The sequence below is a fragment of the Marmota flaviventris genome, chromosome 18 (genome assembly GCF_047511675.1).
Source record: "Marmota flaviventris isolate mMarFla1 chromosome 18, mMarFla1.hap1, whole genome shotgun sequence".
NCBI lineage: Eukaryota > Metazoa > Chordata > Mammalia > Rodentia > Sciuridae > Marmota > Marmota flaviventris.
In genome coordinates this window covers 59,817,127-59,944,160 of record NC_092515.1, presented here as the reverse complement: position 1 = coordinate 59,944,160, position 127,034 = coordinate 59,817,127, and the positions used below count along the sequence as shown (strand labels likewise).

The 127,034-nt window shown below is 48.8% G+C and overlaps 2 protein-coding genes across 8 annotated transcripts in view; both read right to left on the bottom strand.

Moving 5' to 3' along the window:
• Nucleotides 1–33,085: 33,085 nt before the first annotated feature.
• On the bottom strand, nucleotides 33,086–97,347 carry Usp10 (ubiquitin specific peptidase 10). 6 transcript variants are annotated; one of them, XM_071604412.1, is made up of 14 exons: nucleotides 97,209–97,347; nucleotides 75,138–75,206; nucleotides 67,661–67,721; nucleotides 61,844–62,911; nucleotides 51,708–51,799; nucleotides 51,071–51,180; nucleotides 50,449–50,504; nucleotides 50,137–50,240; nucleotides 47,456–47,555; nucleotides 45,728–45,905; nucleotides 42,438–42,603; nucleotides 38,626–38,770; nucleotides 36,441–36,506; nucleotides 33,086–34,092 (listed from the first exon to the last, which is right to left on the bottom strand). In XM_071604412.1, exons 1-14 carry the CDS (start codon nucleotides 97,227–97,229, stop codon nucleotides 33,905–33,907), a joined length of 2,424 nt encoding a protein of 807 aa, XP_071460513.1. In that variant the 5' UTR covers nucleotides 97,230–97,347; the 3' UTR covers nucleotides 33,086–33,904. The 6 variants fall into 6 exon arrangements, with proteins under 6 accessions (XP_071460513.1, XP_071460515.1, XP_071460514.1 ...); XM_071604414.1 differs by having other exon boundaries at nucleotides 33,403–34,092; nucleotides 61,865–62,911; XM_071604413.1 differs by having other exon boundaries at nucleotides 33,403–34,092; nucleotides 61,844–62,896.
• A 22,884-nt stretch (nucleotides 97,348–120,231) lies between these two features.
• Nucleotides 120,232–127,034, bottom strand: part of Klhl36 (kelch like family member 36) — an 11,588-nt gene continuing 4,785 nt past the window's right edge. For both annotated transcript variants that reach the window (XM_071604960.1, XM_071604961.1), the window contains exons 3-5: nucleotides 124,129–125,202; nucleotides 122,300–122,457; nucleotides 120,232–120,939 (exon numbers count right to left, since the gene is read on the bottom strand). In XM_071604960.1, the coding sequence (XP_071461061.1) occupies nucleotides 120,399–120,939; nucleotides 122,300–122,457; nucleotides 124,129–125,202 (1,773 nt within the window). In that variant the 3' untranslated portion in view covers nucleotides 120,232–120,398. The remainder of the gene's footprint in view (nucleotides 120,940–122,299; nucleotides 122,458–124,128; nucleotides 125,203–127,034) is intronic.

Below are 127,034 nucleotides of genomic sequence, written 5' to 3'. Positions count from 1 at the left end.
TCTTGGTCAGGTAAAAGTGGACCTGATGTGTAAACTGCGGTGCTGGCGCAGGCCCAGGACCCGGGCGGCCTTCCACCTTGCTGAAGTTGCATGAAGACCCCGGAGCCAGCTCACCCTTCCTCAGTACCCACCGCGGCCTGTGCTGGCCCTGTGCTATGCAGCCATGAGCAGCCCAGAAGGCCCCTGCTGGGGTCTCAGAGCATGAGGGGGAACAAGAGGGGGCCGTGGGGAAGGACGTCAGAGGACCACGCTCCTGACACAGACCCAAGACAGGAGCCCTTGCTGGAGACGGGATGCAGCTTGTCTGCAGACCTGGTCCTCTGTTGTCTCTCTTTCCATTCCCTTTTTCTTTTCTCATTTCCTTTGCTGTTCTTCCTCCTCTCAGATCAACACACTCATCTGACACTGGGAGGTATCTGTTGGGCTCGTCCCCCGAGCCAGAGTGGGCAGCAGTGAGCAGTCCTCCCCAGGGCTGCAGCCCTTGTTTGCAAACCCAAGGGGGAGGAGAATATGCCAGCAGGCACCCCTTGTCTCTCCCAAGACCCAGCCCCCCCCCGATACATGTGCCATCATTAGCAGCCCCACATTTTGGGGTCCCCTTCCTTTGAGACAGGGTCTCACTAAGTTGCCCAGGCTGGCTTTGAACTTGTGATCCTCCTGCCTCAGCCTCCTGAGTAGGTGGGATTACAAGTGTGTGCCACTGTGCCCAGCTCCCATTTTTCCAATAAAGAAACTGGGCACAGACAATGCAAATCACTTTCCCAAAGTCACAGAGCTCCAAAGTGGGGACACTAGGATTTGAACCCCTGCGTTTGCCCACTCAGCTGCCAGTGCCTGTGGCCTGTAAGCCCGGTGTACAGGGGGTGAAATAAACTGCACCATTGCTCCAGGCTCCCACAACACGGGGCAGGGAAGTTACAAAGGATCAGATTTTTCATGGGAGACATTTGGGTGGGGGTTGGGGATTAACAATGAAGTGTCCACTATTCTGCTCTGCCACCTCCACCTCCTGACAGATGCTTTTGATGGAAAACTTGCTGACTCCTTGCTGGCCCAGGATGACCTGGGGACACCAGAGACACCGAGGGCAGAGTTGCCCGCAGGGAACGCTGTTCTCCAAGCCTGTCACCCCCTGGCCGAGCTGCCCCAGCTGCAGAATCTTCCAGACCTCCCTGCCTCCTTTCTGACTGAGGTCTTCTTGTCCTCCCTGCTGAGCCCCCAGGGCCTAGCCATGCCCACCACTGAGCACTGCCTGCCGGGCGCCAGGTGCTTGGGAAGTGCAGGAGTGTGGCTCTTCACTGGTCCGGCCGAGACCCCAGCTCAGGCAGTCGGGCGCCAGGCCCCAGGGTCTGGCCGGATGTCCCGTGTTGAGACCCACTGCCAATGGGAGGACAGTAGGTGGTGGTGCAGGAGGTGACGGGGTCTGTGGCTCTGAAACAGCATCGGTGTCCCTATGAAGAGAACCAGTGAGCTTCGGGACCCTCCCACCATGGGTGACACAGAGACCCTCAGCAGACACTGGCTCTGCTGGTGCCTAGACCTGGACTTCCAGCCTCCGACTGTGGGAAGCACGTTCCTGTGGTGTGGGTGCTTTATTTACAGCAGCCTGAGACTGTGACCTTGGGGGTGGGGGCGTGGGTCTGCTGCAGTACAGGGGACACATTGGATTTTCTGGGCTATTTCACTGTATTAGTATAAAGTAGAAATGAATTTCTCGGATGGATGTGACGTTATAGTTAGTATTGTTGTGTAACAAATTGTCCCAAAATGTAGGACTTTAAACAACTATTCTTTTCTGCCTGGGATTGTGCAGGTCGGGAATGTGCAACAGGTGCTCTACGTAGGGGCCCCTTGCGTGGGCCAGTCAGGCAACGGCCAGGGCTGTGGACACCTGAAGGCTCCCCTGTGTGGATGCCCAGGCTGGTTCCCCGACAGGGCTGGCATTTGATGGGGGACGGTGGCTGCAGGGCCCCCAGGTGGCCTTTCCTGCCTGGCAGGGTCCGGTGGGGAGACTGTGGTGAAGTGACTGGCTCCCCGGCAGGAGGTACCTGGTCTCCTGTGAACGAGGGTCTGGGTCTGTCCTACTCCACTGCCCGGACACAGAGCTCGCCCAGGGTCAGGGGAGGGAGCACAGACCATATTTCTGTGCCCATGGAAATCAGAGGATCTGCCGACCTGTTTCACAACTTATAACACTCAATAAAACCACCTGGCCTCCTTAGGGAGCTCAGCGAGGGAGGGAGCTTGGCGGGGTCACCCAGCAGAACAAGGCGCCATCTTTGCATCTAGACAAGCAAGCTTGAATCCTGACTTCCGTTGCCCCTGCTGTGTGTGTTTGCTGAAATCACCTGACCTCTCTGAGCTACAGTTGTTTCCCAGGCTGACCACCCCAGGGGCTGACTGACTGAGTCCTTTCTTTGCTTGTTGGTGCCATGGTCAGGGACCAGTCAGGCTTGGTTCACATCCCGGCAACTCCACTCCCAAGCTGTTGGCTTTGAGCAGACCACTTACCCTCTCTCTGTTCAGCACCCCATCTGCAGAATGCTGGTGGTAACAGGGGCATTTCTCTTCTCTCCCTTAAAGCATTCAACGGGTAACAAACAGAGAAGAACTGGGACGCGGTCGACTCGGGGCGAGTCCCAGTCGATATCATTTTTAAATGGGCCAGCGGAGTAAGAGGAGGGAGGTTTCGCTTGATGAACTTTCCCATCGTTTTGCAATCTCAGAGTGGACTTTCCGGAATTAAATGGCACATCCTGGGCAAATGCTCTCATCCCGGGACGTCCCTGGTGAGAAGGGACACAGTGCATCCGAGTGTCCTCCAGGCAGGAACGGGCCACAGATGTCCTTGGAAATCCCAGCAGGATCCCGTTCACCACCCAGGCAAGCAGTGGATCACAGAGAGGCTGAGACAAAGGGACGCTCCTCGGTCACAACGACATCAATGTGGAACAGGTCACATGTGGTCCTGGGAGGGACGTCCCACCAGGGCCCAGCCCCAGCCACTCGCCCTCAGAGCCCTGCAGGCTGGTGGCAGGACCAGGCACATATGCAGAGCGGTGGCGGGGACAGCCGTCCTGGGCACTGGCATTCAGTGTGAGGACCGGGCCTCGCTGCTGCTCCCTGTCATCCCCGTGAGGTCCCCGTGAGGTCCCCGTGAGGTCCACGGCTCTGGGCCCCACACCAAGTTCTTATCCACCAGTCATTTATTTTTTTTAACATCTTTATTTTACTGACTTATTCCTATGCGGAGCTGAGGCGCGAACCCAGGGCCTCGCTAGGCAAGTTATTTTTACTGGAGGCTCTTGAACTGGATGTCGAGAGCCAAGGCCAGGAGTTCCAGTGCTCATCTGTCCCTGCTGCACCCTTCCAAGGGTGGCAGAGGGTCACCAGGCCTCAAGTGGGCATCAACGACCGCTCATCATCCGAGTCAGAGAGAGAGACGTGGGGGTGCCGTTTGCAGTGGGTATGGCCTAGAAGTCTCTGGGAAGACAGAAAAGACTGACGATTCCGCAGTGACAGGTGCCAATCATGTGGGCCCCTGGCTCTCATCACCTGCTGGAGGGCGCACCTGGCCTCCACAGCTCACAGTGGACAGGACTCTCTGGGGCAGTGCGGGCCCTGCCCGTGGGGGCGTCTGGAGCAAGGTTCTGACCAACCTGAAGTTGCAGGTGACAGGAGGTGCCAAGCCAGCTCCTGCAGGTCCTGGATCCTTGGGAACACGGCAGTCAGCACGAAGCCGAGCTGCCCTGGACGGGGGTCGGGGGCCCTGAAGCCCTGCTGTCTCTCCTCCCTCTCCTGGTGGGGTCCCTTCCGTCTTTCTCAGCAGCCAGGCCTTGCCCCCTCCCTGTGGACATGGCCGTCCCACCAGCATGGGGTCCGCATGCCCTTGTCCGGGGGACAGCCCAGCCCAGCTCTGGTCTCCCAGAGAGAGGCTCCACCTGGGCCAGAGCAGGGGTCCATCCTGGAGCCATGAGGGAAGGGGCCCTGCTGTTGGGCAGCATGGACACAGTGGCAGGGAACCGCAGCCAGGGACACCCCCAGGAGGCTGAGTAGATAGGGAGGACCCACGGCAGAGTGTGTGCGGTGTGGACACAGCCCGAGAGCCCGCGGTCCATGGGCCACAGCTCAGGGTGGGTGACCTACGTCTAGGACGGAAGCAGCCAGTCCACACCCCTGTGCGTCCCTGCAGATCCCCACCACCTGCACCCACGCATGCACCCCTGACGTCCAGAACCCATGCTGCTTTTCCACTGGACGCTACCCCTAGGTGGCCAGGACCCACTCAGCCCGGAGGAGCCCCGGAGTCTGCAGCGAGGCCCACACTGAATACCCTGGGGGCAGCAGTGTGTCTGAGAAGTGCCAGGAAATCTGCAGGCAGGTGGGTCGTTGTAGCGGGAAGAGGAGGAGGCAGGTGCACTGTGGGGGCCAGCCAGCTGCCACGCAGGAGGATTGCCGGTTGAAGACCAGCCTCAGCAGCTTAGTGAGGCCCTGAGCAACTCAGCGAGACCCTGTCTGTAAACAGACATAAAAAGGGCTGGGGTGTGGCTCGGTGGTGAAGCCCCTGGATTCAGTCCCCACACCCAACAAAACCCCGAAGGGTGGAGAAGATTCCCAGGAGCCCAGGAGAGGGATTGGCTTCGGGCAAGACTCCTCGGAGGATCTCCAACAGCCCCGGTCCTCCTCCCTCTCCTGTGTCCCCTCCCCGCACCTGGCTCTGCCTGGCCACATTTCCTCCCAATGCTCCTCAAGGCTGAGGACGTGGCTGCTGCGGCTGCCATGCCAGCCCTTCCAGTCTGTGACCAGCGGGCTGGCACCTGCCACTCGCTGCAGATTGAGGGACAAAATCCCGGGGCAGGGCATCGATTGGCTGGCCCAGGTCACATGTGCACTCTGGCAGGAGCCGTCATGCCCCCACTTCTGCCCTCGCATTCTGACCTCCTGGCGCGTCCCTGCCCCTGAGCGCCAGCCCCTCAGCTCTCCCTCAAGTGCTGCCCCCTCTTGCCCCAGGGGTCCCCAGCAGGGCACAGACCGCGGGAGCTGCTCCCCATGGCTTATCTTCTTTCTCACTCAGTGACAGTACCTAGTCGCTCAGCTATAGAAAGACCACACCCCAGCCCGCGGGGCGGCTTCTCCTCTCTGTGGAGCTAAGTGTGAGGCGAAGAGAGTGAGCGGAACAGCTGTGTATGACCTCCAGGAGAAGTCTCCCTAGAGAGCGGGGCATTCTCTCCTCATGGAATTTGGGTATTTGCAGCCCAGCAGCCATTTTGAACCACGAGGTGCCCTTGAGAACAGTGGACCCTGACTCCCTGACACCACAGGTTCTGTGCCTGTCCCTCTGCCCATGTACCCCACACTTTCTTCACGTAAGGGAGAATAAAAGTCTGACCCTATTTGGATGCAGAGGAAGGGTAGGATCTTTGTTGCTTTCTCTGGCTAATCCTGATACATCTTTAGTCTGAAAGCAAAAATAGTTCTAATGCTGAGCAGAGGATTTCTTGGTATTGTTTGAGTTTTCTGTCCTTTGAATCCTCCAGATGGCAGCTTGGAGGGAGACGGGCACAGAACAGAAGTGACTGCATCTCATCTCACAATCCTGTGAGACTCCTTGCTCATGCCACCCTGCGGGCAGGGGCGCAGGACGGGACAGCCCCGACACCTGGTGAGACACACCTGGATCACGATGCCCAGCACAGGAGTTGGCCAGGGCAGCGACCGCCCGGGAGTGCAAATGCCTCAGTAAAACAGCCCCCGAGCCGACTGCTGCCTCCCCAGGGCAAGCCGGCTACGGCTCCGTGGGGCCAGGCTGGGCAAGGCTGGACTTGAGGCCTCACGCCCAGGGCGTGGTGTTTCTGGAAGCCTCCAGCCCTTCCAGGCAGCGGGGGGGGGGGGGGGGGGGGGGGGGGGGGGGAGCCATCCTGTGACGCAGCCGTCCTGTGGCGCCATCCTCTGCCCCAGGCTGTGCTGGGTCCTCCCGGAGCCCTGCGCCCGGAGCAGAGAACAGAAACTCTTCCCTCGGGTCCCCCAAGGAGGCGGCCCCCGCGCAGTTCCAGGTCCCCTCAGGCCCTCCTGGCTTAAGATGGTGGACAAGTGCCCGGTCTTCTCACTACCTCGGTCTCCCCACCTGTGAACGGGACGGTCGTGAGACACACCCCAAGGCTGCTGCTCTGGGGGAGGGGACTGTGGAGAGCCCGGTCGTCAGCGTCCCTGCACCTCTGTCCTCCAAGGGGTCAGCGCCCTGGAATCCACTGCAGGCATCACCTCCCTGACCACCCCACCCAGAAAAGGCCAAAGACAGATCTAGGGTCAGCGGCCTAAAGGGGGGGGGGCTCCTCCCTGCTGCGACCAGCCTGCGGGGGCTGGGGCTTCAGCAGCGCACCCCTGCTCTGGAGGCGGAAGTCTGGGCTCAGTGTTGTCCTCCAGCCTCTGCAGCTGCCCGGTCCTTGTTCCTGGGGCTGCGTCCTCCCGTCTCCATGGCCACGCGGCTGTGTCTTCTGACCTGACAAGGCCCCCAGTCCCTGGGGCCTGCCCCAGTGCAGCAGGACCTCCCTTCACCTACCTCGTCACCTGCGTGAAGACCCCACTGATGAATAAGGCCGTCTGAGGTTCCGGGGGACATGAACTGGGGACAGGGGACCTTCCAGTCCAGTACCAGGAGTGGACATGTGGAGCGCTCAGGCCCATCGTAACTACCCGTGACAGGATTTGAAGTTTGGCTTACCGACATCAATGACAACGGTGTCATTCCCGGGTGAGGGACTCAGCCTCCCCCTCCCTGGTGTGGACCTCGCGGGAGCCCATGCTGGCTGCACGGCAGGAGCAGGGACAGATGGAAGCCCGTCCGGGAAGACGAGGAGTGTCTGGTCTCTGCACCTGGAGGATGCGTCCCACGGCAGCGGACTCCAGCACTGGGCAGGGGGACAGCTGCTGTGAGCCCCATTCCCCAGGGGCAGGGATGGAGCCCAGGCCAGGGACACTCCCTGGTTGGGGACATGAGAAGGGCAGGTGCACTCAGGTGGGCACCAAGGGGCCAGGCCTGGCCCAGGCCTCCCCAGCTTCCTCCTGTGACCGGCTCTGGAACGCAAGACGGTTCCGTCAGCTCCCCCAGCTGGGTCTTGGTACTTCCTTAGAGATGGCCCCAGGTGCTCTGACCTCCTGTCTCCTTCCCAACTCAACCACACGACCTGGCCCAGGGCAGGGGCGGACCGTGCCTGTTGGGGCCCAGAAGGCACCGGCAGCTCATGCCCCCCTCCTGGGACCAGCCCCACACAGAGAGGGGCCGAGCTCTGGAGCAGGAAGCCAGCAGCCAGCGCCAGGCTGCTGTCCCCAGTGCGCCACCCAGAAGGAGTCCTCTTGGCCAGCAGAGGCCGTGCCTGGCCACGCCTGCCCATCCTGCAGATGTGTCCATAGAACGGAGGACAATGCTTCTCCGAACTCTGGGTGGGGACAGGCCTGTCACGGGGCACCAGCGAGCACAGGGAAGAGCTGCCGGCCCTGGCTCTCCCTGCGCAGCCGGGCGCACAGTGGGTGGTCACCGAATGTCCGCTGCCTGGAGCAGTGTATCTCCAACCCAGGAAGCCACACGACGTGGCTCAGACCAGCCCTCGTCCTGCACGGGGGCTTCCTGCTCCAGTTACACAGGCGACTCTGGCCCTCCATGGAGACAGCCCGGGCCCCGCGTGACCTCAGGGGCCACAGCTGCGCAAGGACCGCAGTGTGCCCTCCCTCCTGCTACTCCAGCCCTGGGTTGGGTGACAGGCCCGCTGCTCAGGGTCTCGCTGAGGACGTCTCTTGGGCGTGGCCCGTCCTCCCAGTGACAGCTCAGTGAACCCCAGCTCCGCACCCTCGCCCCTCATCTCCGTGCACCCCATAAGGTGGGAGGGGGTGACGGAGCATCAGTGCTGAGCTCTCCCTCTCGGACCTGAGATGGTGGCGCTGCCCACAGCCGCCCAGCCAGCGTGGAGGGCTGCACCCACAGCCCCACCGACACACGGGACCCACCTTGGCCCTGCAGACCCTTGGCCCTGTTCACTGTCCCTTGCATGAGGGTGCCCCGAGGGCCTAGCAGCAGGACGGCCAGAGCAGGAGGGGACGCAGCGTGGCCGTCCGCCTCTCTGCAGCCATGTGTTGTCGGGCGGCAGAGCCAACAGATCGTGTCAGGTCGCAACAGACCAGAGGAGGAACGTCCTCTCTGACGTTCCTCCCACTGTCCTCTGAGAACTCGGGACGCCGTGCCTGGGCCGTGGGCTGACCACATCCTCTCCCAAACGCCCCACCAGCAGCACAGGTGTCCTCGTAGGAGAGAAGGTGGAGACCACGGGGAGACCCAGGAGGAGACGGCCACCTACCGCCCAGGAGCGAGGCCTTGGGGACCAACCCTACCCACGCCTCCGTCTCAGACTGTGGGGAAGTGACTTCCGTTGTCTAATCACCAAGTCGGGGGCGCTCAGTAACGGCAGCCCCCGCACACAGGGAGCTCCTGCGCGGCTCTGGCCATTCCGTGGGCTGGAGGCGGCTTCCTGCCTGGGCGGCTCCACACCTGGAGCTGGAGGTCTTCCCGGGCCGCAACCCACGGCCGCTTGTCGTCCTCTCCCAGGGGCGCCGGGCAGGCTTGGTGCCAGCACAGGAGCACCGGGGGCTGCTCTACCCCCGGCACCGGAGAAGGCTGAGGCCTGAGGGTCACCCGGCCCCAGGGGACACAGCTGTGAGGCAGAGGCAGGGACTCAGGATGGCCTTGTGACAAGCCTTGTCTTGTGCGTTTCCAGGTGTCTGCACTTTGACACCTCTGCCACTCCTCCAGGGCGTACTGAGACCTGCAGGGTCCAGCAGAGCCACAGCCATCGGCCAAGCCGAGCCCAGCCATCGCCACGGGCATCCTGGCTCTTCCTCCAGCATTGAGGTCAGCCGGATCCTCCTGGCTGCCAGGGACCTGGGGCCAGCTAAATAACGGCACCCAGACCAGCCCCCTCCTGCTCCTGGACCCCAGGAGTCGGGGTCACTCAGGAGCTGTGACCCAGAACCACAGTGGGCTCGAGACAGCAGCACCGTCTTCTCTCAGGGTCCTGGAGGGGGAGCCTGGGGTCAAGTCTCCAAAGGGAAGGTCCCCTCCCAACCTTCTCCTTGGCTCCTGGTGGTGGCCAGCATCCTGGTGTTCCCTGCCTTGTGACTACGTCCATCCCTGCCAACATCACATGGCCTCCTGTGTCTTATAAACACATCATTGGATCGGGGCCATCCCAACTGAACATGGCCTCTTCTTAACTGGATCACAGCCTCAGAACCCTGATTCCAAATAAGGTCACATTCTGAGGTGCCAGCTGGACACCAACTGTTGGGAGACACCAGTAACCCCGCCCAAGGGCCTTTGCAGATGCAATTAAGTTAAAAACCTTGACATGTGGTGCATCCTGAAGTGTCCGGTGGGCCTGACAGAATGACAGCATTGCTCAAAGAGGGGCAAGAGGGGCAGAGGAGAAGGGGACGTGGTGACGGGAGCAGGGACTGTCAGGATGCACTTGAAGGATGAAGGATGGGGCTGCCAGCCAAGGGTCGCAGATGCCTTTGGAGCTGGAACAGGCAGGACAAGGGTTCTACCTGACCTCAACCTGCTCTCAGCAGGACCCATCTCAGACTTCTGACATGGGACCGTGACACAGTCAGCGCGTCTATGCTGTTTTAAGCTACCGAGCTGTGGTCATTTGTTACAGCAGCGACAGGAAACTCATACAGCTTGACAGCCAGCTGCGTCTTTGAGAGGGCACCGGGGAGGCTGCAGACCCAGCCACGGGCTCCTGCGCCAAACTCCAAGGGAAACCGCCGTGAATCAACCCGCAGCGCCGCCAGCTGTTTCCAGGCAGAGCCGCGCGGCCAGAAGGCTCCAGACCACACACCACTCGGCACAGCCCTGAGTCATCTGGCTCCAGAGGGGCCTCCTTGGAGTCTCTTTACCAGAAATGCCCTGCATTTGCCCTGATTATTTTTCTAGCCATCAATTAACACATTCCAGATGCAAAAGTTGGCCCCCCGCCAGACTGAGACTCTGCAGGGTCCGGGATGCCTCGAACAAGGGACGCTGGCTTGGTCTTCAGCCCCAGAGGCCGTCACCGCCCCCACCAGGGAAGCCAGAGAGACCTGCACAAGCTCTGGCCGCCCTCACCCCACAAGCACACGCACACCATGCCTCAGCCTCACCACACCTCGTCCTGCTCCCCGCGCCCTCAGGGGCCGTTGGTGCCTCAAGGCCTTGGCACATGCTCTGCCTCGCCACTCGGACTTGAAAGTGTCTGAACGTGGCTGTGGACAGAGGCCTGGCGGGTGCTGCGGGTCCCCCTGAGCAGCCTCCTGCCACGTCCCGCCTTGCTGGGGCAGGGCAGCGACCTTCGCCCCAGGCCTAGGCAGGGCCGTGTGTGCAGATGGGGTGGGAGAGGGGGCCTGCTGGACAGGTAACCGTCCACACGTGGGTCACTCACAGCCACTCAGGGCTGCTCCCCTCCTTTTCCCAGAGGGGCGCCTGCTAAGGGAGAAGCTTGGGGGTCTCCGTGGCTTTGTGGGGAGGGGGAGCCGCCCCAGATCCTGTTACTCGGAAGGAGCCAAGGTTGGCTCCCTGGACTGCCCCGGCAGACCGCCAACACGGGGCTTGGAGCCGTGCAAATGTGTGCCACCCAGGTCTGGGCTGAGGGGTCTCACGTCTAGTGTGGCCCGGCCTCCCCAGGCTCTGGGGACTCTTTCTTCACCTCCTCCAGCTCCCGAGGCCCCAGGTGTCCTTGGCTTGGGTGGCGCCAGTCCCGTCTCTGTCTCCGTGAGCAGTGGCCGCCTGTTCTTCATCACTGCCTGAAGGGCTGGCCCTGGGGGTTCAGGGCCTCACCTCAAGACCCTCTGCCTGATGACATCTGCAAAGGCACCTTTTCCAAACAGATCACACTACAGGCTCTGGGGTCAGGCCTGGTCATGTCCTTTTAGTGGCCACTGTTCAACTCACGCGAGCCAGGTGTCCCCCCCTCTGCCACCATCTCCCATCAAGCCACACACCACAGCTGTTCCGCCACCTAGCCTCCCTCCATGCAGACTAGGGAGCCTCACCCCTGGGCCTCCAGCCTCGCCCCATGAGCCTCCTCCCTGGGGTCTGGACCAGAGGTGGCAGCTCACCTTCCTCTCCTCTCACTCCATGGGGGCCGGGGAAGGACTCTGCCCCTCACATGAAGCCCTGGGGGCCACCTGCTCCCGGCTGATGAGTTTGAAGTTGGACTTGATGCAGACGTGGAAGCCGAGGAACCGGGAAACGCTTTCTCTTTTGAGGCCAGGTCTCACCGGGGGCTCTGAAGGCTGGACTCTACCTTCTCTTCCTGGCCCCGCTCCAGCCAGGCACCCCGAGATCTCTGGGACCGACGGGGCCGGAGCCTGGAAGGGAAAGGTCCTCTACCCACACACAAAACGGGGAGATGCCCCTCTGTGTTTTAGAAGAGTGAGCCCCTGAGGCTGGCGGCACAGACGCCAACCAGCCTCATCAGTAGGAGGCCTCAGAGGCGCTGCTGATGCCAACATCAGTGCTCCGACAAAATACCCCTCCTGAGTGGGAGCTGCAGAGTTCTAACCCACGTCTACACCCGTGTAACCACCACCTCCCGGGTGTGAGCTGGCGAGTTCTGACCAAGGTCTACACCTGCTGATCAAAACCCTCCATGTCCTTCCTGGCAGCTCCCTGGGCCCATCTCCCCCTACCCCCAACCCCAGGTGGCCGCCCTCACCCCACAAGCACACGCACACCATGCCTCAGCCTCACCACACCTCGTCCTGCTCCCTGCGCCCACAGGGGCCGTTGGTGCCTCAAGGCCTTGGCACATGCTCTGCCTCGCCACTCGGCACCTCGCCACCTCGTGTAGACCCAGCTGTGCCTTCTCTGTGAAGGCAGAGTTGGCAAGCAGCCCTTCTGTCTTCTCTAGCAGTGTTTGGTTCCCTGTGTTTCTGCATTTATCATGCAAATAACTTCACCCTGTTAAACGATGCTGGCCCCGATGCTGGCCCCGATGCTGCCTGTCTACAAGGTGGAGACAGATCTCACCCCCCTCATCTCCAGCATCAGCACAAAGCTGACCCCTGAAGGCAAGCACAGTGCGCGTGGCCTCAGTGACATTGACATTTATATCAAATGTAAATGCTCTAAACACTGTAACTAGATGTAGAGGCTGTCAGACCACAGGACAAACCAAGGCCTGGACATACGCTGTCTACAAGAAACAGCTTAAATACAAAGATCTGGACAGGATAAGAACCCAGAGGTGGAGAAGCATGTACCGTGCAGCAAGCCCACAGTACAAGCAAGCTGGCATGACGACTGTACCCGCAGAGCCGACTTCAGGACAAGGACCGCTCCAGAGGTGAGAGGGGCTCACGGTCATGATGACAAGGCCACCCCCCCAGGAATATGGAAAGTTCCTAAATGCATATGTGCCCGATAACAGAGCTTTAAAACACATAAAGCAAAAGCTGACCAAACTGAAAGAAGAACTAGACAAATCCAGATTGTAGTTGGAAAGTTTACGTTCTTCTCTCACTAATGGATGGAACACAGAGACAGGAAAGCAGTAGGGTTACCAAAACTTAAAAAGTGACTAACTGGCTTAACATTATAGAATACTCACCAATCAGCAGGATCTATATTCTTCTCAAATGCATTAAATATTCACTAAGCTGTTCCGAGGAGTCAGCCTGACGTGACCACAGCCATCCAGAGTCATGACCACCAAGACTGCTCCAGAGCAGCCCTGCTGGGTTGTCCTGCAGTTTCTCAGCAAAGCATAGACAGATAAAGCCACAGAGTCACAGGTGGGGCTTCACCACCAGAGCCTGGCTCTAGGGATGCACCTGGCTCTTCAACATCACCTGAAGATAGACAAGGTCCTTTCCAGCCAGGACGAGCTCACTTCCCCTAACCCAGTGTATCATAAACTGGGTTTTGTGACCCAAACTTCAAGGATCCAAGTGGTCTTGCCACCTAAGACCACACTTCTGTCAGTGAGTCCCCAATAAACTGTCCTCTGTGCAATCCTGGATCTGCCTGCCTCTGGCTACACTGGGACTGGGTCATCACAAAAACCACAGGACATATCTGAGCCACATCTCAACAAATGAAAAATATTTAAATCTTATATGTTCTCTAACCATAGTAGAGATCAAATGAAAATATTAATAAAAGAAAAATATCTCCAAAATGTGCAAACACTTGGAAAATAACACACTCCTAAACAACTCATGGGCAAATGAAGAACTCACAAGGGAAAATCGAAAGTATTTTGACTGAATGAAAACAGAAACATGACCTATCAAAGTCTTTGGGGTGTGGGGCCGGGCCAGGGCTCAGTGGCAGAGCACGGCCCAGCATGTGTGAGGCACTGAATTCCATCCTTAGCGCCGCATAAAAATGAAACAAATAAAATGAAGACGTGTTGTCCATCCACAACTACAAAAAAAAAAAAAAAAAAAAAATCTGTGGGTGTAACTAAAGCAGCACTGGAAACTAATACTATCAAACGCTAATATCTGAAAAGAAGAAAAGTCTCAAATCAATGACCCAAGTTTCTCCCTTGAGAAACAGAAAGAGCCAAGCATGGTGACACACGCCTGAAATCCCAGGCTCAGGAGAGTGAAGCAGGAGGATTGCAAGTTCTAAGCCAGCCTCAGCAACTCAGCGAGACCCTGTCTCAAAAACAAAACAAACAAAAACGGGCTGGGGATGTGGCACAGGGTTGAGCACCCCAAAGTCCATCCCAAAAAAAAAAAAAAAAAAAGCAGAAAATATGGCCAGGCGTGGTGGTGAATTCCTGGGGGCCCAGCTACTCAGGAAGCCGAGGCAGGAGGGTCCCTAGAGCCCAGGATCCCAGGTCAGCCTGGACACCTAAGTGAGACCTCTCTCCCAACAATAACAAAAGAGCGGAAAAGAAAGTTCCAATTGACTCTTGAATAAGAAAAGCAAGGAAATGATAAGGCCGACAGCAAAAATTCACGAAACTGAGATCATCAGAGAGAGAAAGTGGACAAAGCCAAAAGCTGGATCTTGGGGAGTCTGCATACCGCTGAGTATGGTCGTACCAGACTCCGGTCACGACAAGAAGTGGCGAGAAAGACGGACATCGGACAGACAGAACCACTACAGACCCTATAAACAGCGAAGAGCAACAGGAAACATGCTGAAGGGTTTTATGCCAGTGAATCTCCTCCCTGGAGTGAGTGGACTAATTCATTAAAGACCAACCCACCAAGTCATCGGAGAAGCAGCACCGACCGTTAACAGCCCCAGGTCTAGGAAAGCAGCGGGTCCGTGAGTCAGGGCCTGTGATATCTGACTCCAGAACCAGACAAGGATGTGACCCAACACAGGACCACGCAGACCCCAAGAAAACCTGTCAAAATCCTCAGCAAGATCCCCGCGAGCTGGGGCCAGGGCTGAGCTCAGTGACAGAGCCTCTGCTCCGCCACACGGCCCTGGCTTCAGTCCCCAGAGCAAACCCAACACGGAAAGGGGCCCCGCCAGCACCCACCCCTGGGCTCCCCTCACGGCCATCTAACAGTCCCAGGGCCTCTTGGAGGGGCCACTGGGACTTGCCCCTGCCCTCACAGGGCTCGGGGGGCCAGAGACATCAAAGAAAGAAAGAAAGAGAACCGGCAGCACATGTCCACAGGACACAGGGGCCACCCAAGAGGCCGGCCCGGCCAGGGGGTGATGTGACCATCACGGTGGTGCACCTCCAGGCACACTGAGTGCCCACGGGGCTCTGGGCTGTCTGCGCCTTTTCTGTGAAATCTCGGATTATTCTAAGATTAAAAGTTTGTTAAAATCAATCAACACGATTCACAACATGAACACATTAAAGAAGAAAAACCATACGGTCCTCTCAGTGGAGTCAGCGTCATCCACTCCTGACTAAGAAGCAAGCCCTGACTAGAAAGGAGGGTCTCAGCCCATAAAGGGGGTTAATTAGAAAACAAACGACGGTGACTTCCCAATCAGTGGAGAGAACATGCTGCTTCCTGGGAGCCGGAGCAGGGCCAGGCCGCCCCGCCCCGCTCTGCCAGGGTGACAAGGCAAGAAAGGGGCCCCGAGGAGGGGAGTGGACCCTAAACCCTCTGTGCGGAGCACTCGCGGCGGCTGGACACGTGTGAGATGGGACAGGAAGGGAGATGAGAGGGGGAAGGGGGAGGCGGGTGGGCAGGTGGGACTGCTGGGGGGACTTTGAGAGCAGGGCAGTGCATGGCCTTAGGGCAGATGGGGTGGCCCCTGTCACAAGTCCACACTGGCCACGTGGTACCCTGAGAAGTGAGGGCAGATGGACGGGCCACCACCTGCTTGGGAGCTGAGACAGAACCAAGCCACCCCTGCATCTGCACGGGGCAGCTGGCGGGGACCAGGATGCCCACCTCCCTGGCAGCCACGTGGCCTGGACGTGAGACGGGCTCAGGACAGAGCGACAAGGAGCGGGGCTGCTGCTCCCCCAGCGCTTCCCTCGGGGCCCGAGTCAGTCCTGGGGCAGGCAGGCTGGGGTCACTGCAGACGGCTGTAAAGTCCCGCAGGAACCTGATCCTGCTCCGTCCTAGGGAGGGGCCAGCGTGTGAGGCGCGGAGAGTGGCCGCTCTCTACGCAGAGGGACGCGGAGGGACGTCTCTGGCTTCCCAGAATTCCTAATCGAGGCGAGGCGGGGTGCAGGGACCCGCGGGCTTCTCCAGGGAATCTGCGCTTCACAACTTTTCCCACCAACGAACTTCAGTCACCGCAGGGGAAGGGCACGACCCGTTGTTCCCTGTTCCTGAGGCCACAGCGCGCTGCTGGCTGAGGCGGTGGCTGCTGCATGATGGCCAGGAGGCAAGGGAACCTGTGCCCGGGTTGAGTCCTTGCGGTGCCCCTGAGAAGCTTGCTCGCCCTCCGGGCCTCACTCACGTCCCTCCCTGCAATGACGACGGTGAACACCGCGGTCCTCACGGGGCTGCTGCGGAGATGGAAGGGCGGACAAGTCCGGGAGAGGACCAGCTTGGGGCGCCCGGCCAGGCTCGTACTTACTGAAGGGCCACAGTGCTCCCCACCTCCCACCCTAACCCTAAACCTAACCCTAACCCACCCGTCAGCGTCCCGAACAGCAGGCGCCGGGAGTGACCTCAGCCCTGCCACAGCGCCTGCCTGCCACGTGCTCCCTCTCTGCCTCGGTGGGTGTCTCTGTTGGTAACTGATGGCGTGGCCTCTCCAGGGACCCTGCCCTCCGTCCCTCACTTTGCCATGAAGGCCAGACCAAGTTCACCCAGAACACAGGACGGAAGCGTGGGCTCAGAACACAGGACGCCCGGGCTCAGCGACACCGGCCACTGCGCCCACAGTTACTGCTCTTCCTGGGAAACCGCGGGGCTGGGCGGCTGGCCTGTCCCTCTCCTTGGAGGCAAAGCCCCGGGCAGGGTGCGGCAACGCCCTCTGGGGGGCTGAGGGCAGTCAGGGAACCCCCTCTTGTCTCCAGGCCTGGCTCAGAGCCCTAGAACCTCCCAGAAAAGGCGCCCTCAGGTCCACTGGCAAAACCTGCCAGATGCCTGGAGGAGAACCCCGCGGCCTCCACAGTGAGATCAGAGAAAGGAGGGTCCTCGGGTTCATCTGGGAGCCCAGGGCTGCCCCTGAGCCAGCCCTGCAAGGCAGCAGGAGAGCATGTGGGCAGCATGCAGACAGGAGAGAGCTGAGACAGAACCAAGCCACCCCTGCATCTGCACGGGGGCAGCTGGCGGGGACAGGATGCCGACCTCCCGGGCAGCCACGTGGCCTGGTCGTGAGACGGGCTCAGGACGGAGCGACAGGAGCGGAGCTGCTTGTCTCCCCACCAAACCCCAGCCACCGAATCCAGCAACATGCACAGTGTGATCCACCACGACTGAGTGGGCTTGTCCTAGGAGTGCAAGGCCAGTGGAATATTCCAAAAATCCGCAGTTTAACTCAACATGTTAACTAACCATGAAAAACCACATGATCACAGCAGCTGACGTAGAAGAAATGTTTGACAAAACTCAACTGCCCTTGCTGACAAGGGCTCTTGGAGAACTGAGAAATGGAAGTTAAAGAGCCTTCTTTAACCCGACGAGGACACCCAGCCCCGGTCAGAGCACCCACCCTAAGGCCAAGGGCAGGCAAGACCCTCATCCGCCCAGTTCCAGCATTATCAGGAGGCCTGGCCTGGGAGATACCCAAGAAAAAGAAAACAAAGATATCAGCCTGAATAGGGATAGGGGAACAGGGAGAGAGGGACCCAGAGGGACAGGCAGGGACAGGGAGAGAGGAACAGAGAGGGACAGGGAGAGAGGAACAGAGAGGGACAGGCAGGGACAGGGAGAGAGGGACAGGGAGGGACAGGCAGGGACAGGGAGAGAGGAACAGGGAGGGACAGGCAGGGACAGGGAGAGAGGGACAGGTAGGGACAGGGAGAGAGGGACAGGCAGGGACAGGGAGAGAGGGACAGGAAGGGACAGGGAGAGAGGAACAGAGAGGGACAGGCAGGGACAGGGGGACAGGGAGAGAGGAACAGAGAGGGACAGGGAGGAACAGGAAGAGCGGGAGAGAGGAACAGAGAGGAACAGGGAGAGAGGAACAGAGAGGGACAGAGAGAGAGGAAGAGAGGAACAGAGAGGGACAGGGAGAGAGGAACAGAGAGGGACAGAGAGAGAGGAAGAGAGGAACAGAGAGGGACAGGGAGAGAGGGAGAGAGGAACAGAAAGGGAGAGGGAGGGAGGGACAGGGAGGGACAGGGAGAGAGGGAGAGAGGAACAGAGAGGGACAGGGGGACAGGGAGAGAGGGATAGGGAGAGATGGAATTCTCCATGTCTGCCACACGACTCTCTGGAATACACTAAAAAACTATTAAACAGCTTATAAAACAATGGGTTTTTAGCAAGGTTCCAGAGTGCAAGTTCAACATATGAAAATCGATGATTTTCTATATACTATCATGAGATCTAAGTATTAAATCATGGTATTTAAAACAAAATTTATAACAGCTCTACAAAAATGAAATCATGAGACATAAATCTAACAAAGTTTGTACATCTGTATGTTTCATCCAAACGCCTTGGAAGAAATCGAGGAAGACCTAAACAAATAGAGGGGCACACCATGTCTATGGACTGGAAGACTTAACTCCGTTCTCCCCAAGCTGATGCATGCTCACAGGAAAAGTCACTATTTCAGCAGGAATTTCTGTAGATACCAAAAAGTCAGCGTGGAGAGGCAGCGAACATAGCTGAAGGCCCTGCTCGGCGGCCTTGGTCTGGGCTGGAGTGCTCTGCGTTAGCCCAGCTCCTGGTCTTGCTTTCTCCCCGGCTGCCAGCTCTTTAAGACAGGAGTGGCCAGAATCCTACCTTTCATTTTTGGTTGCAACTACAAGCAAAACCTGGCACATTTGGTGCTCAATAAATGTTTGATGAATGAATAAGTAAATACGCTTGAAACTGCCCCAGACCTGCTTCTGGTCCTAGCCGACAGCAGGCTGGGGTGAGCATCTGTGGAAACAGAAGGCCTGTGTGTGGTGGGGGAGGCTGCGGACAGACCGCTGGGGTCCGGGCCCAACCTGCATCACCAGAACCTCTCAGAACAGACCTCTCTTCAGGCTCTCACAGGAACAGTAATTGACTGAGAAATTATTAAGCGTCAATTAGGATTCAGGCTGGAACCGCGCAGGGTTTGGAAAGATGTTTTCAGATTACTTTCCAAGTGTTTGATGAAACCCCAAGACATTTTTCCCAGGCATATTTTCCCCTGAAGTTGGAAACCCAGGAATATTTAAAGGAGAACTTAATCCTTAGGTTTAGGATCTGTCTGTGCTGAACTCATCTGAACGGCACGGCGCTCGGCGCCCACGAAGCCTCCACTCCCCGTGCTTCCAACGTGGAATCGGATCCTTGCATCTCGGTGCTAATTCTCAAACCGGCACTTGAGCTCACGGGGGCGTACACTTGGCAAATCGCTCCTGGGTTATGGGAATCAAGATAAGTCCCGCAGGTTGTAACAGGGCCAAACCGCGGGCCTCAGAGAACCGGAACCCTGGTCTTCGGAACCCTTCATGGAGGCAGAGAGGGAGGTTGAAGCAGCCACCCTGGGCCCGCCACCCTCGGGCACGCAGCAGACAAGGTCACCAGACCTACAAGGAGAGAAACGCCCACCGCAGAAAACTGGGAACTCACAGACAGATGGGAAGACAGAGCGCGTGCCCTTGGGGACGGCTGGCAGGCTCACTGCCTGCCTTCTCAGTCCTTCCCTCCTGCACTTTGGGCGTGGCTCCCAAGGTGGCAAGCAGGTGCGGAATCAGAGGTGCGGCTGCCGGAGCATCAGCCAAGGTCCTTCTGGTGAAGCTCAGGGAACCCTGAGAAGGAACGGGCACCTGGCCCGTGCAGGCCAGGAGCCGGCCCGAGCCAGCTGCACCCGCACTCCCACACCCCTCCAGAAACAGCCTCCAGTTCTGCTCCTAAAACAGTGATCGCAGAACCAGGGGAGAGGTGGCGTGCCTGGGGGACGAGGTACGGTGACTCTGAATGCCACCACCAGGCACGCATTTCCTCACTCATGCCTGGACTCATCCCACCCCGTCCCAAGATCCTGGTGAGCGTTGGGAAGAACTTAGACGGACTGACTTTAGCTGTTCAGGGTGGTGCCTGACTGCAAGTGACAAAGGGTGTCGTACAGTTCAGAACTATGAGAGCGTGAGCTTTTGACAATAACTTATTAATGGAGAGACTGTTATCAAAACTGGCGGATGGGCTGGGGATGTGGCTCAAGCGGTAGCGCGCTCGCCTGGCAGGCGTGCGGCCCGGGTTCGATCCTCAGCACCACATACCAACCGAGATGTTGTGTCCGCCGAGAACTAAAATAAATAAATATTAAAAGAAAAAAAAAAAAAACTGGCGGAGTCTAAGCTGGGTGTGGTGGCGTGCACCTGTGATCCCTGTGACTCAGGAGGCTGAGGCAGGAGGATTGCAAGTTCAAGGCCGGCTTCAGCAGCTTAGTGAGTCTCTGTCTCAAAATAAAAACATAAGAAGAGCTGGAGATGTGGCTCCGTGACTACGGTGTCTCTGGGTTCAGTCCTCAGTATTAAAAAACAACTAAGCCCATCAGAGCCAGCAGGTACTTATGTGAGTTCAAGTCCCTGAGAGTGACCTTCAATAAACAGGGCTCGGAGCACATCGACTCTGCACTGACCCTGCAGCACCTGTGGAATTGCCAGGGCTCAGGCTGGCTCCCTCCGTGGCTTGGTGGAGTGGACGCTGGCACCATGGTGTGACAGTGTCTGCTTGTGCTGAGCACATGCCTGTCCCAGTCAATGCTGGTTCACTCCTGAGCATGCCCCTCAAGGACATGTCCAAGAACGTCCAGAACAGCCCTGGCTGGCAGCCGGACTACCGTCCACATGGAATGAACAGGCAGCAGTGCCCGTTCTTACAGGGGCATGCGGCTCGGCGCCAAGGAGGGAAAGACATGGTGTGGGTACACGTGACCTCGCGGATCTATGTCAGAGGCATGAGGCTGAAGAGGAGACGGGGTGCAGTGCAGGGCGCCACGGACGGAAGTGCAAACTGGACGTCACCTACGGCTGTTTCCCAACCAGGGTGGCTGCCCCCAGCGGATGTTTGGCAATGTCTGGAGACACTTTGAGTAGTCACACTGGATGGCAGGGGTGCTACTGGCATCCAGAGGGTGGCAGCCAGAGACACTGATGCCCGACAACAAGCAGACAGTCCCTGCCACAGAGGGGCCCTGTCCCCAAACGCCAAGAGTGCAGGGCCAGGAACGCGGTACCCTGGCCTCTGCTCCATCCTCCTCCCGCCAGCCCTCACTTAAGTAGGACAGGACATTTGAGTCAGTGTATCACTTCTACTAAAGTGAAATGAGGGGTTTGGCTTTCGGGTGTCCCAAGGCAAATACCAACCACAGGAACACGCCGACTCATGGTGGCCACTTGGGTCTTTCACAATATTTTCCAAACCACACGTCGCAGTGCAGGCAGCAAAAGCACCCGGCACTCACAGGCTCCCCGGATCCCACCGCCCCGGCCCCCACCTCCTAGAGCTCTCACTGCTGTGAGAAGGGGGCCACACTCAGCCCCACACCCTCACCCCACCAGCCGCAAGCCTGCCTGGGGTGCTGGGGTGCCGCAACTGGCCGGCACTCACAGTCCTGTGCTGAGAGGCAGCAGTCAGGGCAAGGAGTGGCGGCCACTGCCTGTGCTTGGATCTGGCTTTATTTGGCCCAGCCCAGGGCACACACGGGGTGAAGCAGGGCCCCGGGAGCAGGTCCGCCTGGGCACGGCTCCGTGGGGAGCAGACTCAGGCTGCCCCCAGGGGCGGCAGGGCCTGGGTTTTGGTGGGGTTTGTTTTCTGCTAGGTTCACGTGCTCTGGCCGTTAGAGTAACAAGATCAAGACACTGAAACGGGACTCAAAGGCACAGCGAAGGCGCGTAAGCACCAACTGGAGTAGGCCAAGGCCCCAAGACAGAAGCAGGGCAGCCCACAGGCTGGCTGGCACCGAGGGGCCCACAGGCGACGGAGACACTTACACATCTCCAGAGTGAATTTCCCAAACACACACGTGCTCTTGGTGCACTGAGACCTCCAGAATCCCAGAGTAAACTCTGTTTCAATGTAAATTTCAGGAGAGACATGACCAGTCTACTTTCCAGTGGAGGTCAGAGAGTCCAGGCAATTCCAGGGCCTTGTGATGGCCTGGGATGGCCCAGGGTTGTGGTGTGGTCACTGCTGCAGAGCCATCCTTGGCCTACAGCCTGCCCGGAGCCGAGCCTCCCATGCCCTGCGGGTCAGCACCTTCAGGACACTTGCTGCGCTACGGAAGGGCGTTTATTCCTCGGTGTAAACGGGCAAGCTGAAGCTGTTTGATCCTTTGCCCCCAGATCCTAGGGTGGACGCTGCCTTTCCTGGTTTATTCCAGTGCACAGTGACTTTCAGTGTCCAAGGAGCCCCTCGTGTCGCTGTCAAGAAGTAACAGAGCACAGGGTGTGCTGCCACCTCCTGATCGTGCAGGGAACTTCAGGGAGTGAGGACACCCGGGAGTGAGCTGGCAGGGCTCCTTGGGGCAGCTCACCCTGGCGTCCTTAAGGGACTGACCCCCACGACCCTTGGGTTTGTTTCTGGTGGAGATTCGCCCAGGTGGTCCCTGACCAGAGGCTGACCCAAAGCTGAATGGCTGGGTGGAAGTATCCAGAGCGGACAGGAGGGGTTGGGAAGCAGGGTTCAAGATCAAAGGGAGCATGAGACCAAACTCCCCAAAGCCATTTGCTCCCAGCAGAGGCCCAGCCCCAGGCCCCCTGGTGCGCTTCCTTGAGGGGGGCCACAGCGCAACTGCTCTGGTGTGCTTCCCAAACCGCCAGAGGGCATCTATGGGCCAGGTGCTGAGGGTTCAAGTGCAGGTCCGCCTCAGACAGCCCCCGCACTCCAGCCCGGGCAGGAATGGTGAGGGCCGCCTGGTGACCTCGTGCAGTCTCAGCAGACAGCAGGAGCAGGGCCCGACAGCAACACAGGTGTCTCCGGGCCAGCCCTGCCACGAGCCTACAGGGAACAGGTCACATCTAGTGTCTCACTCCTCCTGCCGGCAGGCCCAGGTGGCAGTGCCACTCCTCGTCATTCACAGGCAGAGGGCTCAGTGACCAGCCCAGGGTCAGAGCCGGCTAGTGGCAGGGTAAGGGGCCTGCTGCCGAATGGCGTCTGCACGGGCCAGGCCTTACTCCACTTGCCTGCTCTGAATGCTGCAAGCGCCCAGTTCATCCCAACTCCTAAGTGTGCTCTGCTGTTCACCGTCCCCACTCACTCCCAAGTGCCAGTGGCCAGCCTCAGCAAGCAGGGCAGGTGGCAAGTCTGAAGGGGTGTGAAAGCCAGGTGCAGTGGCTGCAGTCCAGCTCAGGAGGCTGAGGTGCGAGGAGCTCCTGTCCTAGGTCAGTTTCGGCAGCACAGAGAGACACAGTGATTTCGAAGCACACTTGCCAGTGTTTCCAAACCGCCTAACAACAATCCATGTTCAGCCAATCGGTGCAACGGGTCCCCAATTAGGGCCACGTGGATAGGGGAGGTGACACCAAGTCTGGGAAGCAAAAAAGCAAGCACAGTTGACAAGTAAATTGGCATTGAAATCCCAACCCCCCACACTTGCTAATTAAGATAAGGCGACATTGCTTGCTGGGGTAGGGGATGATAAAAGGACAGATCAGAAAAAGGAGGCATCTGCTTACCCGTTTGTTGTCCAAAAGATGGAGAGCAGCCCAAAAACAATTCCCAGGAAGCAAGGGGGACAAAGCCGGTGCCCTTGATCATTGGTTGATTTTATAGAAAAAACATGACATTTGGCCGGTGAGACGAGGCATCCCCAGACGTGTTACTTAACACCAGCATCATTTTGTGTGTGTTTTTAGGTTCACTGTTGCTTGGGAAATTGGGGTACAGGACACTGGGGACAGTTGACAAGGCAGTTGCTGGAACCAGAGAAGTAACAGAAACACCTGGACCTTCCGTCTCTGCCGCAGTCCGGCTGGGCAAAATAACCAGGAGGTGACAAGCAACTTGAAGGTTGAAGCGGGAGCTGCTTTATTGCAGGGAAACTCAGCGGGAACTCAAGGTAGCAGGCACCCAAGGTAGTAGGAGCCGCTTTACTGCGGGACAGCAGAGGTATGTGTACCTAACTGATTACACACAGCTTGACTCAATTAGCATCATCTAGATACAGCAATCAGCCAAATAGGAATCCCCACCATCTAAATGGCTAAGTGGCCTTGCTTCACAAACCACTCCTCCTGGCAAACTGCCAGGCGCCATCTTGACTTGATTTGCGGTCCCCAACATCTCCTCCCTTCTTTTGTTTTATTGAACAACAAGTATGTGGCTTAGGGACCGTGCCTGTTTTAGGTTGTCCAATACTACAAATGGTCCTTACCCGTCATCGGATGGTCTGACCTCAAATCGTCAGCCTCCTGGCTTAGGTTGGTACCATTGTAATTGGATCTTACCCGTCTTTGACTACCAGCCCAAGACACTTAGCCATACTTGTGGATAACGACCATAGTGGTTTTTACACAATCACCATAAACAACAACCTGCCACAAGCAGAAGGAAGAGGATACAAAATGCCACGATACCAAGCCATTGACGACTCCAAGAGAGAAACCCCTGGAAAAACTGTACCACCGATGACACCGTCAGCAAAGATACCCTGGTACTATTAAGAGTTACAATTTGTTGTCTCAATAGATTCATAATGCATAGAAGTGATACATGGTCCAGGTAAGTTCTGTAAGCAGCTTAAAGCAGAGGAATCCATTAATATGTCTATTCCTTCTTGAAGTATTGATGCAGCAGTTTGTATAGTTTGTGTGATAGCTATCGCAGAAGCTGCAGCAGTAGCAGCAGAAACAGCAACAGCGGTAATGATGGTAGCTGTAATTCCAAAGTCTCATTTGGTTTTCAGCAATACTGGAAATTCTTCTATTTTTGTCTAAAGGTAGGAATTCTGGCAATGATGGCTAAAGAAAATTGTGTAGCATTCCAGCAGGCACTAAGAAAACAATTTTCTGAACAATTTAGTACATTATCCTGAACAAAATTATTAAATATAATGAAAAGGAAAGATGAAAGTAAACAAACAGATCTGTTAACCTCCTTTTTTTGTTCACTTTTTTAAACAATACCCAATTTAAATTAAACGGTTTAAATCACGTGAATAAAAAATATTTGGATCCATTTTTTCATGAGCACTCCTCATATATGATATATGGACATACGCACATACAGACATACAACACATAACACAAGTGTGCACACATAACATACAACACATAACACAAGTGTGCACACATTACACAATAGTAGAGGCCTTGTAGCTTTTCACGGGTGAAATCTCCATTGCAATGTTTAAAAACTCCATAGTTGATCAAAAATTAAAACTGATCAGAAAAACATTAACCTAGGTCCGTATGAGCTCAAAAAATAAAATAGAAAAAAGCATCCTGGCTACCACCTGGGCTTGACTCTTCTTTTGATATCCCATCCTTCTTCTTGTAACTGGCATATGGGTTTGAAGGTATTCCCACAAGTAAGCCTCAAGGTTTTTTTACATCTGAAATAGGCCTTAATGGTGCTCATTATTCATTAGCCTCCAGGTGTGGGAGAATCACTGTCGCAGATGTAAGAATAGCCAAGCTGGAGCTCTGGATATCAGCTGTTACGGATTTGAGACAAATCATCTTCTTTTTGATCTGTAGAAATCACTTTAGTTAGTCTCTCTGGAATCCAAATTGGCTGCTGTTCTCCCTGTGGAAACACACAAACAGACCCCCAACTCCAAACAATCACTGGGTCAGGACCTTTCCATTGTCCAATTAGAATATCCTTCCAAAGTACCTTTGGCTTATGTACATTTTTTTGGACACATGTGCCTTTCCACAGCACTAAGCCCTGATGAATCCAAATTTAAAAAGTTAAAGTAAATAGGGTTATGTTAAGTTTATCTTTGGGGGATATATACCCCTTCCCAATTCCTTCTTTTTGCTTTAATAAGTACACTTTAATAGTTTGATGGGCTCTTTCAACTATGCCTTGTCCCTGTGGATTATACGGGATGCCTGTTATATGAGTAATGCCAAATGATGAGCAAAATTGTTTAAAAGAAGCAGAAGTATAACCAGGGCCATTATCTGTTTTTAACTGTTTTGGAATGCCCACAGTGGCAAAATTTTGTAAACAATGAGATATAATATCTTTAGTTTTTTCTCCGGCATGAAGGGAGCCCATCAAATATCCGGAAGAAGTATCAACTGTAACATGCAAACATTTTAATTTTCCAAATTCTGGCAAATGTGTGACGTCCATTTGCCAGATATAATTAGATATCAGTCCTCTAGGATTAATTCCAAGATTAACTTGTGGTAAAAAGGTCACACAATTTTGACATTGTTTTATTATATGTCTAGCTTATTCCTTAGGTATTCTAAAACACTTTTGTAAAGTATTAGCATTGACATGGAAGGATTTGTGAAAATTTGTAGCTTCTTCTAGTACAGAAAAAACATGTATGTCATGTGTAGTTTTATCTGCTAAATCATTACCCAAACTAAGGGCTCCAGGCAATCCTGTATGTGCCCTGATATGTCCTATGAAGAATGGATCTTTTCTGTCCCAGATAAGACTTTGTATAGCAGAAAACAAAGAGAAAACAGTAGAGGAAGGGGAAATCCTACCAGCATCTTCAAGGGAATATATAGCATTAACTATATATTGACTGTCAGAAAATAAATTAAATACAGAATCTTTAAACATCACAAAAACTTGTAATACTGCATTAAGCTCTACCTTTTGAGCTGATTGTTCGGGTACTAAAAATGTAAAAGCTTGATCAGGGGTAACTACTGCTGCGGTACCATTATTTGACCCATCAGTAAATATTATTGGAACATTCATGATAGGTGTTTTTCTTGTCATTTTTGGAAAAACTACAGGATGCGAGGACCAAAAAGACAGCAAAGGATTAGATGGTAAATGGTTATCAAATGAACAAATAGATTTGCACATGATTATTGCCCAAGTATTTAACTCATTAGCTAACTCATTAATTTGATCCATAGTATATGGACTAATAATCTTATTGGGAGAAATTCCAAACACTCCCTTTGCTGCTTTTATTCCTTTGAGTATTAATTGTCCTACAGCCTCAGGATACCTAGTAAGAATAGTGTTAGGAGAATAAATGTATCCATAAAAATGGACCTTCTTGCCAAAATACTCCTGTAGGAATATTTTTAGTTGGTAATATAGTAAATAACAGAGGCAAACTTATATCAATTCTATCCAAATGCATATTTTCCATATATGTTTCAATGAGTTTTAATGTCTTTCTTGCTTCAGGCGTTAACATACGGGGTAAATTTGGATCCGATGGACCTTTTAGGATATCAAATAAAGGTCCCAACTCTCCTATTGGTATGCCTAGATAAGGCCTTATCCAATTTATGTCTCCTAACAACTTTTGAAAGTCGTTAAGTGTTTTAAGTTGATCTACTCGTATTTGAAATTTTGGTGGGCGGATCATGGTCGAGCATAATAGAACTCCTAAATAATTAATTGGAAAATTTAATTGTACTTTATCTATTGCTATCTCTAGATTATAATTTTTTAATAAGTTTGTAAGTGTGGCATAATATTCTAGCAATGTATTTTTATCTTTGTGTGCTAATAATACATCATCCATATAGTGAAATATTTGTAGTTCAGGATTTTGATTTCTAAGTGGCTGGATTGCTTTGTTAACATAAATTTGACACATAGTTGGGCTGTTAGCCATCCCTTGAGGGAGTACTTTCCATTCATATCTCTGATCAGGACCTTCATGATTCAGTGCAGGGATAGTAAATGCAAAATGTGGACTATCCTCAGGATGAATTGGAATGGAAAAAAAAATCTTTAATATCTATAACTAAAACATACCAGGTTTTTGGCAAAGCAGACAATTGAGGAATCCCCGATTGAGCAGGTCCCATGATAACCATCTCGTTATTAAAAGCTCTTAAATCCTGTAATAGTCTCCATTTGCCAGATTTCTTTTTGATAACAAAAATGGGAGTATTATGGGGAGATACAGAAGGTTGTATATGTCCCTCCGCTAATTGTTGATTGACCAGGTCATGGGCTGCTTGTATCTTTTCTTTAGTCAGGGGCCACTGAGGAACCCATACTGGCCTTTCTGATTTCCAAGTAATTTTTATTGTCTCAGTGCCCCCTCCTGAAAACCCAATCCATGTCTATCTGTTTTTTGATCTATTTGTATTGGTGCCGCTATACCTTGTCCTTGTTCTCCTAATCCTTTTCCTTTCCTAAAACCTTGTCCAGCCATAATAGTGGGCGCATTTGGATTGATATGTGGAATGTTATTAGTTAATGTTAATCCCAATTGACCTAGAACATCTCATCCCCATAAATTTATAGGAAGATGATCCAATACATATGGCTGTATAGTTCCTTCACATCCTTCAGGATCCTTCCATTTTAATACCATCGCACTTCTATGGGGATTAGTCGCCACCCCTAGGCCTCGAAGCGTTTGAGTGGCTTGTTGTAAAGGCCGATCTTTTGGCCATTCTTGACGAGAGATGATGCTAAGATCGGTACCTGTGTCTAGTAGTCAATTGAAATTTTTTCCTTGAATAGTTAAGTTTAACATAGGGCGAGAATCTAAATTTAAAAAAGCATAGCCCGATCTATACCTGTGGAGTCAAATCCTTTGGAACCTCTTTCTACATTATGACTAGCAAATTTGTCATGTGAGCTAGGGAGTATTAATAACTGTGCGATCCTATCTCCTGGTGAAATTATTGAGATACCCCTTGGAGAACTAGCTATAATTTTTATCTCACACTCATAATCGGGATCAATTACCCCAGGACTTATCATAAGTCCTTTTAGAGTAGAAGAACTGCGTCCTAATAATAAGCCTATTGTTCCTTGGGGAAGAGGTCCTTTTACCCCTGTGGGAATGATCTGAACTCCCATCTCTGGAGTTAGTACTGCTCTGGTGGAGGCGCAGATGTCCAATCCTGCGCTTCCTCTGGTTTATCTGATAAGGGAGTTAACAGATAATGTGTCCTGGGCACTACCCTGATGGTGTTGCTGGGTTCCTTCATTGCCCCATATATTTGTGGTTGTGGGCCCCTCGTCCGTTTTTTGGCAACGGAGTACCCTCTACAGTACTCTGAGAACGGCATTCACAAGCCCAATGTTTTCCTCTACGACATCGTGGGCAAACACCTGGTATTTTTCTTTTTTGATCATACCCAGTTTTGTAACTTGTTTTAAACCCTCCTCCTATGGGGCAATTCCTTCTAAAATGTCCTGCTTGACCACAATTATAACATGTTTTTGGCCTGGCACCTAAAGCCTGTTGTACTCCCCGGGTTACTGCAGCTGCCAAGACTTGCCCCTGCATCACTGGTTCACCAATATCTCTACACAGTTTAATGTATGCATTTAAGTCTTTATATTTCCAAGGTCTAATAGCCTCCCTACACCATCTATTGGCTTGTTCGAGGGCTAGTTGCTTTATTAATGGCATCGCTTGTTCTATATCCCCAAAGACTCTGCTTGCTGTTTGTATAATCCTATCCACAAACTCAGCATAAGGTTCATTAGCTCCTTGTATTACCTTAGATAATTGACCTTGTAAATCTCCTTGTCCTTGTAAAATCTTCCATGCCTTAACCGCGGCTGAAGCGATTTGTAAGTATATGGCAGAATCATATCTAATTTGTTGCTGCTGATCCTCATAAGGTCCTTCTCCTAGCAACATATCTAGATTTCTCTGTGGATACCCGGCTGCTGCATTTTGCTTGGCAGTCTCCATACACAATTCCTGATTAGCAACTTTCCATAACAGATATTGTCCTCCATTTAGCACAGCCTTGCACAGGCTAGCCCAATCTGCTGGTGTCAAGTTATAATTTGCAATGGACTCAACCATGCTTACAGTAAAAGGGGCTTGAGGACCATAGGCTGCTACAGCTTCTTTCAATTGCTTTACAGTTTTAAAATCCAAAACCTGGTGATATCGCTGCCCTCCCTCATCCTCAAGTACAGGGCATGCTAATCTTCGAGGTCCTGTCTTAGGATCCCACCTATCAACTATGGGGGTTGGGGGCCACCCAGCATATGTTGTCTCCATAGGTGGAGCTGTTGGTTGAATACTTACACCCTCTGGTGATAGAAAGGTGTTAGTAGCAGCCTCCTGTTGTAACTCCTCCCCTGATAGCCCTTCCTCCTTTAAACTTTCTTCCCCTGTCTGACTAGCTCGAGAGACTTTCTCTTTTACTTGATCTAAGATGTCTTCTCCTTCCTCTACCATAGTCTGAACTGAAGGCTTTGGACTAAGCAAACGAGATCGTATCAACGTCCATAATGTTAATGTGCCAACTGACAGAGTTCCTGGGTTTTTCTTTTCTATCTTTTTAAAATATTCACCATGATGGTCCCATTGTGATATTAACAACTCCTCCTTAAAGAACCATGGTCTACATTTTTGTATCGTATCAACGTATGCCCTAATTATTCTTGGTTTTACTAAGGTGCCTCCTTCCTCTAGCAATTTACTTAACACCCTTTCGGTTTGATTTTTACTAACTTCTGATCCCATTTTTCCATAACAAAGATAACGCAATCCACTAAGATAACACGAAACAAAAACACACTGTATCAATTTTTCTATTTTCTTGAAATGTGCATCCCTTCTCTCGCCCTATCTGTTCCTCGGGGGCGATCAGCTTTTCTCCTGTCCTATTTATTTCTAGGGACAGGCAGCTTAAAAATGAAACGAAACAAAACGAAACAAGAACACTCTGTTTCTTGAAATGGTCAGCCATCCTCTCGCCCTATCCTCAGGGGCGAGCAGCCTTACCTTGTCACTTACTCCCAAACATCCTGGAGCTCCCCGTACGGGCCACCATATGCCACAGTCCGGCTGGGCAAAATAACCGGGAGGTGACAAGCAATTTGAAGGTTGAAGTGGGAACTGCTTTATTGCGGGGAAACTCAGCGGGAACTGAGCGGGAACTCAAGGTAGCAGGAGCTGCTTTATTGCGGGACAGCAGAGGTATGTATACCTAACTGATTACACACAGCTTGACTCAATTAGCACCATCTAGATACAGCAATCAGCCAAATAGGAATCCCCAGCATCTAAATGGCTCGGTGGCCTTGCTTCACAAACCACTCCTCCTGGCAAACTGCCAGGCGCCATCTTGACTTGATTTGCGGTCCCCAACACGTCTTGCCTGTCTCTTTCCTGATGGACTAACAGAGGTCAGCTCCCCACCGACTGCCCCGTCCCCACTGGCTCAGCTTGGTCGATTCAGAAGCAATTCATGGACTGCACTCAGCTTTCCTAGCAGCACCGTGGGCCAGTACCAGAGCTGCTGACAGCGACATCCAGGTATGTCACTGAGGGAGGTGATGATGCCTTCTACACAGTTCTTGCTTGTGTCACCCACAGCACACCTAACACAACTATGCTGAGAAATGACTGCAGAATGCCCCAGGAGACGCCCAGTGGCCGAACTATCACACCAACAGGGCAGAGAATGGCCACCACTTGGCTTAGGCAGCTTGTTGGCTGGTGGGACTTCATTAGGCTCCTCCCTGAGAACGTCACCCCGTGACATACTTGCTACAATCTTAGCATTCACTTTTGACTTACAAGCCACCTAGAGAACTGCCACATGTTAGTGAAGGAAAAATCACCAATTTTGTAGCTGCTAACACTGAAGTTAACAGGCAAACCTCTAAGTGTAAATGAAGGCCCAACGCCAGGGTGGCTGACGGTGCAAGACTTCAGAAAATGTTTGGATTTGCTGGAATCATCCAACTCTCTAGCTATGGCCAGTTAATGCCAGGACTGAATGCTGGTCATTCCTAATTCTAGGCTGTCCTCTCCCTGGTATAGTCAGCTCCTCTGGGGTTTGCTCTCCTGCCTGCAGCTGGTGATGTGCTGACCTTGCTTGGACAATACAAAACCAAAAGTAACTATATCTCCATCCTAAGTGCGACCTTAAGCACTTAAAGGGATGCTGTGCTGAAGCTGATGCCCTGAAATGGTACCCAGAGGCAGGGCCCGAGGGTGTTGGGATTAGACGGAGGTGGGGGCCAGGGTGGGACGAGGGTCCTTGTGAGAGGAGACCAGAGCTTACCCTGCCGTAGGAGCACATAGCAAGAACACTGAGCTGCAGAAGTTCGACCTTGAACTTCAGGCTCCATGAGAAACAGAGCTGTTGTCAGCTTTTTACACTTTGACGCAACCCAAATCCAGGCCACGGACATGCAGTGCTAACACAGACACAGGAAGGTGACAGGAGACTCCTTTGCTGGCTACCAGGTGACAGTCACAAGAGACAGTGACCTTAGGACCCAAGCTACAAGTGGACTAAGACACCTGGATGTCCCGATGGACATAATCCATAGCATCTTGAAAGAGACTCTCAATCCTCAAAGGGACTCCCTTTCCCATGCTTCACAACCCATCTTGGGCTTACAAGCAGACACTATCATGATAATTTTCAGATTGGCAGGAAGCCAAGAAAGATATTTCAGGGGAAATTTTCTTATCTGCGGACACAGGATGCATTTGCAGAACTGGGTACAGGTCTGGGCGCCCAACCCACTTCAAGCAGGCCTCTTCTTCCACTGCCTGAAAAGGCACTCCACCAGACCCCCCATGGAACACCCAGCAACAAGGCCACTTCTCTTGACCAACTTAGGACAGAGAGGGCCCTAGGCACAGGAGGAGTCTGTGAGCGGCTCAAGTAGCCCCATCTAGAACTTGACTCAATGCCATGGAGTCAGGCTCTGCTTCATCGTTGGCTAGGTCTTTGTGGGTGTGGGTTGCTCCCCGCAATGCTAACTGGCTGCCAAACTCCATGTGTTCCGTAGGAATCGTACATTATTCTAACAAGAAGCTAATTAGATTGTAATTCAGCCAAGCAAATCAGAATGGGGTTATGACTGGGTAAACAGGCCAAGCGGGTGACGTCAGTACTGTAATTTTACAGGGTAAGCTCTTTTCCCTCAAAGAACAGCACCAAGCCATGGGAACACCAGGCAGTAAAGGAAGAGATGGAGAAGGGCTCAGCCACACGAGAACCACTTCTCTGTGGATCTGGCACATTTCTAAGAGTTGTCTTCACAGGGCATGGGGCAGGAGCCCTTGCCACCAGCCTCTCCCTGGCATGTGCTCTCTTCTCTTGCAGGCACCTGAGGGTGGTGCTGGGAGGTGCTGCTGAGCTGCTCAGCCTCCATTTAAACCACCATTTGGTGTACCTGGAAACTGCTGGGATACAGTACCAATGTGTATGTGTGTGTGTGTGGGGGGGGGGGGGCGCGTGTACCAGGACCTCCCTTTTCCAGCTAACTGGGATTCTAGGACCTCAGTGGCCCACATCCACAGCTCGGCTGGTGGCAGGGTTTCCTGTAGCCGGCAGGTGCAGCTGTGCCCCACGAACGCGTCACTGAAAAAGGTCTTTGCATTCAAAGAAACACAGGCAGCTTTAAACCAACTTTGTGATTTTTTATTGATGGGCGAAACTTTATACTCCTAGGTGTCACTAAACTGTGTACAAGTGGGGACGCGGCGGTACAGAGGAGCGACAGCAGAGCCGACAGAGCAGACTCGGGACGCAGCCTTGTGTTTGCCCTTCTTCATCACGGGTACACAGAAGCATGAATGCAATTTGGAATCTTTTAATGGCAATAAGGTTACAATCACCCATCTATGCAGACTAGCATCTTAACTCCAAATGTTGATCGCAATGTGTACGTAAGCAGTTTCTCATCGCACAATTATTAAAATGTACTTTTCCTGTTAGGAACCAGCAACTTATTTTTTATGTTTATTTTTCTTCTGAAGTAAGAACTATTTTCTTCTCCAATAACTGGCTCATTTTTATCAAAAACTAAAGGGTGGGGGAGGAAAGTGTAATGGATTAAAAAATTTATTTTTTAAGGAAAGATAAAATTCATTTTTCACAAATTTACAAGGTTGCTGGTGCAGAATTTATTCTACTAAGCAATTAGACTGGGAATCAAATGCAAGTTTCCCTTTCTTAGGAATCAGCATTATTTCAGAAATATGGGTTTTTGTGTATTCTTAAATCAAGCGACAGTCTGTTTCAACCAAATGATTTTGATTTGGAAGTTAGAAGTCAACATAAAACTACACTGCGCACAAACCCCAAGGCATCTCCTTTTCATTCGAGCCCATTTTCGCAAAAAGGAGAAAGTTTCTCTCTAAAGAGCCACTAAAGAGAGGCAGGAAGTTAGTGAGACTGGTGTTCTAAAAGCGGGCATCAGGCACACACACGCGCACAGAGGGTCACAGCAGGTCCACTCGGCGGTAATACAGGAGGTAGGCTGTGCGCTCAGCAGCTGGTTTCACCACCTGGTACTGGGTGACCACCTTGACCGTCTGGTCGTCGATGCGCAGCCAGCCATTCAGGCCAATCTGGAAGACGTCCGTAGTGTAATGGCCTCCGGTCGCGCTGCTGCCATGATGATAGACCACTGCAAGAGAGCAGCAGGCACTGTTAGAGGCAGCCCCTGTCCTGGGATGTCCATGGGAGAGGGGGAACTGAGAGCAGTGTTATAAAGCTCAAACAACGTGAATGATTTATAATACAAAGTTGCACATAGCTTCAAGGCAAGGTAAGAGTAAGGCAAGACAGATCTCGTGTTGGGGCCTGTATCCACACGTAACCTGTCACTATGTGTGGATGATACCACATGTGTAAGACACCTGTCTTGCACACCATCACATTATACACACACATTTTAGTAGCATATTTAAAACACCTAACACCTCACAAAGACACCTCCCACAGAGCCTCAGCAGCCACACAACCCATCCCTAGGCCTGTATTTATGTTTTTAAAGAATCCTGTAGTTCAACCATGAAGTCTTAGTCAAAGGCCTAGACAAGCTGGGTGAGGTGACGCACACCTGTAATCCCAGCAGTTCAGGAGGCTGAGGCAGGATTGCAGGTTCAAAGCCAGCCGCAGCAACTCAGGAAGACCCTGTCTCTAAATAAAATATAAAAAAAGGGCTGGGATGTGGCTCAGTGGTTAAGCACCTCTGGGTTCAACCCCTGGAACAAAACAAACAAAAGAAGCCTAGACCAACGTAAATGTTGGGCAAGGTGGTGAGGACAGCGAAGACAGTCACAGGACATGGGCTCCCCCTCCTGTGAGGCAGGGCGGAGAATGCCCATTCAGCTGGAGACATCAGGCTGGGTGAAGATGTCCTGCCAAATTCTGGACAGGAAGAGCAGTGTGGACTGCTAAGCTGTGTTCCCCCAACAGTGGTCCAAAGGCATAGCCACGGGCAGGCACAGTGTCATTGGCAGGAAATGTCAGCACTGAACAACCCAAACATCTCGGGCTCCAGCGGCAGCTGTCACGTCTGGGTGCTGAATGAATGTAGAAGGCCCAGGTCCACTCTGGGCTAGGAACGGTTGCTGGGAGGACAATGCTTAGAGTTGGAGGACAGAGCTACTAAAGGGGTGGATTCTGTCACTGGCCAGACTCTTTGGCTCTGCAGTCAGAAACAGGTAAACAGCCAATGAAGGTCCCAGCTTATTCTTGTGCACAAGTCACAGGACACAAGCATGTCTCTTAGGCCCCAAATTCTCTTTGGAATTTTTGTCCTGAATTTTGACCTTGAAGACCAATAGTTTTGTTTTCAAAGTAACCAACCAAGTCAGTAGAATTTGAAGAACCTGAGGGTTTAATTAATCCATACTTCCCATAAGACACCTCCACTCTAAATAAAAGTTCAAGAGAATTGTACTCCATACATCCCAGCTTCTTAAGGTAGCAGTCCAGGTAACTAATGTGTAACACATCACTTAGCCCAGGAGAGCCCACTGTCAGAGGCAGAACAGAGACCCAGGTTTGTTTGTTTGTTTGTTTGTTTTTTTGAAAAGCTTTTACTTTTTGAGAGTTCACTTCTTGAGAATGCATACATATTCACATTGAGGCACCTGACCCAGACACAAAGAATTCTCCACCCTGCCCCTGACTACCAACCTTCCCTTGCAAGGGTCTCAAGCGGGTAGATGCAGAGAAAAGGCAAAGAAGGTCCACTAGGACCTCAGTGCAGGCTCCAAGGAGCCAGGCTGGCCATAGAGCCAGGCTGGTTGGCTGCAGAGCCGCAGAGTGCCCACCAGACCTCAGAACTTCCACTCGCAGGCAAGGGAAGGAGACTGCACACACCCATGAGAGAAGGCACCTACTGCCACTTTCACTAGGGCCCAACAGGTCAGGGAGGGGCTGTGATCAGATGTTTTGAGGAGGAGGGGAAAGCAAAACCAAACAAACAAAACCCAACACAACAACAAAGCACGGGAGACAGGGGAGACAAGGGAGACAGAGAGAGCGGGTACCTTCCAGTGTGGCCAGATCCTTGGCCCTGGATATGGCTCATCAAACCCTTAAAACCTCAGGAGTGACTGAGGCAGACAGATGGGAAACCCTGCTGAGCCCCTCCAGGGATGGGGTGTGCCATTCACCCTCTCGGACCTCACTGTGGGGAGGCTGGAGGCCCAGGAGCCGGGGAGGTACCATATACAGTACCATATACAGGAGGGTCCAGGGACACCAGGGTGGGACACATCTCTTAACCCAGGAGAGTGACCAGCCGATACAGAGGCTCCACTGCCGGTCACCCCACCTCGCTGGCAGCTGAAGTTCACTCTGCCTTGAAGACAGAGGCATTCGCTTCAGGACCATCTCCCTAGGGCTCCCTGCCCACAGAGTAGAGCACACTCTGCAAGAGTGATGGCACACGGAAGGGGGCCTGGGGATAAAGGTTCCACCACTGCTCCAACAAGCAAGGGACAGCAAAACAGCACTTACCTGCAAAGAGCCTATAGGTTCTGTGGCATTTAAAATTCTTATTTTTAACTCCTGGAGAAAGCAGTTCTGAAAAACAAAACATCAACAGCTCCAATCCACAAAAGCACTTAGAGGTTCAGAGTAACAAAAGCCAAGGGCTAGGACAGTCTCTACCCAACAAGCCAGCAGCAGGGCGGAGAGCAGAGCTCTGCCCTTAGTGGACCAGGAGGGGAACCAGCGTGCAGGGCAGGGAGGAGTACAGGCCCAGCCCACCTGCGAGCTGCCCGAGCAAGCCCAGAACCACAAGGCTCAGGTTGGACGCCTCTTGCAAACAGATGCTCTAAAAAACTGCACAAGAAAAATGCTGTCCACTCAAAAGCAAGCTCACCAAAACAGTCCTGGGAAACCCAAGAATCAGAACATTTCATAAGTGAGTCACATCAAACTCTAACCATGTGAGGCCACTATGCTTCCCTGAGCCTGTGCCTTTCTTCAGGTTCAACTCCCAGGCAGGAGCACTCAGGGCCAGGAGGAGCCCATTCCAGGAGGCACTCTCGGCAGCCACTGTGCCTCCTCTCCTACCCCACCCCACCCCCACCCCAGCAAGATCCTCTGGCCCCCAGTGATGTCATTTCTCTTTCTACAAAGGATTTGAGGTGGGAGCAGATACAAAACCACATGTAATAAGCAAGGAGAGAGGTGCAATCAGCTTAGTCAGGAATGCCCCCAGGGCACAGTGGTACACGCCTGGAGTCCAGCAGCTTAGGAGGCTAAGGCAGAGCTCGGGAATTCGAGGCTGTCCTTGGCAACACAATGAGACCTCCAAGGAAGAGCAACAGAGAGAGGAAGACAGAAGCAGAAACACAGAAAGAAAGAGAAAGGAAGAAGAGCAAAAGAGACCCAGAGGAAGAAAAAGGAAAGAAACAGAAGGCAGGCCACCTGCTAGCACAGGCGGCTCCCGGGCAGGTGAAGGTCAAGGCGTCTCCTGTGCCGGGGCTGCCTCCCAGGTTCCTAGACAAGGCAGATTGGAAGGGGATCCATCATGCCTTACTGGCATCTCTCCTCCCTCTGGTCTCCAGATCAGAAGCCACACTGCTGGAGAGGGTGGAGGCAGCTGTGAAGCAGAGGGTGGAGGGACAGGGGACTGGCTGCAGCCCCACTCTGAGCCAGAGTCCCTAACAGAAGGTGCCATGTTGTCCTTGGGCACCAAGGGCACGACTACACGTGGCACCTGGCTGTGAGGAGACTCCAGGTGTGTCAGGCAGGTGGGAAAGAGCATGAGCTTCCTCAGCCAATGCTGCTAAGGCACCCGCCTCTGCTTCCCAGACTTTGGGACATGCCGACTCCTCAGGGTACCATTCTAACTTTCAATGTTGTACAAGACATTTTCACAAATTCTGAAGCATCGACAAAAGCTTTCCCTCAAGGGGTGCACTCAGCTGTCCTGCCGAGGCTTTAATCCAGGGCTCTTCTAAGTGGCTTTCTGAATGTGCTGAGCCCTGTTACCTGGGGGACTCATGGTCAAGGAGTTCACAAAGCTAACACACGCATCACTGCAACCAGAGGGAGTCCCACTGCCATCCAACCTCGCTGCTCAACACAGCTGTGGGTACTTACTTTGATGGACAAAGGCTCCGTTTTTCTCATCTAGTAAACCATATGGCTTACTCATTTCTGCCTGTTTTTACTTTTATTCTGTAGCGGCACTGGGGCCTGAACCCAGGGTCTCACACATGCTAGGCAAACGCTCTACTAATGAGTTATATCCCCAGTCCTTGGCCTCTATTTTTAAAAAGCCATTTTTAAAAAATATATATATCTTAGTTGTAGATGGACACAATACCTTTATTTATTTTTCTTTATGTGGTGCTGAAAATTGAACCCAAGGCCTCACACATGCAAGGCAAGCTTTCTACCACTGAGCCATAACCCCAGCCCTTTTAAAAAGCCATTTTTGTGACAATTTTAATATTAAAATCAAGAGGGGCTGAGGATGTAGCTCCGTTGCAGAGCACTTGCCTAGAATGTCTGGAGGGCCTGAGTTCTATTCCCAGCACCATACACAACACGCAAAACGTATGTAATATGACATATGTGTATGTCAAGAAATTTGAAATTTAAAAAGCCAAGAAAGTGCCCTTCATCTTGACATAACCCCCTATCACAAAATGTGGTGCTGGCCGCTCTGGGAGCACCTCAGCATTACCTTTGCTGATCTCCAGGTCCACAGGATAGTCGATGTTTTTGATCAACTTCTGACACCCGCCAGTCTTCTCATAAACAAATCGTTTCAGATGCAAGACAAGGACAGGAGGGAGCTTTTCCAGAGTCACTCTCCGACTTATCTCAACCTGGGACACAGAACACACCAGGACACCCGTCCTGTCCGACTGGGGGCAGCACATGTCTTCACCAGCACCCAATAGCAGGGCTCCGCGACCCTTCCTGCCCCAGCCCTGCAGCCCATCTGCGACTGCCAAGGGAAGTTCTGCACTGTGGCAGGCAGCCTGGATTCAGATGTGTTGACCTGGTTTTTCATAATTCTCAGTGTCATGATCTGGATTTGGAATGTCCCCTAAAGGCTCACAGGTCAGGGGCTTGGTCCCCAGTGCAGCAGTGTCCACACATGGGCTTCTGGGAAGTGCCTGGATCATGAGGCTCTGACCTGTCCGTGGACTAACACTCTTGATGATATTTCTGGGAGGGGGTGGACACTAGGAGGCAGGGCCTAGATACAGGCCGCAGCAGGTCCCTGAGGGTATGCCCTGGAAGCGTTTATCTTCTCTTCCGGCTCCTTCCCAGTCCACTCAATGCATGTGGTCTCAACAACACTGATGTCAGTTCTTTCAGTTCAATGTTTTCAAAAACCCTAAAGCCATTTATCCTAACCATCAATTTCATAATATTTTGGTTTTATCAATTAATATGCCCCTGACATATTTTTATAGATCCAAAAAATGCTCCTTTTAAATAAGCTAGATTTTTATTTTGGGTTTTTGGTGCTGGGGATCGAACCCAAGGATGCTTTACCACAAAGCTAAACCCCCAGCCTGTTTTAATTCTGGGACAAGGTCTCATGAGGTGGCCACTTTGGGCTTGCAGTCCTCCTGCCTTGACCTCCCAAACTGCTGGGATCATAAGCAATGAGCCACAGAGCCCAGCATAAAGCTAAATTTTCTTTAACCAGTTGTGTTTTCACTTTACCATTCACTGTACTTACAAACTCTTTAATATTTCCTATTATTTTCTTCGAGAATACTCTGACAAATTTAAAAAAAAAAAAAAAAAGCATCCAAGAGGTAACAACATAGTAAGAAAAACAAACCTGTCAGAGGACTGTACACATGTCAGATGTGGAGGTGTCCTCTGAAAGCAAGCTCAAGAGCCATCGCTGGTTGGACTGAGTGACCTCCCAGGCTCCTCCTGCGTATGTTCCCCCTGGTAAGATTCCAGGTGGAGAAACTACCTCACACTTCCCCACATCGCACTGTGCCTGACAGTGAGCATCTCTGGGCCCAGCAATTACCTATGAGCCAACAAAGGTGGGGCACTGCTGACAGTTCACCCTGGAGATCAGTTCTGTGAGGTTCCAGGTCCCCACCTGTGGATGGAAGGCCCAGATGACCTCTTAGGGTGCCCTTCAGTGCTTAGTGTCATTTGGAAGCTCTCAGTGACTCACTGAACACCTGAAATTCTTAATATGCATTTTGGGTTTCCAGACAAACTAAGGCACAATTTCCAATTAACCACATAGCCAGGCATTTTCTATATAGCTATTGTTTTTCAATGGATCTATACTTCCTATACTCTAACAGAGGAAGGAAAAAACCACCTTTCACCTAAAATCCAATAAAATTAAAATTGGGCTTTTATCTGCAGGATGTGTGTTTGTGCTGGGTTCAAGCCCAGGTCCTCGGTATGCCGGCTGCACGCTAGGCAGGGGCTCCAGCACAGAGCTACACCCTCAACACCAAATCTGATATATATATAAACATTTGTTAGTTGTCAATGGACCTTTATTTTATTTATGTATATGTGGTGCTGAGGATCAAACCTAGTGCCTCACATGCTAGACAAGCACTCTATCACTGAGCCCCAGCCCCAGCCCTAAATCTGGTATTTTTAAAAGGAAATTTTAAAACAGTCACATTCAAAAAAATGCATTCTTTGCTTTGTATACATATTTCCATACAAGTCATCCAAAAAGCCTCCCCTGCTCACACGCCTGCTCTTCTGGAAGCTCCTGACTGTGTGGGCAACACCACAGAGCCACAACAGGGTGCAGCACTCCTCTTCATCCTGAGGCTCCTCCCAATGACTGCTCTCCCAAAGTACCCCCGCCCCCTCCCCACAAGCAACAGGCTGACCACTGCTTGTCCCCAAGCCTGCACAGCCCTGGTCCTGATCAGTGTTCAACTGCAGCACAATAAGAGTACAGAAGGCACATTACGCAAAGATCTTTCCTGGGCTACCCAGGCAGAGGCTCAAGAACTCCCAGAAGGACCAGTGGCCCAACACAGCCATCACTGGCTCACAGAAGAGACTGAGGAAAGTGGCAAGAGCAGCCAGATACATGGTCCACCTCTGGAGTCACAGCTGCCATGGACTGGGCCAAGCTGATGAAGCCACCCACAGCCAGACACAAATACCCAGCCCGCTCTCTCTTCCATGGGCTCCTCCACCAGACTCTCAGCTTACCCAGGTATCTGTCTGGTGCCTAGCTCTTTTATTTTTAAAACGAAATTGCAGATCAGAAGCAAATCAGAAAACCTGAGAATGGGGCCTAACTTCTGCAGATCCCTTGACAATGTGGTTTAGCCAATCCAAAGGAGGAGTAAAGGTCTCCAAGGTCTCCTTTGCTCTTTTTTACTCAGCACACAGGTGCAGGAAAAGGACAATGAGGAGACAGGGGTCGACCTTACAGCTACCACACACTGCCTACCAACACACAGTTTCACAGGAACATCCGGTGCCTTACTCCAACCCTTCAACGAAGCCAGCGTTCACCTCGACACACGACTATGAACTCACTGCCACACTCTTTAAGAAACGGGGAAGGCCTTCTCTACTGTGGAGCAGAAAACAGGGAAAGAGAGAGAAGAACCAGGAAGCTCTGCCTTGCTCGACAGCTGACAGAAAGCACTGAGCAGTAAGCGGCTACTCCTAACTCACCAAGATGAAAAAGGTAAAAACTGTGCTGTGCACCATGAACATAAGGCAGCCCTGCGGGAGGCAGCACTGACCCTGTGACACCTGCTCAGACGGCCAGACATGCAACACAGCGCTAGACCTAAGACCCAAAGGAGATTATCAGCTTGTGCCACACAATTTAGAGCCAAGAGGTGGCTAGGATCATCCGTTTCACCACTCCATCCTTCTTCTTCTTCTTCTTTTTTTTGTACCAGGGATTGAATCCAGGGGCCACATCCCCAGCCCTTTTTTATAATGTATTTTTTTTAATAATATAAAAATATTATCTAGAGACCGGGTCTTGCTGAGTTGCCTAGGGCTTAGCTAAGGTGCTGAGACTGGCTGGCCTTGAACTCACGATCCTCCTGCTTTAGGCTAGCAAGCTGCTGGGGTTACAGGCATTTTTATTTACTTTTGATACCGCAGATTAAAACCAGGAGCACTTAACCACTGAGCTATGTCCCTAGCCCTCCCCCACCCTGCTGCCTTTTTAAAAGTATTTATTTTTTAGTTGCAGTTGGACAGAATACCTTCATTTATTTTTATGTGGTATGAGGATTGAACCGAGGGCCCCACACGTGCAAGACAAGCGCTCCACCGCGGAGCCACAACCCCGGGCCCCTAACCCTTTTTATTGTGAGACAGTGTCTCCCTAGGTTGCTGTGGCTGGCTTTGAACCTGCAACAGGCATGTGCCACCACAACCGCTCCATTCTTAAAAAGTGCAAATTTTCAATACAAAAAATTTAAGCAACTGATCTGAGAGGCAGAATTCAAATTCACTTCCCCTCATTCCTAATTCTGCATTCTTCTTCAACTACGAACATACCTCTTGTTTGGTTTTTGTAGTATAACCTTGGACAGACTCTCTGGCCACCAAGCTTTCCAGTGCATCCTGAACTGTGCGTATCTTGTCAGACTGGATATCCAACTGCAATGTGAAGAATGGCTGCAGAGTGGCAGATTCTTTTGAACTCTGCTGGTAGACCACAGACCTAATAATTGAAAGCAAAAAAAAAAAAAAAAAGTAAGAGCCCACTCCTTGCCACTTTCCCTTAAGATTGACCACCAGGAAAGGAGAATAAGCACTGAAAATCAGATTACTCAGTTATCACTTTTAGGAGATTAGAGAGCACAGAAAAGCTAAAGGTACACTGAATTTATAAATGACTCAACACCCCATGCTAGGTGTCAGTACCCAAGCCTAGCCTTGCTCCAGCACTCAGGAAGGACACCCATCTCCTCTTCCAACTCTCCACCTCCATGCCACACTGCTACTCCAAGTGCCGCTCAGTAAGCGTGACCAACCATCTTGCCTGGCCTCAAACTGCAGACACTTTTCATTTTCTCAGAGCTGCTCTAATAGAGGAAATTCCAAGGTGAGCAATATTTTAATAGCATATTTCCCCTGAAAGATGACACACAGAAGGGGAGCAGGGTGTGGAAGATAAAACCAAGTTGCATTCCAAGAAGACAGACTTCCTCCCTTCCAAGAAAGGCTCCAATTCCATCTGGTTTTTCTAAGTTTTTCTGAGAAGAAATCGGACATTCAGCCCATCTCCCATTTAGGCTCAGCAATGAAACAGCCCAGGAGTCACCATAAGGGAGTCTCTTCTGCAGTCAGAGTGACTGGTTCATGAAGGGATGAACTGAGTTGGCAGTCTCCCTAGACTGCCCAGGAAGACCCACGGAGAGCAAGCTGAAGGCTGCTCCATCCAGGGTTTATCACACACTGCCACACTCTTCCAGAGCTGAGGGACAGCAGCTCTCTGGGCTCAAGAAAAGAACAGTGGAGACACCAGTGAGGAGAGCTGGTAAAGCAGTCAAGAGGTGGCTGCCTTCTTGACACAAAGAGCCTGTATTTTGTGTCCCCCCCCCACCACCAAAAAAGGGTGGGGGTGGGGCTTGGAAAAGGGCTGATCTTCCTGGGGAAGCTGAAAGCACCGGGAACAAGGCTGAATTTTAGAGGAGAATCTCTCTCTCAACTGGTCTGAAGAGAGAATCATGCTGAATGGTGGCTTAAGACTTCCTAAATTATAGGATTCTTTATCTTTGCTTTATCATTTTTCTAAAAAGAAACAAAGACCGCACGCACCTAAGCTGGGGCTGGCAGCCAGGCCACCATTCAGCCACGCCAGCAGCTGCATCACGGTGGGTTCTGGCATGTCCAGTTATTATCCTTAGACACATTTGGGATCTCTGGGTATGGTGGCCTTCTATGGCCTTGCAATTTTGATACTCCACCTCTGCACCAAAAAGCGGAGGGATGGGGGCTCTTGTTGCCCCCCCTTGAGCTGTCCCCTTGTCTGTGTCCTTGAGAGAGCATCCCCAAAGTGCTAACACCATGCTGCTGGCTGGTGGAACAGAAGGCAGTCACCCTCCCTGAAGATTGCCATGCTGGATCTCTGTCCCCTCAACCTGTCAACACAGGACATCCCAGGACGTGTCTGCCAAGATGAATCGTGGCAGCAACAGTCAGTGTGCAGCGTTCCCCAGAACACACATGACCACACAGCTCCACAGACTCCAGAACACCCAAAGAGAAGGGCCTGCAGCTTCGCTTCAGTGCTGGACATGGCCACGTGACTGGCTCAAAGCCCAGTTCCAGACAGGACAGAGACCAGCTTCTGAGGGCATCGCTGCAGATGTTTTGAGGTTCTTTATTAACCTGTTGAAAGCTGCTAAACCCAGAGTAAATGACTAGACCAACTCCTGACACCTTGAAAAGCTGCTGCTTTTTCTGATACTCATCATGGGGACAACACAGCCAAAGTCTCACTAAGTATACCCTGCAAGGCCTTCCAGAAGACCCTTACTGACAACAGGCCCTTAGAGCACTGCTGATGAGGGAATCTGCCTGGACACAGAACATGTCAGGCCCACACAATGTGGCGGTGAAAGGCTCTAATGCAAGTAAACGAAAACCTTTCAGAAGGACGTCAAGAATGAACAGCAAGCTGGTTAAGGGAAATGGCACTGAGCTAGGGTCATGGATCCTCCTCTGTGTGACAGTATCTCCCTCCACTCCTTCACTTCCTAGCTCACATGGTCTGATGTCTAAACTCCTCCAACCCATTCACAACCAGCGCCAAGATAAAGAATCAACCTACATGTCCGTCCAAGGATGAATGGTTAAAAAACCGTGGTGTGCACACACAACAGAATATTACTCGGCCTTAAGAAAGGGGATCCTGTCTGGGACTGGAGCTCAGTGGTAGAGCTCTTGCCTGGCACATGTGAGGCACTAGGTTCCATCCCCAGCACCATATAAATAAATAAAGTGTTGTGTTCATCCACAACTAAAAATATTTTTTAAAAAGAGGGGAGGGGGGTGGGGAGCTCCTGCTACCTGCCAAAACATGGATGGACCTGGAGAACATTATGCCAAGTAAAATAAGCTGAACACAGAAAGGAAAATACTGTATGCTCATACTATCTCTGGAATCTATTTTTTTAAAAAGGTCAAATACACAGAGACAGAGATTACCAGGGGCAGGGGCAGAAAAGGAGATGGGAGATGCAGCCAGGAAGTACAAACCAGTAGATCTGCAGGGTGAGCAAGACAAAGACCTGACAGGTCTTTAAGGGCTGCAGTGAATGGGGTGACTGTGTCCAGGAGCTTTGCTACATGAGTGGACTGCAGTTGTTCTTGCCACGACAACAAAGGATGAACTATGTGAGACAAGGGATATGTTAACTTACATGTCTATGGTAATCATTTTACTATCCATATTTTATAACAAATATATTTTTACATCAAATAATAAATAAATAAGTAGGTAAAGCACCTCCAATAAGGTACATGAATTTCTCTTAATGAAACAAATAGCTCAGTCAGTTTGCTCTTCTCTTACTATGTGGTAGTGAGCAGCTACACCTGATTGACAGACAGGCCAGCCCTCTGGGGACAGTGCCCTACAGAAGGGCCCAGTAAGCAGGAGGACAGCACTGGAGGCTGACAGGGAGGCACTCAGAAGGACAAGCAAAGAGCAGGCAGGAAGTATAAAAGCAAACCACGGATTGCAAAACGCGCCAGGACAGTTCTCACACCTCCCTGATAGCAAAAACGATGAAACCCTGAAATAGACAAACACTAAATTTTTCCAGAAAATCATAAACCTGATGTGTCCACCAAAAATGCCAGTGATTGGAGTCTGAACAAAATCCGCCTGGCGGGTGACAGAAGACTTGTTCCTGGGGCCCACTTGCTCCCATTCATCCTCGCTTCCTCCACCTCGCTCCTCCTGCTCCTCCTCATCTGCCAAGTGGCTTCTGGGCCCATTGGAGACTGTGAGTTCTGGAAAGGAGAGGGTTTGCTTAGGCTACGGGTTATAGCACCAGAAATAAAGAAAGGTTCTATGTGAAGCACCTGAACAGACCTGCCAATTGTAGTTTTAAAAATAAAATCAGGGTGTATCTACCTCAAGAGTCACAACAGCCAAACGCAACACGTGCAGCTTCATGGATTTACCATGTTGTGGACTGCATTAACTACTGTGAAAGAGGTTCTTGGGACAACTGGAGAAATCTGCAGGCATGCTGGAAAGCAGATAGAATTTGTAATCGCCGTTGGTTTTTTCATGAGAGTAGGGGCTGTGGATATGTAGGAAAGACTCTTATCCTGGGATTGAGTGCTTTAGCACTGAGGAGCAAATTAAACTATTATTTGCCCCTTGACTTTAAATCATTCAGGAAAAACGTAAACAGTGTGTGCAAGCACACGCATGCTCATGCCGAGAAAGGTAAACAATGATATATTAATGACTGCAGACTCCAGCAGTCGTGCAGCTACTTATCAAGGTACTCTTTCTGATTTTCTGCATGCTTGATCATTTTCCTAATTAAAAGTATAGGACAGGGGCTGGGATTGTGCCTCAGTGGTAAAGCCCTTGCCTAGCACGTGTGAGGCACTAGGTTTAATCCCCAGCACCACATTAAAAAACCTAAATAAACAAAATTGAGGTATTGTGTCCATCTAAAACTAAAAATACATTTAAAAAAAAAAAGTCTAGGACGGGGGCTGGGGTTATAGCTCAGCAACAGAGTGCTTGCCTTGCACATGTGGGCACTGGGTTGATCCTCAGCACCGCATAAAAACAAAAAGATATTATGTCTATCTTAAAAAAAAATCTTAAAAACAACAAAAAAGTATAGAACAATAGCAGAGGTTTGAGCTAAATTTTAATTTATCTAAATATAATTATCAATGGTATATAAAAGACAACATAAAATAACTAGTTATCTTTTGGGGGAATGGGTACCAGGGATTGAACTAAGGGGCACTTGACCACTGAGCCACATCTCCAGCCCTATTTTGTATTTTATTTAGAGACAGGGTCTCACTGAATTGCTTAGTGCCTTGCTATTGCTGAGGCTGGCTTTGAACTCGTGATCCTCCTGCCTCAGCCTCCTGAGTCGCTGGGATTACAGGCGTGTACCACCACACCAAGCTTAACTAGCTATCTTAATAAGAAAAAAAAGTGATTTTTGGCAGGTCCATGGCTGTTAGGAGGGACGAGGCAGCTTAACCCTGGAGTATGCATAATTTGTTTAAAAATGCATCCTGGGGCTGGGCAGGTAGCTCAGAGGTAGAGTGTTTGCCAGCATGCATGGGGCCCTGGTTCAATTCCCAGCACAGTTAAAAAAAAAAAAAAAAAAAAAAACAAATCAGGGTTGGGCTTGTGACTCAGTAGTGAGGCACTTGCCTCATGAGACACTGGGTTCGACTGTCAGCACAGCATATAAATAAATGAACTAAATAAAGGTCTATTAACAACTAAAAAACATTTTAAAACATTCTTAGGAAAATATCCTCACACATTTAGTAGGAGAAAGACCATGACCTACTTTCATCATTTGGTGAGAGAAGCTTCTTGAGGCTCAGCATTTCCTCATGGAGTCCATTCAGAATGAAGCCCAAGTATTCCTCGGCATCTTCCTGTCGACCCTGGAAGGGAAGCAGGAGCACATCACCCTCAGGTGGCTGCTGTTCAGGCCTACAGTGTCCAAAGACCTGCATATTCAAACTATGCCTCTGCTGACAACTTCAAGATTAAATATAAAAGGAGTTTCAAAAATTGACATGAGTTTTTCTTTGGGTAGCTGAGATCCCATGGGGCAGGATGGAAGGAAAACAGATTAAATACTTATCTCTAGAACTAACAGGAATTTTTATATTCTTATTTATGTTTTTCTCTATTTTTTTTACAGTAGATCATCTTATCATCTTATAGTAAAAAGAGGTTATTTTAAAGTTGCATTTTTGCTTAAATGAAATGTAAGACCAAAAATAAGGTGTCTAGGGCCATATCACTGGCTGAGCACATCGTATTACTAGGGCCATATATATATAAGGTGTCTATCACTTACTCCAGACAGCCTACGCATCTGTTTCTTTCTGATGAGCAACTAACTCTGAGAAAGGACTCCAATCATACGCAAAAACTGGTACTGACTCAGAGAGAGAGTTGGCTATTGTATGCAGATACACACATCAGCAAGACACTTATGGGTGAGGCATACAATGTGGTCACACCTTAGTTTTACAATCCAATGCCGGCTTTGTGTGTTCTGTGATTTATCAGGATTGGTTCCCACTGCCTAGCCCATGGGTCTGCAAGCTCTTCTGCATCAAGTCTCTGGGAAGACTGTACTTGGGTTTGCTCACTCTCTCCAAACAGACCACAAGACCCAGGCAGCACTGCTGTGCCAGCACACTCTGCTGTGTTCAACAAAGGGCAAAATGGGCACCGCCCACGGGTCAGTAGCACAAACGGCTGGCTGTGCTCCCTGGAGAGGCCTGTTTGCCAGGCTGGCCCCTGGATGATGTCTGGGAACTTCAGTTTCAGAAAGATTCCCACTATCCCAAGTCCCGAGAAGGAAAGGGCCTAGCTTCTGTGCAAGTAACATGGTTTATGCTGAGCAGCTGTTTTCCTTCTGACCCCAGCATGCGTCCCTGGGAGACTACAGTCCCGTGTGTCATTACAGTTTGATGGCAGAGGAATTAAAAACATGCTGTGTAAAGGTTCTGGGCAAGAAGCTGGGGAATCCCTCCAGACCGTGTCCTTTTCCTTTCCTGACCTTGCTCAGAAGCCTTCGATGGCAAATAAAGCATAAACACAAGCATACCAGCTTCTGAGACTGAGTCCTGCCGGCAAGTCAGCAAACCTGAGCAAGGGTGGCCTTGGGGACCTTGACATATTCAGTATTAATGAAACTTCAAAATGATGTTTTTGTTCATTACCATTACTTCTAAGCACAATCCTAAAGGGATTCAGCTCAGGAAACCCCCTCTACCTCTGCCTCCACCTAAGCTACCCCTCCCCTGCTTCCACAGCAGCTGTATGCCATCTCCTCTCTGTATTTACCTGTTTAGTTTGTTAGGAATCTGACTCCCACCCTGGACGGTGAGCTCTTTTAGGGCAGTGGGTATGCTTTATTGCATTTCTGCATCCCCAACAAACATGATGTACATTTTCATCACGGGGAAACAGAAATGCAAGCCAATACCAAAAGCTGTATTGCGGGTGTTTTTTAAAAAAATATCTTTATTTTATTTTTTATGTAGTGCTGAGGATAGAACCCAGTGCCTCAAGCATGCCAGGCGAGTGCTCTACCTCTGAGCCACAACCCCAGTCCTGTACTGGGGGTATTTTAAAAGCTTAAAATTCTGTGCTGCCTCCGGTGGTTTCCACTACCCTGCCCTGGACACTCACCCTTCTCCAAAGCAATGCAGCTTTAATTGGACTTGATTCAGTTTGGACAGCAATTTCTCATCTGTGCACAAGTTTTCCCAAGCATCATCTCAACCACACACATACTGATTCACCACCACAAACTTGGTCAGGGAAGAAGTGTTCCAGTTAACTGTGCTAAGGGTACCCCTGATTCACTCTCAATAGCTGTCAGCGCCATTGATAAGGCCTCTTTGTAAGACACACGATAAAAAAATTTTAGGTTTATAGCTCAGTGGTGGAGCACCCGGCATAAATGAGGCCCTTGGTTAAATTCCTAGCACTGCAAAACCAAACAAAAAAATCCTTTTTTTTTTTTTTTTTTTAAAGGTAAAAGAGTCAGGGACCTCGACAGCTGCTGAAGCCTGAGTATGTTGAAGACAGACGCTCTCCTGCACACTGCCACCATCCAGGCCCAATACACTCTACTCTACCCAGAAGGCAGTCAGTGCAGTGGCTAAGCCAGCTGTCTTGAGAGCCCAGCTCAGCCATGCACAGCTGTTTGACCATGGACAGTGGCTTTAGCTCTGTCAGCTGCTAACAAGGAGATGATAACACTGCTTAACTCACAGAAAGCCAATGCAGTCAGTACTGGGAACAGCACTCGGTACACAGTGAAGGCCTCCTGACATGGGTGGTGGTCACTCTCTCAATGTAACACACAGCTGACTCCACCACAATGCAGACCTAGCCCTGATACCACCACATGACAGCACTGGGGTGCAAGGGCAGCTGAGACAAGGGCAGCAAGGGCAGCAAAGGCAGCACTGGGCATCAGATCTACAGGCCCCAGACCTTTTCAGACAGGCTCGACTTGATCACCGTCAGGAGTCTATAAATGTACGTGGGCTCAAAGGCAGCTCCAGGGCGAATGTCCCTCACGACTTTATCCCCAAGAGCTGCAATGGAAACAGGACACCAAGTTTCAAAACCAAAAGGACATCACAAATCCAAACCATCATAACTCCCCACCTCCCCACTGGCCAGAGGTTAAGAACAGCACAGGTGTGGCCACCTGCATTTACAAAGACATCTTCTTCTCAGCAAGACTGAATTTACCAAACGCCCCCAACAGGCAGCATCTCAGAAGTCCTGGCCTCTACTCACCTTGCCGGGGCTTTGGAGGTACTGGCATGTTAGTGAATTCATTCATCAGCCGAACACTAAATATGGAGAAAGGAGAAAGTGAAGCGATACATTTTTTTGCAAAAGACATACTTATGGTCCGAGGTTGAGGCTCAGTGGTAGAGCACTTGCCTAGCATGTGTGAGGCACTGGGTTCGATTCTCAGCACCACATAAAGTAAATAAATAAAATAAAATATCCATTAACAACTATATATATATATATATATATATATATATATAAAAAGACATACTAAAGAGCCTTGATGGCTAAGGAGTATTAGGATAAATATTAGTACAACGTTAATTAGGATAAATATAGCAGGCCTTAGGTAATCAATGTTAATGATGATAACAAATCTCTTCTTCATCTTTTCTATATACATGTTTTATAAATTTTAAGTGATATTTTAAACTGGTAAAACAAAAATGTTTTCTACTAAATCTTAAGAAAACATAATGTTCCATTCATAAGCAGATTAAAAAAACCAGAATTACAGGACTCATTTGTAGGAAATCAAGAACTCTGCTCGACTATTCAAATTCTAACAATGGAAGGGGGGAACACCCCACCCCTTAACTGTATTTTCCAACACCTTACTTACAAGCTGTCTATCATAGGCGTTGACGTACAAGGCCTTTGCACTTTTGAGTACAGAGGAAGGAACTTCATCAGGTGATACATCGGAGGGCAAGCGACCAACGCCTGCAGGGTCTAAACATTGGCAGTAAGGAAACGTAAAGGAAATGAACCGGCAAATTTCCTAAAAGCACATTAAACACGAGAGCATATAAAAATAAACCGAGGATATTGAGCTACTTAGATAGGTCAACACAAAAAGGCACAGACCAAATAATACTGAGGAAAACTGTCTTGTGATCTTACAGAGTGACCTACCATGCAGTCAGGTTCACATTCAGAAACCTGATTCAACCAAGACCATCAGGTCAGTTAGAACAAAATTTGCTGTACTAAGTAGTCACTCTGCCTACTATTTGGGGCCATTACATGAGATTAACACTTGCCTGACTCTGTCATTCACAAGTCAACAAATTCTCTTTTTGGCAGCAGTGGAGAAGCTAGAGTCAGGAATAACCCTGAAAGCAAGGTAGGCAGACTAGCAATGAACCAAGTTTTCAGATTCAAAATTTGGTTTTCATGGAAGCTGCATTAAGTAAATGCACTTTAAGAAGAGACCACTGCAGGAAGTCCACCCCGGGGACAGTGTCCAAGAAGGATACAGCATTAATGTAGCACCAGTTTCCTTTATTGATCAGCCCACGGGGTTGCAATGACACTGGTTTATGTATCAGGGTTACATTCTCCAGTAACTCTGAAAGAGCGAGAAGCACATTTAAGAAATTAATGACACCTAGTGAATAACATTTAGATCTATTCATATGCTCTAGTCCATGGAAGTGTTGAAAATCCCTTCAACAGAACACATATCTGATGGAAACTCATATTGTGGGAACTTATACATCAAGTATAGTATTTAATGATTAAAACTAGTCTCAATATTCCCCCCAGTACTCATAGGAATGTAACCAGGAAGCACAAGAAATACCTTTTTTTAAATGAGAAACAGAAAAAAAATTAAATATACTACATCAGCATCAGAGGAAGATTTAGAAGCTACAGGCTTTTTTTTTTTTTTTCCTTCAATGCTGACAGCCAGGCATGCCTCATGAATAACAAGGTCCCTTGGACACTAGATACAAAGCATTTAGGTGTGGAATCCAAATCTCCGCCTCTGAAGCCCAGCACCTAGTGCCATGCACACTGCACCAAGGTGCCTGGTGGCAGCTTGGAGAGCCAGGGCGCTCCTGTCAGAAGAACCATGCTCTGCCACCTACACTGTATTCTTCATCACGGGCCCACCTGCATGACTGCTGTGCATACTGCAATTCCTTACTCCATTTATAAGCAAGCTTCTGAGCCTCAGATTCCCCCTGATGCCATGCTTTTTCAGTCTTAAGAAAGTCATGAATGCCATCTTTATACAATAAGCCACAAAAAATGCTTTGAAACAAGACAAGGTCTCCCCATGTCCCATTACAACTCCTGTAACAGCAACGGCTGCAATTTATGGACACCTTTTAAGTCAGCATGCTCTTTTCAACTCACACATGCTGACTGGATGGACTTCACCCTTAGTGATCCCAGAGTGCCAGCACTATCCCTTTTTCACTATAAAGAAACTAATAACGCTAAGAAAATTCAAGTAACTTGCCTATGACCTCACAAGATCTAGGTAGTGTGCCCATGGCCTGGATTCCATGATCTGTGGCCACAGGGCACTGCCTCCTTTACTTTTAATTGCATGAAAGGAAAGAAAAATCAATGCACACAAATTGACATTAGCATTTATTTAAGGCAACACACAAAGAAAAATTGCTCAAAAAACAGCTGCACTGGCAGGTCCCAGAATTATGCATAAGTCAAATGCACATGCACAATTCAAACGTCAACACACACATCTCATTTCCTCCTTCCCTTTTCCTCTACCTGAGGAAGCACAGGGAACAAGTTTCAAGTAGCTCTCCCATAATAAAAGTAAAACATGCAGGTTCAAGAGAACCCAAGAGTGTCTTTTCAACTAGACTAAGCTTGTAAAGTTCTTCTCACCTCTCTTACTACAGGGTGACAGTCAGTTACAGAACTGAACCCCAAGACCACATGTGGTGACACCCAGCACAGATGGTACCTGTCATCTGGGGGACACCATGCTGGAAGCTTTATCTACATTATTTATAATCATCATAACAACATTGCCCTCGAGGCACCACTATAATCCCCACTTTACAGATGAAAAAACTAAGGTCATGTTACTGGACCAAGCTGTAAGACCTGGCTCTACCTGATTCAGTGGCCAATCTCTTTCTTCCTCTCCAATATGCACTGTGCTCCACTTAAAAATCCCTTTTACTTTGAGGTTTCAGACACTCTTCCTACGGCTTCAGATGTACTTAAGAGTAGATTTTTACACTGTTTTCATCAAATTACCACAGCAGGTAAGCATTTCTAGTGTGTGCCACAGCACAGCAATGAGTCAATAATTGCTTTGCCCAAACCTGTGCGTTTCCAGACACACATCGATACTCTAATGCAATGGCACAATGTCTTAAAGCAGCATCATACCCCAAAATCTTTGGCATAGTATTCCTACACCTAATAACAACTGCATAAGTTTTTATGTAACCATAAGACTCAAGGTGAGCAGTCTTCCTACCACAGGAGCCTTCATTAAAAAACACCCTGCCTTTTGCTGATGACTAAGCGGACCCTGGCTGAGCCCCACCTGGCCCAGAAGACTGAGTGGCAGCCCTGTTCTAGGACAGCTCATAGTCCAGTGACAAAAGGGACTTGGACTCCCAGCTATAGTCCTACAGCAGGCTCAGCTGGTCAGGGCTGGGGGATGATGCTTTGTGCTGTATACGGACTGTAGAAGCACTAGGGAGGCCAGTCAGGGGCTGACAGCTGCACATGGAAGCTGTAGAGGAACAGAGACAGACACCAGCAGTCAGTCATTGGGGGTGGGGGGGGGTGGTCCCATGTTCCCCAGGAGGGCACAACAGGACAAGCAAGTTGTGTTCTGTTTGTGTGGTAAGGAGAGAGCAAGTTCAGTCCTAGAGGTGGACAGAAGGAACATCACCACCCGCAGTGCTTTACACACACAGCCTAGGGAGTCACCTATCTATACTCCCACAAACACACACTCAAGCCCCTAGGGTTCAGGGCAGGGAGTGTACATTCTGATGCAAGAGGAACAATGGCTCCCATGCCAAAGTGGAGAGAGTCAGTGGGAGCACTCGGCGGAGGCCTGGCTGGGCAGTGGCACCGGACCACAGGAAGGAATGAGGACGGGGCATACACTGGTGTTCTGAGGGAGATGAACCTTCTATTTTTCTGATGACATGAGAGGTAAAGGTGTAAGAGGAGGTGGGGAGGCCTTGAAGACACTCGCTCTTCTTCAGCAGACACTGATGGGAAACAGAAGGAACCAACCCAGACGAGGTACCCAGATCTGTCTGAAACTTCCCTCCCACATCCAACCTGATTACAAATGATCGAGAGTATTCTGAATTCAAGAGTTTCAGCTCAAAACAAGAAAACCCCACTAATGACAAAGCTAACTCTGCCTCCAAAGGGAGGCAAGGTGCCAACAGGTTGAGGAGTGGCTGCACTAAGCCCACCTGGGAACAGGCTGCTTTCAGGTTCTCAAGTGAGCTGTGGCCCACTCTACCTGAATGCTGGAGGCTGTGACCCTAGAGCCCAACAGGACCTCAGAACACACCCAGCCTGGAGCCAACTGCAGCTGATTGCTTGCCAGCATTGACTTGGGAAGCCATGTATACATGTCAGACAGAACCTGTTGGTTTCTATATCAACCCTTCCCTCAAATCAATGCCAATTTATGGTTTGCTTAATCTAAGGAGATAAAAGCCCCTTCCCTGGTTCTCTTCCATGGTATCAAGTTCAAGTCTTTTAGCATCACCTAGTGGTTTGTTCAAGAACTGCAACCAACAGAGCATTCCACAAGGACACATACCTGCAATATCTAAAGAGCAAAGACTGAAACATGTTGTACAACCAAAAGGACATTCCGTACAGCTTCTTTCAAGTTTTTAACATCCTTTCAAAGAGTCCTCTGATACAATGGTTTGTTTGTTTGTTTTTGCATTTTTGGTACTGGGAATTGAACCCAGGAACACTTTACCACTGAGCTACATCTTCAGCCCTTTTTATTTTTTACTTTGAGACAGGGTTTCACTAAGTTGTTTAGGGTCTCACCAAATTTCTGAAGCTGGCCTCAAACTTGCGATCCTCTAGTTTCGGCCTCCAGTCACTGGAATTATAAGGCGAGCACCATCCACGCCCAAAGTGCAGAACAAATCTTTACAGATGGAAAACGAGATATTGGCATTCTACATTTTCTTAATGCTTATTTTTACTCCTCCAAACTTTTTCTCTAGTGATAGATCTTTTATAAACTAAAATACGGTGTCAATCTGTTATTAGCATCTTCTAATGACCTTAAAATGTGATTCTCCAGATGTTGTGCCTGAAAACAGTCCCCACTGAAGGCCCGGAAGGCTGTCGTGGCTCTCCAAGCAACAGAGACAGCTCTCTGTCCTGAATTAGTGGCAGCTGGACACTGCTCCAGAACAAAACCTCACACTTACTGCTCAACAGGGTCTTCCCTGTCCAAGGTAACAGCGCCCAGTGGCTTTTGTGGTCCCCAGTCTCCAATCTGCTACTGCGACCCCTCCTGGTTGCAGAAGGCTGCCTTCCCTGTGCCCTTCCCGCCCAAGGTAGGTGATCACTCCCCCCCACCCCTCTCATCTGTGCCTTGGGCTGCCCTCTAGGCAGGAAAATCACTGCCTGCTGGCCCAGACTGCCTGGCACACAGTGTGTTCCCGTGGGGCAGCAGTACAGGTGGATTAAACATCTGCAGATCTGGGTTGCTGGTGTCAACACACGACTCCACTCCAACTTGCTAGAAAGGACTTGAGGGACTTTAAAGCTCACTTCACCTCACAGTTAAGAAAGCCCATGAGAGGCTCTGGGCAAGAGCCCAGGCACACAAACCAGAAGACCTGGGTTCCCACGAAGGCTCTGCCGCTCCATTCACTTTAAATCTAGAGCAGATCACTTAACTCCTCACCTGCAATGAACTGCAGGTGCAGAGCACCAAAAGGGCATGAGGAAAGAAATGTACAGACAACACCTACATGGAGGTGCAGAATACAGGTGCAAAGAAAAGGGAATTCATGCACAGGTTTGAGAAAATAATTTCAGCATTCCAAGAGGAAATAGTTAAACTAAATTCCCTAAACTTATAGGTTTTGAACATGTTGAGAATATATATTAATAAAGTTCCATTTCAAAAAGGAATGATAGATTCTAAAAAATCTCAGACTAAATACCTTATTGTCTAGGATTTTCTCTTAAGATCCAAATATCCCCAAATCCTACAGTTCCAGTTTTGTAGCAACTGCACATCATGCCTTTTCCCCAAGTAACTTCAACAGCCATAAAGTGTGTGACACCAACACATCATGGAGGGGCTGGTGAGCTCCCCTCTGTGGCACAGTGAGAGAACTCAGAGCAAAGGCAATCCTGGTTTCTGCCAGCCAACACCCAGTTACCAAACCAAGTTCTGCCAAGATGGGGACTTGGGGACTAGTGAGGTGAGCACCACTTTCAACTTTCTAGCAGCACTCTTTGGTTAATTAAGTGCCTCCTTTAGCAACACCATCATTTCCATTTGCTATTTTATTCCTAGACTAAAACCAAGAGGCACTATAGTTATGGGAGTCAAAAGAACCAAAAGAAAGGAGGATGGCCAGGAAGCAGAAGGAGGGAGTGTCTCCGGAGTTTAAACTTTAAAATGGACCTGTGTTCCAAAACCGTCGCTGCTGGTTTGATGGCTTGATCTGCTTCATCTCCCTTGAGGGCAACAACTCCAGATCGGCTCACAAGAGCAGACTGACCCCTTCCAGCAGCCTTGCTTCAATTCCCACCGCTAGAGCCATTGACCATGGAAATCCTGCAGAGCTGACTTCAGGGGCACACTCCCATACCCCACCCATCTTTTGGTAAGGGTTGGTGGGGCAGCCCAGGTCAATGTTCATCCACTGGCAAGAAATGCCAAAAGATGATAAGAGATACAAAATTGAAACCCCTGTGTTCACTTCATTAAAAGGCTGAGTTAAAGTTCAACTATTTTATGAAATTTGACAACACTCAGAAAAAACAAATTGCTTAGCATCCCTTCTGTTTTCTCAAGACATACACAGCTCACGCGCTGTTACAAATGAGTCGCCTGAAATGATTTATGAACTCAATGACAATACTAGCATTATAAACCTTGATATCATCAAAGTTTGTTTCCCTAAACTTAGGATTTAGAGGTCACATTACCTATTAACATGCATGAAAAACCAAGGTGCAGACTGGTTCTCAAGGTCAATAATTGACCCCCAAATCCACATTCTGATGCTGACCTGCTATTCTGCTAACCTTCGTAACTCTCCAGAACATTCTTACAGTGCTTTTCTTCTCCTCATCATCATCACTTTGGAAGGACACAGGTATTTTGGTCATCTAATCAGGTGGAGAACAACAAAGTGACCAAAATGTCCCACTACCCATTGGCCACAGATCAACTCCAAGTCAAGGGTTTCAGGTCACTTGTACAGGAGACAGACACAACAGATAAGCAAGGACACACACACATGGAGTCAGCCAGTGGCTGCCTCTCACCCATAGGGTGACATCCTGCCAACAGGGGCATAGCTTTTAACTACTTCAGAGTTTTCAGAAGGGTGCAAAGTATTTGAGATCATTTCCCACAGAAGGGGAAGGTATATAATATGATTTATAAACCATCAAAACAAAGAACAGTCTTAGGACATATTTTTACTTATACTTCATGCACACGTGAACATGGAAATCAACCCTTCTGAGCAGATCCGACTGGAAATGACTGCTGCTCTTCAGCAACAACTTTTAAGCATAAAACCACCATGCAACACCATGCAGAAACAGCCTGATCAGCAACACTGCAAGCCCCAGACTTTAGCAGCGTATTTTTAGAGTTGACCTCATTTTACCTGATTCTCTTTCACTGGAATCTGATTAGAGAATACAGACTCATCTCTCTCATTGCCCAGCCTTTAAACAAACTATACTGATGCATGATTTTAAACACCCAAACCAAAATAGCTCTATTTGTACTGTAGAAGTTTTTAATCATAGTTTACTTTGGAATATGACTTGTGTCCCTGGGAGAGCCCAGAAGAAAGTTACTGTCTTTGAAGCAGGTGCTTAGCTGTGAGCTCCTGTGTGCAGTTACTCTGTGTAAGCAATGAAGGAGGCAGTAGCACAGACCACCCTCCCCTGGTGTACCCCTGTCACAATGCTTTCTGAACACAGCCTGAGTCACAGCCACTGTCAAACACAAGCTACCCAGATTTTCAAGTTCCTTTTGTTGCCTCCTGGCTCAGTTATTCCTAATGGAAAATGACAACGTTCTTAAAGCAACATAAACCAGCCCCGAGACAGACTCCTTCCCCTGTTCTGTTCAGATGCACACTTCGCTAGACTCAGAGAGTGGCATCCAGTGTTGAGTTAACCTGCTTCTCCCCGACATCTCCTCCTCTTAAACAGCCAGTGGAGCAAAATGTTGCAAAGTTACACAGAAAAGATGATAAAAGTCAAACCATTCAAGTGGATAAATGGTCTCTGGGTAATCAAATGGCTGTGTTTTACTTCAAAATGCCTCAAATGAGTGCATGTGGAGCTCAGGGCAGAGCACCTGCCCAGCGAGCTGGAGACGTGGGTCCCATCCCCAGCACCACTGTGCCTCCTATGATGCTTATTTTCCTTTACAACGGATTTGCCTTCCTGATCTGTATCTGACTTCTGGTTATACAAAAATCAGCTGGAATTACTAAGCAGATTTAATTAATGATAGAGGAGATGATCCAGGAAAGTGGGCATCAGAAATAATCTGGGATCAAAAACAGTGATTACTGAAATAATTCAAAAAAGAATAGATGGGGTATCTGAACTGTTTCATTCTCTCTCTTTCCCAAGGTATTATGATTAACTTTAATTAATAATGTAATAAATTAATAAAAATTAATTCATTTAATAAATATAATAGAATTTTATGATAAACATTAAAAAAAAACTCAGTAGAACCAGCTAGATTCTAATACAAGTCATATTCTCATTTAGTTAGATGAGCATTTCATTCAACTAAATGCTACTTAAAATAAGTAAGCCTACACTGAAAAATATGCCCATTAAAGGAAATCTTTGGTAGTGAATCTGATTTTGTGTGTGTGTGTGTGTGTGTGTGTATTTTTTTAGTTGTAGATGGACTATAATCTGACCTATTTATCATTCTGATAAAGTAAATCCATAAGCAGGAGAAAATGGTAAAGGTTAAAAATTCCCAACAGTCCCACTTTACCTCAGCCCTCCATTCCCCAAGAGTGAGCATTGTCACTGAGTCATTTCACAGAAGGCAATGCTGACAACAAGAGCCAAAGAAAGGGACAGTTTAAAAGGAACTGTACTTCTGCTCAGAGAGTGAGTGAGCACATCTTCGTAACTAGACTTATCAAAATAATATTAAGGACTGGGCACGGTAGCACACATCTGTCATCCCAGCAGCTAGGGAGGCTGAGGCAGGAGGATCCTGAGGTTCAAAGCCAGCCTCAGCAAAATCGAGGAACCAAGAAACGCAGTCAGACCCTGTCTCTAAAAAAATACAAAATAGGGCTGGGGATGTGGCTCAGTGGTCAGGTGCCACATCCCGAGTTTCAATCCCTGGTACCCCAAAACAAAAACAAAACAATAACATTAGAAAATAAATCTACTGGCCTCTCAGCGTCACCAGTTGCTGTGTGCACGTAGAGGACTGAGCTAGCTTGCAATGAACACCTCTTTGCTGCTTACACATGGGAAAAAAAAAAAAAAGAAAAAGAAAATAAATCTACTGGGGAAGAAGACATGATGCCTACTAAAAAATGACAACCTGAACTGTGCCCAGCAAGCTCTCTGCCACCACCCGAGAAACTGGCAGGCCCCTACCTGCAGTCTTTGGCAAAGCTGGTTTGCCATCAGACTCCAAAATACACAGAATGGAGCAAATATGTACTGAAGCACTTTTAAAGCACATGACTGAGCAGACTGATTTTTTGAATGGAACTTCTCTTTCTTATTTTAAATAGAGAATGAGAACATTTCCAGAGATGGAAGGTTCTCCTTTGTGAAGTAACTTACAGGAATAAAAGTATAATTACAATGCTTTTAAGACCCTGAACTTACAATGCACGGTTTTTAAAACATTCTGATGCACATTTTTGTTGTAAGTTTGAAAAAAACTTTTGACTTATTAATCTATGCAAAGGCTTACAATGCCTTATCCTGACTGTGACAGCAGGCCCTTGCAATGAATAGATTCTAAAAGAAATATATTAAATGTATTAAATAAACTACCCAAAATAATGATGGTTAATCTATAGATTTTTTTTTTTTCATTTTAAGGAACCTCCAGAAAAGCAAGATGATTCAAAATAATAGTGGAAGAAATAAAATATTCTTTAAAAATAAAGCAAGAAAGACAGTAATCACTTGCTGTCATCCTACTGCCATCCGAGACGGTGCTCTCTTGTGGTGGAATCTGGCGTGCCTGTCTTGGCTCACTATACACTCTGGCACTGAATGCTGTCAGAGTGCTAAAGCAGAAGCACACAAGTCTAAACGAGTCTGCCTACAACTTGGCCAGTGGGGCAATGGCCTGAAAAGCTGGCTGCCAACCTTGACAGACTCACACCTAAAGCAGCAGCCTGTACTGATGAGGCACAAAAAACCACACAGCTCCTTGGAAGCTCTGACTTCTACCTTCCCCTTAAACCCATCCTGTGAATTACACTGTTCACTTTACGGTACTAGGGATTGAGCCCAAGGGTGCTTCACCGATGCACTATATCTCCAGCCCTTTTTATATTTTATTTTGAGACAGGGCCTAAGTTGCTAAAACGGAACTAGAACTTGTGATCCTCCTCAACCTCAGCATCCCGAGTAGCTGGGATCACAGGCATTTGACACCATGCCTGGCTACTTTACATTTTTACTGTGAGTAGAAATAAAATGTTAACTTTGGGCTGGACTCAATTTTTCATTTCTTGTCAACAGCTGGCTTAGGTGTGCTAAAACTCTGAATAAAATCCATCTACTCAATCAAAGTAGTCACTAAAAAAAGAAAAAACTGGGCTGGGATTGTGGCTCAGTGGTAGAGTGCTTGCCTAGTATGCATGAGGCACTGGGTTTGATCCCCTGCACCACATAAAAACAAATTTAAAAAAAAAGTATTGTGTCCATCTACAACTTAAAAAATATTTTTTAAAAAGGGAAAACCTTATGATATTCACAAAATGCCTCCTTACATCTTAAGAAATACAAAAAAGAAAGAAAGAGTACAAAGTGAGTACAAGTCAGGGGTCATCACACTGAAGCTGCAGAACGGCTGTCACAGGGAACAGGCTCCTTACACATTCAGCAGGGGAGCTGAATTACCAAACCAAAAGGCAAGAAATGGAACGGGGATCTATAACCAGAGGAAGGACTCATGACAGACAAGAACTGTTTGTCACTTAACGTGAAGGTCCGGCATCCCTCCCCGCGTGGTGTTCCTGTGTGGTTTACTATCAGACAATGTTTGTTTAAGACACAGGCACTCTTTCAAACTCCCCCCATCCACATCATCTATTGCGGCTGTCACCAGAGTGCGAAAGCAAGCCCCACTGTCTTCCACTGTTCCCCCCAGTCCACGAGATGTGCGCCCATCTTCACTCACCCTGCACCTGTTTAACTGTACCTGCAATCTTTATGGCTACAGGATCCTCTGAAACTGGAACAAGCCCTTCTTTGACTTCAACCTGCTTTTCAGAGACCAGGGGAGATGGGGTAGGAGGGGAACACTTGGTTTCCACATAGGCCACAGGTGAGGAGGAAGAGGGCTTAGAATCGTGGAAGAGGCTGGCCCAGGACTTGGCAGGCTGGCTAATGGGAATGGTGCCGGGCGCAGAGACCGTGCTGTCAGCAGGAGGTGACACGCTCTCGGGCTTCGCTGGGTCCAAGTCTATGCTTTCCACAGTGTGCAACTCCATCCCGTTGGCAGCTGTGCCCTCACCGGAGGATTCAAGTATTTGTCCATTTGCAACTCCAAGGTTTTCAGTAGTATCAGTACCAGAGTAGGACGGAGCCACAGCTGTCCTTAGCAGGCTACCTGCAGGGAGGCAGGGCTGCTCAAAATCAGTCCCATGGCAGCCCTTAGGCTGCCCCGCAGTCCTGGCATCTCCGTCCAGTGCTCCAGGGAAAGGACCGTCAGGCACAGTGTCACTGATGAAGTCCACGGAGTTCTGAGGGCTGCCACAAGTCCTCGGCGTAACAGGTGGGAGTACATCACCCAGAAACCCTGTGTCCTCAGCACCCACGCTGGTGGGGCCTGCTGAAGCGGCGTGGCCGTTGACCAGGGCTGCTGTGGGAACACTCTCCTCGCCCCCATCTTTCAAGTAACTGTAATACCCAGGAGGCCGTTTTTTCTTCTTTTTACGCTCTCTTTGTCCAAGACCACCAGAGACACCATCATTTTCCAAAACTTCTGTCTCCACATTAGAACTGCTATGCAAAGTGAGGGCAGAGACTGGGCACTGGCAGTCAACAGTGCTGTAGTTCACCTCTTTATCGATGCCATCGGGGGTCTTTCTGGAAGTTGTACAACCAAGGATAAATTCAGGGGCCTGAGGATTCAATGTGCTTGAAATACTGTAGCTGGGGGTTCTCGGCAAAGTGTCATTGGGTTCAATTACTTCATTAACACCAAACTCAATTCTCTGATATTCTTGTCCTGTTTGGAGAGAAACTGATTAGTAAATAGCCACTTAGTTAAAACCATGGCTCTATAAACTATGAAAGTGCCAATAATGACTCATTTTATTTTTGAAAACTGAAACCTCAAATTGTTTTCCTAATTTAACAAATCTATAATATATTTTATTTCTAGCCAGGTGTGGTGGTGCACACCTGTAATCCCAGCATCTTGGGAGGCTGAGATAGGAGGATTGGGAGTTCAAAGCCAGCCTCAACAATGTTGAGGTGCTTAGCAACTCAGTGAGTCCCTGTCTCTAATAAAATACAAAATAGGGTGGGGATGGCTCAGTGGTCAAGTGCCCCTGAGTTCAATCCTTGGTACCGCCCCAAAAAAGAAAAAAATAAATAAATAAATGTGTGTGTTTGTGTGTGTGTGTGTGTTTCTCTGTGTATAATTTCTATGTTTAATAAATAATTTGCTGAAAATAAATAATATCTATAAAATTATATTCAATGGAGATATGAAAAATAAAAACCTATGCTTTTCTTCAATCTTTTGGGTAACTAAGGAAGACTTTTAGAAGACAAAAGTTAAAATAAATTTGTGGTTAAAAAAATGTTTTGTCGGGCTGGGATTGTGGCTCAGTGGTAGAGTACTCGCCTCGCATGTGCAAGACCCTGCGTTCGAATCTCAGCATCACATAAGAATAAATGAGTGAAATAAAGGTATTGTGTCCAACTACAACTAAAAAATAAACATTTTTAAAAAAATGTTTTGTCTTGGGCTGGGGTTGTGGCTCAGTGGTGGAGTGCTTGCCTCACATGTAAAGCACTGGGTTCGATTCTCAACATTGCATATAAATAAATGAATAAAGGTCCAGATGGGCGCAGTGACACATGCCTGTAATCCTAGTGGCTCAGGAGGCTGAGGCAGGAAGATCACAAGTTCAAAGCCAGCCTTAGCAACAGTGAGGTGCTAAGCAACTCAGTGAGACCCTGTTTCTAAATAAAATTCAAAATAGGGCTGTGGATGTGGCTCAGTGGTTGAGAGCCCCTGAGTTCAATCCCCAGTGCCCCCCAAAAAATAAACAAATAAAAGTCTACCAATAACTAATTTTTTTTTAATTTTAACATTTAAAAAAATTTTTAAATTAAAACAAAAAGTTTTGTTTTTGTACATACCTCGGCTGTGAGGCGGATCAGTGGACAGCGCGTGCCTAGGTTCAATTCCCAGCACCACAAAACAACAACCAAACCTCAAAGGAAACTTGCTTACACCTTACTTTATGCTTATGGGAATATGTACTTTGGACAACTTACTTTGGGGGCTTGGGGGAGACATGGCGACCAAAACATTGTCACGTCAGCTTCTCTAATTAGTGTGACTCAAGAGCTCAGACACATGAGGTACACAAAGAATCCTGTCCAGAAGCATATACTGTCTCTGGGCCTCCTCCACGGGCACCTCAATGGCAACATGGAAATGGCCTCCTAAGGTGGACTCCATCAACTCCATGAGTGGCAAAGACACTTCCAAACACTCCAACAGATAAATCTGGACTTCTAAATATCTCTTTGGAACTTTTTTATACTTCCTCCCTGTTAGCCACAATCTACGTATTCATTAATGACAAACTGTACATATCTTCATAGCTCATTTCTCTAAAATTAGGTTGAATATGAGAACTGTGTCTTTCAATATACTTCAAGCATCAATGTTACTCTCTATTTGACTAAAAGGTTTTAAGTTTGAAGCTAAGAAAAGGACACATGACTTATAATTCATTTTTAATGCAAGAGTGAAGATGTCACTGAGTCTAGCATAAGGGGCCAATGTTTTTTCAAGGAACATATTTCAAGAAAAGTTATCACACTGCACCAAGAATGGTGTCCTACTAGAGAAAACTGAATATGTTTTACCTTGGCTCCAAAGTCTTTTTTTAGGAATAAAAAACACAGACCAGTTAGGCACAGTGGCGTACACCTGTAACAGCTTTGGAGGCTGAGGCAGGAGGATCACAAGTTCAAAGCCAGCCTCAGCAACTTAATGAGGCCCTAAGAAACTTAATGAAACCCTGTCTCAAAAAATAAAAACCGGCTGGGATGTGGCTCAGTGGTTGAGCGCCCCTGGTTTCAATCCCCAGCACCAAAAAGAAAAATACAGACCAACAGAAGCCAATGATGTGCTAGTCAATGGGAGGGAAGAAGTCAGGTGCCTAATGGCCGACTGAGCTGAGTCTTCCATTTGTTTTAGTATCATAACTGGGGTGGGCAAGGGATGCAATCCTGCCCACAACAACAGAAAGTTCTTGGGAAAGAACACTGATCATGATTACACCTATCAGCAAGTCTACACTTAAAGCTACCAATAGGACAGCCTGTGTCCTCTGATCCCTGGGTATTCACTTTTTGTTTCCTTCATTAAAAAGAGAATGGTTATTCTGTCTAGGGGCTGACTGTCCATTCTGCTTCCAGCATCACCTACTCATGATATGTGTGAGGCTGCAAAGCTATGTGGGCGGAGGTGAATGTGCCTGGGTGAAGGACACCCACCCAGGGAACCCGAGATGCTGGTGCGTGCTGTAAAACCTCATGGACTCAGCATGCTGCTCAGGTAAGGCTGTTTCCAGCAGAGCACTGCCTTCCCCACCTCGACTCTCAATCTCAGAGCGTTACATGAGCTGGGGGGAAGTAGCGTGGACACAGTTGCTACAACGTGCCACCCATACCACCAAGACGTCCACCCAGTACTGTTTGGCTGGCATCACTGGAAGGCGAAAATCACAGCCAGGACAGTTCCTCTTCCCGAGGATGCTAACAGTGGACACAAGTGCACTGCACGGTGGAAAGCTCAGGCAGAGCCCAGTGTGTCGGGAGAGAGTGGAGGAGGCCTGCGGGCATGGTTCTCAACATGGGAAGACAGGAAGGCTACACTCAGGTGCTGCAGGAACCAGAAGCAGCTCAGATGAAATGACAACATCCCAGGGCAGCGATTCTCAAAGGGTGCATAGTACGTGCAGTACAGTGGCCCGAGGTGCAAGGTAGGGGGCGGAAGGCCAGAGGTGAGCAAGGCCAGGTCCCCATGCAGGAAGCTCACACTTACTAAGGAGACAGACAAGCCAACCGAGGAGGAGGATGCAGAGAGTGAGGTGAAGCTGTGACTGCTGCTAGGCACAGAACCAGGTCATTTCAATAAGAGCTACAGAGAGGTCCGTGGAACCTGGAGGACAACTAAATGGGGTGGGGATTGAGGTGAGGCTATGAAGAGCTCTAGAAGCTGTCTAAAAAGGCAGAGCTATAAAAAGTGATGCTACGAGGAAGTGCCTGCAGGTGGTCTGCTGCAGCTGGCTGTGGTGTGAGGCAGCAGCAGAAAGCATCTTAAATCATTCAGCCAACAAACACACCGAGGACTTCGGCCTTCTGGATGGATATACACTGTGCAGCTGACAGGCATTCAGAAATTAATGTGTCCCTGCCACCCACAGCTGGGCATGCTGAAAGGGAGGCAGACCCATTGCCATCCAGGGGGGCAGGCCCATCAAGAGTAACCAAAGTAATGGAAACACAGAGCAAAGAGGCTTCAGAGACAGGGGCCTAGCACACAGGCAGGTGGCAATATTCCAGCTGTGTTTCCAGTAGAATAAAAGAAGGATTAAGGGAGCAGAGAATGGAGGAGGAGAGCCAAGAAGTACAAAAGCCTAAAGGGGGAGTGGATGAGAGGGTGTGGGACCAGGAAGAAAGCACAGGAGGGAGAACAGAGCATCTGTAAGCACAGAACATGCAGCAGCATATGCTCTCTGCGTGCTCGGCAGAGGCACAGGAGGAAGGACCCAGCCCCCAGCATGTGCAGTCAGATAGAAAAGTGGCCTAGAGGCTACAGCAGGCTTTTGGGTCCCCAGAACTTCATCTGTTTTATTAATCATCCTCAGCTAATATTAAATCTGCACTTCCCCCTATAGTCTCCTATATTACTATTTCTTATAAAATGGATAACTTTAGATACAATCACTTTCAATGTTACCATGTAGAATAAAAGGTTAACTTGGTAAATCTTTTTTCACAAGTCTTACCACACTAACTAAAAAGGGAATCAAAACTCCTGGCTCTCCAAGAAATAATATTCTTTCAGCTTCTCAGAGGCCAGCAAGGGCCTTTAGTGCGAACTGAAAATGATCTAGACAGGTTTCAGCCTGAGACAGCAGCCTGTGCTGATTGCAGAGCCTTCTAGCATTTCAACACTGGTGCTGAAACAAAAGGAAATGGCTGCATCTCAATAAGTGCCATCCCTGGCCATCAGCCCAGGGTCTGTGACCAAGTCCAAAAGAGGGGCACACCAAGAAATGAAGCCTTTCCCTGAATTCCCAAGAGGGCAACCACAGCCTGGGGCAAAGAACAACAGTTCCAGATGGCCCTTAGATGTCCAAAAACTACCCCCAAGACCACCCATCCCTGGGCCTGCTGCTCCCCCAGCAGCAAAACGAGGAAACTCTCTTGAAACCTAAGCGTGAGGCTATAAAGAATGGCACACGTGTGGCGCTGAGAACACTTAAGAAAAAAACTAAACAACCATTCCCTAGGCTGAATCCCGAGTCTTGGACTCTGAGGTCCAACACACCCCTTAGAGCCAGTTTGCCAGTCAGAGCAGCTCACTGATGAATTACACTGTGGTTCAACAACTTAACACTACAAAGAAATGTTGATTCAAAAAGCATGAACCAGAGGACAGCAATGTTTGCAGGTAGCAGCCCACCAAGGACACCTGGCCAGAACCGAGTCGGGAAATAGGAGAGAACCAGCTTACCATCAGGCAGTTCATCTGCAGCCTGTGTTCCACACAGAGCTGTTCCGCTGTACGGAGGGAGCTGCACAAGGAATCAGAAAACAAATTTTAATTCAACAGAAAGTTAAAACCCAATACTTTCTACTGCACATTAAGGCAATATTTCATTAAAACCCTTTATCCATACAACTTCTCTTGACATTACTTTTACTAGAACAACATACATAGTGAGTCTCTAAAATCTAAGGAAAAAAAACACTATAGAAATGCTTTCAAATATTTATCATGAAACATCCAAAAATGAGGCCAAATTTTTAAATGAACTCTAACAGACATGGAAATTGGCTACAATAAATGCTTCTGACACAGACTTCTTTCCTTTTCTTGGGCTGTTGGTGGCTGACCACAGAGACCACAGACCCTCTGCTGTCCACTAGTGAAGATGACTCTTCCTGACCATCTGCACTCTTTTCATGACCACCACAGCACAGCAGCAGAGGTTAGGACCAGGTCTATTGTCAGAGAGCAGAGAACAATAGCCCACCAGAAAGACGGGCCTGAGATCATGGCTCCCTTTTAAACACAGTGCCCCACGCATAAAGGAATCGATGGCTAGACATCATGTTTCTTGTTTGAGAGAAAGCAAATGACACAATCAGACTTCCTTGTAAAAAGCAGGATCATACTGTGAACCTCTCCAGTACTTCTTCCTAGCTAGTCCATGTTGACCCAAGAGCTGGGAATGCTTCACATGACATGTGTGGAAAAAGAAAATTTAGGAGAAGGAATTAGGTAGGAAAGAACAAATATCTGCTACCTGGAAGCAAACAGAAACCAAAACACCATCACTCTGTGCAACCCTTCTCCACATCTGCTCACACATCCATGCAGCACAATGGCCTGCAAGTCCAGATGGGGCTGGGGCCCACTGGGGTGGGAGCTCCCTGGCGGCTCTCACCCACTGCTGTTGTGGAGCTGCTGCCTGAGTGGCTGATGAACTCTTAGCAAGACAATTCGGCAATCACAACGGATAACCCCTCACACCTACCCCTAAGCTCTTGCCCCTGAAAATAATGACAAACAGGAAAACAAGGGGGAAAAAAAGGGGTGACTAGAAGGGAAGCCAACACCTCAGGACCTGCAGCTGTACACAGTCCCCTGGTCAGGAGGCACCATACTCAGCACACAGACAAGTGCTGACATGGACACTGCACCTGGCCCCTGTAGAGCAGAGACCAGTCCACATGCCACACTTCAGGTGGACCACAGTCAGAGTAGAGGCATGCGTCTTCCAAAGCAGTGGGCACAGAGCTGTCAAGGATACCACGAAGCATGACTCTGCCCTGCTTCAGTCACAAGAAGCAGTGTGCAAACTCTCATCCTAACATCTGCTCCTTCTGCCACTGCCAATGACACACAGTGTCCCCTGGAGATGGAGATCTATTTATACTATTTTGAATTACTGCACAAAAATGTCATCAAGAAGCCCAAAGGATGTCATAATCCCATATATCAGAAGAAAGTTCTCTTTACACCTATACTTTTTTCTCCATGGGGGAGAAAAGACTGAAAAAATAATCTTCAGCCCTCAGAGGCAGTGAGCTGGGAATACTACCCACGGACATCAGAAGCACTCCCTGACAGGATGGCCCAGCAACACAAGGCAATGCTGTCCGAGTGCTCAGGATATGCTGGACACGTCTTCCTGCTGCTTTCAGGAAGGGGGTCTGTTTCCATGGAGTACCAAGCAGCAGCCAGGGCTGAGCGTCCCAGGGAAGTGAACAAATGCACCTCTAGGAATCGGTATAGGAGGGTCCAATCACAGACCACCATCCAGCTCAGGTGCATCGATGCCCAAAGGATGTCACGATCTCATGTATCAGAACAAAGTTCTGTATTTTAGCATTTGCTTTGATCCGGTAATGTGGGGATTACTCGATGCTGGATGAATTCCAGCATAACTAAAATGGTTTCCCCACCTTTGGGCACATGGCACCTTTCATTCCACAAATCTCAACCACACATAAGATACCCCTTAGTCTCTGATAACTGGATAAAAAGATAACTTGATACAATAAATACACAGTAAAATAAAACTGGAAGAGTAGTTCAAAGTTCACTCTTTTTATTTATACAGCTACTTATAAGAATACAAAATTTGGGCTGGGGTTGTGGCTCAGTGGTAGAGCACTTGCCTAGCATGTGTGAGGTTCTGGTTCGATTCTCAGTAGCACATATAAACAAACAAACAAACAAATAAATAAATAAAGGTCCATCAATAACTAATACAATTTAAAAAAAAAAAAATACAAAATTTTAAAAATCATAGCAGACATAAAATTCCCCCACACAAATGCAAACTGAACAGTATAAAAAGCCAAAATCTAGTTATTTCAGATTTAATATCAAATCATCGTAAGTCTGAAAATACTGCTCTAGTCCTCGACAGGCATCCTGGGCAAAGGTCATGCTTCAGTCTCCTCCTGAGGTGGCCATGTTTTGCTCCCCACTGGAAGGACCCTTGAGAGGCAGGACTCCTCCCATGAAGCCCCATAAGGACACCAAATTCAGATCAGTCTTAACTGTGCATCACAACCTCCCCCCCAACACACACACACACACACACACACACACACACACACGTGCACCTATAGCTGCACTAGGTTACTGTGGGCTTGTTCAGTGGTGGCCAAAGTGTATGTTGCCTCCAACACAGAGAGGCTAGATGGCTACAAGGAAAACAAGCATTTCCTCCCTATTTCAAGCACTAACAACATGATTATGAAGGGGGGGAAATGTGCTTATTAAATGAGTTGAAGGCATTTTCCCCACTGGGGAAATTTTTAAATCACCTTGGTTTATAAACTAGAGCAGAGCCCTAGAAAGTTACCAGTTACCTTTAAAGAATTAAAATAATATTTAGCATCACCCACATCCATTAAACTAAGAGCCACCCTGTCTTACCAGGGGCAAGCTTTCCAACAAGCAAACCATAGACAACAGAGCTCTCACTGAGAGGAGTGTGGCTTGGGGAGGGTGGAATGCTGTCACATTACAGCAATCTACATTTTAATTTGGGGCTTTTCAGTTCTGGGCCTCATGCAAAGAAATGCACCTCATCAACTTCCTAACAGTTAAAAAAACACGTATGACAATTAGGGCCAGATTCTAATTTGTGCTACAGCCCTGTGATAGAAAAGGTGCATGAATGAAGTGCAATTATTTTACTATAAGATAGAGATCAAAGGGTTGTGCAGGAAGTGAGGGGCCAGTACTCAGTCCTCACAAACCCCTCAAACAGTTACAACTTCATAATTATATGTCATTATAAAGCAGGTTCTTGAAATGTAATAATTATAATATTGAGAATAACTGAATCCGATTATGTTAATTATTCTAATTAATTAATTAATTAATTGGGCCCTTTGGTGAATAAACAGCATTTGTCACACTCCCTCAAACTTTAATGCATGCTCAAAAAAAAAAAAAAAAAAAAGAGGAGGAAGAAGAAGAAAAAGTCCAAATAAATGCATAAAACACTGAGATTTCTAAAGCAAACCTGATTTTGATGAGAAACAGCCATTGCTTCTGCAAATGCAAGGTGTGGCCTGACCTGAACCTCTGCACCATTCCTATTTCATAATACATGCTACATGTCGGGTATCAGACCAGACGTTAGCGAATTTTAAAACATTTCTGTAAAGTAAATGGGCATTCTCTATTTTATCAAATTAAAAACACAAGGAAAGAAAAAAAAAAAAAGGAAGCATGAGGAAATAAAGGAAGTGCCCAAGACAGCCCAGCCTGTTTAAATGGGGGAGCCAGGGGGAACAGAAGTTGGGCTTTATCATTTTTAAAATACTTCATCACAAAGAGAAGTTAAGTTGCAGTGTTCTTGGCAAGCGCTGCCAGGTCTTCCTATGATTCAAAGACAAATTATTTTAAATGGATCATTAGCAGAGTCTATAAAGTTACAACTCAACACTAACATTAGGGAATATGAAACCTGATTACATTTTTCCTAATTAAATGTTTTTTATTGGAAAACACTAAATTTCAGAGCTTGTTCTACAAAATTCTAAAACACACAGATACATCTTACTGCCTCAGGCAATGTAATATAACTTTCACTTTTTCCTGGCTCAGACTTCAGATTCCTTAACATAATGATATCAATGATCACAAGAGATGGGAATGACTTCGAATTGAATGTATTCAATTTCCAAAATGAAATCTGACATAAACTTTATTTTCTTTTTCCTAAAGTGAAACAGAAATAAACAAGCATAAATCTTTCTTACATCTATACAGCCTAAATACAATGTTTTCAATATATTCTTTTTTAGTCTTACCTCCACAACTTTAAAAAACAATTCTTAGAATTGAAGCAGCCAAGGTGAAGAGGAGTGAAAGACCTGCCAAGGTTAAATGGAAGTGCCCCTGACAGATCCCAGCCCTGGACTTCAGGACCCTACTCAAAGCAGTTAGCTCTCCCCACCCATTTTATCCAATGAAAGAACTCCATGCATGAATATTTAATGTACATGCAAACATATGCTTGTGTGTACTTATCAGTGAAGGACCTAAGAGGCTAGTTAAACTTCATTAAAAGTTAAAGATTTGGGCTGGGGTTGTGACTCAGAGGTAGAGTGCTTGCCTAGTATGCGTGAGACACTAAGTTCGATCCTCAGCACCACATAAAAATAAAATAAAGATATTTATTGTGTCCACCTATAATTAAAAACTAAATATTTAGGGGGAAAAAGTTAAAGATTTGACTTCTTATATACTCCTCTCCCTTTCAATCCCATTTTCAACAGCTTCAAATCTAAAATATAAATCTGAAAAGATGACAAAGACATGTTATTCTTAAACTAAAACAGATATCATTAAACACAGAGAGTAGACATATTAAAAGAGGACTGGAGCTGGGGATTTCACTCATTGGGAGAGCACTTGCCTAGCATGCATGGGACCTGGTTTTATTCCGTAATACAAAAAAAAGAATGAATGAGGGTTGTGGCTCAGTGGTAGAGTGCTTGTCTCTAACACTGGGTTCGATCCTCAGCATCACATAAAAATAAATAAATAAATTAAAGGTACTGTGTCCATCTACAGTTAAAAATATTTTTTTAAAAAAGGATGAATGGGCTGGGGCTGGGGCTGGGGCTCAGCGGTAGAGCCCTTGCCTAGCATGTGCGGGGCCCTGGGTTCAACCCTCAGCACCACATAAAAATAAATAAATAAAGGTATTGTGTCCAACTACAACTAAAAAATAAGTATTAAAAAAAAAAGGAATGAATGAATACCTGAATGATTAAAATATAACAATATCATTTTCAGGAAAACTCATCATCATAAAGCTATTAATTATTTTATAAATTAATCCATAATTTTAATGAAATTTTGGTAAGATTCTCCATGGGGTTTGGCATGCTGATCACAAACATGCCATAACAAAGAATTAAGGGTGCAGGGCGGTCCAACACCTGTGAATTAGGTTGGGGTTCCCACTCTACCAGAAGCCTGAGACAACCAGAAGACTTCAGACAGGGCACGCAGAACCACACAGACAGGGCCATCAACACCTGAGGGCCGAGCTCTCAGCAGATGGTGCTGAGAGCACAACTGCGGTGGGCAAGGGCAAGTCAGAGCCCTGCTGCCACACAAATACACAAGTCAGGACTGCATTACACACTCGAGTGTAGAAATAAAAAGTTTAAAAACCTCAGACAAAAATGTCTTCATCCCTCTGGGAAGAGAAAGAAGTTTTTCTTCAAGATTGTTTTTTTTTTTTAAATTATAAATCCAGAAAACATGAAAATAAAATCAACACATTTGACTTTAAAGTTAAAAAACATACTCCCCTTTCCCAACAAAACACCCCAAAAAGTGTATGGCACATGATTAAAAGCCTCATGCTAGGAAGAGGTACCTGTAACATGTAAGACCAAAGATTATTTATCCTGCAAATCAAAAGAACAAAATAAGCCACATGATTTGAAAATACAGGTAAGATATAAAGACAAAGTAACTCAAGAAGAGAAAATCTGGGGCTGGGGATGTGGCTCAAGTGGTAGCGCGCTCGCCTGGCATGCGTGCGGCCCGGGTTCGATCCTCAGCACCACATACAAACAAAGATGTTGTGTCGGCCGATAACTAAAAAATAAATATTAAAATTCTCTCTCTCCTCTCTCACTCTCTCTTTAAAAAAAATAAAATAAAATACATTACTCATGATTTTTCAAAAATGATGATTGAACAGATTTAAAAAAAAAAAAAAGAAGAGAAAATCTACAGTCAAGGGGCGTGTGAAAATAATGAGTTAGCATCAATTATCTGTAATCTTGGAAGTGTGAATTAAAACAATGAGAATCTGGGCTGGGCTGGGGCTCAGTGGAACCTGCCTAGCATGTGTGAGGCACTGGTGTTCCATCCACATAAAATAAAGGTGCTCTCGGCAAATGGTGCTGAGAGCACAACTGCAGTGGGCAAGGCAAAGTCAGAGCCCCTAAAAAAATTTTTTTTAAAGAGAATCCATTTATTAGAACTCAGAATATGCCAATACTGAGAATTTACATTGATTTTTTTTTTTTTTAATGTGAAGAAAAGCCAGGTGTGGTGGCACTGCCTGTAATCCTAAACAAAACAGAGTTGGGGGTGTGGCTCAAGTGTCCCTGACTGAGTTTAATCCCCAGTACCCACGCCCCCGCCCCCCCCCCCCCCAAAAAAATGTGAAGAAGAAAACCTGCAGGCTGGCTGAAGGGAATGCAGACTGAAAACCTCTCAGACAGCAAACCAGTAACCAATCACCAGGAAGACTACAAAAGCGCATTTCCCCCAGGGGTACAAATCTGGGCCACCCACCCCACATTCCGGAGAATGCATACAGAGGGACTCAAGGAGACAGGACAAGCTATGTCTATGTTTTTAACAGCTGAACCTAAGACCAAAATGGTCCTCAGGAGGACATGTAAATAAACTATTGCATTAGAGCCATGGTACTGAGCAATTAAAATCAAAGAACAAGAATAAATGTATAAGCACAGATAAGCTGAAGCATACAATAGTAGCTTAAAATAAACTACAAAGGATGAACACAATATATCATTCACATGACATTTTGAAGCCCACAGAACACTACAATTTACTCCCTGGAGACAATAGATGTGCATGTAGCCTAGGTGAACAACATAGTCAGGAACCGCATGTGACACCTGCCACAGAGCTCTTCCAGGGCACAGAGGGGAATGAGATGGAGGCAACAGGCTCCAACTGCATCTGTAATAGTTTTTTCATTTTTTGAAAATATAAGGCAAATACAGAAAAATGTTAATATTCATCAAATCTAGCTCGTGGGTTTAGGCATTTCTCATATTAGTCTGTACTTTTCTGTAGACTGGAATTCTTCATTCAAAAACAAATTAAAAATCAAGAAGCAAATACAACCATTAATTGTATTGATTTACATTTATTCACTAAAACAGCTTTGTCTTACCTCAACTGAAGAGCGAGGAGTCACAAAGAACTGATTGAATTCATCAGGACTAAAATCTCCAAAAATATACTGGGGGGGAAAAAAAGAGAGAATCAGCCATCACATAAAAAATATAAATCATTTATATTCTCCCAAAAATACTATGTGTATGGTAGCAATCCTATGCAATATTTGGGCCAGAATACCCAAAATCCTTTTACAACTTAAACTGAGGACTGCAAACTGAAATTTTTCTATGTGTACTATTTACCAACTACTAAAAAGAAAAATCTTAAACTTTTCCATAAACTGTCAAAGAACACTACTCTAAAATTGACAAAGTGTCTTGTGAAACATGTCAACTGTGTACAGCAAGCGTAGTCCTGCTGATGGGAGAGATTTCTGATCCACCAGTATTTCCGGTTTGCCTTTGTACCTCCATTCACTTTTCTGCTGACTCATGTCACCACCTCCATTTCAATTTTCCCTAACATAGCAAAAAGCTGAAAATGAGTTTCAAGAGGGAAGAGAGGTAAATCCAAAACAGACAAGTGTTAATGATCCTGATAATGATCTCTAAGTATGTAATTTCTTTATTTTAAAAATGCACTTGAACATGATGCACAGACACATACAGCAGATAAACGCAGCATCTAGCTATGAGACTTGATTTCACAGATTTTTGGAAAAACACATGGCAAAAGCACAGATGAGCGCCAGCCAGTGCCCACCAGTGTATGCCTCCTGGAGTTGCAAGAAGTCAGTCACTGACAAGAACCATCATTGAGTGATTTCCACAGCAATTCCTTGATCTTTACTTGAAAACTACTAAGTGTGGGGGGCGGGAGGAACAGTCCTCTGCTCTGCACAGCTTAAAATCTATTAACTTATAGGGAAATTTATATACGTATGCCTCAAAAATAACCTGTAACTAGCCACACGCAGTGGTGCACACCTGTAATCCCAGCAACTCGAGAGGCTAAGGCAGGAGGATCATAAAAGTTGGAGACCAGCCTCAGCAACTCAGAGAGGTCCCAGGCAACTTAGTGAGACCTTGTCTCAAAATAAAAATAAAAAAAGGGTTGGGGATGTGGCTCCGTGGTTAAGCATCTCTTTGTTTAATCCCTGGTAATAAATAAATAAGTAAATAAATAACCTGTAACTAAATATTAGATAAATGGATAATACTCATTACTATAATAAATGCAGAAAAATGGTAACCAATTTTCACCTCTGCTGGTAGTTTGCCCTGCACAGGAAAGGACCGGCCCTTGAGGGAGGTCTCTTGGTCAGCCCCCAGCAAATAAATGTCTCCACATACTTGCAACAAGCCCATAACACCACTATGTGTTAACAGTAATAGTGAAAAGTAACAGTCTCAAAATGATTTAGGGGTGATCTCAGATCTTCTTATCTTCAGCAACAAGGGGGAAAGTTTAAATTTCACTCAGGCACATCCCAAGCAATGGAATGGTGAAAAGGAATTGGGGAAGCTATTAGAAAGTGTGGAGACTAGCCTACTAAATGTAAAGAGCTAAATTTAAAACTCAATAGGTTTTAACAGCAGAACAGCAAAGCTATAAAGCAATGGGACAAAATATTTGGGAAGTTCAAGAAGTTACTTTGTTCCTAGAATTCCACAGTACTTTTTTTTTTTCCATAGAATTCCACCCTATTGTCAGATTATTACTCAAGTGCAAAAGAAAACTAACATTCTCTGGTGAGGGGTGGAGCACTGTGCTTAGCAGGCATGAGGCCTTGGTTGGGCAGGGAAGGTGGAGGGCAGAAGAGGAAAAGAAAGAAGGAAAAATAACATACCCATTTTTTGGAAGGGGGGAGTGCTCCTTATAAATTCCAGAAAATGAATTCAAAAGGTACAAGAGTAGTAACCAAGGAACTGCTAAGATATTGCAAGTGTGAAGTTAAAACTTAAGATTCACTAAGAGCATGCTGCACTAAAAATCATCCATTGTATCTTCTCTTACCAATGATACCAAAGGATCTATTTTAATTCAGAATGTGGAAAAGACATATAGAGATAAGAACTGGAATGTCCTATAGGATTGTTAGGTATTTTCTTTGGGCAGGTTTTCTTCTAGAAAACTGAAAATGAACGTGAAGTATTGATTTACAATTACACTTCTCAACACACTTTACTGAGTTCTATGTAACCTCAAGTCTTTTAAAAAAAGATCTAAATGGAGGCATAATGTCATCCCAGCAATTCCCAAGGCTGAGGCAGGAGGAGTGCAAGTTCAAGGCCAGCCTAGGCAACTTAGCAAGACTCTGTCTCAAAATTTAACAAAGTGGAAAATGGAGATGAAGCTCAGAGGTAGAGTACTCTTGGGCTCAATCCTTAACAACCCTTCCAAAGGAACTATAAAAGAGGCCAAATATTTATTGAAGAGCGAATTCCATCCAGTGGACATAAATTACACTGCCTTGCCATCTTAATGGCAACTATTTAACTAAAATGATATCTGACTCAAGGCTGAAGCATGTTTTGTGACACCTAAGAGTTTACAAAGAAATTCAAACACAGGGATTGATGCCCAGCACTGGGGGGAAAAATTATTTTTAGGGCTAGGAGAATGTGATTCGGCAGTACATTGATTACCCAGCATTCAAGAGGCCCTGGGTTTGATCCCTAGCACCACCTCTCAAAAATAAAGATTTTTTTAGGTTTGGCAAAATGCAGAATGTTACCAAAGGCAAAGGGTGGGGACTGTGCAATTCAAAAAGATCACATCATGTTTCAGATCACAGAAAGCTAAAGAGGAACAAAAACTAAATGCAATACCTGCCCCCGGCTGGATCTGGAGTCACAGGTAGGCACCATGAGAGACAAGGATCTGGACCACAGCATGGAAGCCCACCCTGTATCGGTGTGAGCTTACATGGTGGGAGTTGCAGCCTGTGGTGACGTGGGAGAAAATCTCTCCTTAGGAAAGTCACTCAGGCATTTAGGAATAAAGGAGTTCTGGAAAAATTGTGTCTGATTAAGTGTGTCTGATTCTGAGTCTATGGTCTGGATACCCTGTGCGTCTCTGAGGGGGAATTCAAGCACCCAAAATAATTCAACAAATGGAGTTAAGTCTTAAGTGGATCTGGGTAAAGGAGAATCTGAGCCCTCTTTGTACAATTTTTCTTCTGGCAACTTTTGTATAGTTGAAATTATTTCCAAATAATAAGCTTTAAAGAGAAAAATCTAAAGCTGAAAAACATATTTACTCCTCTCCTTATCTGAATGGGAATGTTTTCCTTTCTGTGGAGGATTAATAAATTTAAAGTATGTTAAATAAAGGGAAAGATCTATACATCTTTGGATAAAATAAAGATGTGCCTGACTTCACAGGATTCATACTCTAGTGAGGAAGGAAATGCCACTGGTCACATGAATTAATTACAATTAATTTAGCAAGTGAGACTAAAAAGTAGGAACAAGTCCATGCTTTCCTTTGTTTCCAAAATCCAGTGCAGGACCTAGGACACACAAAGGGTTGCTATAAGGACAAAACAAAGCAGTACCTGAAGGCCCTGGTAAGCCACACGTGCTACAGAACGTCTGCACTGCTGTCCCTAATTCTGACCTTCCAACCGCTCCACCAAGGCTGTAAGGTAAATGCTGGGAAGCTGCCTCAGTCTTGAGGACCCCCACCAAAGTTGGCAGTACATCAGAGTCAAAAAGCAGAACAAGAATGCAGCTTGTGAAGGGCCGGGGCTGTGGCACAGTGGTACAGCACTTGCCTAGCATGTGTGAGGCGCTGGGTTCAATTCTCAGCACTGCATATAAATAAATTAATAAAATAAAGATCCATCAATATCTTAAAAAATACATTAAAAAAAAGAGAGAGAGAGAGAGACTTACTAAGCATTCCTCTTGCATGTGCTCTGGCGCCCAGAGTCCAGTTGACTGTGCAGTGAGGCATCAGCCACCCACATTCGTCTTTTGCAGAAGGACCATGCGTGTCCACCCCATCCCGGACTTTCAAAATTTATGTTATTCACATGCATTTATTTTCTGCCCCTTCTAGAGGACATGAAAAAAATAAATACTTCAGGAAAGAGAGGGCAAGCCCACAACACAGATGGGAAGGGACCTCACTGAAACACAGGCGCTTGGCTTGGTCACTCTTGGTTTTGTCTTTGGAGTAAACTGGGGGCTACCTCAGCTATCAGAGGGCCCTGGGAAGGGGTTGGGCAAAGCTGGATATGCCAGTGTCTGTGCCAATGGAAAAACAAAGACATTAGGCTCAGAAATAAATTCCTCAACCTCAGCCCAAAGACGGGGAGAAGGAAACAGCACACCTATAGCTTTTCTACCCAGACTAAAGGGAGCCACAGGAAACCACTTTGAGGACAAAAACTGAGGGTGACTGCTAGAGCCCTACACTAGGGGGCACCAGAGCACAGCATTCTGAGTTCTTAAACTTCCAAATGCTTCACCTCTCTAGCAATTCAAAAGCAAGTATACGTAGGCTGCCCCTAAATTAATGTTCTTTGCCTTCAAAAAGGACGATGGCAATAGATCAGGCTTTCCAGGAGATAATCATAATTTCTTGTATTGGCACCATTCTTTTTTTTTTTTTTTTTAATATTTCTTTTTTTAGTTTTCGGCAGACACAACATCTTTGTTTGTATTTGGTGCTGAGGATCAAACCCGGGCCGCACGCATGCCAGGCGAGCATGCTACAGCTTGAGCCACATCCCCAGCCAGCCCACTGGCACCATTCTTAACAGTTTCCAAGCTGGACGACCATCACAAAGGCTCCAGAACAGTCTCCCATTTACAGATGCAAAGCTAAGCCAGGCAGGGTCCACCAGCATGACCAAGTCACACCAACACAGGAGAAACTGAGAAATGGGGCTTCTCCTTCCTCATTTCCTTATTTGAGTAAGTAAACATTAAGAAGAAACAACTTTTCTGAGTGATGAAAACCTGGATTTCACCTATGAAATGCTGGACTTCACAACCTTGCAGTTCTACAAGAATCTCCTGGATTTGACAAGGATTAAGGAACATGGGTTTGGAAATGTCATCAGGCTAATACATGTGATGGCCTGATGAACCCTGAAAACATAAAGCTGAGAGAAAGAAACCAGATACTAAAGGTCACAAATTGTAAGTCTCCATTCGTTTTAAGTGTCCAGAACAGACAAATCCAATAGAGACCAAGCTGACTTCGTACAAAGCTAAGGGATAGGGGCAACGAGCAATAAGCACAACAGATCGGAGGCTTCTTGTGGGGTAATAAAATAATCTAAAATTGACTGTGGTGATATTGCATAACTTGAGAATATACTGAAAGCCACTAAAAGGCACACTGACTTAAATGGGTGAACAGCGGGGCATGTGAATATCTCAAAGCAGAAGAAAAAGCAGTCAATGTTTGCTTCAAAAGGAAAAATTATTGATCACAACAGTGCAGGATGGATGCTGACTGAAATCTATGAACAATCACATGGTACTTTCAACTTTGGAAAGTGATGTGGTTGGTTCTGGGGATGTCTGAAGACTGTCAATGCAAAGCAGCAACTTCACTAACAATATTTACTGAGCAGCAACTATCCACACTGACCTGTGTGGGATTGTGAGAGTAACAAGGGCTCAAGACACTGACAGTTTTGTTACAGGGCAAGTGAACCTCCAGTTGCAGTGAGTGTGACAGATGCAAAAACAGACAAAGGACAGGAAGGCAGAAAAAATCCTGTTCCTCCACTGAATGCACTACAGCTGCCTGGCTGCCACTGAATTTTGCTTTACTTTTCCCTAGGACACAGAGTCCTGAAAAGAAGGGAACAAAGCAGACAACCCATGTTACAAAGCCACTCTCAGAGACAGCATCTCTCCTTCTTAGGACTCAAAGTACAGCCATTTCGTGGCTAGTTTCATTTGTTTGTGCATTTTATTTTGACCACTAAAGTCCTATCACAAAGTAGTCCTCTCATAGCAGGATGTCGTAGTGCATGCCTGTAATCCCTGTGACTCAGGAGGCTAAGGCAAGAGGATTACAAGTTTACAAGTTCAAAGCCAGCCTCAGCAACTTAGCAAGGCCCTCAGCAATTTAGGGAGACAGTCTAAAAATAAAAAATAGAAAGGGCTGTAGATGTAGTTCAGTGGTTAAACTCCCCTGGGTTAAATCCCTAGTACCAAAACAAAGCAAAACACACACACACACACACACACACACACAGTAGTCCTCTCACCTGACATAACATTCTCAAAATATGTACTTGGCTACATATTCTCTCAGTTCTTTCATGAAGACACTGAACTAAAATTTGTTTCCAAGTAGGATTCACTTAACAGAAATCCGCTTTTTAACAATTTTCCTGTCCTGTCTACAATAGAGCTAAATTGCCCAGTGTCAGTTAAATTTTAACTGTTTTGCTAGCACTAAACAGCAGGAAAATATAGAGTCCTCATTACGTAAGAATTTGGTATGCAGAATCTCCATCACAGACAGCAGATGATAAACTAGGAAGTCAATCAGTAAATACTACCTGGGAGAGAGCCCCAGTGGAAGTTTAAGATCCCTCAAGTTTCATATCCACTATAACCACCTTAGCGCCAGTCTTAAGAAGAAACAGAAATGGAAAAGACAGGACACAGAAGACCAACTAAAAAAGAAACCGTAGCAGAAATAGTTCTGTCTTTGCTGGGGCCCATGCTAAAGGAGGGTAATAAGCTCACTAGCTGCCTGGACAGGGGTGGGGACTCACAGCAAGGAGGTAGGAAGGAACAGTTTTAGGCAATGGAAATATTCTTGATCTTGGCTGTGGTGGTGTGAAAATGGGTACATTTATTACATCAAATTGTTCTTCAGTAAGGTTGATTCTCTTAAAACTGCTGAACAGGAAAGATGGCTGAGGCAGCTGTCATAACTAGGAAAACGGCTCCTGAAGCACGGCACATAAGATAGAATTCTCAGGAGCTACGTAAGCACTCACTCACCGGGACTGTAAGATTTCACATCCCTTGGTCCACAGACCCGCAGGCCAGCAGCCATCTAAAATGCGCTGCATGCGTTTTCATTCTATTGTTCCGAGGCAGCGGCCAGGCACCTTTCCTAAGCCTCTGTCCCAGCATCACCTGGTCACCTGAGATTCCTCCTGGCTGCTCAGGCTTTCCTACCACCAAAACTCTCCAACCATGTCCTCAATTCCTCACTACACGCACAGACAACTACTGCCAAAAACACTGAAGCAAAACTATCCTGTTTCACTCAACAAAGTGCTACACAGGCAGAAACTTGTAAGCGCCATCTGTGATACGGGGTTTTTCACTAAATGAAACATGCTGGAACCAAACCAATAAAAGCTTGGCTACTGAAGGCCGCCTGCCAGGAAAGAAGGCACAGCACGAACTGACCCAGAGCTTCATTTTAGAGGAAGTCTGTGAAGAAAAAGGTGTGACCACAAACTCTTCTAATATGCTAGCTTTGGACAATGTCATCTGCCCAATGACAAGGGCCACTAGAAGGTGGGTCCTCGCCCTGCTTCTCCTTTCAATTTAGGAAAGAAGTCCACATAGAATTTGCCTTTTAATGAGTTGCTTCAGTTGTTAATGAGAAGCCAGTTTCATAAGACAGGCAGGTCAAAGAAATACAAAGCTGCAAAGTCACCATCTGCTGAGCATAAAGGGTTGTGAGAAAAAGGGTTCTGAGAGTGGAGACTAGCCCAGCTCCCAAGGAAGAAGTCCATTAGTGACTTCAACTCAACTTTCACCTCACAAGCTGTTAAAAAAATGTCCTCCCAAGGTTTTAATTATGCAGATACAGTGTACTAGCCGAAATTATAATAGTTTACACTCCATTCTTTAATTATATATTTAAGTTTACTGTTAAGATTTAAAATCTTTTGGTAGAAAAATGTAACTTGAGACTTCAAAAAGTCTCCCTGAAGGCAAATATGTGGTACTCTGGATTTGAACACCTTGAAGAGAGGGATTTTCATCCAAGCAGCTCACCAAGTCCCAGAGGTGCTCACCTGGGAGGTTGAGGCGGGTGGTAAACCCACAGGACAAAGGCCAAACAACCGCCCTCAACCCTGAACCCAGGCTATACTGTAATCAGAACATCCACAGGCCACACCTGAGCAACTCTGGGGTCAGTGAATTGGGGTAGTGTCCTAGCCTCATTCCAGCATTTTAAATGCTCCCTGCTGATTCTGCCCAATGCCTCCAACTCTGATTTTAAGTTGGGTGACCATTTATCATCCAAACCAGAGGTACATTTCAGAGTGAAAGGATCACTACTAGCTACACTAGGACAATGGGTGTAAACCAGAACACATGGTTCTCCTGGTGGAAGAGTGTACACAGAGTCTTAACTAGCCTGGAGCAACAGCTGTCCTGCCTCCCATCCAGCCTCATCTCCCTGGGCACCTGAGACCCAGTTAGCCTACATTCACTCACTCACTGCCTTCGCACCTCACACAGGCGCTCTTGCCTCCTCGGCAGCTCTAATGAACTCCCACTTGCCCTTCAAACTCAACACAGGCACTAACTCCTCAGCATGCATTCCTGAGCTCTTTTATAAAAGCACTGTTCACATCTTGTGCTAACCATGATCTACCTCTGTGATCCCATGTCTTCCAGTTCTGGATCTCGTACAAGGCCTTAAGCACAAGACTTAGAATCTAATAAAGATCTACTGACTGAATGATTATGAAAAAGACCTGAGGTTCAGAGAAACCAATTCTGCCCTAGGTCCTTCGAACAATGCAAAGGCCAGAATCAGAATCTGATGCTGCCCACAAGGCACAGACACATGAACAATTAAACCACAGCAAAATTCAAGGGACTGTAAGATACAGTAAGGTAGCATTATGCTTGGTACAGTTAAGAATTTAAAATGTGCCGGGCACAGTGGTGCACACCTGTAATCCCAGCGGCTCGGGAGGTTCACAAGTTCAAAGCCACTCTCAGCAAAAGTGAGGCACTAAGCAACTCAGTGAGACCCTGTCTCGAAATAAAATACAAATAGGGCTGGAGATGTGGCTCAGTGGTTAAGTGCCCCTGATTTCGATCCCTGGTACCCCTCCCCCCCCAAAAAAAAATACCGAAGGACTGGGGATGTGGCTCAGTGATACAGTGCTTGCCTAGAGTGGACAAGGCTCTGGGTTCCAACCCAGCACTAATGAAGAAAGAAAGAGGGCTGGGATTGTGGCTCAGAGGTAGAACACCTGCCTTGTACAGGCGGGACCCGGGTTCGATCCTCAGCACCACATAAAAATCAAGGCATTGTGTTTTGTCCATCTACACCTTAAAAATAAATATTAAAATAAACAAAAAAGAAAGAAAGAAAAAGAATACTGGAAGAAAACGGTCTAACGGAAGAATATTCACAATGTGAGAAGTAGAGGAAGACACTCCACTAAACCGCACATGGAGCACAGCCCACTGCTTCACAACAGGAAAGGCAGCACCAGCGCTCAGAGAAGGAAGCTGCCCACCCCTGCCATGGCCACTGGCAACCTGACCTACTCTGCCCTCATGCAGCCATCCCTTGCTCCTCAAAAGCATCTCTATAAGAGTGCCTTCCTCTAGGCTCACCTGTCGCCTCTGAAATGCATGTGGCCACCACAGTGCTTTCTCAATAGGGACCCTCACTGGTCCAGGAAAAGCCCATGCAGAACCTTCCGGGTGAAAAGCAGCCCAGACGCCTTCCCAGACTTGCCTGCACCCTACATCCCATGCCACTGTGCAGGGCCTTCTCTTGGGCCCCACTGGCCTGGCCAGCTCCTCACACTGCAGAATTCAATTCCAGAGGCTCGCGTTTGTGAACTCTCTTCCCAAAAAACCCTATGATGGTGTCCCCCATAACTCTCCTGTGACAGCATTTCCTACTCTGGCTTGGAATAGCTGGTTATCTAAGCTCTTTTCCACTGGACTCTGCACTTCCAAATCACCCACTGTGACATAGCTTTCATTAATTAATTTATACATAAATATCTACCAACGCTGGGAGGTGGCTCGGGGGCGTATTTGCCTAGCATGTGTGAGGCGTATTTGATCTCCAGCACCACAGAAATCAGTCAGTCAATAGATGTCTAATGAGCACTTGTCATGTTCCAGCCCCTGGGCACATAACACTGAATAAAGGGACACAATCCCTGCCCTCCTTCAACTTGCCTTCTGGGAAGACAGAAAACTACAAGCTCCACTAGGATATAGAACCGCAGCGTACCAGACAGGCACCAGGTGCTCGGGAAGGAAAGCAGGGCAAGACAGCAGGCAGGAGGCCGGGGCTTCCAAGGTGCCATCAACGGGCCTCCCTGAGGAGATGGCATGGGAGCAGACTCCTGGGAACAGGAGCTGCGGCACTGCTGAGGAGCACAGCTACAAGCAGAGGTCTCCTGTGGCAGCGACCTGCTCTCTCTCACTACTGTCCTCACAGTCCTGATGTGAGGACAGCCGAGCTCAGCACAGAGCCAGGAATATGAGTGAAGCCATCAGCGGGGCTGTCCAAGGACAAGGTGTGGAAATAAAAGAGAACCACCACCAACACAACCAGGCCTCTAACTGGGAAAAACAGCCTCTCGCGGGCCTCAGATCTGGGGCTGACTGCATTTGCTCTGACCAGGTCAGCAAAGTTCAGGGCCGTGTCACACTAACTGGAAGGGAGGAGCTCCTGATGCTGTATTTGTATTAGTACCACTTCAGATCTCAGGGCTACACTTGCTGAGAAACAAGGGAAGAATTTCACAAAATAACTTATATGTAATACACATGTCAGCTAGTTGGATTCAAGACACTGCACAAGAGAAAGAGTAGCACTTAAAACCCTAAAGGGGGCTTAAGGACCACTCCCACATTCTCAGTGAAATGACCATCATCTGAACACTTCAGAAGGCAGCCAACTTTTTTAATCCATTAAGTCCCAAGTTTCCAATTCTGTGAACATAAAAATTATTTCCAAGTTACCATAAGTGGTATACTGGTTACTTGATTTAAGTTTTTATAGGTGTTTCACATCTGGGACACTGGGTTAATCAGCTCTCATCATTACGAAGGACTTCCCCAGAGGGCCGGTGTGTCCCTTGTAGTTGTGCAAGCTACACTCATCTTCACTCCTAAAACTAGAACCACAAGACAAACCCATACACCATCCTCTTTGTTATTTCCTTCCACTGGTCTCTGTCGAGTTGCTCAGTCTGGGCAAACAACTTGAGCGTCCAAGTTGCTGGGCAGTGGGAGCACACAGGAGCCAGATCACACCAGACTCCAGAATGCTTCCCTGACCCCTGCCCAGATCTGTCAGGCAGGTGATGGCTCCCTTTGCTTGATAGTGCTCACCTGGCATACAACATCACCTCCACCAGGCAAGACCGCCCTTCCACACACTCAGCAAGGGGGTCACAAAGGCCTCTGTAGGTGACCTGCCTCCCAGAGGAAAGGCAGCCCTGAGAGGATTGAAGTCCACAGGGCCCACAAAGATGGCTTTACACATAAAATACATGAGACATGTTTCCATTTTCGTAAGAAGTGATCAACTAATTAATACAATTCAAGTCTGTTTCCATTAGATAAAAAGCCACTGCAAAGAAAAAGAACAGAAATGTACTTTACTTTCTGTTCACCTTAAAAAGAAGAAAGCAGTTTGTCTGTTGTGGGATGGGAGGCCGACTCTTTCCAAACACAGCTCTGGCAAATAGGTGGAAGAGGAGTCATGGCCAGGATGATGCCACAGTGTATCAAGTCACATGCACTGAACTTCCAGTCCAAACTGGAGACTGCTTTTTCAAGAGTTTTCTTTTTCTTTTTTTTTAAAAAAAAGTCAGCTCTTCCTCACTGACTAGAACTCTAGTCACAGATGAAAACGGAAGTTTATGTTCCTGGCACAAAGAGCAGAGATAGGAAGCAAACTAGTACCAAGAGCAATTACTTGAAAAGACTATAGAGACAAGAATGCCCTCAAAGGGGAATGAAAGGAAGGGTTGGCAATAGGAAAGACAGTGGAATGAACTGGACATTACTTTCCTGTGTTCACGTATGAATACCCGACCAGGGTAGCTCAACATCATGTATAACCACAAGAATGGGAAGTTATACTCCATGTATGTATAATATGTCAAAATGCATTCTACTGTCATGTATGATTAAAAAGAAAAAATTAAAAATTAAAAAAAATAATGTCCTTAGCTGACAAATCCTTGACCAGCAACGAGAACGTCCGTGGAACCAGGCTAATCATAGCCAGGATTCAGCAAGAACTGGAAGGCAGCTGCGATGAGCAGGACAGGGGCCGGGGCACTACTTCAAGGCAGGGGTGGAGGCCCCAGTGAGAGCACCTCTATAGCTTTGGGGACACATCTGTACTTATACTGAAGAAAAACAAATGTGCTTTTGTATCTAACCCTAACCCCCAACACAGGCCCAGGCAGCAAGCAGACGCTAGATAAATGTTTATTGAAAAGAAATCAGTCACTTAAGGAACTTCAAACAAAACAGAAATCTCACTGTGAAGACCCAACATGATGAATCATCAAAGGGGCAAAGTTCTGGGTTTCTCTGACTGGTTCTGCTTGGTTAATTCCTCTCAGTGCTGAAATTGGATAATACCACTCTCAGAGTGGGACAAGCTGGGATTTTTGTTGTTGTTCACACATAACCTAGACTGAGACAGCAAAATATTTGTCCAAAGTATGATTTATTTACTCCTATTCACAGGTGAAATGAAAAAAGCTGTACATACACCCATACCGGGGTCTGGGACAGCAACGGGATAGGACCACCTGGGCAGGGGTTCGACACTGGTCTAGGGGCCGGTTCACAGGGATCAGCACTCAGGGTGCTCGGAGGGCAATTCTGTCAGCAGAGGGTGCCCAAGGATCACAAATTACATGCAACTATTTCAAAAATTTTTAATTTGCTTCCAAAAGTATTAAAAGTAACATTTAAAGATCTTAACAGAAATAATCTCAGGAGAATCATGGGATATTATGCGTGACACCTTTCTTAATACTTTATTTGTAGAGTAGATTTATAATCAGGAAAAGAAATGTTTTTAAAGGTGTCCCTACCCCCTCAAAAATAAAGGGAATGCTATGCTTAAGTCACCTTCCCTAACTATTCTTCCCATTATCATTAAGGACATTCAAGGGCTACTCACCTTGCATCAATCTGCCTCAGAAGTCCCCAAAAGAAATGTCCTACTTCCCCGTCAAAGTTATGGTAGTTAAAATGCTTGCAGAGTAGATTCCCAGATCTGGAGAGAGCCGAGGAATCCAGCCCTAGACACTCATGAAGGATCCCTATCAGACCCCCGCAGCTGTCCCACCTAGCAAGAGGAAGACCATGCCAGGACCCTTGCTGCCACCTCAGACCTGTGGTTTTCTAGACACCCACCTGCTCCAAGAGAACACTCAGTCCTCACCTCTCCTCTCCACACCCATCTCACCACTTCATCCTATGCATCATTTTAGCCACAAATTGGTCCTTGTTTCCCAGAGATGCCACATGCTTTGAGACTGTTCCTCTGAATATTCTTCCCCCCATGCCCTTGTCCCCTGCTTCCTGCCTGAAAACTCTAGTTCAAATGTCACTCTGCTAGAAGAGACATCTCCCAGCTTCCTGACAGTCACACTCTCTTGCTTTTGCAATCCACCTTACCTTGACCTTCTCCTGGACCATGCCACTCCACCTCCACTGCACCCATAGTCAAAAGTACAAGAACCTGGGCTGGGCTGTGGCTCAGTGGTAGAGCCTTGCCTAGCACATGCACCCCCATTAAAAAGTTAATTAATAATAAAGGTATTGTGTCCATCTACTACTAAAAAAAATTTTTTTAAAAGTTCAAGAACCCTTCTAACTGATCTCCTTATGGCCACTGAGACCCCATGACAGCCTTCTGTATAAGGCAGAGTGTAATTCCAAACTGCAACCTGATTATGAAATTCCATGGCCAAATGTCTCATCTCCTCTTCCACATTTTCCTCAGGATAACGACAGTAATGTCTAATAGTGGTTACAATCATGGACCTGCCAGCTCTGTACTGAGACACACAGGCTGAGCTCTCTGAAGCATTCCAACCTCCCTCCAGGCACAGGGCCACCACACACGGTGTCATACTGTCTCTGCTGTAAACCTCAATTTCCCTGAAAACCCTTCTCAACTTTCCTGAGCTACGCCAACAGAATTTGTTCCCTTCCTTTGGAACACATTTTTAAAAAATATTTTTTCCCCTTAGTTGTTGATAGATCTTTATTTTATTTATTTATACGTGGTGCTGAGAACTGAACCCAGCGCCTCACACATGCAAGGCAAGCGCTACTGTTGAGCCACAGTCCCAGCCCTTTGGGACACCTTTTTGAGGTTGGTATGATACATGTGTTGCTGTGATTACCTGATTAGCAACTGTCCTCCTCACTGGACCATAAGCTCCATGTGAGAGATGAGGAACTGGTTTTGCTCACTGGTAAAGCCTCAATGCCTGGTGCATGAGAACTATCCAGTAATTATTTTTTTTCTTTGTACTGGGGATTAAGCCCAGGAGCATTCTACTTCTGACCTACAGCCCCAACCTTTTTTATTTTTTAATTTTGAAAGACTCACTAAAGTTGCCCAGGGTAGCCTCAAAATTGTGATCCTTCTGCTCTAGCCTCCCAAGTAGCTAAGCATGAGCCACCTGGCCAGTCTCACTACTATTCAATGGTTGAACAAAGCAACCGATAAGTGCATGTTCTTGATATGTGACACTGTTCACATATCTACATGAACAGTGTAGTAGTTACAAGAACTACTAACCTAAAAATGGATCCAGCACAATTAGCCTGTTTCTCTCCCCAATGCTCTGTGAGCTTCTGAAGTCTAAGGGAGCTACCTTTTTTGACGCTACACTCATAACGTCCAGTCACCAAAAATCTTGAACAGAACAATCATAAAAGATATAAAGTTCTCTTTATGTGGTTCTGAATAGAAGTGTCTAACAGCCTACAAATTAATTCCAGACAAAACAGGATGCTACCCCTGGAAGACCTAATTTTCTACTCTACAGAAACAGTTCAGTGTGGTTGTCTCTGGAGACACAGACCTGAGTTGGGAAGAGTTTCTCTCTCTCTCTCTCTCTTTTTTTCCCTCTGTTGCAGTACTACAACTCCACAAAGTAAGGAGAAAAGATGACTCTAGAGACAGTGAAGAAAAACTCAGGTGAATTACCTACTTCTCTTCTATTCACAGACAGGTGACCCGCCAATCTCTCCATTCAAGGAAAGGATGGTACTCTGGGTACTCCATTGTGCAAAGGCAATGGGCCTACAAGAATCTGAATGAGAATCACCTCTTTTTAAATAAAAACCCAGAGAATGGCAGCTAAAATTAAGGGGCTGAATGTCTACCAAGAAAAAAACTTAAGTTGTTTGGACAACATTTTTATTCCTCAGAAATTTCCATAATCCTCTGTACACTGGATCTTGAAAAGCCACTTTAACCTCCAGAATATCTCCTTCCCTGGTAAAATCAGGTAAACAAGAAAAACCTCACTTGGGCAGGTGCCTTCAGTAATTATGAAAACAATGTCTGCTTCAAAAAGTTCAGTTCAGTGACTATCTGGGTAGAACAGATGGCATCATGGAACAACACAATAACAACCACAAATGCCCCATCAGAGAAAAGTACATAAGAGAAACATCAAGCTGGGGGCTAATGAGCAGAGAGGAGGATGACTTATATTTTTCACTTTAATGCTCTGTATTGTTGGTGTGGTTTAAAAATAACATATCTGGGGCTGGGGTTGTGGCTCAGAGGTAGAGCATTCACCTAGCATGCATGAGGCACTGGGTTCGATCCTTGCACCACATAAAAATAAAATGAAGATATTGTATCTACCTAAAACTAAAGTAAATAAATAAATATTTTTTAAAAAAATTAAAAAAATAAAAATAACATCTTTATTTTGTAATTAAAAATAAAAGCAGTAAGGACTTTTATCATAATATACTCTACACAAAATTAGTAACATATTAAACTTTTAAACACTTAAGCATTTGCTTCTTCATTCTACACATTTTCATTAAGGAACTCCTATGGGGGAAGTCACAATGTGAAATACAGCGCTCTTTACAGTCTCTTTCAGATAAACAATTGGCAAAGTAGAAAAAACACAGGATATTGAAGTCCAAAGACCTGCTTCTAAGTACCTGATAATTCACTTATCAGCCCCATGTGACCTCCAGTCACAACCTTTAGGTCTTCACTCATCTGTAAATGGTGATAATAATACAAACAGAGTTGCTATAAGGATTGCTTTAAACTAGACAGTTCATACTGCGCGGCATTCTTCAAATGCTGATACTGCAAACTTTGGTGTCTTATTTTAAATATGTTCTTCCTGTCCAAAGATCAGATCTACCTAAAAGGACTATTTCAGGTCTTAAATAAATATATATGGTCTTGACAGCCATCTAAAGAAAATTATTACCTAAAATATCAAGAGAAGCCATATATTAAAAATTTCTTCATCTTCTTCTCAATTCTGCTTTGAAAAAAAGTCCTTAAAATTTTTTTTTTTTTAAATATATCAAGCAGGACAACTTCAAAGCCAGCCTCGGCAACTTAGCAAGGCCCTAAGTAACTCAGTGAGATCTGTCTCTAAATAAAATACAAAAAAGGGCTGGGGATGTGGCTCAGTGGTTAAGTGTCCCTGGGTTTTAATCCCTGGTACCAAAAAAAATACACACACACACACACACACACACACAATCTTAAGAGATGGGCTGGGGGATTAGGCTCAGTGGTAGAGGGCTTTCCTAGAATGTGCAAGGTCCCGAGTTTAAAAAAAAAGATATTTTATATACACACACACACTCACTCACATACACACACACATACATACATATACACACACATGCAAGGAAAAGTTTTTTTACAACACTGGTGGGAATCTCCAAAAACTCCAGAATTAAACTTTTATTTCCAAACTCTACTATTTACCCCAAAGCTTCAGCCTGACCTTGCAAAAGGGGAAAGGTTGATACCTTCTGAAAGAACAGAAAGAGTATGTTTTTAATGATATAATGATATGTCTCTCCAGAGACACTGCTTCACTTTTCTTTTCAGTTACAAAATGTCTAACATAGGAAAAATGGGACGGGAAAGGGATGCTAGAAAGCTCTTGCAGTTATTAAAATAATCAATAAATTCACAAGTTAATGGTCCTGGCTAAATTTAAACAAATGTAATAAAATTAAAAAACATTGCTTATATCCATGGCAAAGGACACTATCATGTTTATGTGAGAATTAAACAATGCAGATTGTCAACTCCTGAGGTAAAGCATAACTTTCTGCATAGAATTATACATTAAATGCTCTTAAGTTCTACTTGACAAGGTCTGTGCTTGCAAAATGTAATTTAGACCAAAATTTGGCTTTATTCTATGTGTTTTGTTTTGTTTTGCAGTGCAGGGATTGAACCCAGAGCCTCACACACGCCAAGCAAGCACTCTACCACTAAGCTACATCCCCTAACCTATTCCATGCATTTTAAAACAAAAATGAGTATTTCGGACATGCACTCACAATGGAAAATTTCTATTTTGGTGGTTGCAAAGCTGCCCTTACCGCATCTCACCCAGCCAGCAAACCTCCTCTGAGGACCTAGTGGGATAAGCTACTTACAGGGCAGCTCCATTCCCACCCTATCCAAGGCACCCACAATATCAAGTCTAGAACGTGACACTCTATTTTGTACAGTTTTGTTTTCCTTTTTCTGTTTTGGGGGTTGAACCCAGGGCTCAGCACCCTACCCAAGCCCTCTACCACTAAGCTACATTCCTAAACTGCATTTTGTGCAGTTTTAATGCCATTTGGGGGGGGGGGGGGGCAGGCAGCATTCAGTATCTTACAGCAGGGCATACCTGATACATCTAACAGTATTCAATTAACATTTACACAGACCCAGTTTTTTTCCACAATAGCTCCAGTGAGACTGTAAGTTTAGAGCTGTCAATAAGTTTTTTTGACACTTTTTAAACCTTTGCCAGAAAACAAAAACAAAAACAAAAACAAAAAAAACACCAACATGTACCAATGTACCAATACAGAGATGAAAAGGAGCATTTCTTCATAAGGACAAAGAGAATACCAAACACTACCACCATCAGAGGAGAGAAAGAGGTGTGCACTGAGGCAGCCAGATACCACAGGCACAAGCACAGCACCTGCCTTCCTATGAGGAGATTCTTTCATTTAGTGCACTGATTGTGGGACTCTTGAATCATGGAATGTGGACTTCATGGCCCTTGAGCTGATATTAGAAAAATAAATGGAGAATTGATCTGAAGAATGACAATCAATAAGGCTGCTGACACAAGCCCAGAAGGTAGGGGCCTGAGGGTCTTAAGAACAGCCACTATTCTTGTGCAGGTGCTGCCTTTAAGGGGGAAAACTCCAGGAACACAGGCTTGAACCCTCCTGGACATTACCCTTCTCTCTCAGTCCTAACCCACACTCCTATCGCAACACCTCACCTGCCCTTTTCCCAGGAAGGAGCAACTGGGCCAGGAAAGGTACCAAGGCAAGGCCTAATGGAGAGGTAGCTTCTGGTTTCCCAGGTCTTCAATGAAAATGGATCACAGTCAAGGAGATTTCTAATAAGTCAGAAAATAACTAGGTCATGGAAGACTACATGAACTATACATTTTCTGGTCGTTGAAACAAATACTATGAACATACTCTAAAAGTTCCCTCTATGTTCTTACACTAGTTCTTAACCCAGCCTGGACTAACAGAAACAGTCATAGAAAAACCTTTTGGGAGATCACTTCAACAGACAGGAAAACTGCAGTCCAAGCACATGCAAGTCTTTAGAAATGGACTTCTACACTGCTGAAGTGGCACTAAGTGACAAATAACAGTAATCCAATGGCCCAAAGCCAGCACATTCCACTGCAAACAGATTTGTCTGTTTTGTGTGACAGTGATTCTTGCATGTGTGGCAGTAAGCAGCAATAACGGCCTGATTTCAAATTTGAAAGCAGGCTCTTCCTATTATTTTTCATTCTTTGCTGTGGTATCAAAGACAAGTGTCCTGAGTATCATCTTTAATGTGCCACTTGAAAACTGTGATCTATTAAAAGATGTACTTAAAAAAAAAAGAAAAGAATAAAAATAATCTTATGTAACTAATTTGTGTGGAGATGATACAATGTTTCTCCATTATTTGAATACTCTAAGCACAGCAAAAAGTAAACATGCCACTTAGATCTGGCATTAAATAACAAATCATCAAACTTTGGAATCCTTTTCTTCTTAAGCTTTCCTATGTGAAGCAATTTAAAATCATGTTAGTTCCACATAACAGAAACTGAAACTTCTGCTCTAGAGAAGTGTTTAGAACTCAGTGGGCCCATGGGCTGCAGAACATGAAGGTGAGGCCCTGGATATGATGCACCTGGCACAGCAAGACCTGCAGAAACCACTCAGGCAACCATCAACTTATAAACTTTTAACATCCTCTATAGTCTTTGGACACTTTTAAGTCCTGGGGGAATGGCTCAGTGGTAAAGCACTAGCTCAGATGCGCATGGCCCTGGGTTCAATACCCAGCACCTCAAAAAACAAAAAAAGGACACATTTAAATATTCTGCTGTCACTGCTGTACAAAGGAAAACTATCTGCAACTATTCTTTCAGCATTTCAAAGAATTTTCGCTGGCTTCAGTTGCTCATTATATGAGATTCCAATCAAAATGTATCTCTTCCAGAATTCCACTAATCCAGCTGTCAGTTATAAACAAATCTGGTGACACAGTAACAATAGGCCATATGTTTTATGTTGGATCCAAGAAATTCCAGCATGTAAATTGTGGGAGCCCCACCATCTTCAGGTAATAGAAAGAATGAGGTGAGTCTATGCACGCAGAGGACAGAAACTGAAGCGATACCCAAACTGGGTGAGGAAGCTTTATTGTGAAGACTTCACTATACATTACTTTGATGGCCACAACAATTTTTTCAAACACAAGACAGAACAAGTAGCTTTAAAATAATTAAATCATTTCATCAGTTCACTTGAGACAACAAATACAAATTAGAAATGTACTTACATTTCAAATGTCAAAGTTCATCACTTGTATTTGTTAAAATGATGAAAGATACTGGCATCTGAAATGCTTATGAGTTTCTCACCACTGTACTTCAATCTAGGGAACAAGGTTCAACCAATTCTTTACAATACTATGGAAGAAGGCTATAACCTATATGAAAAGTTTAAATTCTAACCTAACAAGTCAATTTTCAAATGGGACCTTTACCTTTAGCTTCTGGATGTTACTTCCAACAGTAAATAAGTAGTCTGCATATAATGGCACTTAACACATAGAAAGCAACCAATATTCCTGAATTAATGAATTGACAACCATTAAGACTGAAATACCTTGAAGACAGCAGGTGACCAAATAAAACAAACTTCTTCAAATGTTCAGAACAACTCAAGCAGGATCCAATAATTAAGTCCTATCATATATGATTCTAATATTATTTCTATTACTATTATTTCAAAAATAAAACTGTGCAAAATCAAACTATTGCCTTTGCTCCCTTTTCCGTGAAAGACATTCAAAGAATTTAAGTCACGGTTTGAAAGAATAAATACAAAATATTGCTAATATCCATATTTAGCTAATATTTGCCAATCCAATGTGTTAAAGATGTGTACAGGCAATATGGTCATATAAAAACTCAAATACTGAGACAATGAACACAAATGAAAATACAATTAGGCTTACATTTTACCACTATTAACTTAGATTTCAATTTTGCATTGTGATTGGTGCTTATTAAAGTGAATTATGCCTGAACACACTTTACGAACCTCAAAAATCAGAAAGAACATTAATTAGAGCATAAGGAAGTATTATACCTGTTCATACTAATCTTAATAATAAGCTATTTAATCAGTAGTTAAGCTGAGCAAAAGGCAAAAATCAAATTCTTAAGAAACTATTTGAATAACACAATTTGTAAAATTATTCTATTAAGCAGCTTTCTGGTGCAAGAAACTACACTAAGCACTTACAAAAGTAAATGTAAAAGTGTGCATAAGTTAAATGGGGGACATTCTGATGCAAACTAAGGTAACTAACACAAATTTAAAATCGCAGTTTCCTACAGTACCTATTTTAAAAGTAGATTTGCAGTTTTCAATCCCACAATATGCATCAATCAGAAGTTATTAAAATCATTGTTTAAAAGAGGTCTAATCAGGTCTTCATCTGCCCAGAGACTACAAAAACCAATCAATTGCTTAAGAGTTATGATTTTCTCGCCGCCAGTTCTCCAAATAGCTACTTTATTTCCCAAATTTCATTAAAAAAGCACACCGAGATGACATAAAATGTGCAACAATTTCTAAGGATTAGACGTCAACAAATCAGGGGCCTAAGGCAAGCCTGACAAGTAATGACCCAAGCTGACTTTTAGCCTGAATAACTGCAATTTGGGGGAAGGGAGAAAAACAGAGTGGGGAAGAGAGAGAACTCGACTCATGCACGCACGTCTCCCCAACAGCAAGGCCCTTCTGACTCTCTCCCCGCTCCGGATTACACTCAACGGCCCCAGAGCTGGAGCTTCTGCTGACAGGGTGCGTTAGTGTCAGCCTGGCTGGGGTGCATCTGTGCAAAAGATGTCAGCCAGAGGCAAGTGCAAATGCGGTCCCCGCGACTTGAGTCGGCTTCTTTGCAGCAGAACCTCCGGATGCTGCGCAGCGGCTCGGGTCTGGAAGCCGGAGCAGGCGCAGCCCGCGTGGCGGAGCCGCTGGAGGCTGGATGCGGGCTCGGGGCGCGGGGGGCCAGGGGCGCGGCGCCCGGCGCGCACAAGCGGCCCCCGCCGCGGGCCGGCGCTTCATGCCGGCTCGGCCGCGGCCCGCAAGCACGCGGAGGCCCTCCCCGCCCGGCCCGCCGGCCCGCCGGCCCGCGGCGCCCGCGCCCGGCGCCAGTCCCGCGGCCCGGGGGCGGCCGGGCACAGAGGGGCGCGGCGCGGGGCCTAGGCCGGCAGCGTGCCCGCGCCGCTCCCACCGCGCCCGCCCGCCGCGGGGCTGTCCCCCCAACTGCCCGGGTCACGGCCTTCCGGCCGGGGGCGCAACCAAGCTACCTGTGGGTTGCGAAGGGCCATGGCGGCCCGTTTCAATGGGACTCGGCGCTGCTCCGGCGCCTCACGCCGCGTCCCCCGCCGCCGCCATCTTCTCGCCGCACGTCCACGCTCGCAGCGGCCGTCGCGCCTGCGCACTGCCGCGCCGGGGGCGGGGCAGGGCGGCGCGGTGCGCGGTGCGCCTGCGCGCCCCCGGGGGGCGTGTCCCGCTCTCTGCGCACCACCCGCGGAGCCCACCGCCTGCACCGCCCATCGCCCGCCCTAGCCTGGAACCGGGCCCGGCCGCCTAGGGTCGCGTGGAGACTGGGGGCGAAGACGCGGCGGCCTGGGGTCGGGGGTCGCCTGCCGGACCCCGGGGCCGCGGAGTGGTCGCCGCAGGTGCCTGCCGCCCCCTGGCTCGTGGAGACCCCTTTCCTCCCCTTTATTCCCTCTCGTTCGAGCGCGCTGCAGCGCTGGGCCTGAGTGCAGCGCGTGGCGGTGGCCGCGTCCCCCGGGCTCCTCGCCCTGGGTTGCAGGCGCCCCGCGGGCGGCCGCAGCCAGCGCGGCGACCACCCGCCCTCTGGCTGTGTGATCCGGACTAGGCGCTGGGCTTTCCTCAGCCCTGGTGTCCTCTCCCGTGGTGCGGACGGATCAACGCCTTGCTCACGATGTCAGAGAGCCCAGCGGCCCAGCGAGCTCTCTGCATCACCACGAGGGCAGGTTTCCTGTCAGCCGGTGTCTGCAGATGCCAGCAAGCCCCAGCCCACGTTCCTGTAGCAGCGGGCTGGGAAGGGGATGCCAAAGTGGAAGGAAGGACTGTTCGGAAATAAAGCTGACAGCAACCAAATACAATGCATCGACCTCGATTGGCTCACGGTGTTTTTTAAGCTTGTTTCACTATATATTTTCTGCCAATTGGAGAACTTTGAACATGGATTGCGTATAGATGAATAGTGAATTATTGGTGATTTTCAGAGTGTAAAAATGATACTGTGCTCATGGAGAGAATATCCTCATTGTTAGAAGATGCATCCCGAAGAAGTTAGGGGTGAATATGAAGAAGTTAGGGGTGAATATTAAAGCCTGCAAACTTTTTTAATGGATCAACATAAAGAGTGGGAGGAGGCCGGTGGCACACAGCTGTAATCTCAGTGGCTTGGGAGGCTGAGACAGGAGACTTCGAGTTCAAAGCCAGCCTCAGCAACTTAGTGAGGCCCTCAAAATTAAAAAAAAATAAAATAATAAAAATTTAAAGGGCTGGGGGTGTGGTTTAGTGATTAGGCACCCATAGGTTCAATCCTTGGTACCAAAAAAAAAAAATCTGTATCATCCAGATGCATAGAGACAGAAAATGTGGCAAATGTTAATACTTGTCAAAACTGAGTTATGCTATTTTTCAACATTTCTGTGTTTGAAAATTTTGATAACAAAAAGATGGGGAAGACACCACATGAAACTTTCTTGCACATGGAAAGCGCTCCCGTGAGGGCTAGGAAAGCCTACTGGTGATTTACAGTAGGCATGTCATTGTGTGATTTTTATCATAATGTTGCTTGAGCAAAAAATACAATTTTAAGAAGTGAGTCTCAGTCTTCACTTTCGAATAATTCACAGAGATGTTAACACATGGCTTTTAAAACAAGGAGATAAATGGGAAAACGCTGTTGGCCCAGGTACTTGCCATGAGTATAGGGTCAGTGGAGGAACTTCAGAATTCCCACTGGCTGTGTGAACTATGGCAAGCTGCCTAACCTTTCTGTGATGGTCTTGCCTGATGAGATGTGGTAGGCAGAATAAGACCCTCGAGACACCCCAAAGATATCCACATCCCAACCTTGGGAGCCTGGGACTTCGAGGCCTTCCATGGTAGAAGGGAGGCTGCCAGGGTGATTACATTCAGAACCTTGAGAGCACACCCTGGATTATCCAGGGGTGTCCCCTGGCATCACGGAGGTTCTTACAGGGAAGCAGGAGAAAGGGGGTCGGAAGACAAGGAGGTGTGCTGCAGAAGCAGCTGGAGAGAGGGAGGGGTTCAAGAGGCTGCTGAGGCTGACTCTGAGGTGGGAGAGGAAGGGAACCAAGGAGTGCAGGTGCCTCTAAAAGCTGGGAAGAGCAAAAACTTCCCTCCAGAGTCTGCCGAAGGAGCACAGGGCTCACTGCCTGCGCCTCTGTCTAGCCCAGTGAGTCTTCTAACCTGAAGAACTGTAAAGCAAGCCTTCAGTGTGATCATTTGTTACAGCAGCAACAAATGCAGGATAATTCCGCTGCCTCTTAGGCTCAGGCCAGGAGGAAATGAGAGGACCCCACACACAGGGCATGACCTTTCTACCTTCTGTTGAGCAGTGCTCATGGCATTTTCATTATTGTCCTCTGGGATGGCAGGAGGCTTCCCCAAAGAGGTCACTTTGAGTTGGGTCTGCTGAGTGGGTGTTTTCCAGAGGGTCATGGGGATTGTGTTTCCCATTTATACCAGGGGAAACTGGTCTGTCACACAGCAGTTGGTTGTTGACCCCAGGGATCAGAGTATTTCAATTTTCCTACCTGGGAAATATTTCTCTGGAATTCTGATAATACAGAAGTGTGTCATAGTTGTGTGACCCTGGGCAGGTTCCCAACCTCTCTGGACCTCAATTTCCTCATCTGTAAAATTCGGAGAAATAATACCTCCCAGGGATGTAGTGACAATGTGCCACAGTCTGGCTGGGCACAAATGCCGCAGTCTGGCTGGGCACACAATCACGAGCCACCACACAGCTTGTAGATTCAAACAGCAACTCTTTATTCCCGAACTCACACCAGCCGTCTACAATCACGTTCTGGGGAAATCCACGTTCTCTGCCCAAATTCACCTCCACTGGGCTTCTGTCTCCCAAATATATTGTCTGAATCCCGTGAGAACTCAAGGGGAACTCAGGCAGCAGGATACGCCCTATTCCCAGCAGGAATAATCTTAAACCTTAAACCTGGAACCTAAACCGGGAACGCCCTAATCCACCTTGGTCCTTGAGCAAGGTCACCTACATTCAATGTCACTGCAACATGGGGTACGCTGGCAAGGAAATTGTCATACCTACTTGGCTAATGGCTCCCAGCATCTCCCCCCTTCTGATTAATTAAACAACAAGCAATGTGGCTTAAGGACCGTGCCTGGTAGGTTGTCCAATTCAACATATGGTTCTTACCCGTCATCGGAAAACTGACCTTTAGGCGTCAGCCTCCTGTCTTAGGTTGATACCACTGCAATTGGATCATACCCGTCACTGACTACCGGTCCAGCATAAGCCATTGGCCCCCAAATTTTAGACCATCACTAGCAGAAGGGAGGAGGATACAGAAATGCCACAACACCAAGCCAATTGACGGCTCCTTGGGAAAAATTGCATCACTGGTGACACCATCAGCAAAGATATGTCAGCACTACCACAATTAACATGGGGTGCGCTGGCAAGGAAATAAAAATTGCATCACTGGTTAATCACTGTCGCAGATGTAAGAATGGCCAAGCTGGAGCTCTGGATATCAGCTGTTATGGATTTGAGTCAAATCATCTTCTTTTCGATCTGTAGAAATTGTTTTAGTTAATCTCTCTGGAATCCAAATCGGCTGCTGTTCTCCCTGTGGAAACACACAAACAAAGCCCCGACTCCAGACAATCACTGGGTCAGGACCTTTCCGTTGTCCTGTTAGAATATCTTTCCAAAGTACCTTAGGCTTATGTACATTTTTTGGATACATATGCCTTTCCGCAGCACTAAGTCCTGATGAATCTAAATTTTAAAAAGTTTAGGGTAAAAAGCGTTATTTTAAGTTTATCTTTGGGGGATATATACCCCTTTTCAATTCCCTCTTTTTTGCTTTAATAAGTACATGTCTGTATCTAATAGTTGTCTTAGCCTTTTGCATTTTCTATCTGAAATACCTTACTTGACATTTTCAACCATTTTTTATCTTATTTCTATCTTCTAGTTTTTTTCTAAGGTTTGTATATTTACCCTTAGTTGCTTATTTTCCTCCTAGTTTTTTTTTTTGTTGTTGTTTTCTATTTTGTGGGTTTAAAATTATTGTCTCCCTACATCTTTTTTATCTTTCTACATCTTTATCTTTTCTCTTTTTAACTTTCTATACTTCAGTCTTTAAAGTTTTTCACTTTAAATTTTTAATCTTCTTCATCTAAATATCTTTTATCCTATTATCTTCCCATTTTTTTAAGTAATGCCTTTAGGATTAACTAGGCTTCGAATGACGCAATCTTTCCTCTGTCATGAAGGCATTTTAACCACCTTCAATTTAACCTTTTAAAGCCTTCCAATTATCATCTATACTGTACTTTTAAATGTACTTTTTCACCACCTACAACTTCACTCTTTTAAATGAGGCTTAGATTCTGTTTAAATCTCTTTAATGTTAGTTTACATGGCTGCCCTTCAACCAAAGGCTTTTTTTTTTTAAACTCCATTGAGAAGCTTTGTCTCAATCTGCCATGTACAAATACCTTTTTCTTCTTTCTTCCTTTCAAGCTTTTAAAGTCTAGTTTCCTCAAAATCTTTTTAAATGGCATTTTACAACTTTTTACTTTACCACACAGAGATTATCTCATCTAGAAACATTTCTTTCTCCTTTAACCTTTCATATTAAAATATATTTCCACATCTTGAATCTTTTTATCTCTTTTTTAACTGTTAACCCTTTTTATAAATTTACATTCTGAAACAACTCTTATAAAATTTCTGATTTAGACAAATTACTCCACTTTAATAAGATGAAAGACTTTCATGTTTTTTATGATACTATAATGCAATATTAAACCTTTTTCCATTTACCAATTTATGAAAACACACATAATGTTTAAATATATTACCTTATGGAACTTAAGTAAAGAGTAAAGAGTACTTGATTTCATATTTAGTGGTTGATATTTTAACACTTTAGCTTTGTAAATTAATCAGATGTCTGTAAAAACCAAGATCTTAGACAAGTGTAGTAAACAGAACTAGCCATCTCTTTCTTGTTGAAGAAAAATCCTTCTACAGGATACCATGATGGTCTCATTAATATACTTAATAACTCATCTTTAAAAAGCCATGGGCTACATTTTTGTATTGTATCAACATATGCCCTAATTGTTCTTGGTCTCACTGGGGCGCCTCCTTCCTCTAACAATTTATCTTGCTCGGAGGCGAACAACTTCAAACCTTGAGTCAACCATTTTCCCCAGTTTGCCTGAGAAAGTTCTAGGAACAGGCAACTTGAAATAAAAACAAAATAAATCAAAACGAGAACACATTGTTTTTTGAAATGTTCACCCATTCTTTCGCTCTTCCTCAGGGGCGAGCAATTTCACTTACCTCCAAGCTTCAGAAGTTCCCCGTACGGGCCACCAAATGCCACAGTCTGGCTGGGCACAAATGCCGCAGTCTGGCTGGGCACACAATCACGAGCCACCACACAGCTTGTAGATTCAAACAGCAACTCTTTATTCCCGAACTCACACCAGCCGTCTACAATCACGTTCTGGGGAAATCCACGTTCTCTGCCCAAATCCACGTTCTCTGCCCAAATTCACCTCCACTGGGCTTCTGTCTCCCAAATATATTGTCTGAATCCCGTGAGAACTCAAGGGGAACTCAGGCAGCAGGATACGCCCTATTCCCAGCAGGAATAATCTTAAACCTTAAACCTGGAACCTAAACCGGGAACGCCCTAATCCACCTTGGTCCTTGAGCAAGGTCACCTACATTCAATGTCACTGCAACATGGGGTACGCTGGCAAGGAAATTGTCATACCTACTTGGCTAATGGCTCCCAGCAACAATGAATATAGTACCAAGGTAACATGTAAGTTGCGTAGCAAGATGTCTGACATAAATGGTGGAAACTGCCTGGGCCCAGTGGCACCTACCTCACCTCAGTAACTCAGGAGGCTGGGGCAAGAGGATCAAAAGTTCAAGGTCTGCCTGTGCAACTTAGTGAGAGCATGTCTCAAAACAAAATCATTTTTAAAAGGTGGGGATGTAGCTCAGAGGTAGAGGGCTTGCCCAGCATATACAAAGCCTTGGGTTCCATCTCCAGTACTGGAAAAAAAAAAAAGGTGAAATTATCATCATTATTTGCAGAAACATTAGAAAGAAAGGTGATGTCATCACAGGAGGGACTCAGTGACTTGACATTTGTTGCCAAAGACCGAATTCAAGCTTTCAAACAAAAATTAGAAACCCAGGTACCCCACATGAGCTAGATGGCGTCCCAAGAAGTAAAGATATTCTGATGCGATTGGTGTGATAGTAAGAAATGTGATTTAAAAAATAACGAATAATGGAAAGTTTGAACATTTGGAAGATATGCATAACTGAGTGAGTCAGTTTTTTCCAAACGACCAGTTCAGGATGTCATAAAATCATGCACATGCGTGAGCTGGGGGTGGGGTGCAAGCCTGTGGTCCTGGCTACTTTGGCCGTGACAGGAGAATCACATGAGCCCAGGCTTGCAAAGCCAGGTTCTCAGCCCTTTGCTTGCTCAAAAAGGACTCCAGGAGCCCTCGCCACAGTGGCTGTTCCTCTTCCTTCCTTCCCTTCATCCTGCTTTGCTTCTCCGCACTGATGAGTCCCAGGCTTCATCTGTGCTGTGCGTGCTTGATGTGTGCCGCCCCTCCACCTGGACCCAAGCTTCAGGGACTTGCCGCGTGGTCTTGTTCCCCAAATTTCTGCAACACCTAGACCAGGCACTCGAAGCTGCTCAAAAAATGTGTTGAATGAATGAACAGATGACCTCATTTAATTCCCCCCAAACTCAATGCCAGGCTGAAGCTGGAGCTCATTGGTAGAGCACTTACCTCGCATGCGTGAGGCACTGGGTTCGATCCTCAGCACCACATAAAAATAAATTAAGTAAAATAAAGATATTGTGTCCATCTACAACTAAGAAACATATGTTTAAAAACAACAACAACAAAAACTCAATGGGGCAGCTACTCCTGGTGTCTGCACAGCAGGGCTGGGAATCTGAAGGAAGACTTGTCTAAACCGTGCTGCTCATACCTGATGCAGATCCAGAATAAAACATGCATTTGCCAAATGCAGAGTTTATGTCTGATTTAAAAATTGAGCCAAACCAAGTGCCATAAAAAGATGTTTCCGAGACACCCTGAGGGTGCTAGGCGCAGCCTTGAGGACCCCAGGAGCTGTTTACCAGGAAGCCACGCGGGCGATAGCGCTGTTGTTTAGGTACTGAAACGCGTGCTCTGGAAACCTAGATGGTGAAAGGGCACCACGTGTGGGATCTGCTTTAAAATATTTGAGGACAACAGAAAGAGAAAAGGAGTGAGTGAAGCGAATATGGCAAGGTCTTGATAAGGGCAGAATTCCAGGCACGTGGGAGAGAAGCATGAGCCTGGAGAGGCCAGAGGGGACAGGCCTGAGGGAGAAGAGACAGCTGGGAGGGCCCAGCACCAGGAGGCTTCCGAGGAGTCTCAGCAAGGCCATCCGGAGTCCTCGCGCCACCCTTGCCCATGAGAGGAGTCCCAGGCATCCAGGAAACACCCAGCCACCAGCTGCATTAGTCCCCCTCCAGCTGCTGTAACAAATAACCACACATTAGATGCCTTAAAGCAACAAAGATTCATTTTCTCACAATGCTGGAGGCTCGAGGTCCAAGATCCAGGCAATGGCAGGGCCATGCCCCCTCTGTTAGCTCTGAGAGGGTCTTAGCCCATTTTTTGTTGTTGTAACAAAATACATGAGACCGGATAAGCTATAAGAATAGAGGTTGATTTAGCTTGTCCTCCTGGAGGCTGGACGTCCAAGGCCACAGTCCCGGTGTCAGCAGAGGCCCTCTTACTACATCAGGACGCTGCAGAGGGCATCACCTGGCCACATAGCAAGCCAGCTGAGGTCTCTCTTCCTCTTCTTATAAGGCCACTAATGCCATCAAGGACCCCACCCTCATGACATCATCTAACCCTAACCCTCCCAAGGGCCTACCTCCTCATGCCATTAACAGGAATTTGGGGATTAGGTTTCCTGTGTATGAAATCTGGGGGACACAGTGAAACCAGAGCAGAGGGAGACTCTTCCCTGCCTCTCTCCCCGCTTCTAGTGTCACCAGCAATTCTTGGTGTCCCCTGGCTTATAGAATCACTGCTCCCATCTCTGTGTCCCTCATCTGGTGGCTTCTTGTTTGGCTCTGTCCCTGTGTCACTTAACAAAACCAACACAGATGGTTCTTCTTGCAGAGCCAAATTGTTAGGTAGGAGTTCAGGGACGCCAAGATGGTGGAGTACAAGGCGGGGAGAGAAGTCCTGTCCTGTCCTGTCCCATTACCAGGACAACTCGGGCGACTGAGGACTTGTCACCATGACAACTCCCACCACAGGTTCAATATTTTGAACTGACCAATGGGGGTAGGTGTTCTAAAGTAACGAAGGGGGAAATTTGGACGATATTCTGATCAAGTATCCTAATGGGAGCAAGTGGGGTAAGGTCCAGTCCACATGGAAGGGAACGCCCTCAGAGCAGCGGGTAAGACGTGACTTCCAGATGTGGGCCTGGAGCCTCTCTTGCTCAGCCCACCCCACTCTTCCTCGCAGAGTGCGGCTTCCGCCTTCACCCTCACCTCCAAAACCCCTGTACTGTGCCTGCTACTTGTGTGTGTCTTGCTCAATTCTCTCTTTGGGACACAGAGGACCTGAACCCCAACTGGACACACCCACAATAACAAAATCAGGTTTCAGGTTGTCTAAACGCGCCCTAAATTATGGCTTCCCTGCTGGGACATGTTATCTGAGATACGTTTATATTTAAACACGGGCATCCGCAGAGCAGCCTGCCCGGGAGGAAGTGGGGATGGGGAGGGAGCCCGGGTTCTGGTCAGCCTCATGCTTACTCCTTGATGGTGCCTTAGCTGGACCAGGTTGCCTGGTCGTTTCTCTCTCTCTCTCTCCGTGGCAGAATGCACATAGCTGAAGTCGTTCTAGTACACTGTGCATATCGCACAGCTCCTCTCTGCACACGGTGCTCACCTCCCTGTCTTGTCCCTCCCCAGGCAGCTGACCCCGATCAGGCACCCCCACCTTACAGGAAGCCAGCCAGGGGAAACGACTGCAGAGGAAGTCGAGAAAAATACAAGATGTCGAATTGGTCCGGATTCCTTTTCTTTTTTTGCCCCAGGGATTGAACTCAGGGGCACTTGACCTCTGATCCACATCCCATACCTATTCCATATTTTTTATTTAGAGACAGGGTCTCACTGAGTTGCTTAGCTCCTCGCTTTTGCTGAGGCTGCTTTTGAACTCGAGATCCTCCTGCCTCAGCCTCGTGAGCAGCTGGGATTACAGGCATGTGCCAGTGTACCTGGCTCCCAGGTTTTTAAGACAGTGACTAAGTTGCTGAGGCTGGCCGTGGCTTGTGATCCTCTTGCCTCAGCCTCCTGAGCCACTGGGATTACAGGTGTAAAAAAAAATTTTTTTTAAAATTAAAAAAAATTTTTTTTTTAGTTCTTGATGGACTTTTATTTTATTTATTTTTATGTGGTGCTGAGAATAGAACCCAGTGTCTCACACATGCTAGGCAAGTGCTGAGCCACAATCTCAGCCCCATCCACCATTCTCAATTTAGCCCCCAACTCAGTGGAAGACGTTGGAGACAACTCTAATTTTTGTGACTCGATCTTCCGTATAATGAGGGACCGGGTTACTTTGCCCACCTCGTGTGTGGAGACTGAGATGAACCAGATGAGGAAATCTCTTGATCCCGTCACCCCTCCAAACCCTTTTCCCATGCATAAAAAATGTCTATTTTCCTTCAATTTCCACCTTGCATGGGATTTTCTTTTCTGTCAGACAGATGCCCCCGGGGGAAGTGTTCCTTCTACCTCTGTTATCCCACAAAAATACTTCTTTTTCTACTCCAAAGAAAGTGTAAGAAAAATCATGAAATTTTGAAGACAAACTAATCCATGACCCCAGCAAACCCGCACGTGATGGTGGCTTGGTTTCCTTTAAGCTGGTGGTGAACGCGGATGTGATGGGCGTCTGGCATGGACCTTGAAGTCCAGGGGTCTGAACTTGTTCCTAGCCCTCGACCTAGCAGCAGGGACCCGTGAGCAAGTCCACTCTGGCAAGCCTCACTGTCCCTGTCTGTGATGGTGGGTGTGGGGAGGATTTTCTCACAGTTGGTTTCTGGATAGAAAGAGATTGTGACCATCCCCCATACTAGTGTAAACAGGAACATGGAGAGGGCCCAAGACCCCCAAGAAGCCAACCCCAGCTGACCCTCCTGGGGTGGGGGCCTGAGTCCCAGCCTGGAGGTGCTTTGTGAACTCCTGGGCACAGGCATGCATGAAGTTGGAGAAGTCATAGCTGTCCCAAATAAGCCACCTGCATCAGGTGCTTCAGAGCAGCGGGGTCACAGGGAGGAGAATGGGAAGACACTGAGGGGCTAGCCTGTGGAAGGTGAGAGAGGGGACATGCCGCCCCGATGGCACATTTCTGACTTGTTGCCGGCAGTCCCTGAGGAGGTGCTGGACTCCACAGAGAGCCCCAGCTCCATTGCCCTTGGCCTGATGGCAGAGGAAGACACGGAGCAAAGAGCAACGTCAGGCCCAGGAAAGGCTGCTCTTGGGGGGCACGCTGAGCGGACCTTGCCCTGCTCCACCTCAGTGGGCCTTGTGGACCGCACAGCCGCAGGGTCGGGCGCAGCAGCCCCGCTCTGGGATGGAGGCGCCTCCGCGGGGTTGTAGCTCTGCCCCTCTACCAGCAACTTAATTTTCCAAGTCTTCTCCTGTGCAATCTCGTGACTCCACGGAGCCCTGTTGGTGGTGAGGAATGCGTGTGGAGACGTCAGATGCACCCGCCTGTCACTGCGCCTGGGGCACATCCGCATGTCCTCACTGTGCCTGGGGCGGCTGAGGGTTTAGTCAGGGCAGGGCTTGCAGTGATAGCGCTGGGGCCACCAAACAGACACACATTCTTTGAGTAACAGGCTTGTGACGTGGATTGTTTCTTTCCAATTTAAGATGCTTTATTTTACTGGAAGTTTTAAAAAATAAAAAGCGTAATTGCCATTCGGCAGATTATTGCTATGCTGTGCTCGCGCTGTGAGTAAATAAACTGATTTGCATATAAGATGCAGCTGCTGTGAGCGGCTGAGCCACTGGTTTCACAGTAACGTTGAACTTAACTTCCTGGACAGGTTCTGAGGTGGGGGTGGCCTCTGGGAGGGCAGGGGAGCACCCTGCCACCTGTCATTGGCTACCCCAGTTATTGCTACCATCTCTGACAAGCTGGAGGGAGGTCAGGCACAGGAGACCAAGGCTCATCCTACCTAGAAATCCAGCTTGCCTTAATTCTCTCTAAATATAAAAGCAAAACACGCTCAAGGCGGAAGGCGGGGAGGCAAGACGGCTGACGTCCAGGGGAGACCAGCACTGCTGGCTCTGCGCGGGACAGCTCCAGGTCTCTCGTGGCACTCAACATAGCAGTGAGATTCTCTTCTAGTCCATGATGCATGGGAAATGCCCAAGACAGGGCCCGGCACACACCACACACACACACACACACACACATGCACACCACACACCACACCACAAACAACACAGCCACACCGCACACACAGGACACACACAGTGCGGTGCAGTGCAGGGCACTGACCAGGGCCAGCGCACACCAGGCAGGCACCGTGATTCCTGAGCACCCAGTCGTAGGCGGCCCTGCCGAGTCCTGCCCTGCGTGTTTGGGCACACGTTGTTCCTGACCTGTCCTCTTGGGCATGCCAGTGGACGTGTTTAGGTCCAGGTCTTCTCCATCCTCCCAGCAGCCCCAGTACAGAGTCGCCACAGACACACACCCAGGAGGAGAGGGGCGTGGGGAGATCTGCACGAGGAATGGCCGTGAGGGGACGGTGGGGCCAAGGGCTTCCATCTGTGGTGTTGCGGGGGGCGGCAGCTGGGGACCTGCGGTCCCAGGAGCCCACGTGGGGGAGTTCACTCGCCAGTTCCCTCACAGCCACCACGGATACTCTGTTCAGCTGCCTGCAGTGCTGTTCGGGGGCACGGTGACAGGCTGGCCGACACCTAGACACAAGCCATTCTGTTTGCGGAGTACTGGGCACCTCTGGCGTGGGGGATGGTCTGCAGTGAATGTCCCCGTGGGCACCAGGCCTTCACACTCCCAGCCTGTCCTGGGGCCTCCTCTCCAGTCCTCCTGGCCCCCGTCTAACTTCCCCTTCCAGGTCTGACCAGCCAGTCAAGCCATCCGCCCGCCATTGCCCGCGTGTGCCTTTGCACCCGTGGGGCACGTTCCAAACCCACAGCAGGCGGCCAAAACCTCTGCCACACCAAGCCCCGCGTGCGTGCGCCCCTTCCTGTGCATCCCTGCCTCTGATAAAGCCTGCTGGGTGGATGCGGCTCAGTGGGAGGTCCACACCAATCCTGACTACACCTTGGGACAGTACACGGTATGTGGCCAGGACTCACAAACAACATCATCTAAGACTTACAACCCACTTTTTTCTAGAATCTCTCATTTGGGATTTTCAGGTTGTGGTTGACAGCGGGGAACTGAAGCACGGCTCAGGGGACTGCTGCCCTAGGACCTTGGCCCACTTCTTTTTCCTCACAAAATGGACAGCTGGGTGCAGAGGGCACGGCCCTGTCTTCTGGGGGACATCCCCCTCCTGCCATCTTCCATGGTCCAGCTTGCGTGGCGTGGTTCCCAAGCTGGTTCTCCTGTGGACACTGCAGCAGTTGGGGTCTCCAGAGAAGCCCAACCAGAAGGATGTGGATATAGTTTTTCTTTCTTTTGTTCTAGGGCTTGAGCCCAGGGGTGCGTTACCCGTGAGCCACATCCCCAGCCCTTTATTTTCAATTTTGAGACAGGGTCTCACTAAGTTGCTTAGGGTCTCATCAAGTTGCTGAGGCTGGCCTTGAACTTTCAAACCTCCTGTCTCAGACTCCTGAGCTGTGTGCCGTCACACCTGGCAGATGGGAATATAGTTTTGGTTTTCTTTTTTGTGCTGGAGATTGAGCTTGGGGCCTCACATGCTGAGCCACACCCCAGCCCTACAGTTTGGATCTTGAATATTCCCCAAAGCCCACGCGCTGAAGACTTTGTCCCCATCCTGTGGCACTACAGGCTAGGGAGGTGGGGCCTAGTGGAAGGGAGAAAGGTCATGGGGCATGTTGTAGAAGGGGATGTCAGGACCCTGAGCTCCCCTCTTCTGTTCCCTTCCCCTCCCAATTATGTGAGGTGAACAGTGCTCCTCTGTATGTGCTCCCACTGTGATGTCCTGTGTCATTCAGGCCGAAGGCCACAGGACAACTGACCACAAACTGAAACCTAACAAACTGCAAGCCAAAAAACCAACCCTTCCTTTCTTCCTTCCAATTTTCTTTCTTTTTGGGTGCTGGAGATTGAACCCAGGGCCTTGTTCATGCAAACCTTTCCTTCTTATAAGTTGTTTATCTCAGGTGTTTTGTTGCAGTGACCAAAAACTAACACAGATGTAGACATATGGAAAGAGGTACATTGATTGGAAGTAATTGGCTCCCAGGGTTATGAAGCTGCTGGCATGCCCAACATCTGCAGGGTAGGTCGGCTGACTGGAGACCTAGGGAAGAGCTAATGTTGCAGTTCAAGTTCAAAGGCTGCCTGCTCACAAAATTCCCTTACCAAGGGAGGTGAGTCTTTGTTTTTTTCATAAGGCCTTCAACTGACTGGATGAGACCCCACTCACAGCATGGAGGCCGATCTCCTCCAAGTCCACCAATTTAAATTTAATCACATCTAAAGTACTTTCTCAGAAATATTTAGAAAAATATCTGACCATTTAGCTGGCTGCTATGGCCCAGCCAAGCTGACACATATCATCAACCACCACAGCTGCATCGACCAAATCAAGATTCTAGACCTGCAAAATCAAAAGCCAGACTTGACGCCTGGTGAACCTATCAAACCTCCATCCTCCAGGGGGAACATGTCCCCAGCAGTCAGCCAGCCATCCCCTTGCATATCTCCAGGACAGGACAGTCACTGAGTCTTGGAGCAGAGGAGTTGAGGGGGCATCAGAATCTCCTGCTTCCCATTTTCCAGAGTGCTGGGTACACGCACTATCTCTGTCCACAGAGAGAGACAGCGGGAGGGACCAGGGACAGCCAGCATGGGCCATTGGTGTCATCCCCTGGACTTTCAGAGGCTGCGTGTGTGACTGTGTGCCCCTTCTCCAAGGGGGGCTCTGCCTCCAGAGTTCCCCAAACATTCTGTGAGCACAGACTCCGCCTTTACGCGGCTGCCTAGTGGGCAAGGGCTCCACAGGTCACTCTCTGAGGAACATTAGTCTCCATCTGTCTCAGACGCACAGAGATACGTGTCTTGCTCAGGGGCCTGCCACCTAGCCACCGAGAAAAGGGACCACCCCCGACTCACAGCCCCACGCTCTGACCATGACACAGACGTGATCAGCCCCCGTTGTAAAGGCCAGAGACACCAAGGAGGGCTTGGTGTGCCAGTGAGTGTCAGCGCTGCAGGGGGCCAGGTCTGCGGGGTTCAGCTTGGAACAGGAAGGCCCAGTGTTGGCGTTTAGAAATGGAGAGCTGCCCACAGAACGCCGTCTTAGCAACTTAGGAAGACGTGAGGCCCAGGGCCTTGGGGTGAATCACTACCCCAGCATGCCTGTAAAGCTGGGTCTCTGGGACAGAGCCTGGGCCACGGGGACAGCAGATGGACGCTGGAGGCCTATTCAAAGGGCTGGTTACGCCCGCGCTTCCTGGGGCTGCCCTCAGGCAGGGGTGCCACAGGTGTGTGTCCCTGAAGAGGTGTGGCCAACCTTGGGCTATGTTTGGGCAAGGCTGTGCTCAGCTGGGGAGAAACCGTGGTTCAGGGTTGGGTCAGAGCAAACTGGGAACAGTGGTTGGCTCTTGGGCAGGGACTTAGCCGGAGGCCGGTGGATAGAGAAGGGAGGCAGGTACCTTGGAGAGCATGCATCAGAACACTCCCCTCTCCGTGCCCAGCCCTGAGCGCATGATTGCGAGGGCGGGCAGGCCTGAGGGTGCCTGCTAGCAAGTTCCTGGTGACAGTGCTGCAGCTGATCCCCCCCCCCACCAGGCCGGCAGCTCCAGAGCCCCCTCTGGAGGATGCCTGAGCTCTGCGCTCACCAGGTCTCACAGGAACACACCCTCCAGGCTCCCCATTTCAGCACCAGTTCTCGGTTCCAATTAGGAAGGTCTGCATCCTGGTGCACAACTTGCAGCTCTTGAGAGCCACAGACCTTGAGAGTGGGGTGAAACCCTGTCTTAATACTGTAGCCGTTTTATTGAGATATAAGTTACCCGCCAACTTCCTTGGCAAGTACATAACTGACTCTCCAGAGCCACAGAAATGCTCAAGCGTCCCCACAGGGGACCTGTGCCCTTCCGTCATTGTTCCCTCTCCCCTCCTGTGCCGCTCCATCCCTGTGGTCACTGCTCTGCTTCCTGTCCCTAGGGATCTGCGTACCCTGGGCACTTCCTGTAAACAGATCCTCCCTGGCTTCTCCGCTCAGTGCCCTGTGTTTGAGCCTCACCTGGTTGCAGCGAGGGCCAGAGCTCCTTCCTCTTGAAGGCTGAGTGATAGTGCACTGTTTCCCTGTGACCAGAAGGCCTGAGGAGAGCAGCACAGAGGGGAAAGACTCATTTTGGCTCTTGGGTTCTGAGTTTTGGTCTCCATAGCTCTGGGCCCAGGGCGTGGCAAAGGCAGCTGCTCAGGACTGGCCCCAGGAAGAGTGACAGCTCTGCTCGGCCCCTCAAAACATACACCCCAGAGGCACAGCCCAGGTGACCTCCTTCTCCAGCCACACCCTACCTCCTACAGTTACCACCCAGTCCATTCCTACCAGTGGATTAAGGTCTCAGAACACAGCCTTTTCCCCTCCAAACTTGGTGCATTGTCTCACACGTGAGCTTTTGGGGGACACCTCACATCTAAAACATAGCAGCCACTGAGGGGAAGGACCAGGCTTTGTTCGCCATCTATTCACCCACGGGCTTTCATGTTAGCAGTGAGCGGTTTTTTTTTTTGTTAAAATTCATGGATACCCAGGACACACTCACTCACAAAGAATAAATTTTACTGTTAATTTTTTTGAAAGAACACAGCAGCTTTGTGTTAGTCATCCTTCTGTTACTATAACAAATCCCTGAGATAAATAAACTTAAAAAGAGGAAAGGTTTACTTTGGCTCAGTTCTGGAAGTATCAGTCCATGACTGACTAGTCCCATTTAGGCCTATAGTGAGGAACGTGTGGTAGAGGAGTCCCATTTGCCTCATGATGGGGTGCAAAAGAGAAAAGTAAGAGACACTCCTCTTCCAGGGCCCACTCCCAGTTACCTGAGACCTCCCAACAGCAGCACCCTGGGGCCAAGCCTCCACGCGGGCTTTCCCTGTGCCTGAGGAGCCCTTGCAATGGCCCTGGGGAGAGGAATGTAGGGACAGTCCTCGACTTCTCAGGCGAGGTGGCCTCCACTAATCACAGCAGGCTTCTGCTCCCCGTCAAGGGGAACAGGTGAGAACACTCCGTCTACTCCGAGACAGCCCTGAGGAGAGTCCGGGTGTCCTGACCCAGAGGCCTGCCTTGCCCCCGAGCAGAGCAGGGGGAGAGCCACACGAGGGAGCGAGCTCAGCTGCGTTCCCAGGAGGCGTGACCAAGTGGGTTTGGCTTTTAGCCCTTTTCCACATCTAGGGGCGACTGGCTTCACATTGCTGAAGGACTTTGTCACAGAAGTCCCTGGTCCAGCCACTGTGGCCACCACAGAGAGACTGCAGGGGCCTAAGGGTCACCTCCTCCATCGCCACACTCCTCTGAGCAGCAGGGGATGCTCTCCTGTGAAGACGTGGATCTGACCGCGTCGCGTCCGCTCCAGCCTTGTCACCTGTGATCCCTCCTCCACCTCCCCAGGGCTTGTGGCTGCCCTGTCCTATGCATGCCCTCAGGTAAAGCTGATGGAGCTCCGCTGAGCTAGGATTCACATGCCTCCGTGCTCCACCCATGGCACCGTCCTGCAGGCCTGGTGCATTTGCCCTGCCTGACCTGGGTGTTGGTCCGTACCTCTCTGCCCGCTGGACCACAAACCCCGGGCAGGTGTCCTGGGTGTCTAGAACAGCGCTTGCCCTCAGGCCCCACAGAGGGGGTGGGTGGAGTTGGTCTCAATTTGAACCTTGGGCAGTCCTTGAGACAATGGGCTGGCCTCAGCCCACCACAGGTGGTGCCCCTGTGTCCATGAAAAGCTCTAAAGAAATGGCTGGGGGCCCCCTGTCCCGTAACCACGGCTACTTGCTACTGCCTGTGGCTTAGGTGACAGCAATCTTGCTGATGATTGACTGAAAGACAGGGCTTCCCTGTTCACTTCCCGGTGTCCAGTGGAGGCTCTGGGGACACAAGACTGAGCCCCGGCAGTGACTTAGATGGTGGCTGTTTCAGGGCGTGAGAGCCTGTCTGGGTGGGCAGACCTGGGTTTCTATCTGGCTTGTGCCTTGTAGTAGGTGCCCCCAGAGTCCCCGCACAGGGCCCTGGCCCCTGATTCTAGCCACGAGATGGTCACACACTGCCTCTTAGGCGCTCCCAGGGCTGGGAGAGCCGGGGAAGTGGATGTGGGTCGAGCCCCAGAGCCGCCCTCCCCAGGGCAGAGGCCAGCAGGTACACAAGCAGGGCCCACAGCCAGCCCTTGCTGCCCAGGGCAGTGGCCCCGGGACGTGTCTCTGCTGGGGTTTGCAGGCAGATCTGCCAAGTCACTGGCTCTCCCTCCAGCCAAGAGGTGCCATCTGTGCTTCCTCCCTGTGCCTGAGGAGCCCTTGCAATGGCCCTGGGGAGTGGAATACAGGGACAGTCCTCGACTTCTCAGGCTAGGTTGGAAAAGCCAGGTGGCCTCCACTAATCACGCTTGGGACATCTGCTCTGGGAGCCTCAGGCTGCCATGGAGAAGTCTGGGTGAGGCCAGCACTTGTGGAGACTAGAGGTGGGGAGAGGAGAGGGGCAGAGCAGCAGGAGCAGGGGGAGGGCAGGGGAGAAGCAGCTTGGGTGTCCATGGTGCCCAGGTGACACCCAGACTGCTCAGCAGGGGACGGGTTGCGGGGCCCCAGGCACAGCTGGGAAGGGAGCCGTGACTCAGCAGGAGATGAAGCACCTTCTCCTCAGCTGCTCCTCCTCCTGTGTCCCCAGCTCCGCCAAATACCTGACTGGAGTCCACTCCAAGGTGACCACTGCCTGGTGGCCAGCAACCCCAGCCTGGGCAAGGTCATTACCCTGAGCTTTGGAGTCGCCTGAACTTTCATCTGGAGCCTGGGGCAGAGGGGGAAGGGAGGAGCGCGGGGCCTGGGCCTGGGCTGGCCGCTGGCTGGCCACAAGGCCTGTCTGGGCAGCTCCTGGTTCAGGCGGATTCTGACCAGGTTTGGCAGGTGACGGGGTGTGCAGGTGCCTCCTTCCCTCATCCCGGTTCTGAAGGGCCAGTGACCACGCAGGAAGGGGCTTCTCTGCGGGTGGAGAGCCAGCCTCCTCTCAGGCCCCAGAGGAAACGGCAGCCTCTAAAAATAACCCAGTGCTCATCACAGGCTGCGCGCGCTTCCTTGGTGTCTCGTCTTCTTTTCTAATCAAATTACCCCAACTGACACAATGAAGCAGATAGTGTCACTGCAGGTCACGGGGATGCAGTGCTGCAGTCAGAGACCTGAATGGAATTCCCGGGTGAACACAGCCATCAGAGGCTCAGTAAAGCAGGACGATGGAAGAGCCCAGCTCCCCAGGCTGACAGGAAGCCGGGCTCCTCTCCAAGTCACACTCCTCGCGGATCGCGCAGGGGTTCGTTTTCATATGTGCAGAGAAAACAGGAAAAAAGGCCACTGAATAACCACACAAGCCTGGGAATGTGATCACAAAATCAACCGCACCTAGCAGGCAGATCATTTTAATGTGTTTCAGGAATTGAAATCTCTGTATGGAATTATCAACAAAGAAAAAGGAAGCAACCGAAAAAATCAATTAAAAAGAGGTACGACAGGAAAACTTCGAATGTCATAAAATCACAATACAAAAGCAACACACGAGGAAACCCCACGATCACAGATTTCCGTGACATCAGCAGGCAGGACGCACCCAACGGACCACTTAATGGCGGAAGGGGACTGGCGTGTGACTCCTCACCTCCACCTGTCCGGGGACCCTGCCCCCCCCCCCCCCGCAGCTGCACCTGCAAGATGGCGTCCAGCCTCTTCCAGGACAGTTTCTTTTCTCCAAGAAAACTGACAGACTCCACTCACCCCTCTGTCCCTCCACCACCAAAATTAGTGCTTGTTTTCAATCCTTCTAGCTAAGGCAACCAGGGGACAATGTCCTGAGTCTTCCAACCCCTCAGAAGCCACCAAAGTCTAACAAAGTATAAAACCAAAAACCAAGAAATGATGTGAGGAGTCGAGGACATGTATAATGAGTGTCTTTAATCGTTTATTTACAGGGGGTACTAGGGATTGAACCCAGGGGTGTTTAACCACTGAGCCACATCCCCAGACCTTTTATCTTTTATTTTGAGACAGGGTCTCACTGAATGGCATAGGGCCTGGCTAAGTCGCTGAGGCTGGCTTTGAACTTGCGATCCTGCCTCCTCCTCCCAAGTCGCTGAGTGGCTGGGATTACAGGTGTCACCACTGTGCTCAGCTGTCATTAGAGGTGAATGGGATGGACCAGGACCCCAGCCACACGTCTGATGGTGAGAAAGTTGACGTGGGGACCAGCCGAGGGGTCCCTCTGACACCACTGAGGTAGGAGCTCCAGAAGAGACAGAACCTTGTGAGGGAGTCAGGTGTCTTTGGGAAGATGGGTGCCCTCTGGCTCAGCTGGGACTTAGGACAGTCCTACTCGCAGGCCACGTGGAGCCAGAAAGGTTTAAGAGGAAGTCCCACGAGGCAAGTCCTGGCTACTGTTGTACAGACAAATCAAGGGGCCGCAGGTGGGGACACGATGAACAACACTGGCAGGCATTCTACAAAATGGTTCAGCAAACTATGGAAAAGTATCAAAACAGTTCGAGAACTCGAAAGCCAGCTGGCTTGGAGAGCAAGGGCTGGGGGCCGCTGGTGTCGGCGGAAATGCCTTATGTCCAGAGGTTCTTCCTGGAGGCAGATGCCATCTGCTCCCCGCAGTTGCTCAGAACCCACAGAGACACCAGGAGGCCTGGACCACGGCTGCAGCTTCCCCTGCAGGTCCAGGCCCAAAGCTCTGAGAGTCCAAGAGCCCACGGGCTACTGCTTGGACTATGGTCAGCCCAGCCGACATCATGGGGACCCGGATAAAGAACGAGGGCGGTGGCTCTATGGGGGTCACCAGGACAGAGGGCACTTTCACTTCAAGTACTAATGCACACACTGACAGGCCCTGCTTGCTTAGGGGTCAGATGCTTGGAAACAGCTGATGTACCGAAAACAGAGCAGGTTGTCTCCCACCCCAAAGTGAACACCCCTAGAGCTTCTGGAGTCCCTGCTAAGACTCCTGAGGTTGCCTTACCATTAAGGGGAGGTAGAGGGCATTCAGAATATAAATACACACCTGAGGTTCTGCCCGACAGAGGCCGCTGGGACCTGCCTGCAGACTTACTAAGATGGCAGAAGGTGAACATCGCGGACTGAGGCCAAGTACAGTAACAGAGTTGAGCTTCTACTCTAGGCACCTTCTGCAAACTTCCTGCGTCAGCCTCCCGAGTAGCTGGGACTAGGGGCGAGAGGGCGCCTGCAATCTGCACTGTCAGCAACAGAGCGACCACTGTGAACAGCCAGCATCCTCCAGCTCTTCACTGTCCTCTGCGGTCGCGACACGTGTCTTAAGCAAACAGGGTTAGGACCAAATACAACTCACACACAGTTAAAACCCCGACTGTTTAAAATGAGGAAGATCAAGACCTATTGAATAAGAGCCTACTACGATTATTTGGAAAGATCAAGATAAAAAGAAAGTATAGATGTTCTCAAAGCTCCAAACAGCCTGATGCCTGCACAGTGACCACAGAATGGCAGCTGTGCATGTCACCCACCTCAAGATTGGTTTGAGACCACGCTATCCCCACTGCAGGTTAAAAGGCCACCTGCTTACACACAGTTCCAAGCTCTGTCCCCCAACTTAAAAACACAGGTGACAAAAACCTGGCCCTGTCCCAGCACCTGGTCGTGAGCCTTTTCTGTCGAGCACAAAAGCCCAGCACAGGGTAGCTGCCACCAACTCTGTAGTCAACCCAGGACGACATTTACCTGTCAGTCCTCCACCTGTGGAATGCTCTTGGCATCAGTAACGTCATCATCCACTCCATGAAAATGACAAACGACATCAACCACATCAAGAGGGACGGCACAGATGCAAAGTGCAGGACATGGTATGTAACCCATGGGGCACAAGAAAGCCAGGGCCAGCATGTCACCTTACCCTAGCATCAAAAACTTAAGAGCTAGCTTAGGCTGACCCTAGTGGCTCTCCCCTCCCCAAGGTCAAAGCCATCTGCTGCCAAACCACTCAGAACTTCCAGCACACTGTCCCCAGCCTGACTGGATCCTCTAGAACCGCCTCCTCTTTGTTCATGACCTGGGTGGAGCTGGGGAGGAAGGACCTCTGGGCAATGAAACCCTTCCTGGGAGGCAGAGGTGAGTCTCAGTCACAGGTTAGTGGTTAATGCGGGACTTCTCAGGGCCTTTAGCACACTGCAGTACCAAGCTCCAGAGTGCAGCCTGTTGGTGTGCGGGGTTCCTGGCAGGACCTCCCCACAGCTGCAGGACTTCCACGAGTACCTAGCTCGCTCTGCGGTCTGCGTGCTACCAGCAGCGAGGCAGCGACAGCACTGGTTTGGCTTCCCAGGTTCATGTCCCCCCTCTCCTAGACCACAACAGGAACAGGGCGATGGGAACTACAGGAAACCCTGGGGGTGGGGGGAGCAAGGAGTAGAAACAGAAGTGCACCGAGACGCTCCGCTCCCACATCGGTGTCAACAGTGAGCTTCTGCATCCCGGCCTCAGATCCTGGCCTTCCTGGCTCAGGGTCAAAACCATCGCACTCCTGGCCTCGAGTCGCGCTTTGTGTCACCTGCCGGCTGGGCCGCAGTCTGACAGCTCTCGGAGGGCACACCTCCAAGACTGTTCTAGAAACCACATCTAGGAGAAGCCAAGGGAACCAGCAGCCCACACAGACAGAGGTCCTCCCATCTCACCTGCCGGCTAAGGTTCGCGGGCACAGATGGAGATCTGCTAAAGGAGCTGCCCGGCAGGCAAAGCCACACAGTGGCAGGCACCCAGGGCCAGCACCGTGTCACCTGAGCTGAGGGGGGCACTCAAGCACCCTGGGAACCCACAAGTTTGTGTGTTCTGCTCCCAACGGCTCCTCAGAGCTACAGCCATTGCAAACAACCGCAGGTCCTACAAAGTTCACTCTTCTTCCTGAGAAACGTAGATTTTCTTACAGTAAAGTTAGGGACGTTGAGGGTGAAAAGCCACAAATTACAGGATGACGCGTCCAAAGAGCTCTGTGCTGTTTTCCCTTTCTTTCTTGGTTACCTGTGACTTTCTAGAATGCAGAGAGATCACTAGCCAGGAAAAGCTGCGACAGAAAGCCCAGAAGAAAAGGTCCGCAGCAGGAAGTCCCCACCCCCCGCCTGACTCTCGGGCACAGTGGTACCCTTGGCCGATCACTTGCCCTGGTGGGCCTGCGTTCTCAATGACGCACACATGCTTGACCTGGCCAGCGGCTGCCGGCCATGGCCGACGCTCACAATTCAAAGGCTGGTTACAATGGTCCTGGTAGTTCTGGAGTTGATGATTCTGAGGAAGGCCCTGGAATCTGTATTTTTAAAAGACGGGCCAGGTTTGCTTAGACTAGGTGGTCCCAAATACCCCCGTAAGGCCCGCGTCTCTCTACGAACATTTCTGTGAATTCTGTGTGCTGGTGCTCTCGGGGGAAGGTCAAGGGGACTCGTGGGGACCTCCCTGGGAAGAAGGCCTGCACAGATCCAAAGGATGGTCACTGCCTGGGCCCAGGTTTAATTACTCAGGCAAGATAATGTGTCAAGTGATATACCATGTTTAATTGGTTATGATACCATAGAAATACCAAGAATCATAAAAGTAAAAAAGCTGCCAAGAGCACGTAACATTTCCAGAGGGCTAAGGGGCGGCCACTGCCTACTGCTCCAGCCACGAGGCCAGGAGCGGGCGGCAGCGCTGGCCCTGCCCTACTGCCGCTTGCCCTTGCCCTTCTTCTTCCTGTCCTCCAGCTGCGGCTTCAGGGCGCAGACACAGGCCGACACGCCGGCGATGGCCTTGGGCAGGTCGGGGCCGCGGCTCCACTGGTTGGCGTCGCGGTCGTAGACCTGCACGGTCTTGGAGAAAGCCGTGTTCTCCCAGCTGTAGCCGCCCAGGATGTAGATGCGGCCCTCCCACACGGCCACCCCCGACTCGCTGTTGGCATGCAGCAGGGGCGCCACGCGGGTCCACTGGTTGCACTGCGGGCTGTAGGCCTCCACGCCCAGCACATCAAAGCGCTCCATGGACTCGACGTTGTCGTCGCTGCCCCCGATGGAGTAGATGCTGTCGCCCAGGCTGCACATGCTGTGCCAGCCACGCGCCGTGGTCATGGGCCGCCGCTCCTCCCACACATCCGTGCGGCGGTCGTAGCACAGCAGGTTCTTGCGGTAGGGGCCGATCTGGTAGTCGTGGCCCCCCGAGATGTACACAAAGTCCTTGTAGATGGTGCCCGCGTGGCCGTAGGTGAACCTGCAAGATGGAGCAGAGACGGTGCTCAGTGCTGCGCCAGCTTGCTCCACAGTGGCCTCGGCTACAGGCGCCCCGGGGCCTCTGCCCATCAGAAGTCGTAGGGTGGAAGGACGCACAGGGAACAGGCACCACCACACCCTCCTAGGTGCTGCTTTACTGAGAAAAGGACCCAACAGACCAGACCACAAAACAATGAAGCCCCAGTGCGGCCACCAAAACAAACAGCCAGAGGACAGGACGGTGAGACTCCAGACAGGGTGACGGCAGGAGCCTGACAGGCAGAGAGTGTCCGGCGGAGCTCACAGCACGGGTCTAGGGTGGCAGAGTGGCCAGCAGGGTCCTACGCTGAGATGGGCTGGGTCTCACAGAGGCCCCATCCTACCAACAAGGACACACGAGAGATGAGTCGGTGGGGCCAGCCGGGGACACACTGGCACTGCAGCGTCACGGACTGCTCAGCCCTGGGCTGCAGTGCTTAGGAATAATAGTCCTCGAAGTGTCCAGTGCACAGCCGGTGCTGGCTGGCCGGGACCGTGGGGACAACAGACTGAGCACATTCTAGGCTCCACTTCTCCACCTGGAAATGGGTTGGTGAAGTACCTCAGCTTGGGGATGGCCCAGGATAGGCTGGCCTGGCCTGTCCTGTCACCCAGAGAAGGTGACAAGTCACATGCAGCACCTGGCCCTGAGTTAGGAAGAGCAGTCCTGGCCACTGTGACAGCTGCAAGGGCCAGCCACTTACTATCTGTCAGCAGTGCCCGTCATTACTGCGCTGGCCTCAGGATCCTCCAGGTGAAAGAGGCCGTCTATGAGTTGAAGGGTTGGGACTAGCGCCTGGCATGACTCCCGGCGCCAGCTACACTTGCCCACACCCTTGCTAACCCTCGGGACGAGGTCCCCGAGGTGCCTGGGCTGCTCACCTGGACAGCTCCTGCCCACCAGGTGCGCCTGAAGGATCACCAGCAGAATCTCCGCCCCCCCACCCCATTGGGCAGAGTTCACCGCCGGCCCCCTCTGCTGCAGTGAGGAAGGGAAGACTGAGTGGGCGAAGGCCCCACCCCCAGAGCTCAGTGGGGTCTTCCAGTAAATCCCCCGTTGGTAACTCAAGACTCCTGGGGTCAGGAACCACATGGACCTGGAAGGGGTGACGCTTATCTAGGCAGCGCGGCGGACGCTCACTGACAATCTAGAACTAAAGCCCAGGCTCCCGCACCCTAGACCCCTTGTGGCTATCCACTGCTGCCCATAAGCCAGATTTCCCCCCAGAACTAGAGGCCAGAATACCCAAAAAGTGAGCAGACTAATAAACGTTGTTCTCCCAGAAGTCACGCTGGAAGAAGAGGCCTCAGGACCCAGTCACCTTGGCAAGCCGGCCACGTAGGACCAAGAGTCAGTCTTGGGGCTGTAGGTCTCCACCGAAGAGAGTGCTCCATTCTCATTCCGGCCACCAACAGCCAACAGCATGTCCCCAATGGAGGCAAGGTAGAAGTCCACACGCCGCTGGTTCATGGAGGCCACCTGTGGAAGCAACACACCTGTACCTTCCCTTCCCTCAACGCCGATCAGTGTCATTATCTAGCACTGTGCTCTCCAACTATGTCTATGGAGTGCTCGGCCCAGGAGGTGTGATGTGGCCAGTGAGCCTGGGGGGCAAGAAGAGGTCTTTTGGTGAGACTTTCAGAGCCCCTGGATCTCAAGACACTGGGAACCTCATGAAGAGGACCCTCGGTTTCCCAAACCTGTCTGGCCACGTGGTCGACCTCGTGGACCGGGACTCAGAGGAACAGAGCAGGTAGTCTAGTGAGCGGGTTTCTGACCTGAGAAATCGCCTGCCCCCAGCACCCTCCATCAGGGGTCTTTAAACACTAATGCTGCTTGCCGTCCACGTTAAAGGAAGAAAGTAGCATTTGACAGGACATTGAAAAGCAGAAGACCTGACCTTTTCTGTTTTGGTTTTTTAAGTGATTTCCACTGAATGTGGTCCTGCAGACGACACACCCCCGCTGCTGTTACAGTCTCTGAGCTGCCTCCAAAGCTGCAGCCTCCCTCCAGTGGTACGGCTTGGCCCTGGGTTTCAGATTTTTGTGTGTGTGGTGCTGGGAACTGAGCCCAGGGCCTTGAGCATGGGAGGCAAGCACTCTACCAACTGAGCTATATCCCCAGCCCACATTTTTTTTTCTGGATACTGGAGACTGAACCCAGGGCTTAGCACATGCTAAACAAATGTTCTACTGAACTATGTCTTTTAAAAAATGTTTACTTTTAGATAGAATCCAAGTTGCCTGGGCAGCCTCAAACTTGCCATCCCCCTGCCTCAGCCTCCCTCGTGGCTGGGACTATAGGCACGCTCTGCTACACCTGGCTTGGTTTTAAGACTTTTGAGAATAAAATCAAAAGGATATCTTGAATCCATTCTGAGTGTTAAAGCTCAGAAAGACACGGAGTTACGAAGTAATACAGAGGTGTGAGTATAAAGATGGACACAGATTTTAATGGGCAATGGTCAAGAGAAGGCACATCCCGGACCACCTGAGCCAGATGCATGCCACTCAATGCAGGCCACACCCTCTTGCCTGGAAGGCCACGTGCACTTCCAGAGGAGAAATGTGGGATTGGGAGAGCGGGAGGAACGGGCCTGGGATCCCAGCCACACTGTGGCCAGGTGGGAGTGCAATCTCAGGTGTGCACCTGGGTTCACACTCCTCCCTGATCTTGCCTTGATACCTGCCAATGGGCCAGGTATGGGCTTTGTGGACTCCTTAAAGCTGCTCCCAAATGTTTCCGAAAGAGGAGCCTGGTGGAGGCCGAGACCCAGGGAGCATGTTGGAAGCAGCAGCTGGTAGTGAGGTGCCTCATGTGGCCATTTACACTTAAACGTAAATTAAGTAAAATTGAAAATTTGGTTCTTTGCTTGCCCTGGTCACAACCCAGGCACTCAGCTGCTGCATGGTGCTAAGGCCTCGTGCAGCTTGACGTGGGATGTGGCACGGGGCAGAGTCCCCGGACTGCCCTCGTTCTCCCCAGGGGGCACGGGTGGGGAGGGTGGGAGCCGTGGCTCATCTCTTTATTGTCACACCTCGTTCAGGAGCAGGACTGTCGCCAAGGCCCAGAGAGAAAGGAAGTCAAGACTAGGTTAGGGCAAAGAAAAGAGGCCTCAAGAGAAAAGAAATAATCTGGCTTTAATCTCACCTTGATCCACTGTTTACAGCGGGGGTCATACCTATAAAGGAGGTTGGAGGCTGCATCCCCTCCGTTGTCCCGTGAGAAGCTGCCGCCCGCGATGAAGATGAAGCCCCCCAGCACGGCGACGCAGTGGTGGCTCCGCCGGGCCGGCAGGGGCGTTTCCTTGACCCACTGCTCGCTCTTGGCGTCCAGGTAGCAGGTGTCATCGCTGAGCTCCAGACACCGCTCAGAGACCTCACCGCCCACAAACAGTAGGCGCTCCTCGTCCGTGCGCAGCGCTGTGCGCTTGGTCTGCAGGACGGGCTGGGCGGCCAGGCTGTTGTGGTAGTGCACGGCCTCCTCGATGAAGCCCTCGCAGTCGGCCTCGCGGGGCAGCAGCGAGCACACGGCCGGCTTGACACGGTGTAGCAGGTCGTTCTTGGGGATGAGCGGGAAGTGGATGTTCTCCAGCACCCGGTAGGCGTGCGCCTCGCGCTCGGGCTGCTGCGTCAGCCACTGCAGGGCCGCCTGCAGCAGGTCGTGCTCGCACTCCCGCTGCACCTGGCTGCTGCTCAGGTACACACACAGCTTCTGCATGGAGACGTTCTGCAGGAAGTCGGGCGTGAAGGACAGTGTGCCGAAGTGGCTCAGGATGAAGCCGTCGATGAAGGCGTCCAGCCGCTTGAGGCTGTAGATGGAGGCCAGCTCCTGCAGGTACAGGTAGTTGTCCTCGCTCACCTCCTGCTCCAGGTACTCGCAGCAGAAGTCCACCACTGTCCAGATCTGCAGCAGGTGCGCCGTCTCCAGGATGTAGTCGATGTTGCCGCCGTCCAGCGCCAGCTCCCCGCTGTACAGGAAGTCCACCACGGCCTTGAGCCCGATGTAGGAGGCGCCGATCAGCTCCACCTCCTTCTGGAAGGCCTCCCGCATGCCCAGCGTGAACATGGAGTTGAAGTAGTCGCTGCACACGGCCAGCAGGTTGCGGTGGGCTGGCACGCGCTGCTCATCCGCCACCAGGACCACGTCACAGAAGAGGCCGCGGAGCCGCTGCTCGTTTAGCCGCTGCAGCACTGTGGAGGAGTGGTCGGCCCAGCGGTACACCTGTGAAGGAGGGCCGGTCAGGGGGTGGCACAACCCACCCAGCAGTTGCGACCTGCCCCAGAGGGAGAGGAATGAGAGACCACAGAGGGCCTCTGTGTGTCTGTCTAAACTTTCTCCTTTTTTTATAATTTCTAAAAACTTTCTTGCTTTCTCTCCCCCTCCCCGATTTTCTTCCTTTTTTTCTTTGTACTGAAAATTGAGCCCAGGGGCCCTCAACCACTGAGCCACCTCCCCAGCCCTATTTTGTATTTTATTTAGAGACAGGGTCTCACTGAGGTGCTCAGTGCCAAGTAGTTGCTGAGGCCGGCTTTGAACTCGCCATCCTCCTGGCTCAGTCTCCCGAGTCACTGGGATTACAGGCGTGCGCCACCGTGCCTGGCTTTCTTCCTTCTTTTAAACAGAGTGCTAGAAGCTCCTTTCTGTCCCCTTCCTTCTCTCTCTCCCCTCCCTGCTTCCAGGTCATGACAAAGGACGGAAGGTGCTACCATATTAGAGGGCAGCTGTGCACAAAGCCCTGAAGTCAGCTGGGAACTGGTTTGAGCCTAGCTCTGCTGCTCACTGGGTTCTTGGGTTAAGCCCGGGAACTTGAGGCTCCACCTTCTGGTCTGGCAATGAGGACCAGGGTGTTATCACCCAGGTTTGGGGAGGTAGGGAGATAGAAGAGGGCAAAGTGCTGACCCAGCAATGCCTGAGCAGTGCCCACCATGAGCTGTCAACTCCTACTGAGGTTTCGGTAATCTGCTGACAGACAGCTTCCCACATCACACAAGGTGTCTGGCACACGGTCATGCCAGAGCGTGGCTCCCACTTTCACACTTCCACCCAGGGAGGTGGCTGGCTTCCTGCCTACTACTAGGTGCTCTGGGATCCTCCTGGGAAGTGTGGCTTCACACCCACTCCTGGATTAAAGGACCACTAGCATGCTAGTGCGGAGCTGTCTTTCCCTGGGGCTCAGGATGTGCTCCTTTGTGTTATGCACCAGAAACATGCTCTCCTCTGAGCATCACAAACGTCCCTGACAACCCCCCTTTTCCAGGAGAGGGAGGTGGATACCAGAAAACCTGCCCAGATCCCATAGGGACTGAGCAGTGGCGCTGAGACTTGAACCTGGGCCTGACTTCATCAGCTTTAATTACCACACTATCCTGGAATTGATACATTTAACGTGAATGATTCCAATTAATCGGTTTGATCAATTCAAGCTGGCAGACAGTGAGAATGCCAAGCGACTGCCACAGGCTCTTGAGGACACGACCATGCATCAAATCTAGACCGATTTCTGAGACCTTGCAGGACTGATCCACCTTATTTTAGGGATACTGTACACACACTGCTTTATTTACTCAGTACACACACACACACACACACACAAAAGGCAAGAAAAATTCAATGTAGGGAAAAACAGGCCATTCAAAAAAAATATCATACAGTAGCTGATCTACTCAAGGGGGACTAAGGAAAGAACTGGCCAGTAGTGATCCTGAGAAGGGGAGCACGGAGCTGTACAGAGAAGGGCACTAGACTGCGGGTCTGCAAGGTGCTGGTGCTGCGTGCTTGGCACATGCGAGGCCCATCTCAACATGTCCAGCAATGGTGCGTTTCCTTTTCTTCCCTTTAAAGTCTGCTCTTACTGCTGCTGATGCTGATGTAATTAGAAGCCATGGTTTCCTGTGGTCGTTCTGCGTCTGGCCAAGTGCAGCATCAATCACCCTGTTGACGTCCCAGAGCAGAGTGTCCTCACAACCTGCTGAGGGTGCGCAGAGACACTACCTGAGGCTCCCTCCCTGCAGCCCAGAGGGCCAGGCTCTCTGCTCCTCCACGAGGGCTCAGGG

Coding starts and splice junctions, on each gene's coding strand:
- Usp10 (XM_071604412.1), bottom strand. CDS start 97,229: ATGGCCCTTCGCAACCCACAG. Junction 51,181..51,707: donor ACTGGTGCTACATTAATGCT/GTATCCTTCTTG, acceptor GCCAATGTTTAG/ACCCTGCAGGCGTTGGTCGC. Junction 45,906..47,455: donor TCTCTCACCAAATGATGAAA/GTAGGTCATGGT, acceptor TCTCCTTTCCAG/AACTCACAGTCTCCAATGGG.